This window comes from Choristoneura fumiferana, chromosome 13, assembly GCF_025370935.1.
Source record: "Choristoneura fumiferana chromosome 13, NRCan_CFum_1, whole genome shotgun sequence".
NCBI classification, from domain to species: Eukaryota; Metazoa; Arthropoda; class Insecta; order Lepidoptera; family Tortricidae; genus Choristoneura; species Choristoneura fumiferana.
In genome coordinates this window covers 15,122,252-15,227,306 of record NC_133484.1, presented here as the reverse complement: position 1 = coordinate 15,227,306, position 105,055 = coordinate 15,122,252, and the positions used below count along the sequence as shown (strand labels likewise).

At 38.3% G+C, this 105,055-nt stretch overlaps 5 protein-coding genes and 1 long non-coding RNA gene across 15 annotated transcripts in view; 2 read left to right on the top strand and 4 right to left on the bottom strand.

Annotated features, from left to right (window-relative positions):
* FER (tyrosine-protein kinase Fer) overlaps positions 1–19,733 on the bottom strand; it is a 73,742-nt gene extending 54,009 nt beyond the window's left edge. The window contains exons 1-2 of one of the 4 annotated variants that reach the window (XM_074096457.1): positions 19,262–19,733; positions 14,742–14,932 (exon numbers count right to left, since the gene is read on the bottom strand). In XM_074096457.1, coding sequence (XP_073952558.1) covers positions 14,742–14,932; positions 19,262–19,457 — 387 coding nt within the window. In that variant the 5' untranslated portion in view covers positions 19,458–19,733. The remainder of the gene's footprint in view (positions 1–14,741; positions 14,933–19,261) is intronic. The other 3 variants (XM_074096458.1, XM_074096459.1, XM_074096460.1) reach the window with 3 other exon arrangements.
* A 10,978-nt stretch (positions 19,734–30,711) lies between these two features.
* On the top strand, positions 30,712–43,445 carry eIF4B (eukaryotic translation initiation factor 4B). Of its 2 annotated transcripts, none has more exons than XM_074096463.1 (14): positions 30,712–30,814; positions 31,394–31,507; positions 33,537–33,730; positions 34,728–34,835; positions 35,529–35,614; positions 36,245–36,393; positions 37,823–37,946; positions 38,337–38,462; positions 39,492–39,568; positions 40,063–40,243; positions 41,232–41,316; positions 41,403–41,442; positions 41,552–42,132; positions 42,462–43,445. In XM_074096463.1, the coding sequence occupies exons 1-14, from the start codon at positions 30,808–30,810 to the stop codon at positions 42,516–42,518; spliced, it is 1,929 nt and encodes a 642-aa protein (XP_073952564.1). In that variant the 5' UTR covers positions 30,712–30,807; the 3' UTR covers positions 42,519–43,445. The 2 variants fall into 2 exon arrangements, with proteins under 2 accessions (XP_073952564.1, XP_073952563.1); XM_074096462.1 differs by having other exon boundaries at positions 30,780–30,876.
* A 2,917-nt stretch (positions 43,446–46,362) lies between these two features.
* On the bottom strand, positions 46,363–60,408 carry LOC141434146 (uncharacterized). Of its 4 annotated transcripts, XM_074096446.1 has the most exons (6): positions 54,172–54,364; positions 50,730–50,808; positions 48,764–49,009; positions 48,514–48,637; positions 47,822–48,423; positions 46,363–47,481 (listed from the first exon to the last, which is right to left on the bottom strand). In XM_074096446.1, the coding sequence occupies exons 3-6, from the start codon at positions 48,917–48,919 to the stop codon at positions 46,903–46,905; spliced, it is 1,461 nt and encodes a 486-aa protein (XP_073952547.1). In that variant the 5' UTR covers positions 48,920–49,009; positions 50,730–50,808; positions 54,172–54,364; the 3' UTR covers positions 46,363–46,902. The 4 variants fall into 4 exon arrangements, with proteins under 4 accessions (XP_073952547.1, XP_073952546.1, XP_073952544.1 ...); XM_074096445.1 differs by lacking the exon at positions 54,172–54,364 and adding an exon at positions 59,867–60,408 and having other exon boundaries at positions 48,514–49,009; XM_074096443.1 differs by having other exon boundaries at positions 48,514–49,009; positions 54,172–54,365.
* A 3,365-nt stretch (positions 60,409–63,773) lies between these two features.
* Positions 63,774–88,983, top strand: LOC141434145 (transmembrane and ubiquitin-like domain-containing protein 1). 3 transcript variants are annotated; one of them, XM_074096441.1, is made up of 9 exons: positions 63,774–63,981; positions 68,767–68,951; positions 70,558–70,623; positions 71,515–71,640; positions 74,702–74,854; positions 77,036–77,249; positions 79,247–79,406; positions 80,446–80,585; positions 84,889–88,983. In XM_074096441.1, exons 2-9 carry the CDS (start codon positions 68,777–68,779, stop codon positions 85,034–85,036), a joined length of 1,182 nt encoding a protein of 393 aa, XP_073952542.1. In that variant the 5' UTR covers positions 63,774–63,981; positions 68,767–68,776; the 3' UTR covers positions 85,037–88,983. The 3 variants fall into 3 exon arrangements, with proteins under 3 accessions (XP_073952542.1, XP_073952540.1, XP_073952543.1); XM_074096439.1 differs by having other exon boundaries at positions 79,247–79,418; XM_074096442.1 differs by lacking the exon at positions 70,558–70,623 and having other exon boundaries at positions 79,247–79,418.
* A 3,191-nt stretch (positions 88,984–92,174) lies between these two features.
* On the bottom strand, positions 92,175–93,788 carry LOC141434144 (uncharacterized). Its single transcript, XR_012452022.1, has 2 exons — positions 93,561–93,788; positions 92,175–93,269 (listed from the first exon to the last, which is right to left on the bottom strand). It is a non-coding gene; the product is annotated as an uncharacterized lncRNA (long non-coding RNA).
* A 1,182-nt stretch (positions 93,789–94,970) lies between these two features.
* RpL15 (ribosomal protein L15) lies at positions 94,971–97,283 on the bottom strand. The gene is made up of 5 exons (XM_074096438.1): positions 97,183–97,283; positions 96,755–96,947; positions 96,174–96,310; positions 95,524–95,634; positions 94,971–95,254 (listed from the first exon to the last, which is right to left on the bottom strand). Exons 2-5 carry the CDS (start codon positions 96,924–96,926, stop codon positions 95,060–95,062), a joined length of 615 nt encoding a protein of 204 aa, XP_073952539.1. The 5' UTR covers positions 96,927–96,947; positions 97,183–97,283; the 3' UTR covers positions 94,971–95,059.
* Between the last annotated feature and the right edge of the window lie 7,772 nt (positions 97,284–105,055).

Sequence of the window (105,055 nt, the reverse complement as noted above, 5' to 3'; positions counted from 1 at the left end):
AGTTGACCACGTTGCGTAAAGTAAAAGTGTAACGTACGGTTAAACATAACGTTCGAAACATTCTGAAAGAAGACATTTATAATTAAAGAAGTAAGTAAATTATTCACCACGTGTACAATTTTCAAAAAGAGTTCTATACAATTAGATACAGTGTAAATATAATATCGTCGCTGTCACTGTCGTCATACGATAAGGAGCGGGTAGTTCGTCTATGTAGTACCCAAGTAGGACTATGTATAGGTAATGATAATGCCCTGTTATAAATTCATAAGTATATGAGTCATAAAGTTGAATCAAACTTGATTAGCTAGCCGAACTCTGGTGTCGCGTCGTGAAGCCGTCTCAGTTGCACAATTTGTTTACTAAGGTTATTGTGAGACTGAATTAAAGGCAATCGTAGTCTTTGGACGTTTGTTAATCATAAAACTGGTCAGGGTATACATTAAAAGGATAACAAGACATCGAAAGAGCGAAACGAGTTGTGAATGTTGCTGACACAGTCCTTTCACAAACTTCACACTTCACAAACAGGAGGAAGTTTATATATGACTCCTCGCCTCGACATGGTCTAAAAAAAGGGAAAGAGTTTGCAAGTTAGTTGAGAGAAAATATACAACATAACGATAATTATGTGGATGAAGGATAAAGCCGCATAAGTTTATAGTATCAACTATGTTATGAGAAAGCGCGGTGGAGTTCCAAGGGGGACAACTTTGGGGCACATTCTATACCAACTATGTATAAGATAAGAACAATTATAAAAAAAAATCTTGCGAACCAAACAATTTGTAAGTTCTTAATCTTTACCCGTTATGGTTTCCATTTCAGCGCCTATAATCTTCTCGCCGCTTTGTAAACCACTGGAGGATGTAATTTAAGACATTCCGTGCTCCAATGACTTGCTAATTTTGCTTTGAAATAGGGATGATTTAATTTTTCAATTCGATGAACGAAATAAAAAATAAATCATCATCCCAGCCTATATTCGTCCCACTGCTGGGCACAGGCCTCCTCTCAGAACAAGAGGGCTTGGGCCATAGTTCCCACGCGGGCCCAGTGCGGATTGGGAACTTCACACAAACCATTGAATTGCTTCGCAGATTTGTACAGGTTTCCTCACGATGTTTTCCTTCACCGCAAAGCTCGTGGTAAATTTCAAATGTAATTCCGCACATGAATTTCGAAAAACTCAGAGGTGCGAGCCGGGGTTTGAACCCACGACCCTCTGCTTGAGAGGCGATAGGTCAAACCACTAGGCCACCACGGCTTTTTTTTTTAAATAAATACTGTAACTTATTTACTGTAGATATATTTACTCAGTACATAAATTAAACATCAGTACACCTACATTTGGTAGTACCTACCCACAGCATAATGTAATGTTTACTAAGCAATTAAAAAAAAACAATAGCGGATTGTACAACAAGAGCATAAAATAGACACGTCGAGGGAAAAACGGGTTTAATGCTTGAGAAGAGAAGGAACTTAAATAGCAATAGTGGATTGGTTTTTTGGAATCTTTTTTTGTATTTTTTATTTCAATTCCAAATGGAAACAATTTTTCACTTACTAATACTAGGTACCTTTTTTTCATGCATTGCTATATAATTAATTATATTTTTAGTTTTATTGATTTAGTTTTACATAAAATTAAAATTGATAAAAATAAATAAAGAAACTTTTTTTGTGGCTGTTGATACCTGATTACCTTGGTCTTAGACGAAGATTTTACTTTATGCACTACTAGAGCATGAAAAGTCAATTTATGTCGCCTAGATCCAGCATAAATACCAACTTTACGAGCATGAGAAGTAAAATAAATAGTAGATTGTTCAACAAGAGACTAAAACAAGCCGTAATGACACGAAATGTTTAGCCACCCCGAGCAGAGCGAGGGTGGCTGTAGTTTGAGTGGCATTATGGTTGTTAGTCTCACGTTAAACACTCTACTTTTCACTTTGCATGCGGGGAAAAAAACGATGTTATGTTCAAAAGTATATTACTTTTTATAAAACGTAAACTCGACTTATATCTGTTCAAAATTCAAATAGCAAAAAAAAATATTGCTCGGTTTTTTTCTTCTCTTTTATTGTTTATGAAGTGACGCTTTGAATGCTTGCATTTAGCCAACAGTTTCGAAATTGAAAACTATTTTAAAACTAATTGGACTATGCATAATAAAATTAATTAGTCCTTAATATAATTTATCATTAATCATTAATTAATAATTTTCACGAAATTAAATCGTGTTTTTTTATATTTTTGCACAGTTGTCATTTTGAGGTTATTTCCACGCCCTAAAAATAACATTTTAAGAGCATGGGAAGTAAAAAATTTGGTTTTTAAATTTTTAATACAGTTTTTTTTTTAATAAAGGAATGTTTATTTGGAGTAAGTACATATTTCTATCTTCAGTTTCTAAAAGTACTTTTCCTCCAAATTATTTAAAAAAAAATACCCTGTAAGTACGAGTATTTCCCCTCTGACACCTTTGATGCGTAGACAGATAATGATTGGTCCATATTCCATAACAATATTTAAGTGTAGACAGTGCAACGAACTATTTAGAGCAGTGCGACATCTAATTCCGAGAAACCCCGCTCGGCCGTCAGCCAGGCGGCTCTCTGCGCTCGCGCACCAAAAAGCGTCAGAACAAAAAACATTCAAGAATTTTAATACTCTAAGTAGTGCTCTATTTGTACCTATTCAACTAAAGGATCTACTAAAGCAAAAAAATATCTTAAAACTAAACTGCTTTTACGGTTTACATCAGTCCTAGACGGGCACGTCGTGAGGAAACCTGCACAAACCTGCGAAGCAATTCAATGGTGCGTGTGAAGTTCCCAATCACTGGGTTGGGAACTACGGCCAAGCCCTCCTGAGAGGAGGCCTGTCAGTGGGACGCATATAGCTGAGACGGGCACGGGCACTAAAATTGACTGGTGCAGTCTTGGTGCAGTCAAACAATATTTGTAATGGAAGCTACGACAGCTGGCATATTTCAGCATTTTAAGATAGGTATGAAAGTTTTAAATACTCGCATTGATGTTGGAAATTAGGCTAAAAATTATCTAGATATGAATCAAAAGCCGAATAGGTACTAGGAAATTCAAAAAGCGTGAAAAACGAACATCTACAGTACCTATAATATACGTTGATACCTACTTCATTGAAAATATAGCACGAGTATATATTAATCTTCCACGTAATATTTACATGATGTGGTCCAATTTAGTACAAATAGTTACTAAGCTGGTGTATCATAAACATAGACATAATAAATTGTACCTACCCACTTATTGAATACACGTATTCATTGAAACCGGTCCCGTAAGCGATTTAATAGTCGATGACGTACCCCAGCAAATTAATAACAACTCAGATTTGGCATCATTATAGTTTAAAATAGAGACAATGACTTTGAGACAAGAAACTAAGACGAGGCAAAACAAAACAGCCGCAGAAGTAGGTAAGTAGTTATTTGTTACGAAATAACCCTTAAGTAACAATATTCGAAAAAGTACTTAATAATGATCGCTTTAGCTGATTTTATTTAAGTACGGTAGAACTGGCAAAACATCATAGTGACGAAACCTAAGAAGCATCCCTAAACAGTAGAATAGATAGATTTTACACTAATTTAAAAATCATCGTCGATCGGTTGGCATGGAGATGATATGTTAGATACTTATCCAAAAGTTAACAAAACTACCTACCTAGTTTAGCAAACTATAATAACAAACATCAAGCAAAATAATGTAGAGGAAGGAAGACTAAGCCGTAAGGTAAAGACGTCGCGACAAATGCGCACGCGTGGGCGCTATTTCTGGTGCATCTCAAATTAATTTGATGCCACTGCAGACCGATTACGTATGGCTGACGCCTGGCATAGGTATTGGTATTAATGGTGTTGTTCTGACGGCCAAAGTATCGGTTATAATTATTAACAGCAGTTATTACTGAGTGCAGCTTGCAGCTGGTTTGGCAGTTTGATGACTGACTATGGTCAAAGCTATGATCAGATCAGAGGCCGTATTGTCTAACGTTTCTGACGCTCGTGGTCGCAATCGAATGACAGTTTTTGTATGGAAAATCTGTCATTTGATTGCAATCGCGAGTGTCACAAACTTTAGGCAATACGGCCTCTGATCTGAATGATAGAAATACAACGTCAATGGATAAACAAAATGAAAATCTGACAATAGGTGCTGACTTTACAGTAAACTAGCCGCATCCGCGAAGAATTCGTTTATCGCTATCCCGCGGGAACTATGCAATTTTTCGGGATGAAAACTATCTGTACACCGAATTTTATCTAAATTAGTTCAGCGGTTTATATGTGAAGAAGTAACATGTAACAAACACACAAACAAACCGATTTACAAAGTAATTAAGTACCTACTGTAAATGATTTTTAGATAAGTGCAACCTATGTTAACGGTAAGCCCATCAACTGGGATTATTAAATTGATAACGCTCTTTTTCTTTTTTATAAGAACCGTTCTTCCACGTTTTTCATAATAAGGTGTATGAGAAAGGGTAATTTGAAGCAAGATAAAAGCGGCGAATTTGTGTAGGTAAAGGTATAAGGATGGTTGGAAGCGGTCAGATGGACGCAAATAACAGGTCTGGCTGGAGCCCCTAACGAGCAGCCGATGTCGCTCGGTTGCCTGTTCAAAATAAACAGCGGCAAGCGGTTCTACAAAGCTCCGAATAAGCAATTTACTGCATATCGCCGACCAGGCAAAACAGAGTACATTAACAGCCGATCGATAAAGTTTGCAAATTGCTTCACGGTTTTATTTCTCAGAAGTTTGATAGGAGTCTCGATGGCATCGACAATAAGTAAGTGGTTTTAGTTTGGCACCGGTCAATCAATAATGAATGGTTGTGTGAACCAGAAATAAGTTAAGACAGTAAAGCGAATGCCAATAAACTAAATTGTAGTGAAAATAGAACTTAAAACAGCTTAAAATAGCGAAAATTTCCATCTGAAATATTCTGATCTAATTTGTCAGTTCTTTAAGTAGATAATTATTTAAAAATAAATTGGAATTAAAATACATAAATATTCAAAAGCTATAAAAGTTATATGTAGGTTAATTTTAATTTATACGTAGGGTCAAAATCATCAGAGATCTTGTTATTATTAACCTATAAATAATTAGGTATCTAGTATGTATAGTCTACATCAGTCCACACCACCCGTTCCACTTAAACTACTGAGATCACCTTTAAGATTTAAAATTATTGGTATATATTACATATTACATTAACTAGTTTAAGCGTAAGGAGGTAACAGACATATAGACAGGCAGATAGAAAGATTAAACAGTTTCATGTTTATAACATTAGTAAGAATCAATATTATAAATATGAAACTAATTTTGTCTGTCTGTTTCTTCCTCACGCTAAAAGTACTGAACCGTTTTAGACGAAAATTGTATGAAAATAGTTTGATACCCTGAAAAGGACACAGGATTGTTTATTTCCCGGAAAATTGCGTAGTTCCCGCGGAATAGCGATAAACGAATTTGTCGCAGATGGTCGCGGGCAACGTCTAGTAAATATAATCCTCAAGTCTCGTGAACTCCTCGGACTGACTTTAAATAAAATCGCAACTGCTTCATAAATGTGACAGGTATTCAAATATAAGAAATTGCAACTGTTGGACAACATACACAATGAAGCGTTTATAGTTAAAGTGGTCGTAAATTTTACGACATTTACGGCTTCTAATGTCAACATTGGAAAATTTAATAATAAAGTATAAAAAAACAAAGATTAACGATATTGTCTCCGGCAACAAACACGATCGATAGTTATTTGAAGACCGACGCAGGTAGTTGTGAAACGAGACCAGCGGGAGCGCAGGGCAACAATATGCTTTGACACGGCCGTGGGAAGCTGGGCAAAAATCAAGTGTAATATGAGTTAATGGGTAGGTACTTATAAATATAAAACAACGCTACAGGTACCTATACTTATACTTAAATCATAGATCATACACATATATGCAAGTATTTTGATAAATTAAAGCTAAAATTATCTTCCAAGTTGTTGACAGATATTTATATATTAAAGTCATTATTTAACTAAAATAGGACATGATAGATTTCGTGTTGGCCTACAATACATCAATATTCTTTTGGTTGTCTCAACAACCAAAAGAATAATACAGCATAATATTTATCGAGGTATAATTTATTGACCTGTTGGTATGAACTCATTATCTTACTCTTGACCTCATAAATAAGGGGAAGAACTGACTTGGATAATTCCCGCGTCGTACCTACTCTCGAACAAAACTCGTGGCGCAGTAACACACCGATCATTTCTTCAATAGTGCTGGAACCAAGAACAGCAATGAAGAGGTATTCTGTGATCGGAAACAATTTGACGATCAAATTGCGCCAAAACAAAACACTGCTGAAAATAATTGGCAACAACAATGTTGTGGATGCCGTCAAGAACGAGGGAGCAATAGTGATGATGGGCTTAAACTGCTCTGTCAGAGTCGAAAAGAACTGTGGTACAGTCACAGTGCTTGCCGAAGACTTTCGAGGAACTGATTACAAGGACCAGGTTCCAGGGAAGAATGAAAACCTAGAAGTTTCATCGAAAACTAAAACAACCTTCTTCGGAATGCTAAAGCGAATTTTGCGGAAAGATCATGTGTTCAAAGACTGCATAAGCAAAAAGCAATTTGAAGTGTAGTGTTATAAATGTGTTGACAACATTAGAGAATAAAAGTTACATAAAAGCGTGTACATAAATTTATCGTGTTAAAGATTACATGGTAATCGCTTCTCAAAAATATAATCTGAAGTTTTTAATTGTTTAGTTATTTTAAAACGTTATCTATCTCAACAAAGGCATCTATTCAAGTATTCCTTATCTACTTGTAAAACCCTAAAGGTAAGTAATAGGTACTCTTAGTGTAAGCACTGTCTCATCATAAAGAAGAATACCTACTACCTACCTACTTAAAATGTGTTGTAATCATTTCAATTGTAAATACCTACTAAAGCATTGTTGCACTTCTGCTTATCTTAGCTGACATAATGCAACCTTGATATTTGCAGCCGTAGAGTACGAAGTCACCGGTAAAAGGAATGACGGATACACATTGCAACGACTCGACCGCCTCTTGGAATGTATTACCTAGATAAGCCGCTTTGTTAGTTATATTAATGTTAAGTTAAATTACGCATACATTATCTACCACGTACTTATTACTTTAGTTTACTAACAGTGTTGTAATTTGGCTGAGCATCATTGTAAATTACCATTTTGTAAATTAATATGTTTACTTCTGAAAGCTTTTTGCTACGAGTCAGATAAAAATCAAAAACAAACAAAAAATTATAACAACAGAAGCAATGATTCAAATTAGGTATTTTTTTATCAAAAAATGTTAATTAACTTACCTATTTAAATTGCCTCGCAACATTCAAAAAGAAAACATTCAACATTTAGTTGGTATGCCAACTGCAGCCAATGTCGCAACGCAATAGTAATATGCAAAATAATCTATCTTTAGAGCTGCGATTCTGTGGAGAATAGACTCCCATTGCCACCGGCCACCGACAATCACACGAATTCAGGACATTCTCAAACACACTGACAAAACATGACAAGACGACATAACTCCAGTTACATACATTTGAAAGCCATTTATTTAAATGAATTGTTATTACTTCTTTAATTATTATTTTAGCCTCTGCTCTTAGTCATACTTGTTAGAGACAAGATGCTGCACTTCGTGATGAAAGCAAGCCGCTTTGCACCGTGATAGTAAAGACTAAACTGAGTGATTTGACCCGCAGCAGCGGAAATTTCACCCCTTAGGAACAGAGATGGCGCCACTTCTTTAAAAAATATTTCAAAAAAATCTACAAGCTAAAGTAATAAACCGATTTCAATGTTTAATATCTCAAATGAGAGCCTATTATATACGTTACTCAGTTTAGCCTGTAGGTACTATCACTGTGCAAAGCGGCTTGCTTTCATCACGAAGTGCAGCATCCGGCCAAAAAATGGTCAGAACAAGTATGACTATCTGCACTTCCGAGCCCAATGCGATAGAACAGGTACCTATTCATATCAAGATCAAGTGTAAGTGTGAAATTTTCAAAAGTGGTAAATATTTTTTAATTCTTATTCAAATTGGACGAAAAAGACTATTTTATGACCAGAATTGTTTACCAAAAAAAAAAATTATAACAAATAATAGAACCGACTACAAAAACCATGAAAACAATTTTCTGCTAGTCTGAAGTCGGTGCCTCAGCACGAGCCAGCAGGAGTGATTGAAATTGAAGCCCAATATACTCGTATAGTTGTAGGTGAGGCAGACGATTATAGGTCCACTCCTGCTGGCTCGTGCTGAGGCACCGACTTCAGACTGGTAGAAAATTATTTTCATGGTTTTTTAAAGTCGGTTCTATTATTTGTTATATATTTTTTTGAGTCGGTTTTACTTTTTTTGTTAAATACTTTCTTTATTTCTCACTTTTAAGTGATTCGTAGCCAAAGTTACATCTCTCAAAGATTCCACTAAGCCCAAACACGACTTAGTTACGTTGTTTTATAACAGAGTTCCGTTGCCTACCTTCTGGCTTCAGCATTAGATCAGTTCGAAAGATTCATTAACTTTAAGCTTCTTCTTAGTCGCTTATCTAGGTTTTAATCATGATCGTTTATAGGCGAGCGAGCATTACTTAGCTTTGACGAGTTCCATTGGTCATCTACGGTCTTCTTCATCAGGTCCAGATTTCCAAATGACACTTTTTGAATGTAAATGCTTTTTTTAATGCTAAAAATGCCAAAATCGCCATAGGTGTGCCTATCAAATTTGAGGTTTGCCCTCGATTTCCCTAGGATCCCATCATCAAATCTTGACTTGATAACAATGGGACCACCTCTGAAGAATACTCTTTCGAATAAAAAAAACGATCTGGAAGTGGGCGCCAACGATGGGCCTCATGAGGAAGCTCAAAGTCACCCAGAGGGCTATGGAGAGGGCTATGCTCGGAGATTCTCTGCGGGATAGAATTAGAAATGATGATATCCGCAGTAGAACTAAGGTTACCGACATTGCTCGAAGAATTGCGAAACTGAAGTGGCAGTGGGCGGGGCACATCGCTCGCAGGACTGATGGCTGATGGGATGGGGTCAGAAGGTTTTTGAATGGCGTCCGCGGACCGGGAGACGAGCTGTCGTTAGGCCTCCAACAAGATGGAGCGACGACCTGGTTAAGATCGCTGGATCGCGGTTGATGCGAATAGCACGAGGCCGGTCTGAGTGGAGAGCCTTGGGGGAGGCCTATGTCCAGCAGTCGACGTTTTTCGGCTGACATGATGATGATGAAATGATGGTGAAGCTGCTGACATTGACAACAAACATACAACAACGCAAAATTTCACACAACAGAACATTTAACGCAATGAACGTAAAAATAAACGCTAAATAATAATAATAAAGAGTTTGAGTTAGTGAAAACAAAGTACAAGGTCCTTTAGCTAGCAGATCCGTTCTTAAAGATGGGTCTCCTGAACCGGCAAGCGTTTGCTTCTCGGGAACACTTCAGATAAATATCCAACGACCAAGTTAAGTTAATCCGCCTCTCAAACAGTTGTCTCGCTAGTCGTGACGTCATAGCCTCACCAACCTGTTGCTGAACCATCAAAATTAGATAACGGCGAGGGACTTTCACTCATCGACTGATTTCACTTTCCCCGCCGCGGCCGGCCCACTAATGAGACGATTCGATTCTTGCGCAATAACAATGAGATACATGTGATCTGCAAAGCTAACCGGTTGCTAGTGTCTGCAGTCTGCAAGCGAAGTATGAGAGATCTTTCTCTTTTTCTTTTTAAATTAATGAAGAACTGGCAGAAAGATGAATTAATCCCCCACACACAAAGAAGCTTACAATTTTTGGACTGACTTTTGTGCATATCAGTGAACAGAACAGTGTTTAGGCTCTCACGAGATTTTCATAGATCTATATCTAAAAATTAATCAGGTCCTCGTAATTATGCGACGGGAATATTCGGATAAGTTCCGATCTCCGATGTAAACAAATTGATCAATGATCACGATCAAACAACATGATCGTAACTTGTCGGGCTGTTACCAACTTGTGAACGTGATTTTGAGTATCTGTGAGTGCCAGAAGGCTGGGACATCATCTTGTAAGAAAGAGAAAGCACACTCGGTTTCTGACAAAAAAGAGGCCAAAATAAATTCTGCTTCTGCCTCGTTTTTGCGCAGCAAATAGCGCATGTCAAATCAAAAACCGTCTCGTCACGTTGGTCTTGAAAGTCTAAAGAATTTAACAAGCAAGAAAGTTGTATATTTTGAAGGTGCTATATAAAAAAAATGGGCTTGTTGATCTGGTCGATAATTTACAGAAACCTATTGGGATAGGTACTCGTATTATTGGTTGTAAATGTAATATCCAAAACAACAATCAGTAAGTAACTGAAACTCTTAACGAAAATAAAACAAATGACGCATGAATACGTCTGTTTGGTTCTTGACTGTATCCTTACTAGAGATATAACAGCTTTAATTTTGAAAAATATTTGCACTAGGAATGCTTTTGGCGCTTATTCAAGAGCGTTAGAACTTTGTCTTCATCTCGCTAAATTTGAAGATAACTTCCCTGATGACAACGAAAAATGCTACAAGTGAATTATAAATTAGATCTACATTATAGTAGCAGCAGCAACGTGTTAAGATGAATGTTATATTTAAAGTAGCTATGAAGTTTATAGCCAATTTTAAGTCCGTCAATTCAGGACAGATTAAATTAGGTAAGTAAGTAGTTACGCTTAGCTAATGACAAAAAAATCTTTCAGACACTGAACAGCATAATCTATAATCTTATCTTAACATCTTGAACAAATCTGATCTGCTAGAGAACACAATCACGGATTCCTCATTATTAGCGGATACAGTCAGTAGCTCGGCCTAGTTGCCGCTGCCACATACATTCGCGAAGCAACGCGGTTGGGTTACTCCACTCGATCTCATCGAATCCGCGACACAAGTTAACTGGGTCACATCCGGGTCCGGTGCACTGAGCTACTCGGAAATTGAAATCCAGTCTTTATAGACAAACAGACATATTATAGGCATCAGCACTACATTTATTGGCAGTCAAAGTCGTTTATAAGACAAATTTAATGGAACTGTTAGACAGTTGATAAGACCAATACTACCGATAGTCTGCATTCGCGATAGGTATTTACCTACTATTGTAACAACCAATTACATGATCTATTACATTTCGATTTTGACTGTGTATGATGTAAGTACATAATGGTGACTCATTTATTTCACTCGAAGCCAAGCGCAATGCGGGCTAACCCGAAATTGATTCATACATAAAGCACAGTTTTGAGGACACGGGGAAAACCAAAACCACCAGTGTTAACGACGCGGGGAATACATTAGCGCTTGCTCGAAACATAACTACTTATCAGAGCTCTAGAATGATTTTGTCGACAAAAACTAAGTGGAAATAATGGCAATGCAATAAAAACTTGTAAGAAGTCGGTGAGGTGCACGCCGTGCACGCGCCTACGGAGCGGGCGCAGGCAGGGCCAATGAACGGTGACAGGTGCCGTGCAACCAATCCCGGGCCCCAGCGTCACTTTACACGACTCACTTACAAATATCAAAACCGTGTCTTACATCCTTGTCTGCTCTACGGCCTCATGTCACAACAGAGTGAGAGGGGCGGTCGTCGGCGCGGACCTCAAACTGCCGGAGATGCGGTAATGTCTGCCTCAGCTTTGTTTACCGATCAGTCTCACTCAGCAAATGCTTTCCTTTTTCGGATTGTACGGTAAATTTGCTGTGTAATTAACTTACCTATAATATACTCAACAGCTAAATAACATTTGTCTTATTTCTTACAAAGGACCGTATATGGCATGTATTGAGAATCGACGAAAAATTAAATTACGTACATACCTACGTAAGTACAATTGTAGATTACTTAAACCTTTGTTCTAAGATATTCTGGTACCTACAGTTGCTGATATATGGTGTGGTGGTTTGTCACGCTAAATTTTCATCTTGAACTAGACAATGACCCGACGGTCCCCATTGTCATTCTATGGGGATAGGCCCACGCATTCCAGGAGGTCGTTACTGCGGAGTCTAATGTCAGTCATTCATTAACCGAAGTGCATTCCCTAGCATACAAATGCCTCCCAGCCGGTGCCAACTGCGCCGGTATACAAGACTTTCTAAAACAGGACCACAATAATAAACATTTGAATTGGAGGTTTGGGTCGAAAACAATCTAAATATTTTCGAGTCGACATCTGTTGTATAATATTACAAATGAGCATTTGGAACTGGAATACTAGGGCAGCGTCGCGATATCAAGATTCAGTTATAAAAGCGGTGAGCGGCCGGTCGGCGCGGCGATAAACGGCGCCAATATCGCTTGTTTTATTTACATCTCCAAGAAAAAATTGGCAATAAGCCCGATTAGCAAGGAACAGACTGAGCTGGGAATTATAATCTTGGAATTTTGCTATGATGATATATATCGTATTGACCCCTGCTATGATCTAATCACGTAAGACAGTGTTTTTCAACCCTGGGGGGTCGCGACGCCTCTTTAGCGGGGTCGCCGAGCCCCATTAGTTGCTGGGAAAACTACTTCAGTGAATAAAAAAAATATTAAGGAAGTGTTACCTAACTAACTAAAAGAACGGGTACGGGGGGTCATGAAAAGGGTTGAAAAAAAAACTGACGTAAGAGGAAGAACACGTCGAGAACGATTTTTCAACTGTTAGACGATTGTTCTGTTCTTTAATGATTTCATACCTTATCATATCATAGGCGTGTGTTGTAAGCATATCTACAGCTAATTAGGTAAGTGAGACTGAGCGCAACAAAGGGTCATTTGTAAACATATGGTAGACAATCGCTGGCATTATCATTATTCAGCAATAACTGGTGCATTTACTTAGCCAATGATCTGATCAGACCAGAAACTGTCCATTAAAGTTTGAGATAATTTAGTACGTGTCGTACCTATACCGTCATAAATCATTTTCTGGATCGAATGCGATCGATTAGCCCACATAAAAATACTGTTGGAAAATTGTAACAGCTGTTGAAATTGGCCTCGACACACTTTAGCTAAGACCGTTCGGACCTAATTATGTAGACCTACTACACGTAGAGCTAGACGGGTGCAGCTACAGCTAGCAGTAGATGCCCGATAGGAAGTGAACGAGGAACGAGGACCGTCTACTTTGCTAACGGTTGAACACTTAACGTTTTCCTACATTTAAATATAATTTAATTTGTTATGTATAAGTTAATTACTTAATGTAATTAATTTTAAAATTGCCACGCCCCGGGCATCATTTTTTATAATTTTTTGTAAAAGGTTTTGCAATAAATAAATACTGAGAATACTGCATACTGAAAGAAACGTTCATTTAAATGTAGGAAAACGGGTAAGAACGGTAACCGCATGAAACCATTTAGCTCGTTCATGTCTGAGGAGACTTCAGCAGGATTGCTACGGTCCTGCATATTAAACAAGATTTTGTTTCAATATGAGCAGAATAATACGGTCGCTACGTGGATGAGCGATCTTCACGCGAACAAAAGGCGTCATGGTGCGTTGTGTACTTCTTACCAAAAAAATGCAAACCAGTACCCTTAGTGTAAGTTTTCGGTTACAAAATACGTCTCGATCGCGTTCGCGTTAAAATCTCAATTTATATGGAAACACGAACAGCGCCTCTAGTGCAACGTTTGCGATGTTCGTGTTTCAATACAAATTTAGATTATAACGCGAACGCGATCGAGACGTATTTTGTAACCGAAAACTTACACTAAGGGCACAGGTGATCGCTAAGAGCACTTCAATAACTATCGAGTATTTATTGCTCTCGCGCCGCCCCAAGCCGCTACCCTGAGCGTCAAAATCGCTCACCTAAACCGCCGCGAGAACAACATGTAAGTAACATACGAATTGCAATTAACTACTGTAGGCTACTGGAAGGCTAAAACCAAATAACTTGGTTGGTTGAAAGAGTTGACAAAATATTTATGAGCGGTTATACCTTAATCCGTAAGTGGGTGAGTCACTTATACTTATCGACAGCCTAGACGTGATTCGACAGGGTGATAACTTTATCGGCTTACGACATTACTCGTCGCGTCACCGTATACGTTACTCGAAAGTTTATGTTTTCAATCGTAAAGAGGGTGTGAATTCGTCAGCAACTAGTCAACAAAGATTGCAGTCACCGGTTATAAGAATAACAAAGAAAGGTACAATTATTTCTATCGATTTTTGAGGATATGGTAGGGTAAAGAGTGGAAGTTAGCTGTGACAAGATTGTAAACCAATGAATGTGTGAATGTTAAATAGAATATGTGTAAAAACGAAAATACCCTATACTTTGCACGGATTATTAAGACTTTGAACCAATGCAGTGAACTGAAGTCTTAGCCTGAATGACTAGATCTAGATTCAAGGAGTTGGGTCAACAAACTCCACTCAGGCGCCGCGCGTCACGCTGCTTTGAGTTATGTATACTTATTTCTATTGTGATTTGAAGATATAAGGAGACAAATCTGTTGATAACCAAAAGATACTTACCTATAAATTTTGCTACACCTTTTTTGCTATTTGCCATACTACTGGAAGCAATTGAATCTCCTATAATTATTCAATAATGTAGACGTACCTGCGTAAACTGCGACGATATCTTGGTGTGGTCTTCCTGATAGACCTTGCGAGCCTTCCGCCGCTCGGTCATGAGGGTCACAAGGCGGTCCAGGGCCCGCGACTCCAGGGCCTCCGCGTTAGCCTTGATCTGGCGGCTCGTGTTCTCCCACTCTTCGGTCATGGTCCGCCAGGCCGACGCTATCACCGACCCTGGGGTTAAGAAAAGTTTTAGCATTGTGCAATCGCTGTGGAAAACAAGGTTTAGGGTTTCGTATCTCAAAAAGAAAATAATCCCTTACAGTATCACTTCGTTATTTGTCTGTTGGTCTGTTGAATTAAAACCTCCAGGGCACTGGTTCCGACTTATCTTTTCATTGGGACAATATTTTTAATTCAATCAATAGTGTTCGTGCCCGACACACGGAGACGCATATTGGCTAGGATCATCGTCATCATCATCAATGTTGGGACTCTTTTGTTTTTTTGTGTGTTTTTGAACTTGAATAATCCTACTAATATTATAAATACGAAAGTAAATACGAAAAGTGGTATGTATCTACAGTGGTATATATAGGTATAGCTGGACATCTGGAATAATACATAGACTACTTTTTATCCCGATATTCCCACGGGATAGGGATAAAATTTTGAAATTTCAACCGCTGGGTTTAGAGTTGAAATTTTGGACAGCTGTTCTTACACAACCTTAATGAAGACCACGATATAAATTTTGGTAATTCCCCGGGGAATTTTATAAAAGCCCGGAATTTCGATTGTACCAGATCGAATAGTTTACGCGTGCACGCAATTCATCAGTTTCTAAAATGTTAAGTATGGCTAGTTTTATAATGATTCATGTTAAATTTTAGACGCTTCGAGTACGTTTCTGAGTATAAGCCAACATTAGGTATTGATAGTCTTATCTTATACATACATACATAAGCATAGTGGCTGGGAATTTTTATTTTTTTAATGCATCATCGGTAATCTTAAAATTCGGAAAAAAAAACCTGCCAACTGAGTTTCGGGCGCAAATACTTATTCAATATTAAGTTTTGTTTGATCAACTATCGAGTATTATAATTATAAAGTAAGTCGTTATAATACTGCTGTGCACAAAATAACCAGGGGCACAATATGCAAAATCCTATGAAAAAACGCAAAAAACGTTGTTCACTGACAGCGATAGGCTACAAAAAAACGCCAGCAACAAAATAAAAAAATGCCCGAAAAAAACGCCGCCAAAAAAGGCAACTAAAAAGTAAAAAATAATTATGCACTACCTAGCTGTTGCCCGCGACTTCATTTGCGAAGAATTCGTTTATCCCTATCCCGCGGGGACTATGCTGAAGGTTAACAGGAAACTAAAGTACATATGTTGTATTTTTTTTAAATATTAACCTTAGCGGTCCCCCGACACCGACGACGCTTAGATAAAAAAAATATTACTAGGTACTTATACTAAATTAACTTAGGCTAATTTTGCGGGAAATCAGCATACTTAGTCCCCGCGGGATAGGGATAAACGAATTCTTCGCAAATGAAGTCGCGGGCAACAGCTAGGTAGTGCATAATTATTTTTTACTTTTTAGTTGCCTTTTAAAATTTAAGTTTTTTATTTCATGATTTTTAAACTGGTATATTTTTTTTAAAGTGTACTAGAGTGTTGGATATCCTGGCTGCAGCATCAGCTCATCCTGTTGCCACCACTGCATCGTATGTAGAATCCAATACTGATCAAAACGAATCCAAACACGACATATCTGCTATTATTTTTTCAAGAATATACTGGTGTGCAGGATATCCTGGCTGCAGCATCAGGCCAAGAATTCCATAATCTTGCATAGTTATATAGCATACATTTGTGTTTCAAATTTTAGGTCCCACATGTTTGAAAGTAAAGTATATACCCATTATGCGTCTAAGATTCCTACCGCAGCGAACAAAAGAGCTGATGATCTTGAAACGGCTGAACCGATTTTGATAAAACATGTCTAATATCCATCGCTAGAAAACCTGCTTTCAAATAAAAAAAGCCGCATTCAAATCGGTTCACCCGTTTAAGAGCTACAGTGCCACAGACAGACACACAGACACACATAGCGGTCAAACTTATAACACCCCTCTTTTTGCGTCGGGGGTTAAAAAACTGGCGATATCGATCGTAGAAGGAATTACACGATGACTTTTATTACCTACTCTATTATTTGTTGTAAATATTTGTTCTAACTTCTAATGGTGACAGGTCAGTCTAAAAAACTTCAGATCTCAGGACAAATCCTGATATGATAAACTAGCCTAACTGCATTAGATTTAAGTAGGGCTGCCATCCGTCCGGGTTTCCCCGGATTTGTCCTAGTTTAGAGAACGTCCGGGGAGCGTCCGGGCGGGGTTTCATTTGTAGTTCGGGTTTAAATTATTTTTAATTTTTAGACCAATGCAATTAGAATTTTTTGAAGAATTAATTTCCAGCAAGCTGTAAATCGTTTTATAAGGATCTTATTTGATTGGCCTATATTTTATTATACCTACTGACCAAGTTTAACAAAAACCTAAGCCTGTTGACATGTCCGGGTTTCGGGCTCCAAAATCCGGGTTTTTCACGCGTCTTGTCCTGGTAGCCAAATTTTAGAGATGGCAGCCCTAGATTTAAGGATTCGTCTTTTAAAAATTCAAAATTAAATGAGTACTACCTACTTAAGGTCGTATTTTTAACCCACGACGCAAAAAGAGGGGTGTTATAAGTTTGACTGCTATGTGTGTCTGTGTATCTGTGTGTCTGTCTGTCTGTCTGTGGCACCGTAGCTCTTAAACGGGTGAAGTGATTTGAATGAGATTTTTTTATTTGAAAGCTGGTTTTCTAGCGATGGTTCTTAGACATGTTTCATTAAAATCTGTTCAGCCGTTTTTGATGATGAACTTTGAAGTGACGAAGTCGGGGTTTTCCAACTTTTAGTTGGTTAGGTTATTACTTATTATTTAGTTTATAGCTTCAAGATAACTATTAGCTAAATAGTTTTTTTGGGTGCCTATGTGAAATACTCCACGGCATAGTATAGAGATATATTGCGTTGCGAAATGAATAGGAAAAGAATCACAGCTATGTATGTTTCGCAAGTTAAAGAGTAAATACTAATAGTAGACCAAAACTTATAACTTATTATTGAATATTCACTACAAAACTATAGGTCTGTCTGTACTAACTGCGCTGTGCATGGCCAGAGACACTCTTGGCCGGTGTTTAACCCCCGACGCAAAAAAAGGGGTGTTATAAGTTTGACCGCTATGTGTGTCTGTCTGTCTCTCTGTGCCACCGTAGCTCTTAAACGGGTGGACCGAAATATCGCTAGATGGCGTTAGTATCGTGAGATCCGTTTGACGTTTGCGTCGCACTCGTGATTGGTTAAATAACTAAATGAGCCAATCGTAAGCAAGATTGAAACGTCAAACGGACCTCGCGGTCGCGATACTAACGCCATCTAGCGATATTTCGCCTGTCGGAAAACCCACATTATACATAGATTTGATGGTTAGACATGAATGATTACCTACGTACCTAAATCTCGATGCATCTGGCATGCACAGTAATATGGTATGCCAAGTACCTAATAAAATAAGTTTTTGGTAAAATTTTCATTTTTAATACTTACAAGCTTTTTTTGCTGACTGTACTTTTGGTCCACTTTACTTGCATTGTCACCCAAACTACATTTGCATACCAAATTTCAAGTCAATGCCATTAACCGTTGAAGAGTTCCGTCCTGCGGAGACGATCCTGGCCGGACTACCAGGATGTCACTACCAGATTATTGTATTGCCACGCAATTTACATAAGGTATGCCAAATTTCTAGTCAATCCGATTACTGTAAGTTGGTTGAATTTAACTTGCAAGATTTGACTACAGACAGACAGACAGACAGACAATGGGACAGGTGAAACTAAATAAAAGCTTGTAATAAAAAGGTCAAGCCTGGGAACCAATTCTTAAAATCACATCACTCGAAACAAAAATGGTAACTCTAGTGCATTGCTACAAAAATACAATATTTCTTTGTTTAGTTGACATGATTAATAAAATAATAGCTCTGTAATTTTCTTCGTCATTTTCACCATTTTTTGAGTGATACTTTCGAGTGATGATATTTCAATGTATACCCTGAGTTATACTAAATCAAACTCCTTGAATATTGAATAATATTTCTATTAAGAATTCAAATCTAACGGCCTGTCTGATTGACCTAACCAGTAACCTAACCGCGATCTAACGTCTTACATCCATATTTTGTTATAGGTCGCTATCCATTTAGCTAATATGTATACCTACATTTAGATAACACGAATTGTTATTATTTAAGTAGCATTTGTTAATGCTTCATTGATATTGCAGCTAATGTTTCTGAAAAAGTTGCTATTTGATTTACCGTTGCAGCATTACCCAAATGTTTTCTTACTAGAGGCAGATCTATGAGTTTCCATCAGAGGGCAATATCATTTCAATTTGGACAGAAATCTAAGCAATAAATGCTTTAAAATCGTACCATTAAGTTCCTCGCACTTGTCCATTTTCTGGCCCTGTGCCGCAGCCGCGGACAGCGCGAGAGCGTACTCCCGGTCGCTCTTCATCTTGGCCTGGAGACTCCTCTTCATGGTCTCCATGAGTCTCAGTTCCGCATCCTGGCGCGCAAGCAGCGCTTCGTGCGCCGCCCGCCCCGTGCCCGCAGAAGCGTACCCCATTATAACAGAACACAAATCAACACATCTCAATCACAACACAGCACATCACCTTTGTCACCAGTATTTGACATCGTCGAGTTTAATTATTAAATCTTAAGTCACTGCGACGAGCGTTAACTTTAATTAAAGAAAAAACGGATTAGTTAGTCGATGCGAGGTAACACGAGACAGCGAAACGAACGTCCGTGCGTGAGAGGCGCGCGACCCGAATGCTATGCCATCTATCTGGCGCGGCGCTCGCGGCTGCCTCGGGCTGCGGCGGCGGCTCCACGGACCACTGACGTGCCCTTCAAGCGAAATCCTGCAAAAATTCAACTTCCCTAGGAAAAGTACTCAATTCTACTAAGTACCTACCTGGCTTTTTGGAGCTCATCTTTGAAATTAAACAGCTGCGAAAATAAATAAGTACCTGTTTGAAAATACACACTATACAGGACCTGTATAAAAAAACGCTGACAAAAACGCCAGCAAAAATAACAAACGCCTGGAAAAAAAACGCCGCCAAAAAAGACAACTAAAAAAGTAAAAAAATAATTATGCATGCACTACCTAGCTGTTGATCGCGCGAGACTTCATCAGCGAAGAAATCGTTTATTACTATCCCGCGGGGACCATGAAGATTTCCCGCAAAATTAGCCTAAGTTAATTTAGCATAAATACCTAGTATTTTTTTTTATCTAAGCATCGTCGGTTTCGGGGGGGGGGGCGCTAATAAGGTTAACCGGAACCTAAAGTACATATATTGTATTTTTTAAAGTATTAACCTTAGCGGTCCCCCGACACCGACGACGCTTGGATAAAAAAAAGATAACTAGGTAATTATGCTATATAAACTTAGGCTAATTTTGCGAGAAATCTGCATAGTCCCCGCGGGATAGCAATAAACGAATTCATCGCAGATGAAGTCGCGAGCAACAGCTAGGTTAGGTAGTGCATAATTATTTTTTACTTTTTAGTTATCTTTTTTGCGGCGTTTTTTCTTTCGGGCGATTTTTTATTTTTGCTGGCGTTTTTGTCGGCATTTTTTTTGTGACAGGGGTTTTTAAAATTTTCAATTGAAGCTCTATATTTAATGTTTTTTAAACTTCGTGATTTTATTTTTTAAGAGTGTACTAGTGTGTTGGATACTTGGATATCCTGGCTGCAGCATCAGCTCGTCGTGTTGCCACCATTGCATTGTATGTAGAATCAAATACTGATCAAAACGAATCCAAACACGTCATACGAGCTATTATTTTTTGAAGAGTGTACTAGTGTGCTGGATATCCTGGCTGCAGCATCAGCTCATCGTGTTGTCACCATTGCATTGTATGTAGAACCAAATACTGATCAAAACGAATCCAAACGCGATATATCTGCTATGGTTTTATCAAGAGTGTACGGAGTGTACCTAACCTACTAGTATTCTGGATATCCTGGCTGCAGCATCAGGCCGAGAATTCCATAATCTTGCATAGTTCTATAGCATACATGAGTGTTTCAAATTTTAGGTCCCACGTGTGTTTGAAAGTAAAGTAAATACCCATATGCTTCTAAGATTCCTATCGCAGCGAACAAAAGAGCTGATGATCTTGAAACGGCTTAACCGATTTTGACAAAACATGTCTATGAACCATCGCTAGAAAACCTGCTTTCAAATAAAAAAACGCATTTAAATCGGTTCAGCCGTTTAAGAGCTACGGTGCCACAGACAGACACACAAACAGGCAGACACACAAGCGGTCAAACTTATAACACCCCTCTTTTTGCTTCAGGGGTTAAAAATAGTTCTGAATTTAAAATATCGTCACTACTTTTAAAAAATCTCGTATCTAAAATCAATATGTCAACAAAAATGAACCTTGCCGTATAACGATCATAAAGTTCACTCAGGAAAAATATCTTTTTTGAGGTACGAGTTTTTTTTAAAGTAGTGACGATGATTATTAAAAAAAAAAAACTAGTATCTTCTTAAAATATTTGAATTTACAATTCGACAACAAAAGAATGACTCGAGATCGGCCGAACCGTTTTAGTTTAGTACAGCGTTGGTTCAAAGTTGACAAGTCAGTTGTGAAATTGGAAATTTGGAAGGAAAATTTACGTGCGATAATTTTTTATGGCTCATAATGTACAAACAATATGAGCCGCCTAAATTTTTTTCGGAGAGAGATCTGATGATAAGCAACAACTTCACAAAGTTTCAAGCTGCGGAAACGGATAGTTATCGAGAAAAAAAAATTAAAGTTTGCATTAAATTCATTCAATTATTATTATATTATATACTTTATAAAATACAACATATGTACTTTAGTTTCCTGTTAAACTTAGCAGTCCCCCGACACCAACGACGCTTAGATAAAAAAAAATACTAGGTACTTATACTAAATTAACTCAGGTTAATTTTGCGGGAAATCAGCATAGTCCCCGCGGGATAGGGATATAACGAATTCTTCGCAGATGAAGTCGCGGGCAACAGCTAGGTAGTGCATAATTATTATTTACATTTTAGTTGCCTTTTTAGGCGGCGTTTTTTTGTCGGCGTTTTTTTTTTCGGGCATTTTTTTTTCTTGCATTTTTTTGTGTCAGGGGTTTTTTATATTTATAATTTAAGTTTTTTTGTTATGTTTTTTAAACTGGTATTTTATTTTTTTATTCGTAATGAATGTTATGATTGTAAAAAGAGTGTGGATAAATCTTCAATGGTATATTCAGATTTTACTGTTCTGTTTTTAAATAAAATCAAATCTATAATCGTCATTAAAATGTTCATAAAATTATTTGTGGACATAAATAAGTATGCGACAATAATTAATAATAATCTGTAAATTATAAAAATAAAAGTGAAGGGTTGGACTAAAGTAGGGGGTCTTCAAGTTCTAAAAATTTTTAAAACGAAAACCTTTAAAAAGTAATAGGTATCAAAAACCGAATCGGAGTACTCCGCTATCTTTCTGGTCTTGTTTGGCCTACCCCTAGATTGTATATAAAAAATCGGAAGCGCAGAGGGGAACCTTTGAACACATCTTTTTAACCTTGACCGCCATTTTCCGCGTTAATTTTTCCCCAACCCTAATACTCCTACATCCCACCTGGGCCCAATTGCATAATAAATTACAAGCAAACAGTATTAGTGAATTTCAATACAAAATCGCTAATACTATTAGCTTGTAATTTGCTATGCAATTGGGCCCAGGTCCCGAATGTTTGTTATGGCGTAGCTTTTTTTCTATGGTTTTGCGTATTTTCTCGTTTTCAAAAATGCATTATTTACAGACACTAGGTATAATCCAAGAAATATTACTTGGTATTTTTAGTCAATGTCACATATTGTACATTTCTTCCTTTTTTTAACCCCTGACACAAAAAGAGGGGTGTTATAAGTTTGACCGCTATGTATGTCTGTCTGTGTGTCCATCTGTGTGTCTGTCTGTGTGTATGTCTGTGGCACCGTAGCTCTTAAACGGGTGGACCGATTTGAATGCGGTTTTTTTTTTTAAAGCAGGTTTTCTAGCGATGGTTCTTAGACATGCTTAATCAAAATCGGTTCAGCCGTTTCAAGATCATCAGCTCTTTTGTTCGCTGCGGTAGGCATCTTAGACGCATAACGGGTAACTTTACTTCCAAACATATTTGGGACTTAAAATTTGAAACACCAATATATGCTATATAACTATGCAAGATTATGGAATTCTCGGCCTGATGCTGCAGCCAGCATATCCAGAACACTAGTAGGTAAACTCTTGATAAAACCATAGCAGATATATCGTGTTTGGATTCGTTTTGATCAGTATTTGGTTCTACATACAATGCAATGGTGGCAACACGATGACCTGATGCTGCAGCCAGGATGTCCAACACACTAGTACACTTTAAAAAATTCTACATCAGTTTAAAAAAAAAGAAAAAAAAAACTTACTTAAACTAAAAATTTAAAAAACCCCCGGTTAAAAAACGCCCGCAAAAATAAAAATAAAAACGCCCGAAAAATCACGCCGCTAAAAAAGACAACTAAAAAGTAAAAAAATAATTATTACTGACTGACCGTCCGACCTTAGGGACCGCTAAGGTTAATACTTTAAAAAATGCAACATATCGTCCCCTTACAACCAGAATCGCTTATCTGCATGAAATGTAGTTTCGAGAAAAACGCATTTAAAGGTTTGCATGCTCTAAAAACCTATAAAAACTAGTTATACTAAAAGCATCTCTGTGTTTATATTTAGATAATTTATCCCTTAATAGGATAGGGCTATGTTATTTACTCTATACTCGCGCCGAGTAGGTTAACATAGGGTTTTTCTTCAAAAGGTACTGCAGATAAGCGATTTTGCCTGTAGACACGTTTTTTTTTTATTTTCTAAACTAGCAAGTTTACGCAGATATATTGGATAAACTATAATTTTAAGTCCATAATTGAAGCATTTTTCGCCGAATACAGTGTTAAAATGCTTACATGTTTTATACAATTTAAGTTTTTAGTTAAGTCTCAGCGCAAATAAGAGGTATTGGCTGTAAACAAATCGGAATTTACCTCTTAAGCGCGCTTAAAAGTGCAAAATATTTCTAAGATGTTTTGACTCTAGACTTTTTTTTTGTTTTTCTAGCTTATATGCAATGTAGCATTATTCTGTTTTGTTTTTATCATTCAAAGACATATACTTGTATTTTTCGAAAGAGTTCCATCAATCTATTTCAACAAATAGGTACCAAATAGCCCAAAAATATAAATAAATGAAAACTAGCGACCTAACGTCTTAAATATAGTAGTATATTTCTAGTATATGTGAGATATATTACGTTATTCCTTTAATATCATATGTGCTGCTTAATACATTTAATTATGGAACTTTTGATTACATGCATACACCAAAAACATATTTTATTCAAACATTTTAATAAAAAGGCACTTAGCGTCTCAAGGCTCAAAGTAACCACTCAAAAAGTCATGAAAAAGGAACCGTAATGGTAATAACAATCAGTCTTCTTCTTCATCAAAACGATAACGAGCATGGATATTCAGGTTTCGATGAACTAAATAGAAAAACATAGGTATAACCAGATTCAGCAGACCGTCGAAATGAACCGCGAGTGTCATTTAGATACCTACTATTTACTACTTCGTATCGTAGGTACGTCGTATCAATGAATAGCTTATCACGGCATAAAACATATACGTTGTCACACATTTTCATTGTTCTTGGCTTAATATTTGTATAGGTAATATTTTTATCAATTACGACATGTCGTCTGACTTTTTGAGTTTTGATACCAGGCCTGTAACTTTGCAAACCAACCGTCGAACAAGACAAGGCAACAGAAAATCGAATCCATACTCTGTTGAACCTCTTTCAGTAGAGGAACTTAAACTACCTGCATTAAAAAGCTATACACTAATCCACTGCCAATAAGCGCAGCTAAAAAATAAAGATTTAATGACTTTTTACAAAAAATGTTATACCGGAGATTCACCATGGCTGGTTGCACTGGCCTGTGATGAAGACGTTATTGAGCGTGTGCCGGACGTAGTCACAGCTGAGACAAGCAGTGACGAAAAATAACCTTAATGGTAATAATCATCAGTCTTCTTCTTTATCACTGCTTGTCTTAGCTGTGGCTATTCAAACCAGCTATGGATAATTAATATTACCTAAGCCAAGAACAATGAAAATGTGTGACTACGTAAATGTTTTATGCCGTGATAAGCTTTTCATTGATACGACGTACTTACGATACGAAGTAGTAAATAAGTAGGTTATCTAAATGACAATCACGGTTTATTTTGACGGTCTGTTGGATCTGGTTATATGTTTTTCTATAGCCGCGTATCCATTAGAGCAGCCTCAGGCCGAGCACCGCGAGCCGAGCCATATTTTGTCGGTTTTTTGGCCGTGCTCAAAGGAGCCTCAGTCTGAGCCGTGCCTTTGGCAGCGTCTCCACTTGCGCGGCCTCGGAGCGAGGCAGCCGCTCGGCCCAAAGCTGCCTCTAATGGATACGCGTCTTATTTAGTTCATCGAAACCTGAATATCCATGCTCCTTATCGTCACCTGAAAGAAAAACACTGTTAAATTACGGCAAGTGAATCGCTTTTATACATAGATCTGTTCACTCACGAAGGCGCGCCCCTCCACAGCTAATTATTAATGTACACGAGAAAACCTCTTAAGTACTTACACATTGTCTTAGTCTAAGTGTGCGTGACTGACGGTACGCTTGCGACTGAAGCCATGAGGACAAGTTCGAGCTACGCACACATAGACTTGTCGTACGGATACGTTTAGGTACAATTACAATTATAGAATGTGGAGGGGCAGACTTTCGTTAGTGAACAGATCTATAATTACCTAAATAAGTTCTTAAAAATTACTTATTATTAATCGTGCTTTCAAGCGTGTACGAACCGACTAAGCTAGCCTACACGAAGTGCACCACTTCACAATACAGCGCGAAACGTCTAAGCAATACTTAAGCGATTTTGGCTGTAGCGCTTCTTATGGTCGAAGCAAACATTGTTACAAGCAATATCGCCTATATTATATTTAGTTTGTTTTCGCTGTTGCAATAATTGAAATATAAAGTAATGCTCAACAGGCGAAACCTACTAACATTATTTTAGCACTTTTAGGCAGTACTCAAATTGCATTTTTATTGAAATCTTAACATTCCAAAATAGCTTGTTTGACATTAAAATATTTTTGCTGTTGTAAAATAAAAAAAATGCTGTTTAACCGACGCGTAGTTGTTTTTGGCTGTTGATTTTCTTAAAAATCGGCTTTAAGTGAGCTTAAGAAAAACGTAACTCGGTATTGGAGTATCGTACAGTAAAACGGGTTTCAACAGCATGTAGATCTTGGAAAGTACATTCTAACGATATATTTAACTCAGTTTTGCCCAAAAGTGACTTTAAGCGATTCTGGTTGTAAGGGGACGATATGTACTTTATTTTCCTGTTAAACTTAGCGGTCTCCCGACACCGACGACGCTTAGATAAAAAAAATATTACTAGATACTTATACTAAATTAACTTAGGCTAATTTTGCGTAAAATCAGCATAACTAGTCCCCGCGGGATAGGGATAAACGAATTCTTCGCAGATGAAGTTGCGGGCAACAGCTAGGTACCTAGTGCATAATTGTTTTTTACTTTTTAGTTGTCTTTTTAGCGGCGTTTTTTTTTCGGGCGTTTTAATTTTTATTTTTGATGGCGTTTTTACAACTTCAAAAGGGGTTTGGTCTTCAGTGCTTTCAACAGCTGACTACGGTTTTTAATAATAAAGCACCATGCATCCGGTCCGGACTGTGGAACGCTGGTATTTAGAATTTCTACATGGTTGCTCTAGTCTTAGTGATAGGCACCGAGAAGGCCAACCAATAACAGCCGTAACCCGGGAGAACATTGATGCTGTAAGGTAAAATGCCAAACCGAACTGCTAACATCGCGACTTGGTTTGTTTAGACTCCAATATAAAATAGATACAAATGATGGTCAAAAATACCTTTATTACTTGCGTTATACGTTTAAAACTTGTGAGAGTACATAAGAAAATCAAAAACAATGCGCGGTCAGCACGGCGTGTAAAAATGCCAATAGGCCATAGTGTAATCAACACGTTCGCGGTATTGAATGCCATTCCCCATGTGAAACGAAAAGATGCGAAAAGTTGATATGCGCACTGAATAATAGTTCAACCGTTACAAAAGCGAAAGGTTGTTCGACCAAACAAACGTGCAAAAAGTGTAGTGATTAATAGGCTAAACGCATTTCTGTGAATAGTTGTTCGGCTTACTGACTCTTATGCCAAGTAAATAGTATGCTAAAGGTTGAGTTACGAAACGTTAGTCTGCGCAACATACATCTGCGTACAAATTCATCGGCGTACTACTCGGCGAAACGTTGTCTGCCAATCAATAATCTGCCTAAAAATAGTCGGCGAATCATTAGGTAACCAGCAGGTACCTAGAAGAATATTTTCAAGGGTTTTGTAGTCTGTTCCATTTTTTGTTATTTTTTAATTTTTTTCGAGTCGGTTTTACTTTTTTATCAAAAATTTTCTTTATTTGTCACTTTAGTGATTCGTAGCCAAAGTACATCTCACAACGACTCCATTAAGCCCAAACACGAGTTAGTTACGTTGTTTTATAACAGTGTTCCGTTGCCTATCTTCTGGCTACAGCATCAGTACCCTTAGTGTAAGTTTTCGGTTACAAAATACGTCTCGATGGCGTTCGCGTTAAAATCTCAATTTATATGGAAACACGAACAGCGCCTCTAGCGGAACGTTTGCGTTTGGTCAGTTCGAGAAAGAATCATTAACTTAAAGCGTCTTCTTAGTCGCTTATCTAGGTAAGTATTATTAATCATAATAATTTATAGACGAGCGAGCATTACTAAGCTTTGACGAGTTCCATTGCTTATCTACGGTCTTCTTCATCAGGTCCAGTTTACCAAATGATACTTTCTGAATGTAAATGCTTAAATCTTTATGCTAAAAATGCCAAAATCGCCATAGGTGTGCCAATAAAATTTGAGGTTTGCCCTCGATTTCCCTAGGATCCCATAATCAGATCTTGACTTGGCGACAATGGGACCACCTCAGAAGTATACTCTTTCGAATAAAAAAAGAATCTTGAAAATCGATCCACAATTGAGCGAGTAATCGGTGAACATACATAAAAAATATAAACATTGGAACATAGAACCTCCTCCTTTTTTGAAGTCGGTTAAAAAAATAGATAGCAACAACTTAGCGTCATACGACAAAATTTTATTTATTACATTTTATAATTATCCTGGTTTTCATTTAAAAAAACTGTTAATTTATATATTTTTTTAATTTAATGCATTTTTTTTACTCATATACCTACTTACGTATACTTTTTATTTTCCTTGTAGTCGAAATGAAAAGTTGAGTGTTTAACTCGGGAAAAACACCAATATCACAACACTTGAAGTTGTCTGTCTCGTGTGAATTTGTTTTTTCCGCTCTTGTTGAACAATCTACTATTTCCCCTCTCGGGTGGAAAAGGTATACTTTACCTACTACAAAGTTCAATATTAAAATGTTGATCTTCGATCGTATCGTGTCATCCCGCTTACTCTAAAGCTGCATTCACATTTAACTGTCGTGTTGTGACGTGACGCATCAGCCTGCTGGGCTACTACGAAACTAAAAAACTCGAAGTTCGTGTCGTGCTGTCCCTCTGACACTTACGTTTCGAGTTTTGTAGTAGCCCGTCAGAACGGTATCGGTTTCATACATTTTATATGGTTGCGTTCACATTTATCTGATGCAGTGTGTTGTGAGTGTGACGGCTTGTGTTGTGTAGCATTAAAGCTATAGAGAGATAGAGAGACAGAGAGCATCATCACATCACACACAACGCATCGCAACGTAGCTGCTATCGCGTATGAATTCGCCGCTAGAGGCGCTAGTGTAGCGTGTGGTCTCCGAAATGTCAAATCTCATAGTTTAGTTTTGAATGTCTGTGTTTTGAGACAGTTTTGTCTTTCGAAAACTTTTTCCCATTTTTTCCGAACAAAATGGAACGCAAGACTGTGGTTGCTCGATATTTTTTATGGTACGGTTTTAAGATCACGCCTGTAATAACACTTTGAAAGCCACACTTAAAAACCTCACGCAACATCATTCATTGAGTGCTATCGTTTTTTGTCTTACTAGATGGCGCCACTGTTTAGTATTCGAATGGATTTTAACATATTAAATGTAAATAGTAAAGACGCGTTCAGTATTACATTATGATTGTTTTTTTTTTTCGAGTCTCTTTGTATTTTTTATTTCAACTCCAAATTCGTTACTTTTACGGATATCCCGTGAAACCATATCGAAAATACAAACTGAGACATGGATGCACAGAAAAACTAGAAAAAGAGACCAGCGCTGGGAATCGAACCCAGGTACTCAGCTATTTTTTACAGTACTTAGGTTTCGGGTGACATAAGTACACAGTATTCTTTTAGGAATGTGTAGTAAGTTATCAAAAAAATAAAAAGTAAAAATGGGAAATGTTTCACTGTGTCCACAGTGGTGTACAGAATGAAACATTACATATTTAACAATGAAACGTGAAAACTAATATAAGCTGTTTCATAATTTTGAGACGTATTTATGTAATACGTATTTTTGTAAATGCAAGGATGTAATCAAAACAGTTTTTTTTACTTTTTACTTTAATCAGCCTCATTAAATGTCCCATGCGTAAATGTTTCATTGTTAACTACCTAAGTTATTTTATATTAACCTCGAATTTTTGCCTGCTGAATTGTGCTATTTTAACAGGTGATCTAGTCCACGATAATCTACATAATATGTTTAATATTAAGAAAGCGTTAAATATACTGAATTTCTAACCACAATTTAATGAAAAATCTACAAATAATGCTGAAAATATTTACTTTTGTGCCAATAATACTAAAAAAGCTCCGTTGACACGTGTCCCTCCACGTGACGCCGATGCAAACTAGAATACAGTGGTTCTCAAGGGTGTCCTTACGCGATATAGTGTACGATCTGGCAACGTGGTACTTTAGAAATATCGCAATGTTCCTAAGTGTAAGTTTCGTTGTTGGACACATGACCTTACCAGAAAAACACAAACCAAATGAATGTACTTATCGTTAAGAGAAATAAATAAAAAGTTTATTTTTTTATTTTTGGCGTAATACTTACTGCTTTCTATATTACAATGTACTCTATGCTTACTACTGCATGCATACTAGCATACTACCATTACCATATACTACTGCCGTCGTAATACTTACTGCTTTCTATATTACAATGTGCTCTATGCTTCCTACTGCATGCATACTAGCATACTACCATTACGATATACTACTGCCGTCCGTGTGCCGTCTCTACCTCTACGCGGTCAACTCAACTATATTATATTCTGTTCAATCTGTTCTGTGACGCGGTTGACCACTGCGGCAGTGGGCACAAGCCCTGGTGGGCAGCGCTTATCACCACGTGACCATAGCGCGACCAATCGCGTGCAATCGTTGTTGGTGTGTGTGTGGTGTGACGTTGTGGACTTGTGGATGCTGTGAGTCGCTTGCCCAGATGGAACCATGTTCAAAGTGGTAACTGTAGAAACGTTACTCTCCCAGTTAATAATTATCATTTGTAGTTTTTTATCGAAATCTCGAAATGACGTACAGTGGATTGTTTTGTGTGTTTTAAATTACTTACCAACGGTTTAACGACTAATAATTATTACAAAAAACATTCTACACTAATGCGCCATTATCATTATAATTTAATTTATGAACTGTGAAGGTAATCAATTAAACCTATAAATATTTTTGAACGCATCTATTACATGGCATTTTAGTTCTCGACTCGGCCGGCGCGACAATGTCAAGTGAGTATGGCAACATTGTTTATGGGCTCTGTGGTGTAGCCTGTATAATATGGCCGCTACAGGTTAGTCGTTAAGGTTTTGTCACGTGAAAAAAGCTAGTTTTTACTTGATTTTCGTGTTAATTTTGATATTTTCGCACTTTTTTTTTGCTATACCTCTTGTGTTGATTTATTTTTTATATAATAGTACGTATTTTGTGGCGTTTAATAATGCTAACGTGTCATCATTTCACCTCTGCGGACGTTTGGATTTACCGCGTGGCCACATTCTTAACTTTTTGTGCAGAATACTCAATACTTATATTTTTACGTTACATATTATCGTAATTATCTAGCATAATTTGGCCATTAAGTTAAATGTTGGAATAGTGCAGTGAAACATCTGTGCGGCAAGTAGAGATTGTCCTTTGGGTACGTGCCTGTTCTCCCCACGGATAACCGCTTTTCAGATGCGGTCGTACCTAGTAGTAGGTCGTTCGCTCGCAATGCGTCATCGAAAGAATGCCATCCACACTTTACAAGCTTTTAACGTTGTTCGCTTTTACAAAAATTAAATCAAGTTTTACGTAATGTGTTACAGGCAGTAAAAAATCTAAGAAGGCGAAATGGATTCCGGTGAATATCACCGATATTCTAGCAGAGCCGACCACGATACCAACTACAAACAACTGGGCGGATTCAGTTGATGATGAGCGTGAGTATTTGTCCACTTTGTTTCACAAGATTAGTACCTGAGTGACCCAGTGATGATATGCAAAGGGAAATGGTAGGCCAATGTTAATCTCGTACTTGGGGCACACAAACGAGTGCTTGTCACTCTCTCTGCCCCGGGAAGGTCTGAGGAAAGGTCTCTTGTGTTTCTTACACATTCTAGCCGGATGCTTCTCTCACAGAGAAGGTGGGGGAACCAGAAATCACAGGCTCGTGTTTAGCTGGGGATGCTCGGCCTGGGGGCTGGGTGGAGGCACAGACACATAGCCTGTTGGAAACCCCTGTGACCAGCACTTTTAGCACAATCTACGAGATGGCTTTGGCCACAACTCAATTCAGACTAGTCTTTCATTGGCCCACTCCCTAACTTTAACTGAGGGTCTTTTATTTTAGAATAAGAACATAATTTACTTAAAATGCTCTAAATAAGGTTGCATCATTCATTTTTAAATTTTTCCTCTTATCAATACATTAGTTTGCTAGAGTGATTATTGATTAGGCATGTTGGTTATATTAGGCATAACAATTTAATATTTATGAGCTGTATAATTTTAACTGTAATTACAATTTAAATTGCTGCATACAAGACCTCATTGTACTTTCAGCACCCAAATAATTTGTTTATTGGTTTATTGGTAAATGGATGGAGAAAATTGTTGTTATCATATATTTAACATTGCAGGTTTTTGTGACTTAAAACTGTCATTTTACCTGTCATAATTTTAATTCTTAGCTTGAATTGCACCAAGTTACTTTAACCTTTTAACCACCAATACACTTTTCAATGGTACATGCCCGTATTGCCACCTACACCGAAACTATATGACATTTTGTCTTAATTATAAGACTGCGTCGAAATGAGCTGGATAATTTTTGTCTTATAATTCAGACAATGGCGGTTAAAGGTTTAATCATGACCAATCACTTTGATTTAATGGTTTGGTAAGACTTACTTAATTGATGTGTCTCGTGCTTATTGTCATATTTATTGTTGGTAACATGGATAATCAGTTTTTTTATTATATTGGCAACAAACTTCTTGGGCATGCTATTTACAGCATTCAATAGCTTTTTTTACACACAACTTTGCACTCTCCATTTCTTGTACAATAAGGCCAGTCATTCTTTTCTTAGATCTTCTAGTTTTCCTGTTTGTGCATTCATACAAAATGTGATTGTTTGTTTTATTCTATCATTAAACATTTAGAAAATTAATAAATAACTACTGCTGTAGGTTCTGTGAAACTTTTTGACTGATGATATTGAATGTGCAAAGGCAAGTTAAATAATCTTTTCGTAAGTAAATGTGCAGACTTACTCTTAGCACAGCATAGGCTAAGCTTAAGGCCTAAGGCCCAGGGCTCAAGTTAAAGAAGCATACACCATCTGTAATGTCTAGTCTACATCCTGTTTAGAATGAATAATAACTACCTATTCCTGTTCAGACTAGTAATATGCAATTATAAATGATTAGCTAACAACATTTTAATTAATAATCAAGTTGCTAATTATCAAATTGATCACTAAATAAAATAGTATTTTTCTGCATTTGGAAAATTTTGGTTGTACTTTGCATTCCTCATTTTCTAGCATAATTCAACTTAAAGCTGTTTATTGTTTATTTATAACATTTTGATTAGTTTAAAACAACAAGTGCTAATTACCATATTAATGGCATATGCCATCTTGAGGTTCTAAGAATCAATTTAGGTAGGTACTTAAAATATAGTACTTTGGACTCACAAATAAAAAAAAATAGCTAATCAATTATTACTGCAACTGAAAATCATGTACTGTTATAAAATTGGATTAACTGTCCTCTTTATGACATGACACATAAGCCTAGAATAATTTGCTGCTACAGGACCAAAATAAATAGCTGCCTCGGTTTCGTCATACCCCTTAAAAAAATTACATTTTGATTAAATCTCAATCTAAATCCATATTAGTTGCTGAACATGTGCCATTCATTTTCACTATCAATACTTGCACTTGCAATGTTTGTCGGTCAGCCACGGAGAGTTATGGGTACGCGTCGCGCTCCCGTGCGCCGGTGGTGCTGCCGTCGGCGTCCCGCGCGGCGCGTGGCGGGCTCGCCGTCGACGACGAGTCCATCCCGCGCCGGCCGCCCTACATTGCGCACATCTCCAACCTGCCCTATGATGTTGATGAAAGCGCTATCTCGGATCTGTTCGAAGGACTCAAGGTAATATATTGACAAGGATTGCTCATCAAGCGTCAGCTGGCGGAAGCCTTTTGTTTCAATAAGCTCATAGTTGCTGTGAGAGTACACATCCCGGCCATTAACTTATACTTGGTTTAGATAAACTTCAGCTGCCAGAATTGGTACAGTTAAGGATTTAAAACATTTTACTTATCTATCATTGTAATACCAATTAGACTAGTGTATTTCAATACAGAAACGTAAATGTTTAGATTGTTTAATGGGAAATTTTGTATGTTTTAAGACACCAATTGTTGTTGATTTGTTTACATTTAGTTAAGTGTTTATACCTGCTTATCTTATCTTATTTTTCTATTATGGAATAATCGAGAAAAACCAACAAAAATACAATGTTGCCAGCTCAGCAGGTATAAGCGCTCTTAATTACCTATCCAAACCAAGTATATGCTGGTGTATGTATTCCCAAAAATTTTCATTTAATACACTATTTTACTGCATCTTTAAATATGTGTCAATTGGAATGTGTTGAGCAAAATCAAAAGTAAATTGATTATGTTGATGTGAAACCCTATTTAAATCAAATTAATATGGGAATAGTACATTTTCCGTGATAAATTGGGTAAAGACGACTACTGTAATCATTGATCAACCATTGTATGTAAGAACAAAGAAGTATAAACCCTCAGCTAATCTTTTTACTTTTTATATTAGTCCACTGAGCTGATTAATGGGATGCTTTTGGTGTCAGCTGAAGATTCGCATACCAAGGGCTAAACAATCTTGACCAGCCAATTTTATAATGACTGCAATGTTGGCTGGAGTCATTTTGCTGCATCATTGTTTTGTTTTAATAAATCTCACAAAAAGATAACAGAAAATGTGCACCAAGATATGACGAGATATATCTTCTTTTTCTATTTACTGTATTGTAAGAACAAACAATGTATAATGCTGCATAAACACGCAAAATTACCAAAACACGTAAGTTAAGTTTTATAAATAACATTGTTGTTAACAGATTATTAACCTGAGACTGCCGCGAGAGGGCGACCGCCTCAAAGGATTCGGCTATGTGGACTTTGAAGACAGAGAAAGTCTCATAGATGCTATGAACTTGCCTGATCTTGTAAGTATATTTTGATTTTTTCCGTCTGTTTTGGGGTCTAGAAAGTTTTAAATGAAACTAGCATGAGACTGGGGATGAAGTAAGAAGTCTTGCTCTCTTGCTATAAAAGAAAGTGGACTGAATTGACATTATTTGTTTGTAAGTATATCAGTTTACATAGAATGAATTTTGTAATTAAGACCTGGTAAAAGAAACTACCTACCATGTTTGTTTTAGGGGCAATCAACTTTTTCTTGTTTGTTATTCTGTCCCGTTGTCCAAGAGACAACAGTGACAGTTTCTTAAAAAAACTGCTTTGATATATGCGACTAATATGCTTAGGAGATATTCTATAAAATAATGAGCTTGTGACTATGACATAAATTTATACTCGATGAATTTTAACCACAGAAAACATATAAACTCGTGGTTTTAAACAGTTGTCCAGGGGACTTAACCATGGCAACGAGGTAGTACAAGTAAAAGTTGAAGGACCCTTTTGCACCAAACCAACTTGGTTATGGTTTTGTTACTTCCAATTCCAGTAAAATATTAAAAAATCACCCTAAGGCATTGTATTAAATAAGCTTTTAAAATTGAATAAGTAGGAACTTGGTTTATAAAATGGCAAATTTGTAGCTTAGCTCTGTTACATAAATCATTATGGACCCTTCTTAGATTATTGTTTACAACCAACTATTTTTCTTTTGTCAGAGCGTCGGCGGGCGAAGGATCAGAATAGAAGTATCTACCGAGAACAATGACCGGCGCATGGGCCGGGGGGGCCGCGAACGGGACAGGTAATGCCGAGCACATTACAAATTGTAAAGAGACCCTTCCCCAAACAGATTGCTCCCCTATACTGTCTTACAAAAAACAAGCTCAAGGAGAAATCTTCCCACGAAATAGCTATTGTTTCGCCAGTTTAAGTCGGAAGATAAGTGCAAGTCCAAAAAACAGTTTTAAATGCATTTATTTTTGATGGCAAATAATCTTATAATTTACGTCCTCAATGCGAAGATTGAGAACGAAGAATGTGACCTACATTTCAATATTGCATGCATAGCATAATATTCTGCCTAAATGGAATATCCCTCACATATGCATAATATCTACTGTAATGCTGGCCATAAAGTGAAAAGTTTTTTTTGTGTTAGTTCGTTTATAATGGATGAACTTAAAAACTAAAAACTGATTTCAAAAATCCTTCTACCTAAAGCAAGTTATGTTATAGGTAAGTAAATGACAAAAGCTATATTTTGCCCCAGGAACGTAAAAGTTCCCGAGGGGCAGACGAGTCGCGAACAACCTAGTAAATGAAATAAAAAGTAAAGAGAAATAAAATTCTAGTCTTAATTCTTTGACTCGAGCAAGCAATATTCTTTTGTTTCGCCTATTTTCACTAGTCTAGAGTTATGTAATATGTGCAGAGAGTACGACCCGGAACGCACGACGGGCGACTGGCGATCGGGGCCGAGGGCGGCGCCCGAGCCGTCGTCGCGCCCGCGGGAGATGACGCGCGACCGCGGCGAGATCACACGCGACCGCGGGCCCGATCGCGACCGCGACCGCGAGGAATGTGAGTACCGAAGTCTCTTTCGCGCACTGTAATTGGAAGTGCACAAAGACAAATTTTATTGTCACAAAGATGAAGAGGACAATGCCTCTTTATGTTAGGTGTCGGTAGTAAAGAGCTGTTTTCCGCAACTTGGCAACTTGAGCGCATATTTTGCGTGAATGCCTGTTTATGTTTTAAAGATCATCGTAGTTCTTTTCCGTATCTAAGGTAGAGGTAGAGTCATTCACAATGACGCGTGCCGTGATTCTTATTACAATGTCATTAATGTCTAATTTAAACAAAATCACGTGTCTTCGTGGATGGCACTATGTGTAGGGTATTCTGAAGTTGTCTGAAGGTATACAGAACTCTTTATATCTTTGATTTTTAAGAAACTTGTTTATATGACAAGTAATATTCAAATTCATATTAAATTATATTATTATGTTAGCAACAACAAAATTGCGTAATTATTCAGGTCAATAAATTTTTTACCGATCTTAAAATAATTTTGTTATATTTTAGATTAGTCACGCGTAGCGGTATTATAACAATCGGGTCACAGTGATGATAAGCAAATAGTGTTTGGAGCAAGCTTTAATGTCACACTTGGGACGCACAAGCAGAGTACACAAATTAACAAATATTAACTATACAATTCCATTTACTATTAATAAATGCCTACTTTCTTTAACGTGTCGTTTCCCGAAAAAGAAAGACAAGACACTGAAGGCAGTTCATGTTATTCAAAAATCACTTGTATTAAAATAGATCGTTAATTTGAGTTACTCCATTCGTCTCGGGAAGGTCTGAGTAAAGGTCGAGCGGTCTCTATTTGCCCCCTAGCCGGGGGCATCGCCTATAGCGATGGCAGGGGCACCAGAAACCCAAACTCGGGGGCTTTGTCGAGGACTCTCCAGACGAGACTGCGGCCCCCGCGTCTTTGGAAGCCCCCTGCGACCGGCTGTTTTAGTTCAATCTGTGACTCGGTGTACGCCGTAACTCAATTCAGACTAGTCTTTGGCTTGCTCCGTTAAACGAGAAATGCTTAAACTGAGTGATCTTTTAAGATTTAAATTATCTTGTCGTTCTTGTCCGATGGTGTTAATGACGTCTTTATTTACTGTTGCCAGTTGAAGAAATTAGTTCCAGTAGGTAGCTTTCCGCAATATGGCGACGTTTTTTTAATTCCTGGACGGGTTTTAACAATAGACATCCTTAGATATTGTTGTTCCAATTTTTGCTCATGTCATGAGTATAAGAACTCGATTGTATGATTCACCTGATGGTAAGCGGTCAATCGCTGGCCTATTTTAAATAATAAATAATGAAAACATCTCTTAGGAGTACGGTAGGGCTCATGTACAAATGACAGACATAAATTACATAGACAATTTCATGTGAACCTTAGGTTATTGAAACTTGAAGTAACGTATGTTACTGTTTGCAGCGACGGTGGACATGCGTCCGGGCGCGTGGCGCGACGGCGACCGGCCCGCGGCCGAGCCGGCGCCCGCGCGCACGCCGTACGGCGGCCGGGACTCCTTCGGCCGGGACCGCTACGGGGATGACCGGTAACTATCACCATTACTCGATTCAATTAAATAGAAACGATTGAATGAATATTTGATTTAAAAAAAGTATGTATATGAACTCTTAATTTTAAATATCATAGTAGTCAACAAAGCACCAAAATGAATGTGACTCAGCAAATGAATTTCTTCAGACATATCGCTGGTTACCAAGAATAGTGCTTGTTGCACGACAAGCGCCGTCAAGCGATATTTCGTCAGTCAAGAAACTTCTCAAAAAAAAGTAGTTATTCATCATCATAACAGCTGTGAGCTACTAGCTATGAGATTAGTTATTTACCAACTCAATGGACTGTTTAGTCCATTTTTCAGGGTTAAAATTAACCCCCGCCCCCCTCCTCTTTAATTAACTAATACCGTATTTAATTCCAGTGGTCGAGAGCGCGGTTTCGGCCGCGAGGGCGGGCGCGACGGCGGGCGCGACGGCGAGCGCGAGCGCGGCGGCTACGGCGGCCGCGACGGATTCCGCACTGCGGAGCGCGACGGCGGTGGCTTTGGGTATCTATTTTTTTATTTATTTTTACACAAATAGGGTTGCGTTTGGCCAAAATCACGCCTGATAGTAAACTAATATGTGGACTAAGATGGAGCACGCTTAAATTACCTCATAAATACCCATTCCCCCTAGATTTGAAGACTGCAAGATTGTATCTTATATATATTTTTTTGTATGCTGTTGTTAGTACGTAGAAGCTTAGCCCGTATTGTGATCAACACGATATCACGGTTACCGTCATCTGTAGTCATATTTTTGCGTATTACTGTGAGTCATATAAAACAGTTACTTCCAGTTGCCAAAGTATATCGAACACAAAACATAGGGTGTAGAGACAGTGAACGCGATTCAAACCGCGTATTTGATACTAAAAATCAAATAAGCCTTATTTCTTTGTAATTTTGCACATGAAGCAACAACCAAAATTTAAATATTTTGATTGTTGTCGAATTACTTCTAAGTGCTAGATTAAAAGGGTTACCTAGACACCGATTCGTGCCTAATTATGCACGAACTGGTCGCTTTACACCAACATTTTCTCTGCGCTCTTACCTAAACAAATATGGAGGAGGGGGGGGGGTCACATCAAAGGTTTTTTGAGGCAGTTGAATATTTTTAATTTTTTTAATTATTTAGTCGCAGCCACAAGCAAGCAACATTATAAAATTGGTTATGTTAAGCAATAAACCTTGAAATAAATTATAATACGAAGGGGCTGTTTCACCATCCATTGATTAGCGTTAATGACCTGCATTAACGAGAACTAGGTAGGTATGTCTGCCCCACGAGCTGCTGCACGTGGTCGCGCCCCCCCCCGCCCGCCCTGCTGTAATGATGTATGAAATCTCATTACGATACATCCGTGTTCATAATTGAATCCAATGTCGTAATGCTGGCCATTACCTATGGTTTTTGAACGCATAATTGAGGATTTACTATATGGGTGTAGATAAATTCTTTTATAACGTATAAAACGTACATAGCTCTGAATTTATTATGACAAATAAATGTAATGTTTGTATTGTTTGCAGCAACCGAGAAGGAAGAGGTTTTGGAGGACGAGGCTTTGGCGACAGAGACCGCGATCGCGATCCACCTCCCAGAGATGGTAAGTAGAAATGAACTTTAAAAAACTTAAAGCATTACACATAAATAAAAATCATACGCCAGAAAATCCCATGCAATACACCTAAATTAACACATTTATCATGTGAAAAGAGACTTTACAGGTGTAATATGTTAATGATAATCTTTGCCAGATTTCTAGCATCAGTGGTCACGTTTTACTGATGTACAATATCAAATTTTGTGCAGAACACTATTTGTATGGAGCTACTGTTACAATGCATTATTACAAATCTTTTTTCGATTCCGATAATCAATATTATCTGTGGTATATAGCTTCATCAATTTGCTCAAATAACCGCAAAAAATATAGTGTAAACGGAAAGGTTTACTTGCACAAAATTCAAAGACCCAGTTTTAGATATCTGATGAAATGAAATGAAATTGAATTTATTTGCATTAAGCGTGGGATTACATTGATGGCTTCGTTAGTAGATAATTAACTCCCTAAAAACCTTGGAAATATGTCTGAAACAGACAAGCCCCGCGAGCGTCCGAAGCTGAACCTGTTGCCGCGTACGGTGCCCCGCGAGGAGACCGCGCCGACTAAGCCCGCCGACGGAGCGCCGCTTGAAGACAAGCCCGACAAGCCCGCCGCCAAGCCCGTGTCCGCGGAGAAGGTGTTTGGGGCTGCCAAGCCGGTCGATACCGCCGCCAAGTGAGTGTTTTACCCTTACCACTTACCGCAGCGTGTTATAATAATCCTTCTAATAATTCAATAAAGTTTAGCGTCTAGTGATTCGATGAGTTCAGCGTGTAGATATCTATAATGCTAAATTATTCCAAAGTGCCATAGGCAATATATATATTATTATTAACAGAAAAAAATAGGGTTCCATACTAAAACTACAATAATGTAACTCAAAGTGTAAAAATAGTTGCCATAAAATATCTTTCATCGCATGCGCTGTAGAAACTATTGATTATAGAACAAAAAAATGCGCGATATTTTAGTTATGTCTCTACTTTTTTACATTTTAAAAGTTGACAGAAATGACGACTAAAATCAGACCATGTTATCCATACCATTGTATTAATCCTTATCCAAATAAATAATTTTATATTGAAGACGTTTTCAGTACCTGTAGATTACTTTTTGAATTATGTATTCAAATCGGACATTCCAGTTGTATAGGCCGTTTTTTTTTTTACTTTGCCCTTGCGAAGCTGGAGCGAGTCGCTAGTATATTATAACTTAAATGGCAAGGAGGACACATTGAGAGACATTGGTGTTATTTTTGGTAGTTTAGTAAAATCATTCACAAAATTGCTTTACGCGACCGAAACCGCGGGTAAAGGCTAATTATAATTTATGGGACAATTTACATTAAAAGATTGTTGCCGGCTGCCCGAACTGCAAGTGCCACAAATGCAAATGAGTGTTCAGATGAGTGCCCAATTGTGACAGTGCCTCAGGGCTGAAATCACAAAAACACAATTTTCTTGCACCAGAAGTGACTGTGAAAATACTTTGTTTTTAAATTTACTAATTACTTCCGTGTGCCATATCAAAACGGTTATCTAGACATCGTTCCGCGTCTCTATGTACGGATCGATCGCTTTACACCAACATTAAAGTGCAGATTTTTACAGATTGCAGAGTAGATTGAATTGATAAATGATGTAGCATTTATTGCATTTTACAGGGAACGTGAAATAGAGGAGCGACTGCGTAAACAAGAAGAGGAAGCTCGGAAAGGCACCGAAGAGAAGGAGCGCTGGGGCCGCAGGGTGAGTGATATAATGAATGATATGTTTCTGTTCAATATATGAATTCAAATGTTAGTTATTTATCAAAATGTTGTATTCTTCTTCAGGCTGATCATTCCGGAGACCGCCGCGGAGGTGCACGACGTGGTCAGTATTATCTTAATTAAAACGATCTTAAAATGATTATAGTCGTATTAAAAATACGTAAACCACAAAATTTTACAATACTTAAATTAGCCTTATTGTATTACCCTAGATGACCGTACCAGAGACACTCGAAGCTACAACAAAGATAGACGAGATTATTCCAAGGACGACAAAGACCGGCGAGATTACTCAGGCAACAGAGACCGGCGCGACTACGGCAAAGACGACAGGGACAGGCGCGATTACTCAAGGGAAGACCGCGACAGGCGTGACAACTCGCGCGACAGAGACCGCCGCGACCCCAGAGACGATCGCGACAAACGTGACACCAGAGACGATCGCGACAGACGTGACCCCAGAGACGATCGCGACAGACGTGACCCCAGAGACGATCGCGACAGACGTGACCCCAGAGACGATCGCGACAGGCGCGACCCGCCTTCGGACGACGGCGCAGAAGAGCGCGGGCGGCGCGGCTCGCGGGACTCGCGCGACGACCGCGACCGCCGCGACTACAGAGACGACAGGGACCGGCCCCCGCGCGACCACCGCACCGCCTCGCCCGAGCGCCGGCCCGCTTCCCCCGAGCGCCGGCCCGCCTCCCCCGACCGCAACGGCAGCGCACGCAACCGCGACACAGACCACCAGGACAATCGACCCATGCCCAAACTACAGGAACAAGAGAAACCAGTCAGTATATCAAGCTTTTTAACTAACCCTTTTTCAGGTATCTATGGCTTGCAGTTCAGGAAGCCAGCGCTTACCCTCACTGCGTGCTAAAGTTACCATAGACGTATATACGCCACATAATCTAAACTTCGTTTTTTTTTAGCATTAGAAAAAGGGTAAACGTTCTTGACGAGTCTTTTTATTGAAAAACGTTTTTAAAAAAACAGTAACTATTACTGATGATACCAAAAGCATGTAAATGATCATATGTCCTCGCTAATTGTTACTAAAAGTGTATTATTCGTGTATCACAGTTCAATTAACTAATCGTATTTTTGTTTTTGTTGCAGAATTTCGTAGCATCAAACAAATTCAGCTTCCTAGAAGACGCGGACGTGTCTGAGTAACGCCGCGGACGCGTTTGTAAAGTGTAAAAAAATTAATCAAGTGTAACGAGACTCTCCTGAGACACTCAGGTGTGCTATGTAATAATTGAACTCGAGTCGTAGTGCGTTGTGATACGTCAAAGGTTGCTGCATGCGCTCGCCGCTCCGAGGCCGCCCCAGCCCCTACCGCCTCCCGGAAGGCTGTGACTTCATCCACTTTTGTAACATTCAACTTGTCTCATTCCGGTTGTAGGTACTAGCCCAAATGTACGGGCCCCGAAGTGTCTTCTGCTCGGGCGACGCTAGGGGCTGGGGCTCGATCTGTGACCATGTACTGATTTGATGTAAATTTTTCTATGGGTTTGGTGAGTAGTAGTATTGTACGTAGGTCGCCACGCTGGCGGAGAGCAACGCTGATATTGTTCCGTGTCAAATATGTCGCGGCAGGTTTTATTTTTACGATTTGATACAGGTGCTGCTCTCACATTGTTTTTAGTATCATATTGTTTTGTAATTTCATTTACTCCTTGTTGAAATATCAAAGCTTTTTTGAGAATACATCGACGCAATACACCTCGATTGCCACCAAGGGAATCTTAATTCATTATTTTAGAATATTCCTTTATGTTAAATATGTAGTCGATTTAGATTATTAAAATGTTAATTGTATTATTTATCTTTACACTCTGATATGTCTTGATTAATCAAATGCTACGTTTGTGCTGCGTTATTTGCAACATGCATTTGACAGCGCGTCGTGGCCCGTCAAGTCGTCCGGGAGGTCGCCTCCCCGCTCCCTCAGGTAGGGCCTGCCATCGTCACAATTGTATTTTTATTGGTGGAACATGTCAAACGACGTGAAGACGTTTAATTTGTATTAATTTCTCAAGTTTATTTCGTATACTTTGTTCTAATTGTGAATTAAATAAATTACTCTTTTTACAGCCACTCTGTATTTTCATTTTTACATATCTACGGTCAAAGACTTAAATTCATGAGCCACCATGGAACCATTCCACAGTAAACGTCCACGTGTTAGTGACATTGCATTAATTACAAAGGAAAATCGTAATGACTTCCTTTGAAAAGGTTCCATGTCCATGACATGACATGAATTAAAGTCTTTGCCCGTAACTATTCATTTCCTGTTACATTTGTACATTCTCAAAGTCGAAGATTGATTATCCACGGAGGCACGCCTCCACGAAAATGTATTTCAGAACGGGCACCTATCACAGAATAACTAATAGTACCTACTACCGTGGAAGTGACGTGTATTTACATTTAATTATTTATTTAAATCTAAAGGGGAGGCCTTTGTCCAGCAGTGGACGTCTTCCGGCTGATGATGATGATGATGATTTATTTAAATAATTAAATTTCGAATGACAAGTATTTGTATCTAAATTTAATAATAATTTGTCGGTAAATCTTGTCAGGTTTGCGTCGCAAAAATTGTACTGTTAATTTTCAGTGGCTCTAAAAGTAGTCGCACCTGCAGGGCTATTACGAACGAAGTGCAAAACTCGAACTCGTATGTTGCCGTCCCGCTGACGCTTATGTCATTTACTACGCGAGTGAAAGGAACGGTGCGATACGAACTTCGAGTTTCATAGTAGCCCCTTTGTCAGTGTGGTGAGATAGGGGGCTTGGTACTACGAAGTTTGAAGTTCGTATAGGTGTATTTATTTAAACAATTAATTTTTACATAAAAATAAAAAAACATATAAAATTAACTAAAACGGGCTTCCTCATCCAAAGGCAGCGCAGCGCGGGGCATTGTGCCTAAGACGCTAGCGGCGTTGCCTCGTTGCACTGCAAGGCTCAGTCTTTGGGCGAAGAAAAAGCCTGCTCTTTGGTCGCCAGATATGCCGATTAGTTTGTCCGACACTTCTTTCATAATTTTTTTTGTGTCGGACGACCAAGGCCCAAAGGTTTCGACCGCAAGTGCCGCAAAAAAGTAGTTGTCCTTAAGAAAGGCATATTTGCGGCACTTGACGGTTTGGGCATCGTCTGCAGCTGTCCCTGGTTTCCGCGCAGACCGTTGGACGTGGGACGGGGCTAACGTATCCACGCATGTAACATCCCACGCCAACGGTAGCCCCAGACGCCACGGCACCAACGTACAACCGTCGGGCCTCTTCCCGTCCGAAGTTCGTATAGTGGTTATATGCTCTTTGGTTCGTATCGTCACGTATACGTTAGTACTATTATATATTCTGTGGTATCGTGCTATTCCGCTCACGTTAATACATAGCATTTTAGGAGAGTAAGATAGACTTTTAAGAGTAGCCCCCGTAATCTATGAAAATTAGACTGACACTGATACTATTTAATACAAGAGCGAGAGGGACCGCACGACACGAACTTCGGGTTTCGTAGTAGCCCTGCTATCCACGCATTTTTTACGAAACTAATCTGCTACGAATAACTTCGTAGTTAATCTGGTTTTATTTTTGAATGTCAAAATTGACATATTGTCATTCTAGCCCGGCTAAGATAATTTTGATACTTCTGCTATAAGAAATAAATGATTATTTTTTATTTAATTCAACCTCCTACCATGCTCAAAATGCAAAATGTTATAAGAATATGTTAGAATTAAAATGTTAGAAGATATATTCAATACCAATCTGGTCAAAATGGTCCAAAAATTGATGCGTCTGGACTGTATGTAAATGGGCACTGACAAAAGGTCATAAAATTTACAAAGGGACTCCTAAAGTGCATCATCAACTTTCACACATTACTACATGAATTTTGATGCAGCTTGCAGAGTCCCGAGTATAATTTAATATCAGGAAAGTTTCAATAATTTCTAAGTATCAACATCGTTTAATCAGTGTACAGCAAGTGTGTTGTAAGTCTCATTTTATTTAAATTTGCCGCGGTTTCTCGTTGACATCTTGTACAGCCAGACTATGCTCCTCGCGTTTTCGCAATGTTGGGCAACATTACATGCACGTATTATTTTTTGTATTTTTTTTCTTTAATTGCATAATATAGTTTTTAAGTATTTTATTTGTAATTATATTATTATGAAAAAATGACTTTCTGCCAAGTATCTTGCGGCGCATTCTTCTTGGCAATGATGGTCTTTCCGAAAGCGCTGGTAGTTTAAAAAAATGACGTGTAAAAGTGCCCATTGCGGCCTATTTACTGAATAAATCATTTGAATTTGAACTCCCTTAGCAATTTTCTGGGTTCATACAAAAATCGACAAAAGGAGCATTTTGCATGCATGAAGAGTAACGTAGCTGCCTTAACTACCTATACTATAACCTAATCAACAAAAAGTTAGTAAACCCCCGAATTTGTCACTTCAAAGTTCAATATCTCAAAAAGGGCTAAACCGATTTTGATGAAACATGTCTAAAAACCATCGCTAGAAAACCGGATTTCAATAAAAACCGCATTCAAATCGATCCACCCGTGCTACGGTGCCACAGACAGACACACAGCGGTCAAACTTATAACACCCCTCTTTTTGCGTCGGGGGTTAAAAACTACTGGACTGAATAAAATTTGGTATGTAGATAGCTGCACGTCTGGAATAATAGATATTATATCTCGATATTCCGACGGGATCGGGATGAATTTAGTGAAATCCCTGAATTTCGATCGAACCGCTGGCTCTAACGGATTTCGCTTGCGAAGCCACGAGCAAACACTAGTACATTAACAATGTAACATTATTAATCGTCACTGAATAGAAACACAAGGTGTGAACTTATTTGTGACGCTATTTTCTCTTTGGCCTTCAGTTCCGCTTAACTGAGAGGTGAGGTGATCGTGTTGTGTGTTTACAGAACAGGAAATTCAAGTTTTTCGGTTCTGTGGTGTGTTTAAAAATAAAATACAGAACTCTCAATTCACAAAGTTTTACTTCCAATTATTACATATAGAAAAAAAACAATTAAAAAACCATCACAATACCATGCAATATTTTATAGAATAAAGCAATCCAATATAATGTCATTATAATTAGTATTCCTTCGACGCAAACATACAGTGCTGTCGATCTTACTTAATTACATCAAGATTTTTAAACTAATTCAATTTTAAACTCTACCAAGCTACAAATTATGCAATAACAAGACACATCTGTGCCGACTACAATAGGTTTAGTTAGACATTGTATAATAAAATCTTAAGTCTATTTCGTTTCGTCGTAGTTATTTTTTTTGTCAATCCAGTAAATTGAGAACAACAAGGCGCCACACGTTCCATGCATGGCACAGAAACCCATCCATTCGCACGATGTACAGATCACTAATTAATTTACGTTACACGTTAAAAACTTAGCTGTACGGGCCATTAGGCGTCATTCGTGACTATGGATGATCTAGTTTAGAGTGCAGAACACTTAAAACAGTCAACTCTAGGAGCTGCAGTGAGCGTCAGTCTATTTCTGTAAGATCGATTTCATCAAGGCGTCTTTCAGCCTCTTCGTCATATCTTCCAGAATGTCCGCTTTGACCTTCAGTTTCTTGTTTCGCTCCTCGAGCTCGTCGGCCATCTGTTCCATCTGGAGCTCCTTGAGTTTCCTGTGCATTCGTGACCGTTTGGACGCCTCGTTGTTCTTATCTCTAAGTTCCCTGTACTTGTATTCCTGGGTCGACAATGTCGAGGAGTTCTCGTCGACGCTGCAGACGGAGGAGACTGTGCTGTCTCTCCGCTTGGGCGGGCGGCCTCTGCGCGCCTTGGGCAGCTGCTGCGAGCCCTCGAGCGCCACGATCATCTCCTTGATGTTGGGTTTTCTCCTCTTGTACTTGCGAGGCGAGGCGCGCTCGGGCTCCGGCGTGTATGTCTCGTCGGAGTCCTCGCTGCGGCGGCGGCGGCGCGCGCGTGGCGCCTCCTCCTCCGACTCGTGAGACTCGCTCTTCGGGGTGACGGGGGAGTAGTGGGGCGCCGGCGCCGGTGCTGTCGCTGTCGCTAGTGGAGACAAGAATGTCTCTGTTTGTGTTGGAGCTCGTTTTGTTTTCTGTGAAAGCATAAAGAACAATGTAGTTAGGGACGGACAATGTTATTTGTTATAATTTCAGGGAGAAACGACGGGCTAGAAGATCAAATAAGCCTTTGATAATTTTGGTTCCAAGAACTAGACTCTAAACCATCTCTAAACTAAAAACCTTTTTTAAATTTTTTATTGTACCATTTTGTCGGCATAGTTTACATATATATTCCTGCAAAATTACAGCTTTCCAGCATTGATAGTCCCTGAGCAAAGCTGCGGACGGACAAAGACAGACTTTCTGCCATTTCGGCTACGGAACCCTAAAAAGTAAGTATTAAAATGGGTTTATATAGAAGAGAACACTTACTGGTGTTGTGAGGAGAGGATATTTCTCCTGCTCCAACTGCTCGACATAGGACAGCACCTCGGGTGTGCTGGGGATAAGGGCGTGCGCGAGTGCGGGGCGGGCGGCCACGTCGAGGGCGGGCGGGCGGCGGCGCGGCTCCACCACGAACTCGGACACGACGCCGCTCTCCACCTCGCGCGGCGTCACTGACCGCATGTACTTCATGTCCAGGGAATCTTCGTGGTCGATGAAGGGCAGCGTGGTGTATGCGTTAGTGATGGGTTTAGTGTACTCCGTGTGGGCCCAGCCGTAGGCCGGGGCGGCCCACGGCCCCGCGTCGGCGGACGCCAAGCCCCCTATCACCACCGGTAAGCTGCTAATGTCTAGGAATTGTTCCTGCATCTGCAACGATCTCTCGTTCTCTAAATCCAGGTTGTACGTGAACTTCGTATCGAAACCCACCGCGCCCTCGACCGGCGAGAGCGGGTCTTTGGGCGTGTTGTTGTAGAAGCTTGCCTGGGCGGCAGGGGAGTTGGCGTCGAAACCATCCCACCCTTGGGGTGAGAATTGGTTGGGTAGAGTGTCAGTGTTATATGCCCTGTCTTCAGTGAGTTTTGGTGAATCTGTGGACGAAAATAAATCGTCAGTCTTGAGTCTATCTACAAATATATAATCAAACATCAGTTTAGTAGATCAAAGCGAGCGGGACTCACCAATGGTTTGTACTAGTTCTTCCTTGGCGGGATCGGAGCACCACCCAACCAGATCTTGGAAGAACTCGCAGTCCGTGTCGTGATACATATTGCTCTCGAACACTGGCTCCGGTTTCAGATAATCCTGAAAATTCGATAGAAATATGTGAGCAAAAATTCTGGAGATGTGAGCGGAGCTAATCATAAACTTATTATAATTAATATTAAATAATGGGATTATATTTATGTACTCACGCGGGCGTCCCCTTACCTCTGTAAAGCTGCATGTTGGCTGCAGCATGGCGGCTCTTCCGTCGGTAATCACTCCGGTTAGACTGTCCACCTGAGGCTTTTCTTGCTTTAAACGATCTATCTCTACCACTTTCAAAATACTTTGAGTCTTGTGACTCGTTTGCGAAAAAACCATGTCTTTTGGTGTTTGAGTTGATGTATCGATATCCGAAACTGTCGGTGCCACTCGCACAGGTGATCTTTTGACCAACCATTTTGAATAGAACTACAAACAGAAATGAACGACGTAACATAATGTGCACATCCGTATGAAGCGAGGTGAGGACGCGGTGCGGGCAGAGGACAGCGAGCGAGCGCCCGGACCGTACATACACAGATAATGATATATGAAGAAGAAAAAGATAATGGTACTCAAATAAAACTTTCCCACCGATATTCCTGCTGCTAACGATAAAAAGTTACGACTCACTGCACGCATAGGTAAATAGAGCGAATATATCGGTAACCAAAGTTTTATTTGTAGGTATTAATTATGACTGACGTGATAAGATGAGCCAAGGTCTCTAAACGAGCGTCTTGTGTCACTCGTTATAACAAGCAAAAGTGCGAAATCATCGTGACTGGCAGATCCACCGTACGGCTGGCAACTGCGTCATAATCACGGACCTTGATACTGGCACACTGGCCCAAGTGAATAAATAGGAGATAAGGAGCGTTTATGCATGTACATATACATATATATGTAGGTAATAGCATAAAATATGATAGCTGAAATAATAAATGTAGGTACAGATTGAAAGAATTTAAAGCATTTTTTTTCTCAACCAATATTTTTGGAGTAACTTCGCGACAATGAACCTGTAGGAGATTTCCTGTAAGTAAAGTTGAGTTATCTAACTGTATCCGGAAACTGCTTCTAAGCGAGACCCGGCATCGGGCCGGGTCTGACTATATCTGCCCCTGGTATTGTGAATAACTAAACTAAACTTAGCTAACGGGGACTATAACTAGTATCCTAATTAGATCTAAGTATTAAATTAGTTAAAATTAGGGAATAAACTAAATGTAGCTGTGTTAGCTTAGAACTAGAGCAAGTACTTTATCTTAATACTAATTAAGTAAATAATAAAGATGAGAATTTTGATAGTTTTAACGAGTGAATGTCATCTTTCAATCGACATTGCGCAATACGCAGCGTAGTATTTCGAACTTATTCGCGGCTTTGAACCTACCTACCCACTATTCAAAGTTAATTCAACTACTTTGTTTAGCATGTTCTAAGAAATCTGATTTACCTACTTATAATTTCAAAACACGTCTCGAACGCGATTGGGATTATGTAACAACGCCATATGGTTTGGATGTTTATTTTCACGATACTTCCTAAAAGAATGATGTTTCCAAGGTTCTCCCGAAACTTTCTGGGTCACTACTAAAGCGTGAACGAGGTGGAAACATGTAAGTAATGGATGAAACATGCACAAGTAGTAATGAGGACTGGATGTCTGACGAAAAGAATTTGGAAAAAATATCGACGCCCATTGCTAAAATCAACGGAGATAATAAAAGTTTGGTTAAGTACTTAGTACGTTTGCCTTTTTCAAAATTGAAACCTGTTTTTAAAAATTTATTGAAGTTAATACCAACTGATTGCAATGTGGTACCAAAAAAATAATAGGTGGCGTGCTTTTTACCCGACTGCCCGAAGGAAGGTTATGATTTTCGAACGTATGTATGTATTTAATTCTCTACTTTACGACTTTACTTCACGAACATTGCGAATACGATACCATAAGTTAATCTCAAAAGAATTTGTTTGTTGAATCATAAGTTAATTGACTTATTCTGCAGAATTAAATTTATTTTAACGGCAAAATTGGCAATTCTTTTGCTGCTTTAAATTTTCTGCTGAATACTTTGCGCTGTCACAAGCGGGTCCTGAAACAGAAACTGTTAAGGGTTGGGGGGCGAACGCAATTACTTACTTTTTCGAACTCTTCTTGAGCTCCTGCTGAAATTGTAACCCTTTAGGCTCCCAACCAAGTAACTGTCAAAACAGTAGGCCTGCAACAATAGAAAAATCCAAATTAGCGTCTAGAAATATTAGCGCTCTAGCGTTATTCATTGCTTATCATATCATAGTTACCTACTCTATAATAATTATCTCTGCATATCTATCTATAGTTTCGCGAATATTGTATCCTGCTGATAATTTGATGTGCTTTAATGTTTATCATTACGATAATGGCAGTATCGATCATTCGATGTTAGTGCCACCGACGTTTTATCAGTAGATTGTTTGTACGGAAATTACATTGTCCATATTGTCATGCATGGCTTTAGTAGATACATAGTAGATACCTATACTATAGGTAGCTAACTTACATAGCCCTAGGCCGCTGTAAATCGATATCCCGCTTACGTAGGTACCTACCTAACTATTCTGTATGTACCTGTACTGATGAGTCACCTACGTATTACGAGTAGGTACATAATGAGTGACACATATTTTTGTACATTATCTAAACATGGGTAAGCCCTAGAACTTATCTCATTAATTCCAGTGAATCGTAAAGTTTGGGAGTTCCACTATAAATTATGGATGCGTCAAATAGATAAAACCACCATTTTGTTTTGAAAAGCAAGTGTGCTTCGCCGTGAGTGGCCGAGTTATTTTTAGGATTTTCTGCTTTTGATAAGATTGTTATATTACATATTGTACCTACATATTTACATGTGTATTGTGTAAGAACATGGCATTAAAGTGTAGTTAAGTATATTAAATAATGATATGGCATCAAAGGCCATGGCCATAACTTCGAAACCGAGTGCGCTAAAGTGACCGCGGCCACAGGTTCCTAAAAGCGGCCAAGTGCGAGTCGGACTCGCCTATGAAGGGTTCCGTTTCCGTAGCAGCAAGTAACATAATATAAAAGTTTCCTTTACTTTAAAAAGTGGCTGTGGCATACGGATGGACAGACAGACATGACGAATCCATAAGGGTTCCGTTTTTTGCCATTTGGCTACGGAACCCTAAAAATGCTCTTAATTGTTCTTGATCGAAGTGTCGATGATCGGCACTGATAACATAAATAAGGTTGAGGTTTCTAATATTTTTTTTCTAAACTGAATAGTTTGCGCGAGAGACACTTCCAAAGTGGTAAAATGTGTGTCCCCCTCCCTGTAACTTCTAAAATAAGAGAATGATAAAACTAAAAAATATATGATGTACTACATTACCATGCAAATTTCCACAGAAAAATGGTTTGAACGAGATCTAGTAAGTAGTTTTTTTTAATACATCATAAATCGTAAAGTACCTAAAGGAAACTTTTATACTATGTTACTTGCTGCTACGGAACCCTTCTTGGGCGAGCCCGACTCGCACTTGGCCGCTTTTTTTAATATATTATTCTCATACCCTATAATATGAATCATTCATTCTCAGTGAGTCCGGTAAACAAATACAAGCGAAATAGTATCCGACTATGTCAGAATGGTTTTTTTATTTATTTTGTTTGTTTCAGACATGTATGTAAGTGTTTGGACTCGATCCAAAATGCCATAATACATGTTACCTACGGTCTAAACTAGTCAAGTTTATCGATCTCACTCAACCACTTGCAATCGCAACTACTTGTACTATTATTTATTCTGTGTAGCAACTAACGGTTATTTCGATAAACATTCCAATAAAAAGGAGCCAATTTTTTAAATCACTTTTGTAATGGCATTTTTGAATATGGTGATAAATTTTGCTTAATTCGAAATACAAGTAAATTAATACAAAATATAGTTCAAAAAATATTTTGAGCTGTCAACGAATACACAGTGACATTTCTGCGGATGTGATATCAAAAATCGGGTCAAGAACAAAAAGCTACAGGAAATAGACATTCTAGTTCTACGTTTGGGGATTACAATTAATCTATCTTCAAAGAACGAAAACATTTAAGATTTTGAAGCACAAATAACCAAGATGTTTGTGAGAGCGAATAAATACTTACAGGGAAAACCAATTGGAATGGCGGTCATTGCGTAATGACTAATGAGTAAAGTACAGCAAGGGGGGATTTCCCGCTCTCAACAATGCTCAAGTGCGTGGGGTGGGGGTGGGTGTTGCGTTGCGAGCATCATGGAGCCAAATTAGCCACAATAACAAAATTAAATTGGCGAACAACTGATTTTGTACACTAGTCAAAGTTGCCACCATAGATTTTCCCCTCAATTAACATTTTTAATCTAGGGGATAAGTTCTTCAGGATTGTTTTGGGAGTTAATAATTGTTTAACTACTGAAATATTTCAATCAAAGCTCTACTTTCGAAATTTTCCATACATTGGTTACATACGCACTAAATGCGCAATAACTATACCTATTATCGAATATACATATTATGTATTACAGGTAAGATAAGCGACCGACATGACAGCTTTTCTAGAGACAATATCAAACTGATAAAAAAAACCTACTGCAAATAACATACGTATTCAGATAAGAAACAGAAGAATGGATTTTTTTTGAGCCTTTTGACAAATAGTCAATCAAGTACAGAGCTAATTTTTAGGGTTCCGTAGCCAAAATGGCGAGAACGAAGCCCTTACCATTTTGTCTTGTCTGTCTGTTTGCCAGTATGTCACAAACATTTTACTCTGACTGTAAAGAATGCGTCAATAAAATTTTAAAGGTAAATACATACAAATCAAATCAAACTGAGTTATAAGATTTTCAAGTAATATTTTTTTAAGGTGTCGTTTCAAGGAGGTAAGTACAAGCTAAAAATACTTAATAAAAATAGTGGTACCCCGATCTAAAGTTCAAACTTGCCATTAAATAATATGAAAAGCGGAGCTAATATGGTGTTTTGTCATATAATAGTAACCATTTTAATTTTTCAATTAAGCAACTATTCGATGTGATGGCTGTATTATAACTTGTTATTGAGCTGAGCGTGACATCTTCCATTAAAAAGCAATAAAATAAAATAGGTACTTAATTCTTTAATTCCTTCGTTCTCTAAAATCCTTTATAGCTAATTGTAACTTCCAACACATAATTATGTATTTAGTAAGTTGTTAGGTTAATCACACAGCGTTAAAGTCCCATTATAAGTCCATTACGCTCGAAATTTCGAGAATTGCTGCGTAGGACGTACGTCGCGCCAAATTGTTCTATGCGAGTACATGAAACGTGACGCACGCTGCGGCGAAAGTCGACAGGTTAGGACTTGCAGGCTCGCGATCACCCCGCACCCCATATTTTCAAACTTCGTCTATATTATTAAGATCTTCCCATCATGAACACAGTTATACTTATCAAGGATTTTGAAGTCACTGATTTACCACCAAAATTTATACAATATTATAAAAGAAAATATTTAAAGTAACAAATTAGATAGTTTCAGTTAATTAAAAACTAAAATCATACCTTGTTACGAACAAATAATGTAACGCCTCCAGTTGCTGAGCGTGTAGAACTTCTCACTTTTAAATTAAAATAAATATTAAAGCTTTGACGCGTTTGTTATGAGCGTTTGATTGCAAAGGCAATAGAGTATTAGTTAGCGCTCGAAATTGATGTGTAATCAATAAGAGAGCACGGACGTGCGCTCCAGTGGAACTGAGAAAATGTTGTGCAATAACAACGTGGCGGCTGGAGGTACGGTTTTCCTCAATCCCCACCAATCAAAAATTTCATTCTATAAATATCTCCGCTGTCTCGCTATTGGCTGTTCAAAATGACGTCAACTCGGAGAGCCAATGAGCTTGGCTAACTTTCAAGAGTCACGAGACCGTAGAGTACTCGCATTAGACTGATGGCGCAGTGTGTGGGGTGCAGAATAACAAGTCGGCACTTGTTTTGCACAAACACATTGGAATGGGTTTTTACGATTACTCTGTTTAAGGCGAAAATATGCTTCGGTCTAACTATTGCTTGGTACAAAGTGTATCTTGTCTGAGCAAGTCTCATTTCCCTGAAACCCAGAAACATAACAACAGTGGTCAGTGGGTTCAATTCTCTCTTCATATCCGTATAAGAATTTTTGTTAATAGGATAATTATATACCTTGATCATTGTTGTTTCAAGTACTATCGTGGTCTTAGGCATAATAATATATTAGTCACTGAAATGTGTAGTATTTTAGGATATTTTACTGGGATTATGATCATGTTATGTATGTTTCAGATTCTCGCTAAAGGCGTAATACACAATAACAATCTAAAAATACAGCCCAGTCCAACAAAATATTCCAGTAACTCTACTACCAGCTCTTGCCATAAGATATCTTAGTGCGTATAAGTTTGTCTGGGAATTAGGAATACTTAAATAAATAAAATAAAAACATTCACTTGAAATATCTAACATTAATCGTTCGTAGTGTCGTGCTTTTAGACTTTATTGGGTAGAGCTCTATCTTCTCATAGCTGTACTCAACTCTTTCATTTTGCTAGTCTCAATTTTATGCACACTTTAACACCCAAGAGATAAGGTCCTAGCCCAGGTCCTAAGTTCAGGAGATGAAATTTCCACATCACCACATGCTCCATATGTTTTGCATCCAGGTAAACAAAATTTGTTTATTTTTTATTTTTAATATAATAAAATGTCGAGAGTCCACACTTAGTCATCTTAGTATTCCATAAGACTGATTAGGTACTAAATTTGTCGTAAAGCATCATCATCATCATCATGACAGCCAAAAGGCACTCAGACCGGTCTTGTGCTTTCCGCTTCCACCGCGATCCCGCGATCTTAACCAGGTCGTCGCTCCATCTTGTTGGAGGTCTACCGACAGCTAGTCTCCCGCTCCGCGGACGCCATTCGAGAACCTTCTGACCCCATCGGCTATCACTCCTGTGAGCAATGTGCCCCGCCCACTGCCACTTCAATTTCGCAATTCTTCGTGCTAAGTATTGGTGCTATGTCGGTAACCTTAATTCTACTGCGGATAATATGATTTCTGATGCTATCCCGCAGAGAAACCCCGAGTATAGCCCTCTCCACAGCCCTCTGAGTGACTGAGTTTCCTCATGAGTCCCAACGTTAACACCCACGTCTCAGATCCGTATGTCATCACTGGCCGGCCAATGACTCTTGACTTAACACTGCGGTAATTTGAAAGAAAAGACACTGCGAAGCTTCCCCAACGCTGCCCAGCCGAGTCGGATTCGACGAGTGATCTCTTTCTGGACCTACCTAACTGGACCTTTTGTCCCAGGTAGACATAGTCATCAACAATTTCGAGCGCAGAGCCCCCGCCCCGACTATTGCGGGAGTTGGCACAACATGGACATGAGACATGACTTTCGTCTTGTCCATATTAATTTTCAGGCCAACTCGGTCGGAAACTCTGCTGAGGTCAGCGAGCATAGCACTGAGGTCCTCCATGGTGAGTAAAGTACTCGCCATTAATGTTAATGCTTCGTCCTTTCCACTCCAAACCTTAAAAGCATCCTCTAATGCAGCGGAGTGATCAGTTTCGGAGAGATCACATCTCCTTATCTGATTCCCCGCTGCAGAGGAATGGGCTTCGCGCTCTGGTCCTGTAGTCGGACGGACATAGTGGCGTTTTCGTACAGACACTTCACTTCACCACTTCGATATACCGGTAGTCGACTTGGCACCGCTGGCTGGAGAGCCTGCGCAAAACCAACGTTTCGATCGAATCGAAGGCTTTCTCGTAGTCTGCAAATGCAAGGCAAAGAGGGAGGTTATACTCTTCGGTCTTCTGTATAACCTGCCGCACGCAACGCATGTATGTGGTCTTCCGTACTATATTTTCGGAAGCCGGCTTGTTCGGGCGGCTGGAAGTCGTCAAACCTGCGTGCGAGACGATTTGTGATGACCCTGGAAAACAGCTTGTAAACATGGCTCAGAAGAAAGATGGGTGCAAGATGGGTTCAGCAAGGTGTTATCACCTTTTTTGAAGAAGAGCACCACCACACTTATGTTCCATGCTTAACTACTTAAGCTATGATAATCACGACATTTCCTGTCGGAAAATCATTAAAGGAAGATGAAGAATTAGCTAGCAATCATATTATTATATTTTTTGCATTTGAAATGAATCATACTGTGCTCGAACTAAATAGCATGACGTAGGACTAAAAGGTTGAATAACCTTAGCGCACACATTGTTTAGCATCTAAGTTTGTCTATTGTTTGTCAGCTCTACGTACATTTTTTCGACCTCTTTAAACATTATTATACCCCATATTCACTAATAAACTCACTTGTCTTGTATCGACTAAAGTAACTAGTGGCTGTGGCTGTTCACAGGAATGAGGTTTCGTAAACCTTTAGTTGGAGAGATTTCTTGTCACTTCTAAATTCAACGTATTGACTGAAGCGCCTGAAATGCAGTTCAGATAACGAAATATGACCTTGGTTGGAGTAGGGTATTGATAGTGAGCTGCCGCCTAGCCTAACCACCCATTTGGAGCCCCGCGGCGCCATCAACTACCTCTGTTAACTCTATCATCGCTGTGTGTGACGTAGCACGATGACGAAGCAGTCTCTCACTCCAACCTTAAACTTGATATACCTAATATCAGAGTTCAATGTAGTTTAAAGAATCGATACGAGTAATATCGTCGGCAACAAAAATGCTGGTACGAATTAAATGTTGTAAGACATGAATTAATTTGAATAACCAAATGAGCCTACGAAACTGATGTTCTTTGCGGAGCACATTTTGAATGACGGTTACATTACAACGGAACTGGGTCAATGGAATAGCTTAAAACTGAATACGCGCAAGCCTCAAGCTCACGTATTTTCCCAAACAGCAATCTTTACATCCGTGACTTTTGTCCGACTTTCACCTTTTAATTTAAAGGAACGCGGACTTTATAATGTATAAATGTATATACCATTTATAACAATCACTTGTGTATTCTTATCAACGAGACACATTTTTGGTGCAGTTAAATCCATTGAATTCATGTTTGCGTTGTGCACTCAGTTTTTTTTGTAATACTAGGTACACGTTAGTAGACGTTATTTCAAGTAATCTAATCACTTAACTATTACAAGTGGCTATGATTTGGTTCGATATTATAATAGAATTGTTTTTTTTAGTCTTAAAATTCCGGTTTTGGTAAAACAAATCGTACGAATACTGTTATATCGTGCGACTGTAAACACTAAAGTATAACTCATCACTACACTTCTTATCAGGAATAATAGGTAAGTACCGAATAAATCTTATGTCACAAAGTTAATTACGTAACCAAAAAGTTATGTAATTGCTGGATACCTAATTACCTACATACTTTATAGGTAAAAGATTACTCAATAAAAATATTGTGAAATAACTACCACAGTAGTAGACATCCATGATGTTTATGGTTATCGCATACACGGGGTTTAAAGTGATAGCTTCCTTTTATATGTTTAATAAGTTTATTAAAAAAAAAATTGTCGAAAGGGATTTATCCGAAAACATGCAACCATGTGACATGTAACAGACTGACCGGTTACCTTTTTGGTTTTCGTTGAACGTATTGGCACTTTTCCCGTAGAGTTAGACAGGTATGACGATTACAAAACAGTTGAAAGAAAAAGAAATAATCTGAACACTTCCATCTTAGATGAATGATTGGTCTCGCGCGCTCGCTCGACTAGATACCGCCGGCGTACTTGTCAAATGCGGCAACAAATAGTACGCCGAATTCGGCGTCGAGGCGAGTCAGTCGCGTTGCAATGCAAACTGTGCGTAAGGTGCATGTACCGAATTTTTTGTTACATTTTGGTCATAAACCGAAGTAAAATGCCAGTTTTCGCAGTGAAACTGTTTAAAAATAATACTACAAGAAATAAGAAGGATACTGGGATCACATACCATCAGTACCTAAATATCGTATAATTTCGAAATTACAAAATTAAATAACATGAACCCTAAACGCCACTCTGTGTTGTCGCGTACACAAGAATAAAATTCCCCGTGGTTGAGATTATAATAAATTGAATTTTATTTTTATCATCATTAAATGATGATAAATTTTAATAACTTATTTTATTTAAGTATCTAACGTAATTATTATATTTACATAACCTAGTTCTATATTATTTAATGTTTATCTTTGTGAGGTGTGTAAATTGTTACCCGACACTATTTAATTAAGGGGTGAACGTGTCTAAAAATTAAAAATGTTTTTCGTCTTCCCATTCAAAAAGGCCAATCAGCTGATTTACTTAAGTTTTATGGGAAACGAAAAAAAAATTTTTTCGTATTTCTACCCATTTTCCTGAAATGTTAACTTTTTACCCGACTGCCCGAAGGAGGGTTATGTTTTTTAAGCGTATGTATGGAAGTATGTATATATCCATGTATGTATGTATATTTTGTAAACATTTTTTTTATATTTTAGTCTTAATTAACCTGTACATTATATTAGGTTTAACTATAGGTGCAACGTGTTATCTTAACTACGCAAAACTTCTTAGTTGGTGACTCAGTCCATGAATTTTTAGTAATAAGTAATTTGTAAATATTGAATGTCTTTAAATATATATATTTTTTTAATTAAAAGTGAGGCCTGATCATTGATGTACCTACATCATACCTACCATTTTTTTAAAGAAGAAACCTACGCCTAACCTATACACAAACATATTAATACATTCACTCTTAATTACTTCTTAATTTCTTAGTATTTCCCGAGATACATTTTGTAATCAGTAACTTAATAGACCACAGAATAATTTATTTTCCCAATAATTCGGGAAACAGTGGAGCAGCTGGCAACACAATTCGTCACGCACACTAGCATCCTAGCAAATTGTCTTACACCGTTCTTACGCACACTACAATATTGAGTTACCGCATTCACGAACCTTTTGTTTTTAGATAGCGCGGTATCTAGTCGAGAGAGCGCGCGAGACCAATCATTCATCTTAGTGTTGCCAGTTGTTTGGTATAAAGGTGCGTTCAGGCACTTAATGCCTTAGTTTATTTTAAACATCTGTGAGCTGTCCGATGTTCTGTTCTGTAGACATTTGGCAACAATATGCATTTTAAGGGTTAGGCATTGTCGAGCAGGTGGTGTGTAGGGTGGGACCTGGGAGATGAGGAAAGGTGTGATAGGTCTAAAGAGCGCCAAAAGAAAGTTGTACTTACATCTTGGTGTGTCTTGTTGAAACAGTTCTCTTAAACTTCTTTGTCTTTTCGATTCGCATAGAACAATTACTTCGATGCACAGTGGCCTGCTTATGAGACAACTTGGGAATGGGCTCGTATTGCAACGTGTTAACCAAAATCTTGGGTTGTTTGCAGTAGACGTAGCTCATGATAATCACTTCCTCAACTTCCTTCCTTTACCTTTCTGTATTATTTTATTTTTAGCAACAAAAACACACTGGCGGTGGTCTTATAACTTTTGTTAATAAGACCGAATTTAAAAGGAAATAATAACGCTTGGCAACCAGAATCACAAAAAATTAGTACCGGTAGGTAATTTAAAATAAAAGTTGCTTTGATTTGAATTAATAATAGCTTCTGCAAACTTTTTTCTTCCAATTCATTTATTCCGGTCGGTGCCACAAAAATAATAACAACTATTGATGAATGCAACTTTTTGCAATCTTATTCGCGAACAATGCTCAGTATCAGAAAACACATGTATATTCCGCTCAAAACTTGGATAAGAAGTGACGCAAAGAAGCTAAGCTCGTGATATAATGAATGAAAATCTCGGCTGATGCAACAATTACGTTCCGTTCTACGTTTTAACATTCATCATCATCATAATCGATCATCGATATTTTTGTATAAGCAAAGAAAAAAGAAAACCTTATGATGTACTACTTTTTTTTAGTCAAACATTTAATTATTTAAAAACAATTTGGCTGTTATTAATACAAATCTTATTTATTGCAATACTTATACAATTGATGACCGACGACTCGCAACGCAAGTTTGGAAATTTACGTTAACTGTTGTAACTGTAAGAGAACATTCAACAGTCAAATGAAAAGATTAGTAGACGTCACAGGTGACCGAAGAGCTGGCAGCTTCCTCCATAGACCTATACCTTTACTTCCTCTGAGGCTCCCTCGGACAAAGAATTAGCCTAGCTAGCTATTCAAAGAGGAAACGCTGCCAGTGCCAGCATCTTCGGGACCTTGCCTAAGGGGTACCCTTTATGTAATTTGTTTTAGTTGTAGGTTCTATTTTTATTTTATGTAAGTTTTTTATTTTATGTAGGTATAAGTTTGTTCTGTTATTAATTAATTAAAAAGTTCTGTTATGGTTTTAACTGTCATTTTCTAACGTTGAAAACGTTATGTGCGTAAAATGAAAAAACCACATTCAGTACACGTGATTTGCGCTGTTTTCCATTAAGTTGCTAACTACACTTTGCTGTAAAAATGAATCTTATTGTAATGTCACAGAGTGCTATTTCAATTTCTAGGTCTGTGGACTGTGACTAGAATGGAGAAGACGTTTTTACGCCTTTTTGTAAGTTGATGACGTCTTTAATGCCACGGAACACTTTCGCATCCTTTTCTTACATGAGAGTTACTAGTATTTTTGTTTCTTTTTATTCATTGCGTCATTGATTACATACTAAATACTAACTAACAGATTGCTGTGTGCAATGCAAAAGCAGTATTTGTATTTTGTATGTAAAATTGTCGTAATTGACGAGACTGCCGATGATCTAATTTTGTTTATATTTTATAAACAAGTTACAGGGTGGAGACATCAGTAGTGTTAGCTTAAACAGATGATGCAACTTTTGTTAATATGAAGTGAGAGCAATCGAAGTTCCAGTACCAGAATGAGGGAGGGGGAGAGGGATAAAGGTATTCGAAGGTCTCGATCGTGGGTTGGGTGGGGTGAGGGCTCTTATCATCAATGGATGGAAGCTTCTTGAACATTGACATTTGACATCTATGTCATTGAATGCCTACCATATAATTGTTCTTATGCTTTAGGCAGACGAATAAAGTAAGAAACAAATCAAAATTATAATGATTTACTCACACTTATTTGATTTTAGGATAACAACCTGATGATGCGAAATAATTCACATAATAAAGAATAGAAACGCCTCATCTTTAAAATTTATACGCTTTACTTTGATTAATTAGGTACCTACTCATGAATAGGTAAGGTAGGTACCTAATCAAAGTTTATGCATTGAAAACTGAAATGTGATTAAGTAGGTAAATGGAGTTAAATTTTATTTTTAGTTTTTACTGTATATTTGTCACCTTTAGATTTAGTTATTGTTCAAACTGGAAATTAGCTCAAGGTTGTTAGTAGTTAAGTTAGTACCTTGTCGTTTTAATTTCAGTACCTAACAAAAAAATCTTAGTGGCTTTGTACTGCTGAAAGCAACAAGGTACGAAATCTTTAGTAATAGAAAACGGTAAGGCAGTCTTTTGCGGTTAATATTTTTATTGTTTAAATGAATATTGAGGGAATTCTAGAAAATATCAATATGTTTAATGAAATATAATTACTTATGTTAATGTGAAGGAGGGTTGGATTCTACATGAAAACATATGTGTCTTGCAGATGTAGCTGTCTTGCACGTGTGGAAGTTGAAGAGCGCTACTACGAAACTCGAAACACGAAGTTCGTATCGTACCTGTCTCGCTCTCGTACTAAATAGTGTAAGTGTCAGAGGGAGCGCACGACACGAACTTCGAGTTTCGAGTTTCGTAGTATAATAGCCCTGCAGAGTAAAAGATTGTGGTTCACTTGTTATCGAGCAGTAACAAGAAAGAGTAGGTAATATATTTGAGGAAATCCGATGAAATCGTGAACTGATATCATACTTATTAAAAAAAAAATTGGATTCCACAAAACGGATGTATTTCATTCTACTATAAACATAGAATATTATTTTGACAAACGTGCTACAAACACAAACCGGCCAAGCGTGTGTCGGACTCGCGCACTGAAGGGTAACGTATAATTTTTTTATGGAAACAAAACAGCCTTATTATTATTATAACACAAAATATCTGATTTTTTAGTAAAATATCGTCCATCACCCCATCCTATACCTATATACACCCCACTGCTGGGCACAGGCCTCTCAGACTGAGTAAAATACCTTTTCATCACACTTGCTCGTAAACAGTGTCGTAACATGCAGGCTACCTTAGTTGCAACCCCCCAAATAAAACCCTCGACCTTAATGTGCTTGTCATGAAACCCGTGGTCGGTAAATGAGTCATTGCGCATACACATTTTCTTGTCATGAAGCCCAAGGTCGGTAAATGACTCGGTGCCCGTACTGATGGCGCTGCGCCGTTCCCGTGCGCGCGCTGTTGCTGCAGGACTACATGGACCACATGCACATGCACGTTGCGGCGCATGCCGAGGGAGGTAGAGGGCGACGTTGCCAAGAGCACAGCCTAAAGTATCGCCAATATTTGGAAGAATTATATTTTTTCTTTTACAAATATAAAATTTTACTTGCAAATGTGATGAAAAACATTGTATGTCGCACGAGCGGTACTAGAATTACGAACATCGACTCATTAAAGCCCTCAGTCTTCGACTTCGGGCTTCTAATAGACTCTCGTTCGTAATTCCTTATTTACCGCCCTTAAGACACAATGTACTAATGTGCTACCCCTATATGCATAATAAACTTATCACATCACCTTTACATTAACATCATTTGAAAAAAATAATTTAGAAATCAATTATCTCATTTCTTCGTTTATCAATATTTTAAAAACAATGATACCCTATAAATTAAAAAGTTTCAGAACTTCAGACCGGGTACACCGGGTGCTACTATGATATTCTAAAATCGAAGTTGGTATCGTTGGTATCGTTGATTAGCGTCTAAATAGTATGTGTCAGTAGGGCTAGTACGAAACTTTAGTTCGTGTCGTGCGGTCTCTGACACACACTATTTAATACGAGAGCGAGAGGGACCGCACGACACGAACTTACGAGTTTCGTAGTAGCCCTGCTGAACGCAGCCATAAGCGACTAAAAATAAAATTTTCGCTTGTGGCAACTCTACTTCATTTCGTCTGACAGTTCATCTGTCAAATCTGTAGAATCTGTCACTTGGGGCCCTGGGGCATTGTTATTTATATTATTTCCGTCGTATTTTAATTGCAGTTATTTAACCTTATCACACTTCTAGCAGAGCTTAAATAATATGGTAAAAGTAACCGTGCTTAGTGCTTGGGCATTGCATTTTTCTTAGTTATATTCCACAGCGTTTATAGACATTTTCGCTGAATCTGCAAATAAAGGTAAGCAGTTTCTCTCAGGTGTATCAAGATGTCGTATGTTATTGATGTTATCATCCGAATGATGTATTCTGGAACATATGTTCAGTATTAACAGTTTTTAATTAAATAGAGAGGACTTAGGGGAATAGTCATTGAAAACCACTTGAAAATGACCTTGAAGAAATCTGCGGCTTAGAATCGTTTTGTTAGGTAAGTATATAAAATAGACAAAATATCCGTACGACCTGTCCAATGCCCAAGTTCATTCAGTAACTATGTGCTCTACCACAACACAACACTTATGCTTCTAAATGTTGTAAAGCTACTTGTACATCACGAAATTTTTTAATAACATGCTGATAATCATGTAAAATTTGTTTGACAAACCATCTTAATATATAATATACCCTGCCGAAGTGAAGTGTATCAAAAGAAAGTCCATATAGAATATAAAGTGCTATGTAAAATATGTATACGGCAAAACAGTATGCATGTACCTATGTAAACTTGTTATTGCATGTAAGTAGATTAAAATTTTAATGGCTGACAAACAGCATCTCAATGGCAAATTTATCCCTAGAGAGGTATCTCTTCCAGTTAACCTGGTCTTATGAGAGGAGACTAGGGAATGCAATCACGCAACAAAATTTTAATCCAGGTATTTGCGGGACTGAGAGGTCTAAGTCCCGCGGGATCCTGGTATTTGTGAAATCCCGCATGTTTCTGTAATTCATTGAAAAAAGAGAGAAATTCTGTATCATAAATGCATCTAGAACTAAAAAATGAAACAAAAAATATTATTCAGTTATGTATTGAGAGATTATAAAGAGATATAATAAAAGAACAAAAATTATTACAAAGAAACAAGAGGTAGTAAGGCATATTTTTGAAAGTAACTGCGCATAAGACAAAGCATGTTAATAGTCTTGTCACCACTGCACATAAACATCTGCAACACCAGGGACACTACCTTCACCACCTGCTAAAATCTATTCCTTACTTCTTTCTATTCTAAAGGCTGCAAGAGATTGCTCGGAAGCAATAAGGCAATTCCTTGCCTTGAAAATTTTAATGTACCTCTGTTGGGGTGTACAATAAAGTGTCATTGTATGTCATACGTAAATCTAGGCTTGAATGGGCATTTATTAGGCAAGCATGCTCCATCTTAAGCGTGTCACACACTATGCAGATACAATAATATTTTATCTGCGTATAATGACTTAATGATCTGAAACTATCACATACTACGCAGATACGATAATATACGAGACAATACATTCAGTCTAAATCCTTCAAACTGGGTAGGCTTGTTTTTTGGTGCAGATTGTTTATACAGGATGTTTTAGTGTTTATCTCTTCTAGATTTACTCGCATGCACTTGCGGGCTCTCACATCAACCTGTATCTAGCTGCAGATAAAATACTATACCAAATTTATATTGGCAGATATTATACACAGATCAATTTATATACGCAGATAATATCTTTGCCATCTTTCGATATATGTCGCCGCCCACAGATACTTCACGATAAAATATAAGTTATCTGCGCTATGTGTATTAGCTCATTGAATTGTATAGGGCGCGATATTGACAAATATGCGTTCAGATACAGATATCTTATCATATCTGCTTAGTGTGTGACACGCTTTTGTCCACATATGGCTTACCATCAGGCATGATTGTGATCAAACGCAAGCCTGTGTCTGTGTAAAAAACAAAACCTAACCATAAAAATTTCATTTTTAATACAAGCTTTTTTTGTTGACTGGATTTTTTATTGGCTGTACTTGCATTGTCACCCAAACTACATTTGCATACCAAATTTCAAGTTGATGCTATTAACCGTTGAAGAGTTCCGTCCTGCGGAGACAATCCTGGCTGGACTACCAGGATGTCACTACTAGATTATTGTATTGTCATGCGAATTACATAAGTACTTATTCCAAATTTCAAGTCAATCTGACTATTGGTCAAATATAACTTGCAAGATTTGATTACAGACAGACAGACGACGGGACAGGTGAAACTAAATAAAAGCTTCTTAAAAGACTCAAATCGCCCGCGCTGTATGCGCAGAATGGCTCTATAAATGGTTTTTCACTTGTCATGCTCGTAAATTTCGTATTTTTGTTGGATCTGGGCGACATAAAATGACTTTTTATATGCTCTTGTCTTGTGCATAAAGTAAAATCTTCGTCTAAGACCATGGTAATCAGGTGTCAACAGCCACAAACAAAGAAATTTCTACATAATTTTTTTATCATTTTTAATTCATAAAAAAGCAAGTGTCAATTGTCAATTGTGCTCTTGAATTTCTCGAAACGGTGAAGTTAAAAAGCGCTTTCGTAACTGTCAGTATCAGACTCACGTGTGATAGTGTTATCTCCGTAGAACCTTCTACAAAAAGGCGAAAACACCACCGCCAGTAAATACGCGAGTGACACATCATACTTGTTGGGGACTACCAACCTACCCACATAAGAAAAACAGGCTACCCACTTACATTTTATTAAAAAGTATTGCCAGCTATTAAAAATAAACCCCTAAAAATTACACCACGGGAGTGGGTGACCAAGCTCCAGTGGTGGAAAACACGATTGGAAATAAAACAACAAATAACCCAAACGATATGATTCAACGAAAATTCCACAAAAGCATGTTGATCAGAAGTCGTAGCAACAGCTCACCACCAGTCGCAGCAAGTACACACAGCGTCATACGGGCTCAAATATTTGAAAACAACTCAAGAGGATTATACTGCGAATCCTACAATTCTGTGGCAAAACGATAAAGTGCCTCCAAAAAGACAAAAGAGGAAGGAGACAAGCCCAAAACAAAGTAAAATCATGAAGAAAACTAGAAATGAAACCACCTTTACTATACACACGCATAACAAATTTGATTTCCCCAACAATGAGGAAACAGAGAAAGAAAGAGAAGAAACAGAGGAACCTGTTATCGAGCACATACTTAAGCCTGAACCTATCTTCGTGACAGGAGTCGTGGATGTCACATCTCTAAAAGTCATACTAAATGAAATTGTTGACAATAACCTATATAAAATGACAACATTAAGATGCGACCACATCGTAAAACTAATACCGAATGATATACAGACCTACAAAACAATAAGAGAACAACTCATAGCAAAAAATGTAGCACACTACACTCACAAACTTAAATGCGAGAGAGCTTACAGAGTGGTACTAGGAGGACTTCACTCAACAGAAGATACCTCCCTAATTAAACAAGAGCTAAAAGAACAAGGACATGAAGTCAGGCAGATAGTAAACATCCTACATAGGTCTAACAAACAAGCACTACCCGTGTACTCGTACTTTGTAGACCTTGACCCCAACAAAAATAATAAGGATATTTTTAATTTACGTTAAGTACTTAAGCCACATGAAAGTGACTTTTGAAGAAAAAAGAAGTCGTACCTACAATGCAAAAGATGCCAAAGATTTGGACACACCAAAAATCAGTGCTTTAGACCATTTAGATGTGTAAAATGCGGCTACGATCATCCTATTTCAACGTGCACAAAAACACCCAGAGTCAGAAGCTACATGCGCAAACTGCCAAGAAAAACACACTGCGAGCTACAAAGGCTGTGCAAAATATAAACAATACAAGGAAAGAATACTAAAAACGAAACCAAACAAAAAAGACCGAAATTGAAAATACAAAATGAAATATAGATATTTACGGGATGACTGTAAAACTAAAAATTTGGAATTGAAATAAAAAATACAAAAAGATTCCAAAAAACCAATCTTAAAAAAGACCGGCTCAACTCGGAGCGAAAAAGAGAAGAAAACAGTAGATCAAGCAGCAAAACATAATACAGGACACACTAACCACCAGGAGGGCAAAAGGAGCTACGCAGATGCAACAAAAGATAGACCGCTAAACGAAGGGTACAATGACTCGAAAATCTTTTTAGACCAACTAGAAGAAATACTTGCTAAATTTCAACAAATCATGATCAACATGATGAACCAAATGATGGATCGTATGATCCAGCTGGTTTCAAGTCTTGTCTCAAAATGAGCCACGCACTAAGAATTGTCAGTTGGAACGCCAACGGCCTGACGGAACTTCGTCAAGAACTTCAAACATTTCTCCAAACAGAAAAAAATTACATAGCTTTGATCTCTGAGACGAGATTCTGCAAAATCTCACTTCACAATAAATAACTACACAGTATACACAACTAATCACCCATCAGGGAACAGACATAGAACACGAACAGATACAAGATATCGGACAGAGTAGTGGCTTATTGTTGAGCTCAACAGATCGCCATGATGCAGCAAAAACACAAAAAAAAAATCATATAAAATAAAAATCAATAAAAACTTCGATCAAAATAAATCAATAAAACTAAAAATATATAATTATATAGTAGAAAAATATAAGGTACATAATAAGTGAGCAAGAGTTTCCTCTGTTGCTATTTAATTTCCTCGCAATCGGAGTGAAAAGCAGACTGTAAAATTTGAGCATTAAACCCATTATCCCCTCGACGTGTCTATCCACCCTCGCCGAACCGGCTCGGGTGGCTATATGAACGTCTTGGGTAAAATGGCTCGTTTCATGCTCTTTTTGTACCATCAGCCAAAGAAGTGGTCTATCAATTTTTAAACAAGTTCCTATCAAATAAATATGTCGCTAAAGTCGAACTTTCAAGTTGACAGACCTACTGGCATTATAGTTTTATGACATGCAAACGAGTGTCACCTTTAGGGTGTTAGACCACATATTTGGCTGATGGTACAATCTACTATTATATCTACTTGCAGATCATTGAAGATGCCATTGATAGAAGGTGTAGGGGATGAAGTGATCCAGTTCGTAGCGGCGCTGGTGGTGGTGGCGGTGGGCGCGCTAGCGTGGTGGTCCACCAACGCAAGACCCGACCGGTACCGCACCGTGCTGGTCATGCGCTCGCGGGCACACCACCCCCTCACAGTCAGCATACGGCCACGTGAGTGCACTACCATTCTGATTCTGATTGAGTACGGCATGCCGAGGAGGAGGTTCAAGACTAACAATCGTTCATTCGGATTCGGGCCCCGGTCCGCCTAAATTGCCGACCCTTGGTATATGCTATTGAAGACACTACTAAGTAGATGTAGTGAAAAGTTTTTACACAGGCCAAGTAAAAATCAATCCTATGTCAATGTCATATATATACTTTCACATGGAAAAACTTTTCTCACTTTATCATGACCAAAGTACCTACCTATGTGTGATTTTTCATCGAGCCAAATTAGCTAAGTAAATATGCTACAATTTCGTAAGAGGTTCTGAAGAAGCAAACACGTAACATGAGCAAAAACAAGGTATAAAATCTTGTCTGTTAAAAGTTACGATGAATTTAAAGATAGTACTTAAATAATTATTAAATTATTAATTTATCATATCACTCGCAGTGACTGATGTAATGTGTTATTTCGTCGAATCATACTTGTATAAAATCCTTTGATTTTGGTCATACAGTATGACATACCTTAAAAACAGCTATGGTTCCAGCTGACTCACTTATTTAGCTGTCAACACTGACTTTGATTGAGCCTTCGATTGAGCTTTGACACGACGACGATAGACACCTTGTATATCAATTGTAGAGCCTGCACTAAGAAGGTATTTTTCAGAATAATGGGCGACTAGGGAGGCAACGCCGCAAGAATCAAATGAAGTAAAATATTTAAATATTGACCCAAAAATAATTTTCGCGAATATTTTTATACACTTATCCTTGATTTTATAATATTAGTTGGAATTTGTAGGATAAAATAAGTACCTAAAAGAATTGGTCGTTTAATTAATAGCACAGATAGGGTTTTTAATTTTTCTTCCAACTATGCTTTAATTTCATCATAACCGCACTAAATACCCAGCACAAAGGGGGACTTTTCTGCTCTAGAGCAGAAAAAATGTATGAAAATCCTTTATTGCATTGTTTTAGTTTTTTTTAATTGCACCACCAGAGGTAACACAAGTATTTTTGGTATAAAATTAGCCTGCATAGTGTAAAAAAATCTAGTGTTAGGTAGGTCGCTCAACCTGACGGTCTTATGAAATTTGACAGTTTGCTTACAAAAAAATTGTTGCTACCAATCCTACCAAAAACAGTAAGCAGCCGTATATTTAAAAAAAAACTTTGTGTGTTTGGTTGGCCAACCTGGCGCCCATCCGAAATTTAACAGATTGCTGGTAAAAATATCTGCAAATGGCTACTAACTCTGCCAAAAAAAAAAAGAAATAAAAAAAAACAAATTGGCGGGAACCTTGCGAATTTTCCGTGGTCATTTTTTGAGAGTGCGAATGTAAACTTACAAAAATGGAATCACCGAGTGCTAGTGACATTTCTTTCCTATTAATTGTTTAAATTAAATTAATTAATTTATATTGCCCTCGTGCTTTTTAAAGCCCTCGCTGTCGCTCGGGCTCGAAATCGGCACTCGGTGCAATAATAAATAATTTTCTGCATGGTGCAACAATCTACTATTAGTGTGGTTATATTTTAAATGTTACATTACTCTTTCCTTTTTGGGAATAAATCAAAGTAATTATTCGATATTTTCTAGGACCTGCTGTTATCACAAACACAGTAACCAGTGTTTCCACACAAGCATCAACCTCAGAATCAAATGGTAATAATTCAATATCAGTACCTACCAATATGATACCCAATCTTTAAATGTGTGTGTGGGGGCATTCATTAATTACTTGAGATATTTAGGGGCTTTAGAGGTCCTTAGAGTATATTATTTAAGCAAGCCTGCTTATTTATACTCTAAGGCGGGGTCGAAACGAATCTCATCCAAGCTCACATCGGGGAGTAAAGGGGTCAAATATTATACGTAATTATTTTTCTGCAAAAAAAAGTGCGACATTGCGAGAAAACTGGATATAATTATTTAATTATTTCTAGTAAACTGGGACTATTTCCTACATAGGTAGGACTATCGCACATAATAATATATTTATTTATTTATGTCTATATTTATAGTATCCATGCGAACGTCACAAAGTAGTACAGGTGTTCTAAAAATATGCATTTTGCATAATCTCGCGTTTAATTTTGGGGAGGAGGGAGGGGATCGAGCCAATTCTCACAAAATCTCACCAAGGGTCTTCAACAAGCAAACAAATCAAACTCACGTAAATAATGAACGCTCCTTGTCGCTACAATATTAAGGTTATTTTTCTTAACGTGTTCAAATATTTCTGAACACGACATAAGGCTGCGTCTCCACCAGAGATTTACGAGGACGCGTTGCAAGGTATGTACTTGTCATGAACCAATAGAAACCGCTTCATGTACCTATCTTTGCTCAGCACAGCTCTAGTGGAAATAGCTCAGCGGAGCGAGGATAGGTAAATGAAGCGTTTCTATTGGTTCATGAAGAACTTCCAAGCAACGCATCCTCACACATCTCTGGTGGAAACGCAGCCTAATTATTGCGGATGTCAGAACAAATTTTGATATTTTTAAGCATACAGTTAGAAACCATGTTAATGAAGGTACGGATGTTCTCAAGGTACTTCAGAGGAGACCCACCGCGAGACATCCAGGGTGATCCCTCTGCAGGAAATGGACAGCATCGTGGACGCGGATATGGCAATGATGGATAACAACCGCTTACATTTTTACAGGAGAATCGACTGTAAGTATACAGGGTGGATACCCTTGGTCGATGGTAAAATAGATTGATCGACGTTGACCAATTGCGGTTAGTGTAAGTCCTTGTATTTGTCGACCTGCAATAAACGACAACACTGTCGTTAATTCCTGGTTAACAGATATAGGTCGTACTTTAACGCAACCCCATTGATCGAAGGCTTGTACCTTACCTACTACAACCTGTGTGAATAAAGTACCTATATGTAAACTAGCTGTTGCCCGCGACTCCGTCCGCTTAGAAGTATAAAAAATAGTTTACGTCATATTCTCAGACCTACCGAATATACAAAAAAAATATATAAAAATCGGTTATGCATGGTCAAGCCGTTTCGGAGAAGTTTGGTTACAAACACTGCGACACGAGAATTTTATATATTAGAAGAAGATAGTACCTATTAGTGTTTTTATATTGAAACTACTAATACTATTTGCTTGTATTTTAGTAGGTCCTAAGGCCCAATTCTATAATAAAGTACAAGCTAATAGTATTAGTGAATTTTAATACAAAATCGCTTGTTATGCTATCGGGCCCAGGGTGTGTGGTTAAACCGTTAAACCTTTAGAAACCATATCTAGCAAACAGCACAATAATACAATATAGTAAGCACTAGACAGGTAATAATATTTAATGCAAATACAAATTAATATACAGACCTACTATAATCGAATGACTTGTCACATTTTTTATATGTTGCTAACTGCCAAAGTCAAGTGCGGAGAGTCAATAAGGTGTCGTCAGCCGTCCAGTTTTTGTTTGTTTCTCAGATAAGTGCCTATACACTTGTACAGTCATTACAGTAATGTAGTGAGCAGATATTTACTTGCTCGTTATAAATACAAGATACTGTAACGCATTTTCCTGGTAGCTTTAGATATAAATTATGACTCATGAATCAGAGGTTATAGTTCCCTCTCGAAGTTTTGGTAAAAAAAAACTGGCATCGATACAAACATGGGTACCATCAGCCAAATACGTGGTCTACCACCCTAAAGTTGATAATCGTTTGCATGAAGCAATAATGCCAATAGACGTATCTGTCATCTTGAAAGTTCGACTTTAGCGACATATTCATTTGATAGGAACTTGTTTAAAAATTGATAGACCACTTATTTGGCTGATGGTACCAGGGGGGCTACTACGAAATTCGAAAATCGAAGTTCGTATCGTACCGTCCATCTCTCTCTCGTGTTAAATAATATACGTAAGCGTGTAAGCGTCAGCGCGACGGCAAGATACAAAGTTCGAATTTTGCACTTCGTAGTAGATAGGGCCTGCATCAATATTTGACATAACAATGCGTGCATAAACTACTAAATTTGTAGGGCCGGTTTGCCGTGTCAGATATTTTTACACGCTCTGCTGTGCCAGATATTATGCAGGTACTTGTTTACCAAAACTTCGAGAGAACTTTAACCTCTGATTATGAGTGATGATTTTTAAAGCTACCAGGTAAATGGGTTACATTATCACGTACCTATTATAACGAGCAAGTGCATGTTGGACTTTGTTTAGGTTAAGCTATTTTTTATAGTTATCTTAATTGTTGAAATCATGTCATGTAGGTATTTCATGACTCAGGCCAGAGGTAACTTAAGTTTGTGAAGGTCTTATCAATAACAAAAATCAATTACCATAGTTAATTAGCATTGTTTACAGCAATCCGTATGCACTGTGAATTAATATTAATTTGGAATATTTCTGCAGATGATTGACCAAGTTTGATTGAACCCTCCTGTTAATGTATTTCAGGTTTTTTTATTGCGGTTAACCGCGTCAAAGACATAAATAAATTTTTAGTCAAAAATTCAGTTTTAAAGCTTTACACGGCGGTGTTCAGTCAAGTTAACTCAGCCATTGCTGAAATGTTCCGGATTCATTTTGACTATTTTTGACACACCTTGTCATAGGGTCAGGTCATACCAGACTATAAAACGAATATGACCGCGGTATATTTCACATACCTACTAAGTATTTATAGGAATTGTTTACTTCTTCTTACTCTATGTATGTAGGTACTTCAGCGTATCTTAACCTCGGGTCGCGACCCCAATCCGGGTCGCGGACGGTATTGGAATGGGTCACGGGAATTCTCCGACAAAAGCATGTAAAAAAATATTCGTTGTTATTTCTTATATTTTACTTTGGCGTCAATTTTAACGGTATTTAAGGGTCGTTGGCTACAAATATATTTACAGTTTGGGTCGCCAGCCAAAAAGGTTAAGAACCGCTGATGTACCATCAGCCAAATATGTGGTCTACCACCCTAAAGTTGATAATCGTTTGCATGTCATAAAACAATAATATCAATAAATGTGTCTGTCAACTTGAAAGTACGACTTTAGCGACATTCATTTGATAGGAACTGCTTTAAAAATTGATAGACCACTTAAGTCTTATTTGGCTGGTGGTACGTGTTCTGAAGCCGTGCTGGCCTAGTGGTTTGACCTATCGCCTCTCAGACAGAGGGTCGTGGGTTCAAACCCCGGCTCGCACCTCTGAGTTTTTCGAAATTCATGTGCGGAATTACATGCACAAACCTGCGAAGCAATTCGATGGTGCGTGTGAAGTTCCCAATCCGCACTGGACCCGCGTGGGAACTATAGCCCAAGCCCTCTTGTTCTGAGAGGAGGCCTGTGCCCAGCAGTGGGACGTATATAGGCTGGGATGATGACGTGTTCAATAAAAAGTCATCACATTTTGTATTTATGAATATAGTCTGTCAAAAAAGAGAAGAAATTAAAAAGTGGCAACACTGTAGTGTCCTCCCTTTTTGGTTTCACAGGGTTTGAAAGGGATGACACTACAGTGATGCCACTTTTTAATTTCTTCTCTTTTTTGACAGACTATAACTAGCCTGTTGCCCGCGACTCCGCTCCTATGTCCTTCCCCGGGACTCAAACTCTGTACATCGAATTTCATCTAAATCTAGTTCAAACATGATGAGGTAGGTAACAAACAAAAAAACAGACTTACAAACTTTAAATTCGCATTTATAATATTAGTGTGATTGTTAAACGTTGATCAAAAATGGTACTTGTGTTAGCGCCGCACTCGTCGCTGCTGCCGGCGTCGTCGGGCGAGGAGCCGGAGACGGGCGAGCGGCCGGGCGCCGCGCAGATGCAGGAAATGGACAGCATCGTCAGCGCCATGGAGGCTGACGTGGCCACTGGCTGCGACGTGTTCGCCCGCTCCACTGGTGAGTGCCCCGCGTTACAAGAGGTGTTATAAGGGTCAATCAACGTAAACCGCTAAACCGGTTTTGATGAAGGGTCGATCAGCTTTTCACTGTACCGCTTTCCCATGGTTACGTACCCTGGAGGACTCTTTAAAACCACGAGTTTCTCCATGTTTTCTGTGGTTGTATTATAATTCATAGAGCGTACAGTCACCAGCATTAATATCTGTCACACCGTAGCTTGCAAAAATATCTGACACGTCCTTCCGGCCCTAGAAATAGAGTCGTATCAGATATTTATGCACGCTGTTGTGTCAGATATTGGTGCTGGTGACTGTACATTTTTGTCGTAGTTACAAGCCCATTATTTAATGGATAATCTCCTAAGCACATAAGTTGCATATATCATAACAGTTTTTTTAAGAAACTCTGTCACTGTTGTCTCTTAGACAACGGGACAGAATAACAAACAAGAAAAGTTCATCAACCCTGAAACATGTCTAAGAACCATCGCTAAAAAATCTGACTTCAAATAAAAAAAAACGCATTCAAATCGGTCCACCCGTTTAAGAGCTACGGTGCTACAGACAGATACACGGACAGACACACACACAGACACACATAGCGGTCAAACTTATAACACCCCTCTTTTTGCTCGGGGGTTAAAAAGTCGCGGTTTGAATGAAAATAACGTATAATTTTCGTTGATAGGCAATTCGATGCACCGATAATCATATTGATGTACTCTTTAAGTCGTTTCGTTTACCTAAAGCAAGATACGTTATCGCACGTTAATGTTGTACGATGTTGCGCGTGCGCTAAAATGGCGCCCACTCCATTCCTCGTGTATAAGTCATCATACGAGTATAATCAATTATATCGGTTCGCGAAGGAAATTTTTAGAATGGATTACGTAACTGAAGGTATATTGGTATTGAAATTAATCATGATTATTTGTTTTTTAAACGAAACTCATTTGTTTTTGTAAAGTTAATTTATTTATATGAAAACAATGATTATCAGCCAGGATAGGTAGTTATTTATGTACATGAGTAGAGTTCATAAACGTGTGAGCAAAATTTTGATCAAAAATATCTGAACACGACTATTGTTAACGGCGTAGAAGCGTGTTCAGTCAGATATTTTTGATCAAATTTTTGCTCACAAGTTTATGAACTCGACTGTACCTATTATTTGTCATTTATTTCGTTTTTAGGGTTCCGGAGCCAAAATGGCAAAAACGGAATCCTTATAGTTTCGCCATGTCTGTCTGTCTGTCCGTCCGTCCACGGCTTTATCCGTTCGGGACTATCAATGCTAGAAAGCTGTAATTTTGCACGGATATATATGTAAAAAAATGGTACAATAAAAAACTAAAAAAAAAATTTTTTAGGGTACCTCCCATAGACGTAGTGTGGGTGATTGTTTTTTCTCATCCAACCCTATAGTGTGGGGTATCGTTGGATAGGTCTTTTAAAACCATCAGGGGTTTTCTAAGATGATTCAGTGATTTGTTTGCAAAATATTCAACTTTAAAGCGCAAATTTTCATTAAAATCGAGCGCCTCCCCCCCCCCTCTAAAATCTAAACCGGTGGGTGAAAAAATTTGAAAAAATTCATGATGGTAGTAAGTATATCAAACTTTCAAGGAAAACTATAACGGCTAAGTTTGCTTGAGAATCATTAGTAGTTTTACTCTTAAATAGTAGCCTAAGGTATAAAATACGAAATTCTTAGAAAAATATTACTTAATTTTTTCGTAATGGCTACGGAAACCTATTTAGGGCGTGTCCGACACGCTCTTGGCCGGTTTTCTTTATCTACAAGCGCATGGTTTTATAGTTATTCGTGCTGTTAAATGACTACGGGAATTTAAATCGACTTTTTACTGTTGTTTTTACCCGGAAAAAGCGGATGTAAATGTGTGCGATGACAGCGCGAAATGCGCGAATCCTATTTTTATTATTATTCTTATCCATGTCACGTCACGTCATGTCATATCACGAGTAAATGTTTTCTTTCTTTCTTTAAACTGTTTTGCATATTATTTTGAAGTAGCAGAATATTTTATGGCGAATTTCAGGAAGCTAATAGTTTTGCTACTCTCAGATTACAGACTGAAATAGATAGATATTATGTAATGCATTCATTCATATTATTTCCATGCTACATGTTATATGTCAATTTGGGGCTTATTTCCAGAATCCAATGCAGCATCAGGAACCGAAGACAAAAGTGCCAAAGATGGTGACAATAAAGTGGATGTGATCGATACAGCCGAGAGCGAAAATGCTAGCGCTTCTGGGGCGGAAGGTAACGATACAACAAGGAAAATACTCATCAAACTGAAATATCTAAACGACACCCTCAAAGAAGTGGAAGGTAGTCTCGATGAACTCTTAAAGGATTTTAAATGGTGAGTCTCGTTCACGGGAATTCCGAAATAGTTAATGCATTGTTAGCGTCTGCGGTTTTGTAGAGCTATGGAATGTTTTGGTGACCTATTAACGGGCGGCCGATGGATGCAATATGTCGACGAAAGCATAGGATGGATAGGGCTTTCATTAAAATTTTAGTAATATTTATGTATATAAATCATCATCCCAGCCTATATACGTCCCACTGCTGGGTATTGCCTCGCCGCTTTTTTAATCAATTACAGTCATATCCGCATTACGTAATTTGCATCCGTCAACCGCCCATTAATTATGAGTTATGACAAATGGCGTTATTCATTTTGTGTTGTGTTCGAGGTAAACCATAATAAGATATGGAGGCGTAGTTCTAATATTCTACAAATTACAGTTTTTAATGATTCACGGGTTATTACACGCAAACAAAAGTATAAAACGTTAAATTATCTGGGGCTTATTAAAGGCAATGACAATCTACTCGTACATCCCGCAGTAATAGGCTTGCGTTTGACCATTAAACCCCATTTAGACCATTCAATAACTTGCATGCAAGTTGCATTACATCGCAGACTATTGTGGAACAATGAATTCAGTTGATCAAACAAATACCGCAATGTAGTGAAACAAGAAAAACGGCATGACGTCACAGGCCCCCACTCCCGAGCTTTGACGCGCTTGTCTTTGTTTTTTTTATTTGATTGACAAAAGAAGAAATGCGTGTCCAATATTTTCTGATAATCTTGACTGACTGATGAGACACCAATCTATTGATAGGATAATCGGTAAAGGTGCCGGTTGGTAGCAGTCGCACGAAGCAGCAGCAGACATGTCGTCGCGACACTACTGGTTTCTTTGTATTTCTTTGAAATACCCTCCGTAGCTAGCGACACGAAGCTAGCGACGCGTCGTCAAGCGGCAAACGACACTGTCGCCCGACCACAGACAGATCAGTCAGTAGTGCCGCTAACGCCGGAGCAACGACACGTCGAGCGAGTTTAATTTATATAAAACCGAATGACGGCTCTGCATTCTTTTATATCGCTTTTCAAATGTTTATTGATCATTATTGAATAAGTTCCCTCACTTGCTTTGCATTTTAGCATGGGAGGTGAGGTGTGGCTTTTCGTATTCTTTAGCATAATAAAAACAAGTCATCTAATTCATCCTCATCTAATAAAACATATAAAAAATTGCGATCACTATTCTCGAACACGTCAGACATCTTGTTTCACGAAACACTCGGAACCAACTAGATGCCGTTTGCACGTCTGGGGTCGGGTTCGAAATCATGACTACAGCGACAGGACGCTACGACGTGTCGTATGGCTCTGCCACCGGCACCTTAACGTATGTTTTTATCTACACGCATATCAGAAGTCCTCTACTTATAATGATTTCAAAAACCAGTTTGCAATGACCAGTAATGTATTGCAACCGATTTTACTATGATAACTGTCTTGTCTGTGGTAGTAGGTAACAACAGTAAGCCGAGTTTCATATAACCACACTTGTGTTTTAAGGACCCTTATTACGTAACAGTTGCTTAAACTACTATTGTACATGAGGTTATGTGACGTTAGAACCCTGGTTGATCTGTATAATACCTAATTGCTACTATTTTGTTCCGCTTTCAATTTACCTGCGATTTCTCTCTCCATATGTTTAGTTTAGTCTAGCTTTATAATTATTCTTGGTTGCCCTGAACACCAGCGCCATGACTGAAGAAATTCAGACATCGGCATTTGCTGATTGCAATCAATTGTGGTGCACTGTTAACTGCTGTTATATTTAGATTAAGATTTAGGGGCTGTTTCACCATCCATTGATTAGCGTTAACCGACGGTTAAATGTGATGCCGTCTCTGTCTATTCGAACAAAACAAATAGAGACGGCATCACACCTAACCGCCAGTTAACACTTATCAATGGATGGTGAAACAGCCCCTTAATGTGCAAAATTTTTAAAACCAAATATATGTATTCTATGTATTGTGTGTCAGGCGGCACTTCTCCGTGGAGCTGTCAGCGGAGTCCCGCGTGCGGCTGATCTTCAACGGGCGCGTGCTGGGCGACGAGCGCGCCACGCTGCGCGCGTGCGGGCTCCACGACCGCGCCGTCGTGCACTGCCTCGTGCACCCGAAGCGCGCCGCGCCCGCGCAGGTTACACTACCCGTACTGTATTACAATAAAACTCCTACTTAAAAATACTGAAAAGAAGAAAACAAGTCTAATGGTCTAGAACTCTGTTAAGAAACTTAAGGTCACAGCTCATTAGAGCCACCCGGCATCCGACCAGGCGACCAGCACCGTCGCGACTTTCGGCGGTCACTCGTTGTCGACGGGTGGATGCCGCGTGCTCAACGAGTGGACGTCGCGTGGTCCACGAATTTCCGAGTTGTGTATTGCATACCTACATATAGCGACCACATAAAGGTACACAAATAGTCGACCTTGCTAAACTTACAATATGGTATAAAATCAATTGAAGTCATCAGAAATATAATTCGCTTTTAAATGAATAATTTTGTAGTAAATTAGCGAGGCCTGGAAAAAGGGTAAAGTTATTTAAGCACATACCACACAGGCCAGGTGCGGCGGGCCTATTTACGTGGGTGTGTATGAACAACATCACACCGCAGAGCACGCACCTGTCGTCGGTATGATGTTGTTCATATACAGCCACTTAAATAGGCCTGCCGCACACCCGACCCGCTGTCTGCACTTTAACGGAGTTCTAGACCATTTAGAGACTTGTTTTCTTCTTTTTAGTTTTGTTCAAGGCAGTCTGGTTTTTCGATTTTTTTATTTATTATTTTACTAGCTTTTGCCTGCGGCTTCGCCCGCGTGGAATTCGGTTATCGGGCGCTGTTCGCTCAGGAACTGCATTTTTCCGTAGCCTAGTCTAGTCACTCTCTGACCCATAAACTATCTCTATGCCAAAAATGACGTCGATCCGTCGCTCCGTTTCGACGTGAAAGACGGACAAACATACAAACACACACACTTTATAATTTATAATATTAGTATGGATTTGAATGACAATGCAATGCAATCAACAACAGAAATGCTTACTTATATTAAAAATTAAATGTTTTTTAACAAAAACTTATTTTACTGGAGTCGCATCGCAACTTGGAGTTATTGTTTCATGAGGTCGACTGCCGTATAAGAGTTTCAGTTGTCTTTTCTCGTATTACAGCAACGCGTGGGCGGCGAAGAGCCGGCGGCGGCAACGCACGAGCTGGTGTCCGCGGGCGCGCCAGCAGAGAGGGCCTGGGACTTGGAAAACATCCTGATGACGCTCGTCTCCGTCGCGCTGACTGTCGTCTGGTTCTGCAGGTCAGTGACCTCCTATCATCCGTATCCTTCTATCAGCCGTAGGACGTTGGACATAGGCCTCCTCCATTGAGGTTTAGGTGGGGTTTGGCATGCGGGTTGGCGAGCGCAGCATAGGATGTAGGTGATTAACGTCGTTTATGGAGAAGAGATGTTGTCAAGAGACCACGACCATAAGGTCGAGTGTCCTCAGAAGGACAGTTTGTTTCTTCGTGCAAGCCGATCGCAATATTTCTTCATCTTCGAGCCTCGAGGAACCTTCGTCGTACTCCAGAGAGCGCAGACACGCTACAATCGAAGTACAACGGAGCTACGACGACATGTTCACTCCTCGACGGCCGCGCGCAGAAAAGAAACTGTTCTTTTCAGAACATAACAAACTGTCCTTCCGAGGACACTCGACCTTATGGTCGTGGTCTCTTGACAACAACGTCTCCTCTCCTTAAACGACGTCGGTCACCTAAGGACATAAAGGTAGCCAAGAAGACAATGCTGCCCATCTTATGGTATTATCCCTCAGCCGGCTTCTATGGTGCCCTCGGGAGGTTGTGTGGGTAGGACAACATTCTAAAGCCTGGTTTCCACCACGAGCAGAGCGGAATCATTAAAGATTTAGTTTAACTCACATCGACCAACTTCATAGAAGTTCGGTGTGAGTACTTTCATGCAGCCGATCGTTGTACGTTAAACTAAATCATTAATAGGTCCGCTCCGCTCGAGGTGGAAACCAGGCTCAACGCCGGCGCCCCACGGCAGACCTATACACACAAGTAAATAGAGGGGTTAGTATCACTTTCTCTAAAAAGCAGATGGTCGAATCAGCAAGTGGGTGGTCTAAAAGGTTCCCTGAATTTCTAGTCGGTCTCCATTCGGCTATTACTGGTTTCGTCAATTTAATTGTAATTCGGTACCACACACTTATTATATTAAGGTTAGAGGAGAAAAAAATCACCCCCACTTTACGTCTATAGGAGGTATCCTAATATTTTTTTCTCTAATAAGCCGCAGACGGACTTCACACTATAAGGGTTCCGTTTTTGCCGTTTTAGCTACGGAACCCTAAAATTGGATTAGCTAATTTTACTTGCATTACACAACATAAATCTTTGTTTTCTGTTTTAGCCGAGGCAATGACATCCTATACGGAAGTCTATTTTACCTGGATTAAGACTTGAAAAGGCTAGTGAGATATATAAACATAATTACTTTCGCTATGCTGAATTGAATAATTTTTAATGTTAGACGTTGTTTTATGTGTTAATTATTTTATCATTGTCGTGGCAAAAGATATTTCATTAGCCTTTTTTGGATACCTAATAATATTTCAATACTAACAAATGTCGTAATGATGCTACGAATAAATATTAAGTTAGGAGGCGTAACTCTGAACAAATTCCATACAAAAAGTGGCCATACATAACCAAAACGACTTTTGATTCGAATACGGATCGTTTTGAGGTTGCAAATAGAAGTGCTTGTTGATTTGTTAAAATTCAGAAACAAAGCAGAGACGAGCGCGTCTTGCAAGTGAATGCGTGTTTAAAAACCGTGTTCGCAAGGCCATTTTTGTAACGATGTTACAATTCCTGACTTATGATTTATTCGTAGTAGTGATGTTAATGTTCAAGTATTACGTATCGCATTTTTTTTCAAGATCGCACCCCCCTCCCTCACCCTGTAACGCATCGTAACGTTTTACAAGACCCTCCTCCTAAATTGCGTTACGTAATACTTGGACGCTCTCTTAGCGTGTTGCATGCTACGAACAAATAATAAGTCAGAAATTGTAACTGCGCTATAAGTATGCATACCGTGTCCTGCGATAAAGGTGCGCATGCGCGTCATTTAATTTTGACTGACATTTATTTTGCAAATTTTCGCATTTTTGATTGTGAACAGCTCAATTATCATGCCAACGTGTGTGTGTTATGAAGTGGTGCAGGAACAATGCAAAATTAAAATGTCCAGGGATCACTTTCCATTAGTAAGTAGTTGTAAAATTAGATTTATATTCAAAAATTTTCAAATACATTATCAGTTGGAGATGCTCAGTATTATGCAAAATAAAGACTGTGGTCTATGGCTCACCTAATGTAAATGACAGTTTCCTCACCTCTTTTCATACTTTCTTCTTTCCTGTATCGACCAAACAATAGGTACAAACAGTCTTTATATTTTTCACGATTTGAATTGTGAATAATATAAGATACAATAGATAGTTTAATGTCAACTGCTCGTCCCTTTCATCACCTTTTACGAAAGATTGCTTTTTCCGATGCAGAGACGTTCATTATTGAAGAGTCCTGGTGATAGTGACATATGCATTACGAGGAGCAAAAATTGCTTAGCGACTGTATTAAAATAATTGAAATTAAACCCGTGAAATACTCGTACTTGTTATTGAGTAGTAACTAACTCCGGTGGTCATTTTGTGCCTATGGGACTCAAGAGTCGCCAGTACGCTCGCCGCTGATCGTATTTTCATACAAAAGTAGTTTCGTTCTAATTTACAAACAACACACTGAAACAAAATAAAACTTTGCGACTATAATGGGAGCAGCTATTTTGATGCTCATAATTAGTTTTCGTTCATATTCAATGCAACAAAATAAAATCACATTAATTTTAAGTTTTGTATGAGAAATGGAAATTCGTTATTGTTTTTTCCGTTACATTTTATTTTAACCAAACCTTAATTATAAGCATCGTACCTAATGGCTGCTCCCATTACAGTTGCAAAGTTGCGTTTTGATCTGTAGTGCTGCTTGTAAATTAGAACGAAACTACGTTTGTATGGGGACGCGAGCGTCCTGGGGACTCTGAGGTATTCCTATACGAAAGAAAAAAAAAATTTAAATCGGTTCATTGTCAGGTAACAGCCAAAAAAATACAACCAAATTTATAACCTCATCTTTTTCCTTTAAGTCGCTTACAAGAAAACAAGCTGCCATTATCAATACATGACACGACACGTCATTGAAACGTTAGATGTAAGAAGTGATCAGTCTCAACGCCAGTTGTCTATGTAGTTTGTGCATCTGACATTGCATCACGCGAGATATTTACCGGAGAGGTCTACCTGTGCAGGTGTACCTGCGCAGGTCGACCGAAGCGTGTATGCCGACCGACCTGTGCCATTTTTTTGACCGGCGCAGGCGATCGGAGCAAATTGGAAAATCGATTTTGTTCCGGTCGCACCGTACGGTGAACCTGTGCGTGCGTTTTTCTTTTTACCAGACTGCGAAGGAGGGTTATGTGTTAACGCATATGTATGTCTATTCCTATGTCCTCACATAACTACTTAACGGCTGAAACGATTTTGATAAATGACACATCATTGGATTCGTATTGATGTGATGACGTGAGTGACACTGGGTACATGTGTTATCAAATGAAAGCTAATAATTAGCCTATTCTAAATATATATAGATTAAAATCGTTTTAATGTACCAAATGTGAAATAAAACAATAAATTTAAAAAATCAAAAAAACTCGACTGCGTTAAAAAATACTAAAAAGAAGAAAACAAGACTAGAACTTTGTTAAGTAGCTAACTTAAAGTTCAACAGTCGGGGACCCATTTAAATCGTGACGCTCAAAAATTCTTACCTAATTTTCTTTTTAATAACAAATGCTTACACCCCTTTTTTTCGCTTCCTTTTCACTGTTCTTGTACCGTTTTTCCTCAAAATTAACGCAAGAACTAGCAGTGCGTCCTCGTCGTCACTCGATGCCATCGCAAATACTGAAGACCGCTCCGGTACACCGGAACGTCCCCATAATATGTGTACGCTACCTGACCTGTGCGGCGGACCGTAGTGTAGGCCGGCTTTACGCTTCCTGACTTACTATTTACTCGTAGGTTGCATGCGTAATGCAAGGGCTACTTGACAGGCGAAATATCGCTAGATGGCGTTAGTGTCGTGAGGTTCGTTTGACGTTACGGTCTTGCTTGCAATGCAATCCTACTAATATTATAAATGTGAAAGTTTGTGATTTTGCGAGTATGTTTGTTACTTCTTCACGCTGAAACGGCTGGACAGATTTAGATGAAATTTGGCAAAAAGTTAGTTTATAACCTGGATTAAAACAGGATACTTTTTATCCCGATATTTCCACGGATATATGGATTCTAAATAACAACCAGTGGGCTTTTAGTCATGAAATTTGGTATGTACGTACGTAGCTGGACGTCTGGAATAACTCATAGGCTACTTCGTGGCTCTAAGCTGCTGATCCATTCTAACAAAGACTACTCTCCAATTTCAATTTCATCATGAAAACTAATTTAAACTTCCAATTACAGGTGCGAATACTCCAACATGTTCACGGCGAGCGCGAGTGTGGCCTTGTTCGGCCTGACAGTGTTCTACAGTGTCGCCATCTTTGGCCTCTACCTCTCAGACACATTCCACTTCGAAAGGCGACCCGCGCAGCCCGTGCCTAACAACTAGCCGCTGGTACGAGATATGTACTCTATAAGCCTATCAGGTGGAGGGGTCATGTGACGGCTCGAGATTCTTACGGCCGCAGAGAAAATGCCTCAAAGACAAAGATATATTCGGGCGCTTGTACCGCCGTCATTGTTCTAGACACTTTTTTTATCAGATTTCTTAAAAAAAATGTACATTAAACATTAACATGTGTTCATCAATAACGCATTCATCAATATGTGTCGGATGTTGATGTTTGTTGTTCCTTTTTCTTAAGAAATCTGATAAAAAAAGTGTTGAGAACAATGACGGCAGTACAAACGCCCGAATATTCACCCATTCCACCTGCACTTACGACTTAGTTTTGTTTCATAACTCGGTCGATATACACCGTGCGGTGTTTCCCCGCAAGCGACCAATGAAGCCCGTATACAGGCCCTATGGCATGTGTTATGGAAATCTCCTGTACCCTGCATTAGGGCCCTATCAACCTATGAAACTGAGTTCTAGGCGCGACGGTGCGTGCGTGAGCTTTAACTGACAGTACAATCTGCAGTAACACTAATATCAAATTGGTGCGTGGCTTCAAGCTTTGTCTCTGTAGGTTATTCGCTCTGCGGGCTGATTTAGTTTTGAATTTTTCGTATGTCGAATACTGGCTTCAATTTAAAATGGTTAGTGGAGTGAACTCCTTTCGAATAGATTTAGTGTATTTAACCTACCATCAGCCACCACCAATCTCATCTTTGACTCGCTGTGACTTTCGTGTCGCGCTTCGATAACTTGTACAGTCACGTCTAAAAGTATGTATACACAAAAAAAATTGAAAAATATGTAGCCACACATTTTCATCATAAATATGTATCTATTACTGACACCAAAAAATTGTATTCATTAAACTGTTTCAGTATTATGTAATCACAAAATGCTTCAGAAAGTTGCATACTTAAATAAATTCCATTTAAATGTATCCACCTCGTAGGCAAAAATAAGTATACATGAATGGGTTCCATATACATATAACCACACCAATTTGGCAAATATTTGTATACGCCGTTTGATTCATAAATATGTATCCAGACTGCAACAACAAACCTTGTCTGACTGGCATAGAATCGTAAGTTGTATATTTAACTGATTTGACAATTCACGAAAACAGTGCGGACTTGTCACTGCATACGTCTATCTCACGATTATTCTATGACGCACTTGACAGTCCTTAGATTGAATTGACTTGTAAATATTGAGTATTTCAGTTTAGGGTCATTCTCAGAAAGGTGCACTAGTGCATATTCCAATAAACAATACCACTTCTTTTTCAAAGTTTAACATAAATGTTAAGTGTTCAAGTACATCCAGGAAAACATCTCGTAATACGAGTACACATTTGGGCAGAGGCAGCTGAAAAATCTTTGTTTTCCATGTTTTGATAAGGTTCCGTGATATATCTTGGGTATCATCGATTACGATAGCTGTAATTTTTTTAAAACACAATGAATATAAAGAATTGACAACAAGAGACATCATTTGCACTTGTCCACACTTCCAACACTTCACATTAAAGTGAATAGATAAAGATGTATAGACTAAAGATAGAAAACACTACCTATTTGTAACTTCAGATAGGTTATATATTATAAAAGAAAGTCACTGGCTTCATGGAAGAACTTCATTTTAAAATCAATTACTTACATATACTTATACTGTCAAGTGCAAGATCGCCATTCTGTCATCGTCATTCAGAAGCTGTCTTCTATAATTAAAATTACAATGATTAAAGATTGCAAATTATAGATGCTTCAGTGGATCTGTCCTCAGTGGATGACCCGAACAACTTGATCGCTTTGGCTTAGTCGATATTAATGACCACTCTGGACGTTTCCAAGTATTTGGTGATCTTGATGGTGTATAAAAAATTAAATATATCCATACCAAATTTCATCCAGTTCACTCCAGTCAGTTCATCCCCCATGTTCTCCCCTTAAGGGTTGCTTTTGGAGATAAAAACTAAGTACCCTATGTTCAGCCCCTTGACAGTCGAAACCAGTCGGTTTCGACGTGATACCGGAACAGACAGAGTTACTTTCAATTCATCACTCCATAGTATAAAACAAAGTCGCTTTTTTTGTCTGTACGCTTAGATCTTTCAAACTACGCAACGGATTTTGATGCGGTTTTCACAAATAAATAGTGTGATTCACGGTGTCTATGTATACCGTAACCGTGTTGTGCCGGAACGGGTCACCAGTATATAATATTATTTTAATGGAGTATGGATTCGTAGTATGTATGTCCCTGCCCGCATGCAGGTTACGAAAGAGACAGACATGTAATCTTAACAAAACAGTAATTCTTCAAAACGAATCAAAATATCAAATCGTGTTTACATATTTATGAATCAAACGCGTATACAAATATTTGCCAAATTGGTGTGGTTATATGTATATGGAACTCATTCATGTATACTTATTTTTGCCTACGAGGTGGATACATTTAAATGGAATTTATTTAAGTATGCAACTTTTTGAAGCATTTTGTGATTACATAATACTGAAAAAGTTTAATGAATACAATTTTTTGGTGTCAGTAATAGATAAATATTTTTGATGCAATGTATGACTACATATTTATGCAACCTTGTTTTTGTATACATATTTTTAGACGTGACTGTACATGTGTTTAAATTTAATTAAAATCCATTTATTTCATGTTTTTTAGACACGCAGACATGTCTATGTTTAACCAGTGTTTTTTTTTGTTTCCACCTGGTGTACTGTGCCCAGCAGTGGGACGTATATAGGCTGGGATGATGATGATTCCACCAGGTGACCTGCCTTCTCGTTTTTCCTCTATCATATATATAAAAAAAGACTATCGATACTAACTTAAACTCAAACCGTGATCAACTTCCACAACTAATATCCAAAGTAGGTATTCATCAAAGCCATTCTTGTAAATTCTTTGTAGTTTTGCGACAGTGCTGTGGTCTGGCCTTAAAACTTACTTCTGCTTACTTGAGTCGTTAAGCAAGTGCTTGTCTTAACCACTACAGTAAATAAGATGGAGATATTTTGAGAGAGTCGCACGCTAACTGCTAAAATTGCCAGTTTCGACATACGTGAGAAGCAAAACGCAGTTTTGACTAAATTATGGATCTATCATATTTATTCATCGCAATTGGGTCTTTATGTTAGAGCCTAGTCTGCAGTTTAGTTACGAGTATGTTAATGAATAGTCAAAATGGATCTCGAAGACCTTTGAACTCTATTTATGTACCTACAGTTTATCTCGAGACAAGGTCTCCTTGCACAAATTGGACGTTTACATAAGCAACAGTTGGCCTTCGTTGGCAGGTGTAAACTAATTTCTGAAGACTATGTCCACGTAAAGCTACTTAGTTCTACCGTCCAAATGCTGAAAATTTCGTACCTACTATCGTAGATAACTTGTCCCAGATTTCAGCTCTATAATCTTTATAGGGTAAACAAAACTGGTACATGGATTTTATCGCTAACTGATTCACATCATCTAGGAAAACTAATGTAAATATACACGTACCTACCTACTAGATTATATACGAGATGTTTTGTATTAATTTAGATGTAAGATTGATTTAAATTTCATAATTATGTATTTCAACGCGTGCTCATTTCTCATCAATATGTAAGCGTTGTTGCACTGTGTACATACCAAATTAAAAAGGGAATATGCGATCTGGAAGGCATAGACATAGGGGCAACGCTGTATGTCCCAGGCTGCAGGGCTCCTCCGAAACTCGAAGTTCGTGTCGTGCGGTCCCTCTGACACTTATACTATTTAATACGAGAGCGAGAGGGACCGCACGACACGAACTTCGAGTTTCGGAGTAGCCCTGCAGGTCCGCCATCGGTTTCCTGTGCTAAATTTTTATTGTTATTTACTTTTTAAGATCATTCATGATTATTCAAATAAAATATTGAATCACCGAATTGTTTATTTCTTATATTTTTGAACACGAGTCCTAGAACAAATAGTAGAATAGAAAGTAAATTAAGAACTTGAAAAAAAAACCGGCCAAGAGTGTTGGACACGCCCGAAATAGGGTTCGTAGCCATTACAAAAAAATTAAGTAATATTTTTCTAAGGATTTCGTATTTTGTACGGAATATTACATGTTTAGGTATATTTTATACCTTAGGATGCTATTTTACTCTTAAACTACTAATAATTTTCAAAAAAACTAAACAGTGTTTTCCTTGTTAGTTTGATATACTTACTACCATCCTGATTTTTTTCAAATTTATTACTTACCATTTTGTCGGCATAGTTTAGGGATGGACATAAAAAAACATCGATGTTTTTTTTGATGCAATGCATCGTAAAGTAGCATCGATATTTCAAAAAATACATCGATGTTTTCCATACATCGATTGTTTTTTCCATAGACATGTTTGAGGTTTTTTGTAAAGTGACTTTTATAAATTCATCTATATACTCGTGCAATGTACCAACTTTGACACCGCACTGAACTGGGTCGATGTTGGTAAAGAGACTTTCTATGTATATTCATACAGTGTAGCTACCAACTTCTTCCGACGTTCGACCCAGTGCAGTGTCGTGTCGTATCGTTGCTCGCGTGAAAACGCTCTAACGTTGACTTATAGACCTACGGCTACAAAGTTATCTGACCCGGTGATGAATGTGGAACTACAAACGGCAATCATAGAAAAATGTCAAGATGCGATCACAGCGCCGCCGTCAACGGGTCAGACAACTTTGTAGGTCTATTACGTTCCGATTCACGAAACGAATTTGCATTTTCGTTTCGATGCATCGATTAAAAAACATCTATATTTATTCGATGTTGAGGTAATAATAATACATCAGTTCAATACGATACATCGTTAATAAACATCGAGTGTTTAAAATACATCGATGTATATCGTCCACCTCTAGCATAGTTTACATATATATTCGTGCAAAATTAGCTTTCTAGCATTGATAGTCCCTGAGCAAAGCCGCGGACGGGCAGACAGACATGGCGAAACTTTAAGGGTTCCGTTTTTGCCATTTTGGCTACGGAACTCTAAAAATCGGGCAAGTGCGAGTCGGACTCGCGCACCGTGGGTCCCGTGCACATTTATAGGGTATGTAAACGAGAATCGTGTCGTGAAGATATTTCTCGATTTTTCAGAGTGATTTAATACATCCAGTGTATGCAGAGCCCTACTCTTAAGCAAAATGTACGCAGTGCGGGGTGTAATTACATTGGTCATTAATATTTACACAGACAAAGAATCAAGATTTTCAGAATTTTCTAGTTCGTTGTGTTATGATAGCTACCTTCATACCAAATTTCAATTATCTAGGACAACTGGAAGTGCCCTATAGATTTTCAGTGCACCGCTATTTGTATGGAAACACGTTTATGACTGTATCTTTTGATTGCGTTGACTTTAGAAGTTTGATTTTTTCAGTTCTTCAAGGGACCGCAGATTTGAGTATTCGATATCAATTTCAGCTTGATACGTCCACGCGTTCCTGAGAAAAAGGGTCTTGACAGACGGACGGACAACAAAGTGATCCTATAAGCCTATAAGGGTTCCGTTTTTTTCCTTTCGAGGTACGGAACCCTAAAAATACTCTTGAATCATGTTCAAGTTCATTGTGGCATACCACCAGAGATGCGAGAGGAATATGTTTTTCATTAACCAATAGAAACGCTTCATTTGCCTCGCGTCGCTCCGCTGTTTCCACCAGAGATGTGCTGTGCGAGGATGTGAAAATGAAGAGTTTCTATTAGCAATGAAAAACACATCCCTCGCACATTATTGGTGGAAACGCTGCTTCAATGTTCCACTTGCCGGTTTCAGGTTGAGCTCAAATTTTGCATGCATGTGTAAATTTGGATGTAATGTAAATGCCATATTATTATAACATGGAGCTGACAGAGTTTGGGTTCCTTTGATTCGTCTTGATGTGACAAGTACTTTGGTGCTAGATGGTAACCAGGGTCCACAGATTACCCCCTCTAGATACCGCATACAAGGCGGTTTATGAGCCGATCTCATTCTATATTTCAATAATATAAGTGAGGCTTAGCGGTACTGCAAGTTCTGTATGGACCAACATTCGGGACCGTGTAAGTGTGCTTATTTTAACAACAATTAACGAATTTAAAACAAAAACGTACCACGAGTTCTACTTACGCTGGTCACTATCGTAAACAATCCCTTTTCTCTCTTTTACTCTCTGTGCTAAATTCTATAACTGTCACTGTCTAACGTCGGCACGTGTAATGCTAGTGTTCAGCAGGGCTACTACGAAACTCGAAGTTCGTGTCGTGCGGTCCCTCTGACACATACTATTTAATACGAGAGCGAGAGGGACCGCACGACACGAACTTCGAGTTTCGTAGTAGCCCTGCTGCTAATAAACGCTCGAGCTCGTATCGAGTATGTTATAAATTTGCTGGCAATGTTACAGTGAAAATATTCGTTAAAAAATAAGTGTCGTGTTTACTACAATTGCAAATCTTAATTGTTTTATCGTACTGTATAGCTACTAGTCGGGTTTTTCTACAGTACCGTACCTGAAAAGGAAGAAACCACCCGGGACGATGCAAAAGTAACCACGGAAGAATAAAAAAAAAGCTTGTTTTCATTCTTCCGTGAAAGTAACGGTGATTTTTAGGGTTTCGTACTCAAATGGTAAAAACGGGACCCTATTACCAAGACTCCACTGTCCGTCTGTCTGTCTGTCACCAGGCTTTATCTTATGAACTGTGATAACTAGACAGTTGAAATTTTCACCGATGATGTATTTCTGTTGCCGCTATATTATTATTATAACAACAAATACTAAAAACAAAGTAAAATAAATATTAAAGGGGGCTTCCATACAACAAACGTGATTTTTTTTGCCGTTTCTTGACAACAGGTAAACGCTTGAAATACTAACAGAATATTTAGTTGTATATTCACATTAAAAATAAATATTATAGGGGGGGGGGGGGTTAAAAAACGTGATTTTTTTGCTAATGACTTATGTTGTGTAGATATAATGGTACGGAACCCTTCGTGCGCGAGTCCGACTCGTACTTGGCCGGTTTTTTCCTTTCATGCATATCACGATTCATTCTGTAGGTTTCCACAATGCCCTGAGAGAAAAAATAAGTGGATAACTGTTAGAGTATTATTCTATTCTTAAAATCCATCAAGTAGTACCTAACTAATACTTAAGTGTTCTTATCGATAATTTTGTCAATAGTAAACTAATTATGTCACAACACTATTTACTAGCACGGCAAGAGTTCATTGCACTCGCGACTTTGAAATGGCCAATCACAGCATGGCGTTACGTCTCCCGCACTTCCGACGCTGCCGCCTAATTTGGTGAACTCTGAATGGTACAAAATTTTACTAAGCGGTATATTGAGGGGGCAATCTGTGCCCAGGGTCTGATGATGGAGCTGGAAGGGGGCCACAGGAACTAGGTTATTAAACATCGCAATCTCATCGAGTTTGGACTCGTTTGATTCATCTTGACGAGTACTTTGGTACTAGATGGTAACCGGGTCTGATGATAGAGCTGGAAGGTGATCTTAGAAATTCGGTAATAGAGTACCCATCGAGTTTAGGTTCGTTGCATTCGTTTTGACGGAGTACTTTGATGCTAGATGGTAGCTAGTGTCTGATGTCTGATGGTGGAATGGAGCTGGAAAACGCTACTATGCGTCCGACTACGAGTATATACGCCGTGGCCGTAAGTAAATTTGGAACAAGAATACTAAAAAGTTAAAAAGATAATTATTTTTTATTCTTCTTGCGAAGTCTTGAAGCCGTGGTGGCCTTAGTGGTTTGACCTATCGCCTCTCAAGCAAAGGGTCGTGGGTTCGAACCCCGGCTCGCACCTCGTGAGTTTTTCGAAATTCATGTGCAGAATTACATTTGAAATTTACCACGAGCTTTGCGGTGAAGGAAAACATCGTGAGAAAACCTGCATAACCTGCGAAGCAATCCGCACTGGGCCCGCGTGGGAACTATGGCCCAAGCCCTCTTGTTCTGAGAGGAGGCCCCTGCTCAGCAGTGGGACGTTTATAGGCTGGGTTGATGATGATCTTTCTTGCAAAGTACATCACGCATATTTCTCCTTTGCATGGGCGCCAGGATGGGGGTGCACTTCTACACAACTAGACTAAGATACAGGATGAAACCTATAAAGTATAAATGCACCTCCCCTTCGCGTCTGTTGGCTGGCACGTAACTCGATTTACCTAAAAATAAAAAATAAAACATGTTATAGACAGATTACACAGCAAGAAATTATGGAGTAAAGAGCAACTCAAAAATCATTACATTACACATTTGAAATGTGTCTCGCCGGATTGAGGTTTATTGAAAATTAAAAATAACAATAACCTCACCTAGACAAGAATTTTACTATTCCCAAAATCAAAGTTCTTGTCAACATTAGGAATAACAAGCTAACTAATTTGACTTTGGAAAATATAAAAAATTTGAATAAAAAATAATAGTATAAATAAATAAAAAGTATGAGTAATTACCTGTAAGTTGAATGAGGTGTGAAATAATAATACCTGGAAAAGGAAAAAGTTACTAATTAGAAACACCATAGTCCGGTAAGAAACAGGATTTTTTGTTTTGGTTTTATTCAGCCATCCAAGGAAGTTTTAAATGCGTGGTAATCAGGGTTGCGCATATCATAAAGCATTATATCATCATTAAAACCTATTATAAAATACGATCAATTAAATAAGAGGAACTGACAAGGATAATTACCTTTTCTCATTGAGAGGAACCTCATCAGCATGGGCTTCCTGAAACTACAAATTAATACGATTAAGCTCATAACTTGAGGCAGAGTTCTGAAGAAATTAAAGTTGGTCAGTGACAGAGGTAAGCTGATGGAATGTCTTGTGACTATCGTCGAGGTTGCGGTTAATATTACGGATGGGCCGAAATTCATTTTACATTCGGTTTAACCGAATTTCGGCTGCTTTTGAGCCTAACTTCGACATTCGCCCGATATTCAGTTTAAATGCCGAACATTCGGCACTAGAAAAAAAGAACCTACTACGACTGAAATTAATAGAAAGCATATCGAAAATACAAACTGAGACATGGATGCACAGAAAAACCAGAAAAAGAGACCAGCTCTGGTCTCTTTTTCTGTGCATCCATGTCTCAGTTTGTATTTTCGATATGGTTTCACTGGATACCCGTAAAAGTAACAAATTTGGAGTTGAAATAAAAAATACAAAAAGACTCCAAAAAAAACCAATCATAATAGAAAGCATGTTTATCATATCAGTAAAATATGTGAAAAAAACAAATAAACTTAGTACCTACCTCCGTAAATTGAATTACTTAAAAAAAAGGTTTTGGTTCACAATTTTCAGAAATTAAATATTGAGATGAAACATTAAATGATTTTAATCATTAGAAGGTGTTTTCATCAATCTAATGTAACAAGCTCTTTTTATCTATCTACTTTGTTTGTACTTCAACCGCACCTGCTATTGACAGCCCTGAAAGTGCAAGAACATTAATCTTTTTTGTTCCTAGTTTGTAAACTAAGTACTGTACTGTCAAACCAACTGAATTGCGATCCACAGTAAGAATCTTTTCAGAGAATGTCAGTCGAAGTTTATTAATAAGGGAATTCATTATGAAACTTATGTGAATAATATTCTGGCAGGTCACGTGGCAAATATTTACTCAGCGGAACAAAATTTGGCCCACCCTACAAAGTTACAAATTCTGCATAAATTTGAGGGCCAGACTTTTTGCCGCTCAGTATGGTTTGATATTCCATTCATCAAAGCACTTTGTCACTTTTCACAACTATTGTCCTCAGAATTCTGCAATAAAACATGACACCAACTATTGCATCATACTTACATGAACTCTCTAACAAATTTAAATCTAAATAGTCCAGTAAAGTAAACAAAATATTAGGTCAATAAGTTTATTAGGCCATTGGCTTTCCATGTGCATAAATACATAAACATATAGAAAGTCATTGACGTAGTTAGGACTATGTTTAACGCTTGCGGTGCAGTTGCAGAGTGTTGCGCCTGATCCAGCAAGCACGGCGGGAGCCGCCCTTGGTCTGCGAGTAGCGATGACCCTTGCCAAGGCCACGGGAGCTGCGCCCGGCCGAAGTGAGGCCACGCATCTCGCGATGCTTGTGAACAGCGTTCACTATCCAGTTGATCTTGGGGTCTCTGCGGATGGCCTGCAACAAAAAGCTGCAGTTAGTAATGGATATAATATGGAGGGGGTTTTTGATTTTTGGTATTTGAGATCAGATAAAATGGTAGGTGATTTTTCAGCAAAACCTTTCAGATTGGTGCATGACAGTTGTTCATCATTTACAAATAATGTAGTTCTTGGAACTAACACTTGAAACAATCATATAAGAAGTACAAAAAAAAAGTGAGTTATACGAATAGGTAAAACAGTAATTCATACAAGTGTTTAGTAGTAATATACTGGGGTTTTTACCTTGTGGGAAGGATCCACCAGGATGACCTCGAAGTATTTGTAAGAGGAGTCCTGCGCAACCCAGTAAGAGTTGAGGACGCGGAGACCACCACAACGGCGACCAACACGCTCCTGAAGAAAAAGTTGATGTTACGAAAATAATAAAATATCCTACACAGCAAAATAACATATCAGGGAATTATCTGTACAGCAGATCATACTATTAGTATAATTTATCAAAAGTAACACAGTAAATCTGTTAATGCATATTATCTAGATCTTAGAAACAATCCAAGATTTTAATTTATTATTCTATCTATATCTATATGAAGCAAAACGGGTGACGAAAAATAGTTAAATAAATGAGAAAACATTCTTTAATTTTATTATTTTTAAACTTAAGTAAGCTTCTCAGTAAAATTGAATGCTACAAAACAGCATGGCAAATCAGCACTGTTGTTTTTTTCAACAAAGCATTTAATCACCATGTGACTTTTTGAGGTTAGAATTTCTCGACATCAGGGGGGCTACTACGAAATTTGAAGTTCGTATCGTATCATCTCTCACTCGTGGGATGGCAAGATACGAAGTTCAAATTGTGCACTTCATAGTAGGTACCTGAAGGGCCAGGTTGCAAATCAACTAGATTATAATATATTACTATTACTTACCTCAGCAATAGATTGCAGGTTGCGTGTGGGCTTCAGCTGGTTGACTCCGTGGCTCTTGGGCTTGCCGTAGGTAGCTCCCTTAGGCACCGGACGCTTGCGGCCTCCGCGGCGCACGCGGATTCTGAAGATCACGTAACCTACAAGACAATCGCTGGGTTAACATCTGCACTATAAATGAAGTACCTGTCTAGCTGTGCTGTGCTACAGCTTCACGCCTGCACCGATTTGGGACAAATTTGGCATGGTTTAGGTTACTGGGAAGAACAAAATATATAAACCCGGAAAAATAAGTTCCCGCGGGAAAACGATAAACGAATTCTTGGCGGACAAAATCACTGCATAAGATAGTCCTTAAAATTATGAATGTGAAAGCATCTCTGTCGTTACCCCTTTACGCTTTAACAACTAAACGGATTTAGATGAAATTTAGTATGGAAATAATTGGACAATCAAATAGTTTTTCACGTTTCCCGTGGGATGACAATGAACGAATTCTTAGCAGACGGAGTCGCGGGTAACGGCAAAAAGCTCGAGTGAAGTCGAGTGTGATAAGTGAAGTTACAGCGCTGTAGTGTAATTACCTTGCTTGGCGCGGTATCCCAGCCTTCTCGCCTTGTCAGGCCTAGTGGGCCTGGGGGCGCGATGCATACGGGTCAGCTGCCGGTATTGCCATACCCTTATGCGCAACAGAAAACGCATAACATCGCTGAGCTTTTTGCGGTACAATTCCTGAATATATCTGTACGCGCCCATCTTGGGAAGCCTGTGGCAGACCTAGCAACAAAATCAAGTATTGATCAGAAGTCACATCATCGGTCTGGCCACAAATAGAGCGATCCATGACCCTCCATCACATAAAACATTGTCCACGCTGGAATCAAAAACGTTATTAAAATCAAACAATACACTATGAATCATGAAATAGACAACACATTACAACTTTTAAGAGGACCGATTACTGTAAATATTCATATTTCACAGAGATAAATAAAGATTAATTTCAACATACGTCTCGCGTACTCCACAGGTAAACCGGAAAAGAATGCTACTGAACTGAATGACAGTGACAGCTCTTCAAATATGGCGTCTAATAATAGTTGGTGTTGCTATTTGTACAGGAATTTACCCCCAAATTGACAACAATTAAAATGTCTAGTAAAAAATAGGTAGTAAAAAAATACCGTTTTTGTAGATTCTACACTGCTGATTACAGTAAAATGTCTTTGGATTTTTTTATGCAGTATTTTTTTTTGTATTCAGGAAAAACAGTTAAAAGAAGTTGGATTGTGTTAGGAATACACTTAAATAAATAAATATTAAGGGACACTTAGCCCCAATTGACCTAGTCCCAAAGTAAATAAATGTTAAGAAGGTTGCACACCCATAAAATGTCTTGTTTATGGATTTACGTATCCAGGCAACCGTCTTTTGAATTTTTATAACAACTCGGTTCCTTTGCATTGTCAAATCGTACTTTCAATAAATACTTCTAATTTTACTTTTTCTTAATTTACATTAACAATAAATACATACTTAAATATAAAATAAACACCCAAGATCCGAGAACAAACATTCGTATTATTCATTTATTACCACATATTACTTTTTATAATTTTATAGCATGCTAAGAAGCACCATTTCATTAAGCAAAATACGAAAAACCGAATACCATGGGCTTAGTGCAACGCGGGCTTCCTACCGGAAGGGAGTAGAGCCTTAGCGGTAGCATACCTCTAAAATAGCTCTGGCGTTTGTTGCGGGGGGAAATGTGCACACAAGTGCAGTTCCGCACACTTACATGCAAAAACAAAACTGCCAACTGACTGTTATGACGAGGTTAACACATAAATAATCCAACAATACACTAATAATTCGTGTACAGATGGCTCCAAACTCACACATTGACAATAACATCGGTGAAAAGTCGGATTTATCGCTTGACTGATCCGAAATTTGTACGGGTTATCGGACTCGATGTTGCTAAACGATTCCAAAGTCAAAGTATTTATTGTGTGTTACAGGTAATACACTACACAGGTGTTATGACTTACGTTTCTCTGTAACATGTCAATACTACATACAATTTATCTTAACGACTATATGTAGGATCTAAAGTAATAACACTCATTCTTATACATTATTAAATTAAAATCCTTGCACTATCCAATAACTAATCTCAAGAAATAATATGTCAACATAAAATAATAATAATAATAATAAATATAATTAATCGAATTAAACATGAAAAAATAACAAAAATTAAATTAATGAGAAATTTTACCTAATTACCACTATTGTATCTACTTATCATTCATGTCCGTCCACAACATTTTACTGTATAAAATCATTAAATTTCTCCTTAAAAATTCGTTCACAGTATAGTAAGCTTTCTTAATTAATAACTCTTTTAAAAACGTCTTTAAAGACTAATAACTAGAATTTGTAGAATTAATTCTACAAAGCTTTCCGTATTTCTAATTGTACTTGGGAGTTCTATGTATATTTTAGGGCCCATCCCCAAGAAGATTTTTGATAAAAGAGCTGTCCTTGATGCAGTGGCTAACAGTTTGTTTCCAAGTAGTTTACTGGAGAAACATTGAAACCGGTCGAAGTAATGTGGCTACTTCATAAATGTACAAACACGGAAACGTTAAAATTTCCAGTTGAATAAACCGTTGAAGAATTCCATCCTGTGGAGACGATCCTGGCCGGACTACCAGGATGTCACTATTCGGTTATTGTATTTTCACCAGATTTACATAAGTTTACCAAATTTCAAGTCGATCGGATTACTGAAATGAGGTCAAATTAGTTGTTTTGGGTGAAGAATTAAGAAGAACTGGAGGTTTAAATGTAAATAAAATGTATTAATAGAAATTATATCGTACAATCATTTGAATATTTTTTTCGAGAGTGACTGAAGTATAGTTCTATTTTTAAAAGAAACCATAGACAATAATTCGTAATACAAACTGCTTTTATTGGACAAAACATCCCCCCTCAATAAAAGCATTTTGTTAAGTTTAACATGTGACAAAATAACTTAACATAATAAAAAAACTTCTCAACATAGACACCTTCAAACAAATAATCATAGATAGGTATCTATGTAGTAATAAATAACATAAATATATGCTAGTTAGTAAGAGACAAAAGGTCTCTAGCATTTTTAAACAATTGAGCCGACAGAGGCTTTGTTAAAATATCAGCTACTTGTTCTTTGAACAGACATAGCTGATTTTGATATGACCACTGAATACCCTTTCCTTTATAAAATGATATTTGATATCTAAATGTTTCATTCGTTTTGGCTGGATAAGAGTGTTACAAGAACGAATAGCTGATTGATTATCCTCATACATAGTCACAACTATGGTATCAGGAAAGAACATCTCAATAAGCAAAGATCGAAGCCAGCAGGCTTCACTGACAGCTGCTGCTAAAGCGACATATTCTGCCTCACAGGAAGACAAAGTTACTGTAGGCTGCTTTTTCGAAATCCATGCCACCAGGTTTCCGTAAACATGGAAACAGTAACCACTGGTCAACTTTCTGTCTATAGGATTACCGCCCCAGTCAGCGTCAGCATAGCCTACAAGAACATCGCTACTTTTTAACCGACTTCAAAAAAAGGAGGAGGTTATCAATTCGGTTGTATTTTTTTTTTTTTAATGTTTGTTACCTCAGAACTCCGACATTTATGAACCGATTTCAAAAATTTTTTTTGAGTTCGTCTAGGAATGCTTTCAATTAGGTCCCATAAGCAGCAAATTAGGATCTGATGATCGGATCTTAAGGAAATCGAGGTAGCTCTTAAAATATTGTAGGGACACCTATGGTAATTTGGATATATTTAGCAGTAACTCGTGCATTTGCTCTTGCAAATCATAATTTGGTGAAGTGGAACTGAGGATGAAGACCAGATTTGACCAACGGAACTACTACTATCAATAACAAGTATTTCACGGGTTAAATTTAAATTATCATGATTAATATACTTACCTAGATAAGCGACTAAGAAGAAGCTTTAAGTTAATGATTCTTTCGAACTGATCTGATGCTGAAGCCAGAAGGTAGGCGACGGAACTCTGTTATAAAACAACGTAACTAAGTCGTGTTTGGGCTTAATGGAGTAGTTGTGAGATGTTCTTTGGCTACGAATCACTAAAAAGAAAGAAATAAAAAATTTTTTAACAAAAAAGTAAAACCGACTCCAAAAAAATAAAAAAATAACAAAAAAATGGAACCGACTACAAAACCCTTGAAAATATTTTTCTAGGTAAGTAGGTACGTACTAGCTCGAAGTCGGTGACTCAGCACGACCCAGCAGGAGGGATTGAAACCCATAGTATGTAGGTGAAGTAGACGACTATTGTGAATTGTCTCACTCCCGCTGGCTCGTGCTGAGGCACCGACTTCGAGCTAGTACGTACCTACTTACCTAGAAAAATATTTTCAAGGGTTTTGTAGTCGGTTCCATTTTTTGTTATTTTTTTATTTTTTTGGAGTCGGTTTTTATCTCTTCGATACGTCAGTTTTAAGTTAATAGTGGCCTTGACGTATCTCAGCACGCGTTTAAGACATACCCAAAGATCTTGACTGGCACAGGTTTGGAATCTAGAAAGTATTGTTATGCTCAAACAAAGATCAGGCCTAGTACCTAACATAGCATACATCAAACAGCCAATGACTTGTCTACACCGATATTCAATCAAATTATCCTCAGATTTATCTTTTTGCAGCTGGGATAAGTCCAGGTTTGATTCCATCGGAGTGGATACGCCATGACAATCAGACATTTTGAATTTATTAAGAACATTTCTCAAATATTGAGTCTGATTCAGAGTGACAATGCCTTTTTCTAAGTCGTGATTTATTTGGATTCCAAGATAGCTACTAACCAACCCCAAATATTTCATTTTGAAAGCTTTAGACATTTCATTTATAACATTTTGTAAAATCGGACCAAATCCTGTTATTAAAATATCATCGACGAATATTAAGACAAAAACTGTATTTACATTGTCTTTGTAACAGTACATACACTGATCACTAAATGTTTTCTGAAAATTCTGACCTATTATGAAATTATGAAATTTATCATACCAGCAACGTGGCGCTTGGCGTAAACCATACAGCGATTTATTTAACTTACACGTTTTGCCAGCCGGCACGTCAAAATTTTCAGGTAATTTTAAATAAATGTCATCTTTGATATCTCCGTGTAAAAAAGCTGCACAAACATCCATTTGATGCACAGGCCAGTTATTTACGCATGAGATTGACAGCAAAGTTCGTACGCTCACCAACCTAACTACTGGAGAATATACTTCATTATAATCAACGTCGGTTTGCATAAAACCCCTTGCTACCAACCTTGCTTTATATTGTGTTATTTCATTATTTTCATTACGTTTAATTCTAAATACCCACTTACTGTCTACAGTCAGCACACCGTCATCAGCCTTGTCAATAAATGACCAAGTTTGGTTATCATACAAAGCCTTCATTTCTGTCTTCATAGCCTCTTCCCATTTTGAAGAACTTGGAGAAGACTTAGCTTCTCTTAGGGACGCAGGCTCATCAGAACCTAAAACACTAAAGTATGATGTATCATAGTCCTGTAAAGCAATAGGTGGCTTTAAACTTTCTCTAGGTCTCAAAACCCTAGAGTTTACGTTATCTGCTACATTTGAGGTAGTATTGTCAACGATTTGCTCGTTCTGAACTACTGTCTCAGTTTCACTGATTACAGAATTGTCAACAGGTAGTACATCTTCAGCATCGGTGTAGGAAATAGATGTATCTGGACTCGAGATAACACTTTGTTCAAGGTTGACCATTTCTGTACCCGATGAAAGTGTATCACCAGCAGGAGATGCATTTGAAACATCCATATTTACTGAGACAACTTTTTCGACTTCATTCTTTGAGATTTCTTTTGGATCAAAGTGAGGCGATAATATTATTTCTCTTTCCAATGAGAAAGACTGACTCTCGGGATCAAATATCTTATACCCTTTTGTGTTTTCTCCATAGCCGACAAATAACCCTTTTCTACTTTTACTGTCTAGTTTCCTCCTCTTCTGTTTGGGGATATGAGCCCATACTACAGAACCAAAAATGCATTTAAGGGATGACAGGTCAAACTTCTTTTCATAAAAAAGCTCATACGGCGTTTTGCCTTCAATTGGGCTTGCTCCGGTTCTGTTGATCACATATACGGCAGTATTGACCGCTTCTGCCCATAATTTTTTTTGTACTTGACTAGCCTTCATGAGAGTCCGGGCTGCCTCCATGACCGTTATCATTTCTCGTTCAATTTTTCCATTTTGGGCAGGGGTGTACGCTACCGATGTCTGGTGCTTAATACCCTTAGACTCTAACAGAACTTTTAATTCGGCGTTTATAAACTCACCACCATTATCCGTTCGCAAAACCTTTACGGGTTTCCCTTCGTTTTCGCAGAGAGCAAGGTAAACTTTTATATTTGACGTTGCTTGACTTTTATCTTTTAAGAAATATACAGTCCGATACCGTGAATAAATGTCCGTGTCCTTAATTAGTAAAAAGTAGCGTGAGCCCCCAAACGATGTCTCTTCAAAAGGGCCACAAAGATCAGCATGAACCATTTCACCTCTACTATTTGTTGCGGAAGAACTAGAATAGGCCGGCGTTCGGCAGTGCTTGCCTTCCACACACGCATCGCAGAAGTGTTTTTTTGTGCAAGAGAGCGACACGTTATTATTCAGTAATATTTTTCTAATGTAAGCGAAATTCTGATGGGCGAACTTTTTGTGATACGACATTAGTTCACAGTCAATATTATTGCAAACGACAGACGACATTTCGTCAGAATCGGTTGTCAGGACTTGGCATGTGTTATTTTTAAATAGCATTTTAAACAGCCGGCCATCGCGCTTAGCACAAGCTACAACCTCTTTGTTATAAATAAACTTGCAAATGTTTTGATTTGATACCATCTGCAAGCCTTTATCCAATGCACTTGTTACAGAAAATAAATTTACCTTCAGATCAGGAACATACAAAACCGATTTCAAGCTGACGGTCTGCCATATAGTGCCGTTATAGGCCTCTAAGTCCACGGTTCCCACGCCGTGAGCTTTTATTTGCGTTCCATCGCCAAGACGCACAGGATGGTCGCTTAAGTCTTCGTACTCCGACATACTATCTCGACTTCTACACATATGCTGGGTACAACCACTATCCATATACCACACGTCGTGTGGACTGTCAAAATTAGATGTCATTAAAGCAATTTTATCATCATTGTTCTTCTGCTTTAATTTGTTCTTTTTAAAGAAACAATTTTTAGTTGGGTGACCCATCTTCTTGCAAAAGCCGCACTGTTTAGTTTTGAAGCAGTCCTGTTTACTATGGCCAGATTTGCCGCAAACGGTGCATTCTGTAGATTTTCTGCTTTCATTTACTCTGCGCTGTGCTACAAGTGCAACTGCTATTTCTTCACCAGCATTAGCTCTTTCTTCTTCTAGTAGTAAACGTGGCACGAGTTCTTCGAGTGTCTGTCTATCAATTGGAGCAGACTCCCATGCTGACCTAAAATGCTTGAACTTCTCAGGCAAGGACATCAGTATTTTAGTGATCACCATTTTTTCATCAATGGGATAGCCAGCTTGTTTCAGTCTAACACGAAGATCTTCAATTTTTGAAATAAATCCCGATACGGTATCTGTGCCAAATTCAACAGTAAAGAACTTTTGTTGGAGAAGGTGAACGCTTACGACTGACTCTCTCTCATACACTGTCTTCAACTTCGACCACATTTCAGCCGATGTTTCGCACATTTGAATGTGTGCGAGAGGCCCGTATTGCATTCGCATGACAATAAGCTCTTGGGCCTTAGCATCAAGGGCAACCCACTTGTCACGATCTTCTTCTTTGCCATCTTTTGGTTTTGGCCTGGCTCCCGTAACAATGTCAAATAAGCCTCGACCTTTTAGTAATACTTGAGTCTCAAATTTCCACAACGGCCAATTTTCGCCGTTGAATTTAGAGTTGGTCGATATAGATACCTCCATTTTATTCCCGTACTTAGTTCACTGCCGTTTTCAAAACGTTTTATTTTTGAAGAAAATAACGGTTTTATTTTATTTCTTTCCCACAAACATTAGGGACCCATAACCAGTTGTTTTGGGTGAAGAATTAAGAAGAACTGGAGGTTTAAATGTAAATAAAATGTATTAATAGAAATTATATCGTACAATCATTTGAATATTTTTTTCGAGAGTGACTGAAGTATAGTTCTATTTTTAAAAGAAACCATAGACAATAATTCGTAATACAAACTGCTTTTATTGGACAACAACAAAATTTAACTTGCAAAATTTGACCCAAATAAATTAACAAACGAACAGGGCCAATTAAATGAACGCTTGTAAAAATTACCGCTTAAATCTGGGTATTACTCTTTTAGTGGCAACATTAGTAACTTTGGGCTAATACGAAATTCGGAACTCGAAGTTCGTATCGTACCGTCTCTCTCGCTCTTGTATTAAATAGTGTAAGTGTCAGAGGGACCGCACGACACAAAGTTCGAGTTTCGTAGTAGCCCTGCACTGCAGGACTTGAATGAAGAAACACAAACCAAACTGTTTCACATACAGTTAAAAACGATCAATAATTTTATCAGCTTTTTATGCTAATTCTTCTCATGGAACCGCACGACACGAACTTCGAGTTTTGAGTTTCGTAGTAGCACTATATCGGCGCGAGCGGCCGACGGGGTTATTCCCTACAAAGCCCACAGGTGGCGCTACGGGTAGTTGCTAGTGTGGGGACCAGTAATGCTCGAACCTATACTGCTCAGCCATCACTGTACGACCTGATAATACGAACAATAT

Coding starts and splice junctions, on each gene's coding strand:
- eIF4B (XM_074096462.1), top strand. Junction 36,394..37,822: donor CGACCGCGACCGCGAGGAAT/GTGAGTACCGAA, acceptor TACTGTTTGCAG/CGACGGTGGACATGCGTCCG. Junction 41,443..41,551: donor CCGCGGAGGTGCACGACGTG/GTCAGTATTATC, acceptor GTATTACCCTAG/ATGACCGTACCAGAGACACT.
- LOC141434146 (XM_074096445.1), bottom strand. CDS start 48,919: ATGGTTTTTTCGCAAACGAGTCACAAGACTCAAAGTATTTTGAAAGTG. Junction 48,424..48,513: donor AGAACTAGTACAAACCATTG/GTGAGTCCCGCT, acceptor TTTCGTCCACAG/ATTCACCAAAACTCACTGAA. Junction 47,482..47,821: donor ATCCTCTCCTCACAACACCA/GTAAGTGTTCTC, acceptor ATGCTTTCACAG/AAAACAAAACGAGCTCCAAC.
- LOC141434145 (XM_074096439.1), top strand. CDS start 68,777: ATGCCATTGATAGAAGGTGTAGGGGATGAAGTGATCCAGTTCGTAGCG. Junction 79,419..80,445: donor CCGCGCAGGTTACACTACCC/GTACTGTATTAC, acceptor CTCGTATTACAG/CAACGCGTGGGCGGCGAAGA. Junction 80,586..84,888: donor ACTGTCGTCTGGTTCTGCAG/GTCAGTGACCTC, acceptor TTCCAATTACAG/GTGCGAATACTCCAACATGT.
- RpL15 (XM_074096438.1), bottom strand. CDS start 96,926: ATGGGCGCGTACAGATATATTCAGGAATTGTACCGCAAAAAGCTCAGC. Junction 95,635..96,173: donor ACCTGCAATCTATTGCTGAG/GTAAGTAATAGT, acceptor CTTTTTCTTCAG/GAGCGTGTTGGTCGCCGTTG. Junction 95,255..95,523: donor TGGTGGATCCTTCCCACAAG/GTAAAAACCCCA, acceptor TTTTTGTTGCAG/GCCATCCGCAGAGACCCCAA.